This window comes from Acomys minous (genome assembly GCF_964271855.1).
Source record: "Acomys minous genome assembly, chromosome: 4".
Lineage (NCBI taxonomy): Eukaryota > Metazoa > Chordata > Mammalia > Rodentia > Muridae > Acomys > Acomys minous.
This window is the reverse complement of record NC_140486.1, coordinates 43,745,412-43,867,307: the sequence shown is the minus strand read 5'-3', so window position 1 is coordinate 43,867,307 and position 121,896 is coordinate 43,745,412. Positions and strand designations below refer to the sequence as shown.

The 121,896-nt window shown below is 41.4% G+C and overlaps 3 protein-coding genes across 4 annotated transcripts in view; all 3 read left to right on the top strand.

Moving 5' to 3' along the window:
- The first annotated feature begins 2,709 nt into the window (after positions 1-2,709).
- On the top strand, positions 2,710-70,347 carry RBM27 (RNA binding motif protein 27). 2 transcript variants are annotated; one of them, XM_084778192.1, is made up of 21 exons: positions 2,710-2,957; positions 16,509-16,627; positions 21,539-21,663; positions 26,036-26,127; positions 26,767-26,960; positions 27,526-27,786; positions 28,933-29,226; positions 33,000-33,134; positions 40,552-40,716; positions 44,980-45,129; positions 47,246-47,390; positions 48,037-48,190; positions 49,214-49,510; positions 51,809-51,949; positions 54,355-54,474; positions 56,023-56,097; positions 56,247-56,411; positions 58,581-58,685; positions 58,788-58,976; positions 65,795-65,905; positions 67,182-70,347. In XM_084778192.1, exons 1-21 carry the CDS (start codon positions 2,899-2,901, stop codon positions 67,263-67,265), a joined length of 3,180 nt encoding a protein of 1,059 aa, XP_084634318.1. In that variant the 5' UTR covers positions 2,710-2,898; the 3' UTR covers positions 67,266-70,347. The 2 variants fall into 2 exon arrangements, with proteins under 2 accessions (XP_084634318.1, XP_084634319.1); XM_084778193.1 differs by lacking the exon at positions 40,552-40,716.
- Positions 59,315-60,280, top strand: LOC311595475 (calcyclin-binding protein). Its single transcript, XM_084778214.1, has one exon. The coding sequence runs from the start codon at positions 59,399-59,401 to the stop codon at positions 60,086-60,088; it is 690 nt and encodes a 229-aa protein (XP_084634340.1). The 5' UTR covers positions 59,315-59,398; the 3' UTR covers positions 60,089-60,280.
- A 50,880-nt stretch (positions 70,348-121,227) lies between the features above and the next one.
- POU4F3 (POU class 4 homeobox 3) overlaps positions 121,228-121,896 on the top strand; it is a 3,081-nt gene continuing 2,412 nt past the window's right edge. The window contains exon 1 of the mRNA XM_084778213.1: positions 121,228-121,817. Within this exon, the coding sequence (XP_084634339.1) occupies positions 121,698-121,817 (120 nt within the window). The 5' untranslated portion in view covers positions 121,228-121,697. The remainder of the gene's footprint in view (positions 121,818-121,896) is intronic.

Here is a 121,896-nt window from a genome sequence, read left to right as displayed (position 1 = left end):
TTTATTTATTTATTTATTTTTGGAGACAAGATTTCAGGTAGCTCGTGCTGGCCACCAATTCTCTGTGGAGCTGATACTGGCCTTGAACTCTCAATTCTTCCTCCTCTACCTATCAAGTGAGACTGTAAGAGTGAATGGCTTGATCAGGATTTCCTTTTTAAAACTTGTATGATTTTTTTTTTAGGTTAACACTGAAGTACAAGAAAAACATGGATAAACATAAAAATGGAGAGGAAAAGGAAGCCAGTGGGGTGTGGGGGAGGGCTAAGCTCGCCATCTGAAGTCCCAGGAGCTATTCTGTTCCACCCATCGAAGTGTGATTCTGGATAAACCAATTCATCTCTCTGGGCCTTCCTGCTCATTTGTAAATACACCTTCTATTTTCTTTTCCCCTATATATAAAGGGTATGCAAGCAGAGGCCAGCAAGCCAACCTCTGCTGGCACCTGTCTTCCTGCACCTATGAGATTACAGTGCCATTTACATTTGTAAGTGGCTGGAAAGAAGGAAACGAATAATATTTTAGGAAATGGAATCAGCCTAGATGTCCATTAACAAGCGAATGGGTAATGAAAATGTGCTACCTACTCACAGTGGGATTTAAGTCAGCTGGAAAGACAAATAAAATGACGAAATTTGCAGGAAAATGGATGGGTCTGTATGGTATTATATTAAGTGTGATAACCAAGACCCTGAAAGATAGATAAATATTGCTTGTTCTTTCTCATATTAGAATCCTAGCTTTTAATATATACATGGGTCTGTCTGGGTGCGAGTGAGGTCTTGGACACGGGAAAGGGGGTCCATGAGAGAGGGAAAAGAGGCTGTATAAGAAAAAGGTGAGGGTAACGCAACACTTGTGAAAGCCATGAGGGTTAACTGAGGGTAGAAGGGTAAAAGGAGAGGCTGGGGATTGGGCGAGAAGAGCCAGGAATGTGGGATAACAAAACCAGATTATGTCTGAAAATGACTTGACACCTAATAACACTAGGGACGGTGATGTTTGTTTTTTGTTTTTGAGGCAGAGGCAGGAGAACAGAGTCCCAGGCCAGTTCCATGTTGGGCTATGTAGCAAGACCCTGTCTCAAAAGTCAAGAAGAATACTGTTTCGTGATGCAAAAACTTTACGCGGGACTGACATTTTTGTTTCGTCACTTGTTTACATGTCATCTATGGCCAGGTTCATGCCCAGTCATTTCATGTTGAATAGTTGCCACAATGACCTCCAAGTTCACACACCCAGAAATGTCTGTCATCACCTGGCCCCTTTATAGAGAGCAAGCTGGACAGTACCTGCCCTATGCACAGTGTATTTAGTATGCCTGCTTATTTTGTGTTCATCTGCCTCTTCTCTGAGAGATGTATGCTCCAAACTATTATAAACTGTTCAGTTATTTAGATTCCCCCTCCATTGGACTCCTAGTGCCTAAGTACATAAGGAGGCCTCTGCATTTGTTACTGAATAATCCTTCCCTCTACCCCCCCCCCCCCCCAGACAGGGTAACACTGTGTAGCCCCAGGCTGTTCCGGAACTCACCTCGAGCTCACAGAGATCCCCTGGCCTCAGCCTCACGAGTACCAGGTGTGAGCCACCACCTCTGGTCTGAATAAGCATTTGTTTTAATACCAGTACCAAGCCACACATTTCAGAACGCCAACGGGAATTTCTCATCTAATCAAACCTCAGAGCCGGGCGTAGCGGCGCACGCCTTTAATCCCAGCATTCGGGAGGCAGAGGCAGATGGATCACTGTGGGTTCGAGGCTAGCCTGGTCTACATCTCGAGTCTAGGACAGCCAAGGCTACACAGAGAAACCCTGCCTCAAAAAAACAAAACAAAACAAAACAAAACAAAAACAAACAAAAAAAAAACCCACAAAAACCAAAAACCAAAAACCCAAACCAAAAAATCAGTTGCCTATTTTTGGCAAATTCTATTTTTTCTTTGCCTCCCGAAAAAAATGCTGAAATTTACTTATTTATTAATCTTTTCTTTTTCTTTCTTTCGTTTTTTTTAAAATACTGAAATTTAGAGATGTAATTAAGAGATTTAATCCCAGCACTCGGGAGGCAGAGGCAGGCGGGTATCTGAGCCCGAGGGTCACGAGTTCCAAGATAGGCAGGGCTATACAGGGAAATCCTGTCTCAAGGAAAACAAAACAAGCAAACAAACAAAAACCGAGACAGAGAAACATTCTGTGTAATTGAACCTTAGTAGCAAAAAACAGAAGCGTGACTGCCGATCATCAAAACGAGTGTGTAAAGAAGGGGGGGAAAGGCAAGATCTTCGCAATGTGTCCAACGTGAACGCATTGCACGTTGTGTTGCAGATTTACTACAGCTGAGTCATTTCGGGACACCGGAGTGAGTTTCCAGGAAAAAAACGAGCGGAAGGAACCAGGAAGAGGGGCTCTCTGGGTTCCCCTAGGCGCTCCCTGTAGTAGACGCCGGTATTCCAGGCGTGGGTGGCGGCGTGGTCAAAAGAGGCACTGTGGACCCTTTAAGAGGCACGGTACCTTCTCCAAGATACCATCTTGCACCGGGAGTTCACTGAACTCTCCACCTACCTTGCTAGGTCCCTCCGCCCTCACTGGGTACGGCCTGGCGGGCGGGGCGGGCGATCTTTACAATTGGACTGCCGCGCGCGGCCCTCTCTCGCCTATTGGTCAGCGCGCCCGTCACTCCACCTTATCTCCCGCCCACCTGAGCCTCCAGGCTAGGTTGTGTGGGGCTCTTGGGTTAGTTCCTGTTAGGCCCCGGCCCAGGGAGTAGGTGAAGTCTCTAAGATGCCTGGTGGGTCAGGGCACCGGGAGCTGTGAGGGAACGTGAGGCGGCTGTGAGCGGAGACCCGCGGCGGGCCTTAGTTGAGAAGCGGCGGCCGAGCCCGCCTTCCCTGCACCATGCTCATAGAGGATGTGGATGCCCTCAAGTCCTGGCTGGCCAAGTTACTGGAGCCGATGTGAGTGCGCCGGGCCGCGCCGGGCCGGCGGCATGGGCGTTGGGGACCCGCGGGGGCGTGGGGGAGGGGAGGGGAGGGGAGGCGGGAGTCCCGGTCGCCGGTCTCGTACTAGTCTACGGTGGTGTGAGGTGAGGGCGAAGGGGCCGGGCACGGGCGGCGGGGCTTCCCCGAGTACACACACCGGGAGCCGGCCCGGGCTGCAGGCCGGCGGGAGACTGAAGGACGGCGACCCGGGAGCTGAGGCGGGTGGCGCGACTGTCGAGGGATTTTTTTTTTTTTTTTTTAATGTGAAGGCTGAGGTCCTGGGGACGGCGCGGCGGGCGGGCGGGCGGGAGGACTTTGCAAACAGCGCCCGGCAGCCAGCCCGGTGTCGAGGGCCTTCTCTGAGTGCTGGAGCAGAGAGGGAGAGTTGGGGGTCCTGAAGCTTCGTAGTAATTACGGGAGAGTTCCAAGGGAGGAGAGGAGGCTTTGAAGGAGTGCTGAAATGGCTCTGCGGGCATGGAAGGGTAATCATAAATTAAGGGGTTTAAGGTGGACTTGAGGAGTGGATGGTATACTTGGTGATTTTCAGGTACTATATAGGACGTTGGGGGAAAGGGAGATTTTATGTTTAACTGAGCGTTGAAAGATCAACTAGTGTATATAGTATGGTTATTGAGGTTGGATCTGGTATACTTGCAGCATTTACCCTCTCACTATATATCTATATCTATACCTATATCTATATTTTCTTTCTATCTGTCTGTCTGTCTATCTATCTATCTATCTATCTATCTATAGGAGGGTTCAAGGAGGAGAAAGGCAGGCTTTGATTCATGAAATCAGATTACTCCAGTTTTAAGGAAAAAAAAATTAGTATTTCCCAGGGGGCGGAGGTGAGAAATAGTCGCAGAGGTGTGGAGGTGTGATAAAGTTGAGGCTGGGGTGGGGGGTGGGGACGACACATTGTCATACTTGCTTCCCTGTTTAACTATTAGTTCCTCACACCCAAGACATTGAGTTAATTAGCTTTTTGTTTTTGTTTTGCTATTTAGGTTTGTTTTTTTTGGGGGGGGAGGGTTGATGGGAAGGTACCTCAGGAGGAGGGTCATCGAGCTGTAGTCCAACATGTTGCTCTTGTGGAGACAGGATGGGAAAGGAGGCTGGGTGGGGGAATTTGGATGTCTGAAGTGCTATTTGCATTCTGGGGGTGAGTGAGTGGAGCAGAGGTACAAATGAGTGAACAACTGCAGCGAGGCCTTCGGAGGGTTTGGTGACTGGTAGTCCAGTTAGAATGAAAGGGACTTTTGAACATACTTGGAAGTTTGGTAGAAGAATATTGTCATCTTCTTGTTTTGTTTTGTTTTTGTTTTTCTACGGAGGGAAGTTTTTAGGGCACAAAGATGGAAATGAATTGTGCAGTTTGGAAATCAGATAGAGCTAGAAAAATTCACCATACGTGTGAAGAACTGAAAAAAGGAAAAAAGTCTCATGTTTTAAAATATTAGTTGTAGCCTGGTGTGGTGGGGCACGCCTTTAATCCCAGCACTCGGAGGCAGAGGCAGGCGGATCCCTGTGAGTTCGAGGCCAGCCTGGTCTACAAAACGAGTCCAGGACAGCCAAGGTTACACAGAGAGACCCTGTCTTGAAAAACCAAAAAAAAAAATAGTTGTGTTTTTCGAATTAACAGTTCGAAGGGAGTCTGCTTTGAACATCACTGTCCTGTTGTCTTTTTGCGTTGGACACTGAGCCCAGGGCTTTATGAGCTATATCCCCAGCCCGCCGCCTTTGTCTTCTCAACCCCCTGATAGGCTCTCATTCTGTTGGTTACTAGAAAGTCTTTTGAAAGTATTAAATGTATATTTTATGTTTTGGTTAGGCAGCAACAACTTTTAGCATTATAACTCCTTTTATTTAGTCCCCGCCTTTAGAAGTACAATAAAATATTTTACTAGATATAAAAGTACTAGCTAGTACTTTAAAAAAAAAAAAACCCTTACGGTAAAATTTAGTGTAGGAATGCTATCTCTCTTACTAGTGCTTGTTTCATTAGGGTGATTTTTTTTTTCTGGACTGAAATTTTTAATTAGTCTGTAATCTTGAATGAAAAATGCATTAAAAAATGAATACTTGAGAGCTTGAGAGATGGCTTAGTGATTGAGAGTATTTGTTCCTCTTCCAAAGGACTTGAGTTTGGTTCTCTGGATCCAGGGGATCCAACATCTCTGGCAACTGAAGACACCTGCACTCACATGTACATACCCCACATAGACATACGCAGCTACACATGATTAAAAATATAATAATAAATCTTCAAAAAAATGAATACTTGAAAGCTAGGCATGGTATTGCACACTTGAAACCTAGTGGAGGCTTGGAACTCTAGAGACTAAGTCAGGAGTATTGCCATGATTTCCAGGCCAGCCTGGGCTACATAGTGAATTCCAGTCTAACTAGGACTATGTATGAAGACCTTGTCTCAAAAGAAGAAAACCATCCGACCAAATAAAAGATTACTTAACTTGGTGTTAAAACTAGTTTTTTGAGCTGGATGGTGGTGGCGCATGCCTGTAATCCAGCACTCAGGAGTCCGAAGCAGTTGGATTTCCTGAGTTTGAAGTTAGCCTGGCCCTACCAGTGACTTTTAGGACAGCTAATACCGCACAGGGAAACCCTGTCTCAAAAAAACCCAAAAAAATAAAAAAAGAAAAAATTTAACACCACTACTTAACAATGTGTCTTCCCTAGATCTATGAAATACAGTTTTATTTTTAATTTATAGTATTGATTTTAGAGATATTATTTAAAAATAGTGCAAGTGCCGTATAGATTGTCATTCTTGGTGTGCTGTCACAGCAGATTACTTTTTGTTTAGATCCCCTAAAAACATAATAAACGATATGCTAATGAGGGCTGTGTTTGTAAATTTACTTTTCTCATATTCTAGATTCAAGACCATTTTTCATGGCAGATTGACATGTTACTACAACACAGCGTTTCAGAGCAGTTGTCAGGCAGCGGGGTAATGTAGTTCGTTGCAGCAGCTAGGTTAGAATCCAGCTATGGCTGAGCGCATGAGTTTGTTCCTCCTGTACTTTTTAAAAATGATGTTTTTATTGTACGAGTGTTTTGCCTGCGTGCGCTGTGCACTGTGTACATACCTCATGCCCATGAAGGCTAGAAGAGGTATTCCAGAAGAGGGTTTTTGGAATTGGAGTTATGGATTGTTGTGAGCCACCTAGGGTCCTGTAGAAGAGCAGCTAGTGCTCTTAACTGCTGAGCCGCATCTCTAGCCCTAGAAGGAATAACCCTTTACCTCCCTTAGCGTGCTAGGGAAAGACCACTATGGCCATTTTTGATGGCGTACACTAAAAGAAGAAGAAACCAGGTCAAAAGGTAAAGACACACTAGAATAACAGATCTTATGTGGGTCCTCATTTTCTTTACCTATAAAGAATTGTAGACATTGTTGTCAGAGAGACCATGCAAGGATTATGCATAAATTGGGATGTTGTGGCATCATTATATCAGAAATCACTACTCATTTAAAAAGTTCATTATTGCAGAGAGAGAGAGAGAGAGAGAGAGAGAGAGAGAGAGAGAGTGTGTGTGTGTGTGTGTGTGTGTGTGTGTGTGTGTAAGTCAGAGGACAACTTGTAGCAGTCTGTTCTCTCCCACCATGTGTATTCCAGGGATACAACTCAGGGCATCAGGCCTTTTGGTGGGTGTCTTTATCTGCTCACCCATCTCTCTAGGGCCAAGACAGCATTCTTATTACAGTAACAGACCAACATTTCGACAAAAATAAATGGGATTTAACCTCTTTTTCTTTTACAATGCTAAGATTTGAGCTCAAGGCCTAGTGTATTCAAGGCAAATACTCTACCACCGACCTATATCCCCAGCTCTGTGATGGGAAATTTTAAATATTTCTTGTTTGGCTTTATATTTTCTTTCTTTTCTTCTTTTTTAGTTTAGTTTTTTTTTTTTTTTTTTTTTTTTTTTTTTGAGACAGTTTCTTTGTGTAGGTGAGTGTCTTGGGATTCACTCTGTAGACCAGGCTGGCCTGGAATTTGCCGAGATCCTCCTGCCATGCCTCCTAAATGCTGGGATTAAAAGCATTCAGCATCTTTTATCTTTTTTTAAAACAAGTCTATGTAGGCCTGGATTTCTTTTCTTTCTTTCCTTTTTGGTTTTTCTCTCTGTGTAACCTTGGCCTTGGCTATCTTGGACTTGCTTTTGTAGACCAGGCTGGCCTCAAACTCACAGAGATCCACTTGCCTCTGCCTCCTGAGTGCTAGGATTAAAGGTGTGCACCACCACACCTGCTAGGCCTGGATATCACTGTTGCCTAGCGTATCCTTGAACTCACTCACAATCTTGCCTTATTTTAAGTATTTTGATTACAGGTTGTGTGCCATTGGTCTGTGTTTTTAAAAGACTGGTGTGATTTATAAGCTTCTTGGACAGTTGCTTCTTTCTGCCTGTGTCATAATAGGAGATTGTGCAAATTGGGGCAGTTAGTTTTTACTTATGTATCTGTCTGATTCGTTTTGATTTTGGAGAAATTATCTGTTCTCTTAAATATTAGCTTTTTGGTACCCACCTTACAAATATAGTGTGGTCATAGTGCAGACTGTCAGAAGTGTTTTGTGTTCTTCAGGCACTCTGTACTGTAAATTTTATGGTTTTTTGAAATACACTAAGCTTTGTAGATATTTTGCTTGTTAATGTTGGGTGCTACTACCATCTAACAAGTGTTTGTCTTGTGTATAACACAGTGAGTGGCTTACTGCCATCCTATGAGAACAGGAGCGCTAGTGAAAATCCTGGACTTGTGGTTTCTGAATTCTAGCAGCTTGTTGCCATTCTAAAAGAACAGGAGGTGCAAGTGAAAGTCATGGACTTTGTGTGTAGTTTCAGTGTGTTCTGACCACTTCAGAGTCTTTCAAACTAAAATCAGAAATATGTTGATATCTTGGAGTATGATGGAAAGGTCAACAAAAGCTTCACGAGTAGGATAATTTCTTTTTGGGGGAGTAGGGTAAGGGGGTTGAGATAGTATTCCTCTGTAGCCTTGTCTGTCCTGGAGCTTGCCCTGTAGACCAGGCTGGCCTTAAATCACTCTGATTCTTCTGCTTCTGCCTTCTAAGTGCTGGGATTAAAGACGTGTGTCACCTGGCAGAGTAGAATTATTTCATTGGTTCATATTTATTGGCTTAGTAGCAAGTATGATTTACATCCCGGAGTAGGCACAATTTTTGACATTAAACTCTGGCTAGTTATCACTACAGTTGCTCAAATAGAAGCAAACATCAGCTAGTGGTCATTAGTTCTGATCTCCTGGTAAATAAACTACTAGGGTGTAATGAGTACTTGGAACTACATTTTTAGGATGGAGAAGAATTCATAATTTTCTAAAGTATACTAGTGGCTTCACAAATTATTGTGCCTATAAAGTGACATGAGACTTGTTTAAGACAGCATTCATTGGCTAATAGGGCAGGCTTATTTTGTCATAAGACTTGTTGACACATTTTGGGTGTACTAAGTTAAGAGCATGCTTGTTCTTTGGTCCTTGGTCTACTTCCTAAGTATGTCTGACTTTAGTCCTCCTGGCCCAATAGATACAGGCTAGAAGCCAGAAGTATTTTCATAGTCATCTTCTAGTCATGTGACTAGTGATCCAAGTCATCAAGCAAGAGCCTTGGTACTAAGCCTGGTGGTGGTAGTTCACGCTTTAGTCCTAGCACTTGGGAGGCAGAGGCTAGTCTGGTCAGCAGAGCAAGTTCCGGGAGAGCCAGGGTACACAGAAACCTTGTCTCCAAATAAAATAAAATAAATAAGGAGGCTTGGTACTTCATTAACAATAAATGTTTAAATGAATGAACATCCATATATATATCTTGATTGATTGACAATTAGAAAAATAAGTTTGAAGCTGGGTGTGGTGGTACATGTTTTTAATCCCAGCACTTGGGAGGCAGAGGTAGGGGGATCCCTGTGAGTTTGAGGCCAGCCTGGTCTACAAATCAAGTACCTGGATAGCCAGGACAAGACAGAGAAACCATGTCTCAAAAAAACCAAACAAAACCAGTAACAATTAAAAAAAAAAAAAAAGTTTGGGCTAGTGGTCCAACTTAGTAATGCAGAGGGCCTTGGGTTTGAGTCCCAGCATAAAAAAAGGTGCTTTTTGTTTTGCTAATGTAACTTTGTGCATATATTTAATGGGTGAGTACTGTTCTAGGATCCACTGTTCAGGTATCAGTGGCATTAGGACCTGACAGATGGATATGTATATTATCCATATTATCAAAAGCAAAACAAAAACCAAATCTATCTGGATGTATCTCTTCCATATATATTTTCATGAAAACCCCCTAATTAAAAGTAAGATGAAGCCAGGCGTGGTGGCGCATGCCATTTATTCCAACATCTGAGAGGTGGAGGCAGGGGGATCTCTGTGAATTCTAGGCCAGCCCGGTCTATATCGTGAGTTTCAGCTCAACCAGAGCTACCTAGTGAGACCCATCTCAGGGTAAGATATGCACTACTTTAATCCTATTACTTTGGAGTTTGAGGCCAGCTACTTCCACATTCTGGCAATGACTACATAGTGAAACCCTACCTGAAAAAAGGATGGGAGTAAGGGGAAAGTGCTGTGGTCTTGATATTGATGTCACCCAAAATGCATGTGTTAAAACTTAATTTCCAATGTGAGGTTATTAAGAGGTGATGCCTTTATTATTGCACTATAGAAAATAAAATTATTGGTGTTTATTTTCAGTTTCTCCTCTATGTATGAACTTGGTAGCTGAACGTACCCACTGAAATTTTCTAGCTAATTTCTATTTCACATTACATCAGAAAAGCATTTTCATATTTGTGGGTTATTTTTATGGCCATCATATGCATGTCTAATATTTCAAATACTTCCAACAGTCATCATCATCATCATTTGGTTAGAAGTAATGTCGCTGGGCGTGGTGGCACACGCCTTTAATCCCAGCACTCAGGAGGCAGAGGCAGGCGGATCACTGTGAGTTCAAGGCTAGCCTGGTCTACAAAGTCAGTCCAGGACAGCCAAGGCTACACAGAGAAACCCTGTTTTGAAAACACAAAAACAACAACAACAAAAAGAAGTAATGTTGTCTTTTTATAATAAATAGATTTTTAAAGTACTTTCAGTGTTTACTTTTATTTCCTCTGTGTAGTTTTTAGTAAATATGAACATTGGTATTAATATACAGTAAGATACTGTGTATTATGAAATCTTCCCTCTGTATTCATTAGCACACTTATTAGTGGCCTTATCTCTGAAACAAATCACAGTAAGAAGTTAAAATCAAGAGGTCTAAGTAAGTCCTGTCTTCTTCCTGAACCAGATGACTGTAATGGCTTTTTAGTAGTGTGTCTTGGCTTAGGACCTTAGCTTTTTCATCTGGGGATTAGTATATGTCTGAAATATGAAGCTAATGTGTTAGCTCTCAGATAGTAGCATCTGGAAATGGAGAATTCATCAAAAGAGAAAAAATTCATTATTTGAGGGCTCTGTAGACATTTGTAGGTCAATGTTTCTGTTAGTTTTTTCTAATACAAATTATGACTTTATTTCTCTTTTTTATGTATTTTTTCTTTTATGGTACTGGGGATTGAACCTAGGTTATCACATATACTAGGCAAGCATCCAACCACTGAACTATCTCCTCAGCCTTTTAGTTATATTTTGAGATAGAGTTTTGCTAAGTTGCCTAGGCTATTAGTTCGCCCTGTAGCTCAGGAATGCCTTAAGATTATATCTCTCCCACTCAGCCTTTCTAGTAGCTGGGAAGTCAGGTCTGTACCAACAGGTCTGCCTTGTAACTGGTTTTGTTTTTTTAAAGTGATTTAAAGATCATTAAAACATCTTACATTGTATAGAATGTGAATTTTAATGAGTCTTCTTATTGGTAATACACTGTTTTGAAATTTTCTTGATTGTTATTTCAATTAACAGTAACTACTGGTTGAAGCATGTAACAGTTTGTCTTTCAGATATATGTTAGAAAAGTATATGTAATGTGAAATACATTTACATGCATGGAATTACAACTTAGTTTTACTTCAAAGGTGGACTCTCTAATTTTTAAAACATTTAAAAATTAATTTTATTTGTTTTATGTGTGCATGCATTCATTTTATGTGTGCATTGTTTGTATGGCCATGCCTGTGCCATTGTGCATGTGGCGGTCAGAGCACAACTTCTGGGAACCACAGTTCTCCTACCCTGTGGTTTCTGGGGCTTGAACTCAGCTCAGCAAGCTCGGTAGCAAGGGTCTTTACCCACAGAGCCATCCCACCAACCCTTTTCTTGTGTGGAATCTTAGTTTCCTTGCAGATTTGCAATTTTAGTGTTAGACTTTTGTTGTTGTATTTAGTCAAGGTCACTCTGGCTGGCCGGGAACTCCTGATGTAGACCAGGCTGGCCTCTTTACTCAGAGATCCAGCTGCCTCGGCCTCTCGTCCTCTCCTATGTATGCCTCTCCACCTTTCCCAATCCTCTGCTTCTCTCCCTCTTCTCCCCCTCTCCTGTGTCCCTCCATCTCCTCTGCCTCCCCACCTCTCCTCAGCCTCTTCCTCTGACTCTCCACATCTTTTCTTCCTCTCTACCTTTCTGCCCCTGGAATACTGTTTTTTTGTATGTGTGTGTCTGTGTGTGTGTTTTGTTTTTCTAGACAGGATTTGCCTTGTAGTCCTGGCTGTCCTGGACTTGCTCTTTAGACCAGGCTGGCCTGGAACTCACAGAGATCCACCTACCTCTGCCTCCTGGGGTGCTGGGATTAAAAGCATGTGCTACCACCGCCTGGTTTTGTATTGTTTTTGAAACAATGTTTCTTATAGCTGAAGTTGAAGTTAAACTCTGATCTTGAACTCCTGATTCTGCCTCCACTTTCAGGGCACTAGAAGGTGTGCCATCATTCCCAATCAATATACATCTTATGCATATTATTAGCTTTTTATAATGTTTTTAACACTCATTTTTCAGGAAATATACATGTTTAGTGTAGCTATGGATGCAAAAATTTAAAATTTCTTTCTAAATGTGCAATATCAGTAGTCAAGGAAAATCGATAACGTTGGTTCCATATAAGTAGCTAATAAAGGCTTTGTGTACATACTGTTCTTGCAACTACTTTTGGGTATGAGAATGAAAAAGTCATTTTGGGAGGACAAAGGTGGTTTTGTATATCAAGCGTCTTAGGTTGTTTCTGTAATACAGTTCTGGAAATCCTATTTGGGTTATTACTAGCTTAAGTATCAGTACCATAGCTACTGCAATATAACTGTAAGTTTTTGAAGATTATAGTAGGAGTCGTGTGTTGAAAGGATGAGTAAGACTTCAGAAAGGTCTGATAGTTTCAACATAAAACTCCCAAATGTCTGTTTCGTTGTTCACTTAGTGTGACTTAGTATTTCAGACCGATGGTTTCCTTGATAGCCCACTTTCTCAGCATGTATTAGGAGATGATAGATTGAAATGCTCTTATTCCTTTGGATGTAACATGTAGTAGAGTTCTACCAGTTAGTGCTATCCATTTATTTACATTAAACAAATGCTTAAACCTTTCTGAGAGTCTTTTTCTACTCTTATCCTAATTTTAAAATGCGATCACATCAACATGTATTTCATAAGCTTGGAAGGGGGAGAGGGATTGTGCATGCCTATAAGCCCACCACTAAAGAGAAGCTGGAGGACAGCTCCAAGTTCGAGGCCAGCCTGGGCTACATTGTGAGATTCAGACCAGCATGAGCTACATGTTGGTAACTTGTTTCAATCACCCTAAAATGTGTTTCATGGGAAGCACCCCAGTTCTGCATTGTGTGTCCTTTAGTGTGAATACTAAATTATGTAAAAGGCACCTGGGTTTATTAAACCTAGTAACTAGATATTTTGTTTTTCTGACTAGAAACATCATATTCTTTTTTGTTTTGTTCTCTGTTTTTTTGAGACAGGGTCACCCTATACAGCCCTGGCTGTCCTAGAACTCACTGTATCTACCAGGTTGGCTTTGAACTCAAAGATATCCATCTGCCTCTAGATTAAAGGTGTGAGCCACTACACCTGACTTTATATTCTTTCTCAGAATTATATTTGTCAGGTCATGAAAAGCTGAAGGTTTTGATAACACCAGAAAAAAAAAACATTGCCATTTTCTGTCTTATTTATTTAAATATTTTATGTGCACGAATGCTTTGCCTGTTCATATATATGTACACCTTGTATACCTAGTATCTGCAAAGACCAGAAACAGGAATTGAAGACCCTGGAACTAGAGTTGCAGATGGCTATTAGTCTTCATGTGTGCTGGGAATCAAATTCTGGTTCTCTATAAAAGAAATAAATGTTCTTAACCACTGAACCATTTCTCTGGTCCCTTATTTTTATGTTTTTTTAAAAAAATCTGTTAGAGAATATCCTTATCTGTGGCTTGTAAGGTAGCTTAGCAGGTAAAGGTACTTGTCGCCAAGCCTCATGACCTGAGTTAAGTCCCCAGAGTCCATGTGTTGGAGGGAGAGAACCAGTTCCCACAAGCTGCCCTCTGATCCCCATGCACACATGTAAATGTTTAAACAAGAAGAGTATCCTTGTCCAAGATCCAGGTTTTCTAAGGAGCTGAAGAAATACGAATGTTTCCTTCATATGAAAGTAGGTAGAGAACACCAAGTGCCCTGTTTTATCAGGTGAAGCTCAGTGGACTACACGTCTCTTTTATTTATTTGGTTTTTTGAGGTAGGGTTTCTCTGTATAGCCCTGGTTGTCCTGGACTAGCTTGGTAGGTTAGCCTTGAACTTACAGTGATCCGCCTGCCTCTGCCTCCCAAGTGCTGGGATTAAAGGTGTGCACTACCACACCCGGCTTTACACATCTCTTTTAAAGCAGATATAGCCTAGCATGGCCTGTGTGAGATTTCTTTGAAGGTTAAACTACATATATCCATGTTTAGGGTTTTGTTATTGTTGTGTTTTAAACTGGCTTATTTTTGTTTTATGTGCATTGATGTTTTGCTCACATGTGTGAGGGTGTCAGGTCCCCTGGAACTGGAGTTACACACAATTGTAAGCTGTCATGTGTGGGCTGGTAATTTTGAACCTGTACCATCTAGAAGAGCAGCCAGTGTTCTTAACCACTGAGCCATCTCTCTGCCATTTTGATATCTTTTTTCATTTTCAAATTATTGCTACAGCCAAATTGATTAATAGCTCCTCACATGTTGCTTGTGTGGAGAATCCTTAAGAGATCTTTGTTTAGCAAATTCAGGTGTGTGTGTCTGTGTATAAAATTCTTTATTTTAAATATAAAATTGGACTTGTGCTAATTGATCTATTCATACTTCTCCAAAAGGCAATATATTTTTAAAGATTTATTTTGTAAACAATTGTATATATTGTGTATGTCTGTGCATAGGCTTGTGCACTTACTTGCAGTGCTCACAGAGGCCAGAAGAAAGTCTTGGATCCCCTGGTGCTGGAGTTACAGATGATTGTGAACTGCCTGATGTGGGTACTGGGAGGTTCTAGGAGCAGAACTTTAATTCTTTATAAGAACAGTAAGGGCTCTGCCTGAGCCATCTCTCCAGCCCATAATAATAGTTCCTAATTTTAAAAAATAGAGTTTCTTCTAAAATCTATATTTTTATAATATGCATATTCATTCTTAGCATACTGTGACCATTGCTTCTGATTTTGTAATTAGCTCTGTGTTTTATAAAATTGAGGGAAAATACATTTTTGTTTTTTAGAATTAGGTGCATAGTCTGTCTCTGTCTTTCTCTAGAACTAGGTGCATGATATCTCTCTGTGTGCATATGTGTATGTGGAAGTCAGAGATCAATATCAGGAGTTCTTCCTCGGTCCTTCTACCTCATCTCTCACTGAACCTTGCTCACTCGCTATATTGGTTGACCATCAGGCTCTGGGGATCTAACTGACTCTGCTTCACCAATGATCCAAAGTCAGGTCCTCGTGCTAGTGCTGCGAGCATGTTACCACGTAAGCTCTTGTCCCAGTCCCTTAGGTGTGTAGCTGTGTGGGACCACCCTTCCTTAAGATGGGGTTGGCAGTGGACAGTGGAGACAAGCTTTGCTCTTTACGAATGAGTAGGCTTTTGTTTAGTTGCTCATTTGTTTTAAGATGGGGTTTCCTTGGTCCAATATGTCCTTGAACTCAGTGTGTTCTTCCTGCCCTGGTCTCCTGAATCCTGGAAATTAATAGGTACGAATTGCCACTTCTGAAGTAGAGGTGCTAGGTTTTTTTTTTGTTTGTTTGTTTGGTTTGTTTTTGTTTTTTGTTAGAACATGTGATTGATGGTCATAAGTTAAAAGGAGGCTTAAAAATTACAGACTAACCGGGCGTGGTGGCACACGCCTTTAATCCTAGCACTCGGGAGGCAGAGGCAGGCGGATCGCTGTGAGTTCGAGGCCAGCCTGGTCTACAAAGTGAGTCCAGAACAGTCAAGGCTACACAGAGAAACCTTGACTCGAAAAACCAAAAAAAAAAAAAACAGATTAAGGTTATATTGAATGGCATTTTATAAGGATTTGATCACTTTGCTTGCATGATAATTTAATATACTGTCGTCCTGATTGTTCATTTTACGCTGATAAGAACCAGGCATGGTAGCACACCTCCAATTCCAGTAGGCAGAGGCAGGGGAGCATCACAGATTGAGGCCACACATAAAATTCTGACCAGTAAGACCCTGTCTCAGAAATAAAACAAACAAAAAACCCAAATAACTCTTTGAAGGCACATGGCATATGTGTTACTTAAATATGCATGTATTATGAAATCTAGTATATTTTAAAAACATATACATATGTACACACATATTTATAACATGTAAACTTTTAGTTTGATATGACATAGATCAAACATTACTTCTGATTTGTCAGAAGTCAGCAAGCCAGATTCATGTGATCTCTGGCATTGGAGGTGATTTTTGAGTATCAAAGCAAATGATGGTTCTTTCTGCCGCCTTTCAAGCACTTGTATACTCGTTTCTAGCGTTCTTTTGCTTACAGCTGTGATGCAGACTAGCCAGTAATGACTAAGGAGCAGGGCGAGAAGGTTAGTAGGTTGAGTAGCTGATTTTGAATTTGGATGCTGGTCACTGTGGCTGTAGGGAAAGCTACTCTGAGAAGAGGAGTAATCTGTTCCCTTTGCTGCTTTTCCTCAGTGGTCACATGAAGCACATAGTTCCTGTTATTGGTGGCAGCAATTGAGGGATGACCTTTTCCTTGTTGCTGCTGAGAAAGCAAATAAATGTAGTGATTCAGTGTTTTTGCTATTACTATAACCTTGCAAATAGGAGGAAAACTTAATTATTAAAAAAAAAACAAGCAGAAAAGGAAATTCTCACTTGGGGTATAGATTTATCTATCTATATATAATACTATTTGCTACAATAGCTGTCTGTGTTTACAGCCAATTTAGATCTTTGACCTTTGATTTTCCTAAAGTATAGGTAATTTCTTTAACATCACTGTTTACAAATAATGTTTCATGATTTTAATTTTCTCTTTGTCTAACTAGATGTGACGCTGACCCTTCAGCCCTAGCCAACTATGTTGTAGCACTGGTCAAGAAGGACAAACCTGAGAAGGAGTTGAAAGCCTTTTGTGCTGACCAACTTGATGTCTTTTTACAAAAAGGTAATTGTTATGGGCCTTCAGCCAAGTATTTTACATAAATATTTTTAATTTAAACTTCCTGAAAAGAGCCAGGGATGGTGGCACATGCCTAGAATCCCAAAACTTGGCGGGGTTGGGGGGGGGGGCTGAGGCAGAAGAATTTGGAATTGAAGCTAACCTGGGCCTATATAGGGAATTCCAAGTCACCTATGCTACCGGGCAAAACTCTGCCTTAAAACAGCAGCAACATAACCAGATTCATGAAGGTGTAGCTTAAGGGGGGAAACCCACTTCCAGAGTTTGTGTGTAATAGTCCTTCCTTTCGTAGTAGCATGCTAATTTTTGTGTCGTTCCAGTTTTACTATATGTGCTTCTGAAATGAGACAGACACAGACTTTACAGTAAATTAGGCAGGGTCCTTTGAATACTTCAGTGTGCCCATTCACGAATACTTACATATTTGTTTTGTGTTTAGGAAGGACAGGTTTTTCCTGTCCTTCTTTTTGTTTTCCCAATATTGAGACAGTGGTTCTAATTCTTGTTAGGTTCTTTGCAGCTTTTGACAGCACTTAGTTGATGGTTAAGAGATAACTGTTTAAGGCTACTAAAGCTGCCTTCTAGTGCTTCTGTGTGTGTGAACACGCACTCGAGTGTCTGTCTGCATGCCCCTGTTTGAATGTATATATACGTATTTATATTCATACATGTGCAGGTGTTCGTGTGTTCTTGTGGATAACATAGATCGGCTTGTCTCATTTCTTGGGATCCTTCTATCTTGTCTTTTGAGTTTGTCTCATTGGTTTGAAACTTGCAAATTAGGCTAGGTTGGCTGGCCAACAAGCCCTCCAGAGAGCTTCCTTCTCAGTGTGGGGACTACAAACAAGTGCCATCATGCATGAGTTCTAGGTTCAAATTCGGTGCTTCACTGAGTGATCTCCTTGGCCCTGACGTTGCATATTCTTGCTGTTAAAACAGTAAACTCAATGTTCTTTTTTTTCTCTTGGCCGGGGCATCTTGAGATCCAAGAAAAGGTGGGCATGATTCTCCTCTCTTTGCACCTTTAACTTCTCATCTTCAGTTGGCCGTGTGTGCTAGCCTGTAACTCAGCAATTGGGAGTTAGAGGCAGGAAGATCAGAAGGTCAGCACTGCCCTTTGCTACACAGCCTGCGCTGCATGGGACTGTCTTAAAATAAATAGATTTCCTGCCTTTTTACCAAAGTCCTCCTATGATACAGAACTTGCAGGAAGTTTCCTTAGCTGTTTTCTTGATACTTTCTGCCCCACTCTACCCTCACCCCGCCCAGTCTTTCTCTAAACCTCACTGCTCACTTCTCTGAAAGTCACTGAGTATATCTTCACTTAGAGCCCTTGGACATGTTTTATGTTTGCATGTAAGATTCTTTCTTGTGTCTTTTTGGTCTCTTCATGCACAGTTTTCCTTAGTACTTAGTTACCCTTTCTTCCTCCTAGCTCTACCTGACTTCTCCTCGTCTTGCCTCTACCTCTGAAGTGTGGGAATTGCAGGCATGGACCACTAATCCTGGTTTACGGTTGATTAAATACAAGGTTTTCTGTATACTAGACAAACCTTTTTAATTTTTTAAAACTTATTTTTATTTTATGTGTATGAGTGTTTTGCCTACATGTATGTATGTCAGTTTTCTATTTGCATGTCTGGTGCCTGGGGAGGCCACTAAAGGGTGCCAAGTCCCATGGAACTCAGTTATGGATGGTTATGAGCTGCCATGGGGTTCTGGAACTGAAGCTGGGTCCTCTGTAAGACTAACAATCAAGCTCCCTTAACTGCTTGGCCATCTCGCTAGCCTCTGGGTTGTGGTATTTATTCATTCATTCATTCGTCATTTCATCTATCTATCCTCCCACCTTCTCCCCACCTCCTTTCCTCAGGGGGATGGGCATCACTCTAGTACAGGTTGTTGGAACTCACACAGTAGTCTAAGCTAGTGACCCTCCAGCCCAGCCTCCTGAATGCAGTAGTACAAGGGTGAACCACCATGCTCCATTTCAGCTAACAGTTTTACCATTCTGCAAAAAAAAAAAAAAAAAAAAAAAAAAAAAAAGTTTGCTCAAGGAGTGTGGATGAAAATGCTTTTCTGTGGGGACAGTAGTTGGCATTTTAGAAATGTGTGACAATTGTAGCATGAGCGGAGCCCATATAATGTCAGTCTTTGAAATAAACACCCCCCCCCATCTTATTTTGGAAATTGAACCATCTGTCACTGAGCAGTACTGCTTTAGATGGTCCTTAGGGCAAGACCAATAAAAGTTATTTAAATTTAATTCAAATAAAAATAGAAATATTTTGATATTTATGTTTTCAGCAAAATTACCTGTTTCTCTCACTCTCTTTGTCAGAGGAAGTTTCAAATACAGTCAAAACATGGACTTGAGTAAAACACAAATGCTAATTTCAACCCATTCAAACATATCTAACTCAGTCTTTGAGCGGTTTTTCATTCTGTCCAATGCAAGATTATACCATGAGATTACTTCTTCTACATATGCTCTTTCAGTCATCATTTCAGTTTCTTTAAACAGATAAACACAAAATATTACTTTATCTTTCAGACCTGATATTCTTAGTAGGTCAAGAGAAGTTTTGTAAACTCTAATAGCTTATTTTGTTTGCTTGTTTTAAGAAAAGCCTGATTATTCTTTTTCCCTTTTTAAAAATTTAATTAATTTATTCAGATTACAACTCAGTTGTTATCCCATCACTTGTATCCTCCCGTTCCTCCCTCCCTCCCGCTTTCACCCTATTCCCCTCCCCTAGGTCTGTGACCGAGGGGGACCTCCTCCCCCACTATATAGTCATAGGCTATCACGTCTCATCTTGGTAGCCTGCTTATTCTTTCTTTGAGTGCCACCAGGCATCCCCACCAAGGAGAGGTGGTCAAATATGGGGCACCAGAGTTCATGTCAGAGTCAGTCCCCGCTCTCCACATAACTGTGGAGAATGTCCTGTCCATTGGCTAGATCAGAGTAGGGGTTCAATGTTTACTACTTGTATTGTCCTTGATTAGTGCAATAGTTTGAGGAGATCCCCCTGGGCCCTGATCCACCCATCACAATGTTCTTCTTGTAGGTTTCTAGGACCCTCTGGATCTTTCTATTTCCCCATCTCCTATATTTCTCTTACCTAGAGTCCCAGTAGGATGTCCTCACATCTATCCCAGTCTCCTGGTAAGTAAAAACTTTCATGGGACATGCTTTTTGGGCTAGTGCCCAATTATAAGTGAGTGTCTACCATGTGAGTCTTTCTGCTTCTGGGTTAACTCACTCAGTATGATCATTTCTGGTTCCATCCATTTGTCCACAAATTTCAAGATTTCCTTATTTTTAATGGCTGAGTAGTATTCTGTAGTGTAAATGTACCACAGCTTCTTTATCCATTCTTCAATTAAGGGACATTTAGGTTGTTTCCAGGTTCTGGCTATTGTGATGAATAAGGCTGCTATGAACATGGTTGAGCATATGTCCTTGTTTGTGTGGTGGAGCATCTTTTGGGTGTATTCCAAGGAGTGGAGTAGCTGGGTCTTGAGGAAGCCCTATTCCCATTTTTCTGAGAAAGCACCAAATAGATTTCCAAAGTGGTTGTACAAGTTTGCATTCCTACCAGCAATGAAGAGTGTTCCCCTTTCTCCACATCCTTGCCAGCATGCAGTGTCTCTTGAGTTTTTGATCTTAGCCATTCTGATGGGTGTAAGATGGAATCTCAGAGTCGTTTTGATTTGCATTTCTCTGATGACTAAAGACGTTGAGCATTTCTTTAAGTGTTTCTCAGCCATTCGATATTCCTCTGTTGAGAATCCTGTTGAGAATCCTCTGTTGAGTTCTGAGCCCCATTTCTTAATTGGGTTATTTGGATTGGTGATGTTTAATTTCTTGAGTTCTTTACGTATTTTGGATATTAGACCTTTGTCAGATGTAGGGTTGGTGAAGATCTTTTCCCAGTCTGTAGGCTGTCTGTCACTTTGTTCTGTTGACAGTGTCTTCTGCCTTACAGAAGCCTCTTAGCCTCATGAGGCCCCATTTATTAATTGTTGACCTTAAGGCCGAGGCTGTTGGTGTTCTGTTCAGGAAGTTGTCTCCTGTGCCAATGTGTTCCGGGCTCTTCCCCACTTTTTCTTCTAACCGATTTAGTGTCTCCAGTTTTATGTTGAGGTCTTTAATCTACTTGGACTTGAGTTTTGTGCATGGTGATAAATATGGGTCTAATTGCATTTTCCTACATGTAGACATCCAGTTAGACCAGCACCATTTGTTGAAGATGCTATCCTTTTTCCATTGAATAGATTTGGCTTCTTTGTCAAAAATCAAGTGACCTTATGTGTATGGACTCATTTCTGGGTCTTCAATTTGATTCCGTTGATCAACCATCCTATTGCTGTACCAGTACCATGCTGTTTTAATTACTGTTGCTCTCTAATAGCTTATTTTCTTAGTCTCCCTTTGTGTTTTTTCTGTTTGCTTTGAGACAGGGCTTCTGTGTACAGCCTTGGCTGTCCTGGACTCACTTTGTAGACCAGACTGGGCTCTAATTCACCGATACCCTACCTTTCTGTCTCCCTGAATGCTGGGATTACAGGCGTACACCATTGTGTCGGCTTTTAGTTTCTTTCATTGCGGGCTGTTAGTCTCTTTCTTATAGGAACTTTGTTTCTAATCTTTTACAATTAACTTAAGCAACAAAATCTTATATTTATATCATTTGTACACATACAATTATGTCTGAAGGAATTAAAAAGAAGTAAAAGCCTTTCAGGTGAATTTCTCTTCCATTAAGGTAAGTCTTGCTTTTAAAGCCTGACAGCAGTGTTAAAGATTTCCGGTATTTCTAAAGTGTTGACAACAATGTTTAAACCTTCCGTTTTTGTTTATATTAACATTTAAATATTTTTTCTCTTTAGAAACTTCGGGTTTTGTGGACAAACTATTTGAAAGTCTTTATACTAAAAACTACCTTCCACCATTGGAACCAGTTAAACCTGAGCCCAAACCACTAGTCCAAGAAAAAGAAGAAATTAAAGAAGAGGTAATACACTTTTTAGAGTCTGTCACCAGGATTCTTAATTGAAAGTTGAAATTATTGGTATTATTGTTGTTTGTTTGTTTGTTTGTTTGTTTGAGACAGGGTCTTACTATGTAGTCCTAACTGGCCTTGAATTTGCTATGTAGATAGTATGGCCATTGCTTCCCATGCTGGGGATAAAGGTGTATGCCACTGTGCCCACCCTGAAATCTTTTTCTTCCACCCAGAGGTACATTTTCTTAGCTACACTAGAAGCTCACAAGCTCTAGTGATCCTGTGTTCTTGCTTTTCAGAGCTGGGTTATAGGTGTGAGCAGGACTTACGTGTGTGCCAACATCTGAATTCAGGTCCTTGTAATTAAACAGCAAGCACTATTAACTGTGGAACCATTTCTTTAGCCCTCAGAAATCCAGCAATTTCTGAAAAGTGAAAAGTTGGTTACATACAAAAGGTTGGGTGAAACTAAAGTATTAATAAAAGTTTAATATAAATCATTAGGTAACATACCATCACATATATGGAAAAATGATTTACTGTTTCTAACCACACTATCAACACTGGAAAAATTAACAGAAATATTATGTTATAAAGTATAAAAACATGATTAGAGATGCCAAGCTAAGGGGCTGGAAAGATGGCTCAATAGTTAAGGGGCCAAGAGCACATACTGCTCTTGCAGAGTACTTAAGTTTAGTTCCTGCCTCCTACATCTAGAGGCTTATAACCACATGCAAGGGATGCAATACCTTTGACCTCTGCACGCCTGTACTCATGTGCACATGCTTACCCCCACAACATAACCAAAAAAATTAATTCTACAAAAAGATACTAACCTAATTGCTTTCTTGAACCAATATAGAAATATTACAGCCTTTATAGTTCCTTTTGTGTATAAATCAGGCAATCTTTGTTAAGAATGTGGAAAAGAGATTTTGTATGTACAAATATATGTAGTTTTTAGTCCAGAACCAGGAATAGAAATACTTCCCAACTTAAAAAAAAAAGTTTTTGTGGAGCTGGAGAAATGGCTCAGATTAAGAGCACTGTCTGCTCTTCCAGAGGTCCTGAGTTCAATTCCCAGCAACCACGTGGTGGCTCACAACCATCTGTAATAAGATCTGGTGCCCTCCTCTGGTGTGCAGGTGTACATACAGACACAACATCATATACATAAGAAGTAAATCTTTAAAAAGAAAGTTTTTGTTTCGTCATCTGTAGAGTTGGTTTAGTTATTAAGGGCACTTGTTCTTGCAGAAGACCTGGTTTTGAGTCCCAACGTACACATGAAAGTTTACAGCCATTTGTAACTCTGGTTCCAGGGTGCACAGATACATTGACATACTTGAAAGCAAAACATTTATACACACACTGTCCAGGACAACCAAGGCTACATAGTGAAACCCTGTCTCTAAAAACCAAATAAATAAATAAGTAAATAAAAAAATAATATTCTTTTTTGTTTGAGACAGAGAGCCCTTGAACTCCTGATCCTTCTGCCTTCACCTCTTAAGGGTTCAGACTCAAAGTTTTAAGGCTGGCTCAAAAAGTCTTTAAAAAGTAGACTAGTGAGGTGGTGTGTGTGTGTGTGTGTGTGTGTGTGTGTGTGTGTGTGTGTGTGTGTTTCTCTGTAGCCTTGGCTGTACTGGACTCATTTTGTAGACCATGCTGATCTGAAATTCACAGAGATCCACCTGCCTCTGTTTCCCTAAGTACTGGGATTACAGGCATGTGTCACCATGCCCAGCCTTGGTATATCTTTTTAAGTAGCAGGAATGGAAACCTTCCTGCATCCTGTAGAAATTTTTCTTTGATGCTTTATACAGTGTATAATATGTGATCTTTGGTATAGGTTAAGTCTTTTATGATTATAATTTTTTATGGCAAGTAGTATTTCTTTTTTTAAAGGTTTATTTATTATGTGTACAGTGTTCTGCTTGCATGTATGCCTGCAGATCAGAAGAGAATACTAGATCGTATTATAGATGGTTGTGAGCTACCATGTGGTTGCTGGGAATTGAACTCAGGTCCTCTTGAACAGCAGCCAGTGCTGTTAACCTCTGAGCCATCTCTCCAGCCCAAGTAGCCTTTTAAATTTTAATTGATTTAATTTAATTTTGTGTGCATTGGTGGGAAGGTATCAGATCCTCTGGAACCGGAGTTACAGACAATTGAGAGCTGCCATGTGGGTGCTAAGAATTAAACGTGGGTACTCTGGAAGAGCAGCCAGGCCGTTTAACCACTAAGCCATCTCTCTAGCTCTGGCAATTAGCCTTTTTCTATAGTCACTACAGGTATTCCCTGATTTGTAAGAGTCTGTTTAGATGACAGTTGATTTGAATATTAAGAAATGTAGTACTGGGAGCTGGAGAGATGATAACTCAGTGGAGAGAGCACTTGCTGTCCTTCCTGAGCTTCCTGGCGCCCACATCAGGGCATGCAAACACCTGCAACTCCAGCGCCAGGGGATCTTCTAGCCTCCCCAGGTGTCATGCACGTATGTGGGACACATTCATGTATACAGGAACTCGCACACAGATATTTTTTAAAAATTGTATTATCTTGTTTTAAAAGAACAGTTAAAAAAATCTTTACAAGGTTCCATTTATAGTATCTTTGTAACACATCCTAATTTTGGAACCTTTATAATATGAGCTTAGCTCTAGAGCTCTTCTGACTGACAGTTGTCTGGCATGTCTTCTTCCTAATTTTCATGCTTGAGTTAATTGTGATTATCGGTAAAACAATAGTTCACACGGCCACACATAAATAATGGTTTAATTTTTGGTCTGCACAGTTGCTCTTTTAGAGTGAGTGGCTCTGAAGCAAATCTTAGGATTAGCCATCATGACTTCTTGATCCTCAGCTGCACTGTACTGTTAGTTGTTTTTATAATTAGATTATTGGCCACAGGGGAAACAGGCAAGAGAATTTGGACCATTGACTCAGCTTATCCTGGTGTTGAAAAACAACAGAAGATGTATGCTATAATTTACGATGCACACGGCATTTATTCCTTTTTACCAAAACTTTCCTGAGATTTTATTTTGTGAAGAAACACTATTTGTTTTGTGGGGGTTTTATTATCTAGATGCAGCTTGTTGCTCCTCAGTAGAGTAATGCATCAATTGAATTTCTTGCACATTGCTGGAAGAAAACGATTTTTAAATCCAGTTGGATGAGTGTGTAGTCTCTGCTGATGCCATATGGCTGCCATATTGTAGCTGCTATTATTATGCACTCTGCATTTTGTTAAATTGTTACCTTCTGGTTCATTTACTCATTTCCTGATTTTGATAATATGTGAGGCTCTTCTCCATTATTTGAAAATATGTTTAGTTCTTACCAGTTTGATTCATTTGTATGTGGTAGGCTCTAAGCTCAGTTTTTTGTTGTTGTTTTTGTTTTTGTTTTTTTAATTTTAAGGGTCTTGTGGTATCCAAGGTTCCCTTGAATTCATTATCTTTCTTTCTGTCTAGTCTCCTAAATGTTTGCTAAGATTGCGTTTTTGCTTGTTAACATACCTGGTTCAAACTAGCTTGCTTGCTTGCTTATTTATTTATTTATTCTTTAAGCTAGGATCTTGCAGTATAGACCAGGTTGGCTTCAAACTCACAGAGCTCTGTCTGGCTCTGCCTTTCAAGTGCTGAGTTAAAGGCTTGTACCACCACACTCAGCCCAAACTCTTATCTATTAATATTTGTTTATTTGTCATTATTATTATTATTGTTATTATATATATAACAATAATAATTATTATTATTATTATTACATTTTAGACAGAGTCTTGCTATGTAGCTCTGGGGGCCTGAAACTCACTGTGTTCATAGGCTAGATTTAACTTTGTGGCAATCCTCCTGCCTCAGCCCTGTTAGATGTGGAGGTGGCAGGTATGAGCCACCATACGTGACTTTTTTTTTTTTTAAAGACAGGGTCTTACTGTAGGTGAGGCTGGTTTCAAACATAACAATTCTTTTTTTTCAGTCATGTGAACATACCACCACAGCCAGTAGCATATCTTTTTTTGAATTAATGTGAGCCTGTTTTTTACTTTTCCTGTTCTCTGACTTTTTTTGGGAATGGCTTAAATGAGTGTAAGTGTGCATATAACTATCTGTAAATAAACTTGAGTTTATCTTTCTTTTTGAGTATCTGTTGATTTTCTTTGTTTGTTTTAAGACAGGGTGTCAGGGACTGTATGGATGCCCCGCCTCTACTTCTTAGGTGTTAGGATTACAAGTGTGTGGGACCACACTTAGCTCAGAGTGAAGTATTCAGTCTGTTTATTTATGTCCTCTCTTACACCAGAAAGATTTATCACATGTCTAAGTTTTGTAACTTAGAGAGGAACTGGTCTTATTTTTAACAAATCTTGCAGGTATTTCAAGAGCCAGCAGAAGAAGAGCGAGATACTAGGAAGAAGAAATATCCCAGTCCCCAGAAGAGTCGTTCAGAATCTAGTGAACGAAGGTTTGTACTGGTATCTAATAGTAAGACACTGAGAGCTGTTTTTCAGTATGCAAAGTTAGTTAGCATTATTGGACTGTGTCCCCATGCCCTCTCTAAAGCACTGCGGTGAGAACTTTCCTTCTTTCGATTATGTCTTGCTGTTGTCTTAGCTTCTGTGTCTTTTATAAACAGCCATTATTTGCTTTTCCCAAGAGTGCAGAGGTGGGAGCAGTGTCCTCAGAGAATTGTAATGAAATGTTCCATTTGTTTAGGGGGTGCAGTATTAAAATTATCCACGTTAGCATTTGCCAAAAGAGTACAGTTTGGTGTATGTTCACCTGTGATCACAAAACGGTCTTTATTTAAGAAGACTTCTCGTGAGCCATTTCCCTCTTTCTCCTTCTAATTCCTATCTTCTTCCCCACTCTCCCTCATACTTTGGGCTCTCCTTTCCTTTCTTATTTCTCCCTACCCTGTGTACTTGAAGTGGGAAAACCCTTCCCTCTTAATAATGGTTAGAAGAATTAGTGGTAGTCTCGAGACATTCTAAAATAGACGTTATGACTTCTGGGGACGTAAAGAGAGCACTTCACCTTCTGGACCTGTGCACAGCTCTCATTTCCAGAGTCCACACATGGCTTTTACATCTGTGTATTATAGGACGCGCGAGAAGAAACGAGAAGACGGCAAATGGAGGGACTACGAGCGGTACTACGAGCGGGGCGAGCTGTACCGGGAGAAGTACGACTGGAGAAGGGGCCGCAGCAAGAGCCGCAGCAAGAGCCGTGGCTTGAGCCGCAGCCGCAGCCGCAGCAGGGGCCGGAGCAAAGACCGTGATCCAAACAGGAGTGTCGGTGAGTAGGCCACACCCCAGGGAAGCGCGTCTGATAGAGGTGGGAGAGATTGTGTCAAAAGGCTAATCTTGTACACTTTTGAATCAAGGCAGTTTTTAAAAAGTTATTCCTAAGTTATTATAGCATATATTTATATTTAAATAATTCTTATATTTGATACAAATGTCTTTTGATCAGTAACAATGACACTTAAGTAAAAAGGTTGCCTTTTGCTTCTTATTTTATTTTTCCTGAAAGTGATTGGCTTGCTATAAGGTTGTCCAATGTTTAAAAAATTAAAAAGACAGAAAAATCCTAAAATGCCAGTGAAGAAGCTGACCCTTCTTCTGACAATGTACTTGACATTGATACTGTAAAACATCGTTTTTCACCAGTCAGTTGAGATATGCACAGTGGTGATATTCCTGTTTTTAGACTGTACTACCAGTGAGTGCATTTAAGTTGTGGATTGCTCAGGAAGTATACACTAATGTTCTCAGCTATGCTGTTCTGAGACAAGAAGTGCGGCTTAAGCACGTAAACATGTGACTTCTTCATCTCTTGCTTCTTTTTTATTCTAAAACAGAGCACAGGGAAAGATCAAAGTTTAAGAGTGAAAGAAACGACCTGGAGAGCTCCTATGTGCCTGTGTCTGCTCCGCCTGCAAACTCTTCTGAACAGTATTCCTCTGGGGCGCAGTCTATTCCCAGCACTGTCACTGTGATTGCACCTGCACACCATTCTGAAAACACAACCGAGAGCTGGTCCAATTACTATAATAATCATAGCTCTTCCAATTCTTTTGGTCGAAACCCACCACCAAAGAGGCGCTGCAGAGATTATGATGGTAAAGATTGCTACTCTTTTGTATGCGCTATTCCCAGCTAGGAAAGCAAGTGTTGCAGATGCTGCATGGGTGCATCCCAGTAGCTTGCCTTGCCTTTTATGTGAATACTAGTGTTTTCTTCATATGCCAGGTCATGTTTTTTCACTTACAGTTTCCTAAAAATGACTCCATATGATGCATAAAGAACTTCCTCAATTGTTTTTTAGGCTTTTAATATTTTATATGTATGTAAATATGTTTAAGCTAGTTATCATAAATATGCACTTAAGTCCTTTCAGCATGTTCAATTATAAGCAGTGCTACAATAAATAGCCTTGTATACCTTGCCTACTGGAAATTTAATGCTAAAATATTGTTTAAATTGATAGATACTGTACATATTTATAGTATACAGTAGCATTTCAGGACATGTATATCATGTGTAGTAATCAGATCAGTGTAATTAGCCTGTTTATAATCTCAGACTCTTTTAGTATTGGGAATGTTCATGATCTTCTCTATCAGCTATTGTCAACAACAGTTATTATATTGTGAAATATTATAAATAATCCTATATTCTTGATAGCAAGAATGATTGCTCTAAAATAATAATATGAAATAGATCATTGAAATGAAATTATAGTTCAAGGCTTTTATTACTTCCTTTCAAAGCTTTGGATATTTGGTAAAATACTTAGTTTTTAATTATTTAAAAAAATAACTTTCTTTTTAAAAATGAGAGTCTCATTGTGTAGCCCAGGTTTGCCTCAAATGTGGATGTAACTCAGGCAGCCTCAAACTTGCAATCCTCCTGCCTCAGCCTCTAGAGTGCTAGGAGTACAGGAGTCACCACCACACCTGATTTGTATTATGAAAATTTAGCAATTTGGTTAATCTAATAATCAGTAGCTACTTAATATCCCATTTCACTTACTGCTTTAAAATTCTAGTACGTCCTAGTCTCATAGAGAGTAGGGAGTATGCTTGCCTTTACCTCAGGGTTATGTGGTTATTAACAGGAGAGCACTAAGGAGATTTGGATTTCTTAGAAAAAAGCTACAATGTAAAGTAGGATGTTGAGTTTTCTGGAATTTGTTTTATTCTTTGAACTCATAGTATATCATAATAAGGTTTTTGTTTTTGTTTTTTTAATTTTAATTCTTACAGAAAGAGGATTTTGTGTACTTGGTGACCTTTGTCAGTTTGATCATGGAAATGATCCTCTAGTTGTTGATGAAGTTGCTCTGCCAAGTATGATTCCTTTCCCACCCCCTCCTCCTGGGCTTCCTCCTCCACCACCTCCCGGAATGTTAATGCCTCCAATGCCAGGCCCAGGCCCAGGCCCTGGTCCCGGCCCTGGCCCTGGTCCCGGCCCTGGCCCAGGCCCTGGCCATAGTATGAGACTTCCTGTTCCTCAAGGACATGGTCAGCCTCCACCTTCTGTTGTGCTTCCCATACCAAGTAAGTATGTGTTGGTTGAACCTTGTTTTGTTGATGAGTTGTATTTAGAAGAACCTCATCCCTTATGCTAACTGTTTAAATGTTTGAAAAGCAGTAATGGAATTTAAAATATACTCCCATAATTAAGATGTGCTTACTGTTTCCCATTCTTTATAGTACCTGCAGTGTCCCTTTGTTTGTAGTAGCCTGATTTGTGTTGACCTGGAGACAAGACCTTGTTAGCTGTTAGTATTTTAAGATGTTAGAGAAGAAACATGCTGGAATTTTTATGGATTTTCTTAGTATATAAAGAAAATCTCTTCAAGAATATTGAAACAACATTTGAAATCTTTCATTATAGAATCTTTTAGATACACATAAGGATGAATAACTTGGGCAGTAATTTGTTCAATTGGCCTCAGTGATTATCTATTAAGCCAACGTTGATATAACTCCTCATAGTTTTTTGGGTTGATTTGTTTTTGTGGGAGTAAATTCTAAATGCCATGCCATTTTTAACATTGTGGATTTCTTTACTGAAAAAGATTTTGTATTTGTGTGTGTTTTAATTTCATTATTGTATCTACCTAAAGTAAGAGTAACTAATGTTTAAAAATGGCCATGTAAGGGCCTCGGAAGATGGCTCAGTCAGTAAGAGTGCTTGCTGTGTAGGCATGAGGATCTGAGTTCAAATCCCCAGTGTTGACATCAAAAGCTAGACATGGCTGTGTACCTACAACCCATCACTGAGTGGGTAGTGTAGAGAGACAGGAGGATTGCTGGGGTTGTTGCCTGGCAGCCTAGATGTAGGTTCAGTGAGTCTAGAGGGCTAAGGTGATGAGTAATAGATCAGGACAATTGGCATCCTTCTCTGGATTCTGTGCACATGCACGGCTGTATATACCTTCATACCTCACGCACACATTTAAGAGGTCTATTTAAAAAGTATTAATGGTTCCTAGATGGGTGTGGTGACACACTTCTGTTATCCAGCACTCTGGAGGCTGAACAGATGGTCGAGGTAAGGTTATGAGTATAGCAAGGCAAGGATAAGACTAAATTTTAAAAATTCAGTTGAAAAACTTACAGAATTAATTATTTACATGTATGCAAAGGTATAAGAAAATAACTACTTAAAGACAGTTAGCATCACATTATTTTAAAAAAGCAAATTATTTAAAAATGTTGCCATTTAACTTAAGCAGTATATCTCTGTTCTGGTACTAGTGATAGAACTTAGGGCTTCATTCACACCTGGGCTAGCACTCCTCACTCAGGTTTACTCTCAGCCCCTTTTGATTTACTGTGTGTCAGGGGCTCACTATTCTGCCCAGGCTGGCTTTGAACTAGCTTTGTAGTCCAAGCAGGCTTTGAACTTAAGATCCTCTTGCTGTATGTAACCTCCTGTGTAGCTGGGATTACAGGCCTGCATCATCTGTTTCTCTCTTTTTCTTCTCCCAGTTTGGAGAATTGAACCCAGGGCTTCATGCATTCTGGGCAAACTATCAACCTCTGATCTATATCTCCAGCACTATTTTTCTTAAAGCAATTTATTTTGGGGCTGCTGTATAGCTCAGTAGTACTACAGTGTTTGACTATGTGTGAGGACCTGCTTTTTGTCCTCAGCACCAAACTAAAACCAAAGCAGTTAATAAGTAAAAATAATTTAGCACAATCCTATCTTTGTGTCCACTACATACACTATGTACCCTGTAGTGAAGTGTACAGCACATTAAAGTTGGTAGCAAAAGGGCTGGCAGGATGGCTCAGCAGGGCTCACTATGTAAGCTGGAGATCTGAGTTCAGTCCTTAGAACACACATAAACTTAGGAGAGAGCTGACTCCATAGGCTTGTCTTCTGACCACCACAGGTACACTGTGGCTAACTGCCCTTCACTTAACAACAACAACAACAATAATAATGATAATCATAAAATGAACCATGAGATAGATGGCTCAGCAGTCAAGGAGCTTGCCACCCAGTCTGATCACCTGAGTGTAGTCCTTGAGAGGCACATGGCAAAGGGAGAGAACCAATTCCCTCAGCTTGTCCTCTGACCTCCACATGCTATATATTCTGTAGCATGTGAATTTACACATGTGCACACACATACAAACATACACAAAGTAAAAAATTTCAAAGTGATTAATAACAGTTATTATATAGGTGTTAGTGAAAGCATGTTTTTCTTTTTTCAGCTTTGTTTTTCCTCGTTGGGGATGGGTGTTAGGGATTGCACCTTCCAGGGCTCTGTGTGTGCTTTATGTCCTAGTTTTCTTTCTGTTGCTATGATAAAACAGTGACTGAACCTGGGGTTTTTGGAGAAAAAGGGGCTTGTTTCAGTTTAGAGCTTACAGTCAGCCAATCACTGAGGGAAGACAAGGCAGGAACAGAAGAACAGACAAAGAAGGAATGTTTCTCGCTGACTTGTTCAGCTGTATTTCTTATGTAGCCCAGGACTACCTACCCACAATGGGCTGAGCCCTCCAGCTCAGTTAACAATCAAGAAAATTGCTCCCTTCACATCAGTCTGATGGAGGTAATTCCTCAATTGAGGAATTCCCAGGTGATTAGTTATGTAAAGTTGTGAAAACATAACTAGTACATTAGGCAAGCACTTTACCATCGAGCAACACCTCCAGCCTTTAACTTAGTAACCGTTGGTAGAAGGGGGTTAAGAAACAGCTTAACAGTAAAGAGCAATTGTTGCTCTTGCGGAGGGCTTGAGTTCACTTACCAGCACCCAGATGGTGGCCCACAATCATTCATAGCTAGTTCTAGGGGATCTGATGTCCTCTCCTACCTCCTACAAGTAGTGGGCACAGTTTTACATCATGTGTATGTATACACGCAGGCAAAAATACTCATACATGTAAGTTGATTATATAAATCTTAAAAAAAAAAGTAATATGAAAATATAACTGAAGCTTAAGAGGTTTTTATTCTTAACACATTACATCTACAGGCTATATTGAAGTGATTTTATTCTCTTGTTAAGTTTTTTTATTTACCTATTTTAAACTTAGTTTTCTTACTGGGGTACTAACAGTTGAACTCGGGGTCTTGCAAATGTCAGGTAAACACTACCACTACATCCTTAACACCTCTAGTCCCCTACTTATTTATTTAGAGACAGAGGATCTTGAACTTCTGGTCCTCCTACCTTCATATGGCTGCAATTGCAGACGTGCCATCTTGCTGGGGATCCAAATCAAAGTTTTATGCATGTTGGCAAGCACTCCATCAACTGAATCTCCAGCATTCCACCTCTTTCTTTCTCCCTTTCTTTCTCCTCCTCCTCCTTCTCTTCTTCTCCTCTTTCTCCTTCTCTCTCTCTCTCTCTCTCTCTCTCTCTCTCTCTCTCTCTCTCTCTCTCTCTCTCACTGTGTGTGTGTAAAACCCTGCATGGCCTGGCCTGGAACTCGTATGTAGACCAGGCCTTGAACTCACAGAAATCTGCCCCCTTTTGCCACTTGAGTGCTGGGGCTAAAAGGCACAAGCCACCATGGCCTGGCTCCACTATCTTTGATACTTTCCATGGTATTCACAATTGCAGATTCATCAGTATGTGTATTGCTCACTTATGCATATTCCATTTACTGTTGTTCCTCTGTTCTCGTGTCTGCCTGCAGAGGCACCCAGTCCTGCTTTCCTTCATCTGTGATGAGCTTGGCTTATTGGAGAATTAGCAATGTCATCAGGATTGTTAAAGCTGAATACATTAGTATTAGTATCACATTTTTTTTTAATTAGGAATCATTAATCTCTACTTGCCACTTTTTTTTCCCTGTAGGACCTCCCATTTCACAGTCAAGCTTAATAAACAGCCGTGACCAGCCTGGGACAAGTGCAGTGCCCAATCTTGCGCCAGTGGGAGCAAGACTACCTCCTCCTTTACCCCAGAACCTCCTTTATACAGTATCAGAAAGTAAGTAAATTTTTAGTTTTTGTTTTTTGTATGAGTGTTCTATCTGTATGTACACCTGCATGCCAGAAGAGGGCATCAGGTCACATTATAGATGGTTGTGAGCCACCATGTGGTTGCCGGTAATTGAACTCAGGACTTCTGGAAAAGCAGACAGTACTCTTAACCACCATCTCCAAACAGATCAGTTTACCATACACGGTGCAGATGGGCTAGGCAGTAAGTGGAGTGCTAACTGCAATTATGGCATTGGGCCTTGTGGACAGGGGACAGCATGTCTCCCTATATTCTGATGAAGATTCTCTGTGTGTACCTTCTAGGGATGTATCCTGTAAAGGATAGCCGTCCAGTTGGGTGGTGTACAATCTAGGACTTGAGTTTGGGCTATTGTGACTGTAAATTCCAGTCCAGTAATGCAATTCTGGTCCAAGGTGTGGGTCTTGCATTTCAACTACAGCTCTGTAGTGTCATTTCTGCGTAGTCTGGCCTCAGCATGATGTCTGAGGCAGCCTGGGCATTTGTAGAGACAGACTGACCCAAATTAATGGTTTTCATGGATGTCAAGATGATGGGTAAAGTCATTTGCCACTAAACCTCTGAAGCTGTTTGATCCCACATGGTAGAAGGCGAGAAAAGACTCTTTACAAGTTGTCCTCTGATCTTCGCACATGCACGGTGGCACTGTGTGTGAAATGCTTATTCTTGTGGAATGCATAACCAGACAAGTATATTCATACTTACAAAGCAGCCATGTCATAAAGCTGTATTGTACTTTTGTGTGCTGGGGTGGGAAGAAGCCAGGAGCCCTCTATTACTTTAGACTGGCAGCGTAGAGTCACTTCGTAGTGACTGTTGGAATCACAACATTGAGCTTCTGCTAAAGGAATCCTGAACACATTTGGCCTGTTTTCAAACAAGTATATAAGAATCAGGTAAAGTATGTCTAATAGTTATTTAACTGTGTGTTGAAGTGAAGATGGAGACATATCAATTGTAGTAAGTTTTAGCACATTTGTATGATTCGTATTTACCTTCAAAGTGTTTCTCTTGACTTATACCTTTTTAAAAATCAAATGCCTAGATGATTTTGTTTGCTGGTTAGTTTTATTTTTCTCTGTATAGCCTTGACTGTCCTGGAACTCACTTTGTAGACCAGGATGGCCTCAGATTCAGAGATCCACCTGCCTCTGCCTCCCAAGTGCTGGGATTAAAGGCGTGTGTCACCACCACCCAACTTGATATGTTTTTTTAAAGTTGTTTTTCCAGAAATATTTTTAATGATTATTTAAGCGAGGCATGATGGCATACTCCTGTAAATCCTAGCATTGGGCCAGTCTAAGTTATATAGCAAGTAGTATGAGTCTGCTTTGGGCAGCTAGAGCCATTTTCTCAAAAAATCAGACACACTCAAAAGAATGGTTGTTTCTCAGTGTCATGTAATGAGCTCTTTTTCTACAGAAATGATGGCATGTTCATTTTTTACGTATCTGCATTTAAAAATTTGCTTTGCCTCTGAAATAGTTCTCATCTTTCATGTCACAAAGAGGCAACCAAGTAAAGTAGTTGGAGCTGTTGAGATCCTGGTGCTTTTCTACTCTCTCGGCTCAGCCAAGTGACTTCTATGTACCCTAGTTTCCTTTTCTGAAGTGCTTCATTATACTGCTTCATTATGGTTCTGCTGCAGAGAAAATGGATTTATATTTATAAGGCATCTAACATGTCTTTGGCATCTGATGACCTGAAAGTGCTAGTTATATTCCATGTAGTTAGTATTTTCTTGTCAGATTTCAACCTCTGAAAATGAAGCCTGGGGGGGGGGGACGGCGGCGAGGTGTTACAGACAGGTTTTCTCTGTGTAGCTCTGGTGAATTACATGTAAATACAGTCTGCTTCCACTACAGGCATCCTACTGTTCTTTGAGGGAGGAGGCTCCTTGATCTCCCGTTTTAACCTGTCAGTATGGGTTGGCCTTCTCCTTCCTTTTTAGTTCTGGCTGTCCTGGAATTTGTTCTGTAGACCAGGATGGCCTCGAACTCAGAGATCTGCCTGCCTCTGCCTCTGCCTCGGGAGTGCAGGGATTAGTGATGTGTGCCACCACCACCTGCCTAATAAAGCCTGTTCTTAAATCTCTGCTTTCTACCCTTCTTGACTTTGCCAATGGGTACAAGAGCCAACTACTCACGTGACGTCATCATATGGCTAACACATTGCCTTCTCCTGCCACCTGGTGTGCTTGAATATGGGCCCATAGCGTACAAGGCAAGCTCCAAGCTCCAACCTTGCTTAAACCTAGTTCATCAAAACCCTTTTTCCTCTGAAGTTTCTCCTTTACTATATTTCCACCAGACCTTCTCCTTTTATTCACATTTGACTCACTGCACATTTGGATTGTTTAACACCATTATGTCTGTTTAAGCACCTCCCCCATAATGTTAAGTGAATATTCTGCAGGCTTTTGTCATGAGAACTCTTCAGTAGTTACTGTTTCCTTCTGAATCATCAGCAACTCCTCTCTTAGGCTTTTGACTCTTGCTATGTATGTCTTCTTTCCTGCTCTTTTTTTTCTTTGTTTCTCAACATGCACAGTGTCTCTGCTCCTGCTATGACTCAATTTGCCTTTTCTTCTTTACTGCTACATACATGCTTTCTCTTCTGCTTCATGGGTCAAGTCTAAGTACTTGAGATTCATTTGCCTACTGTCTAAGATTCCTACAAGCATTTGTTACATAATGATGCATACATAAGTATAGGTCTGTTTGATTTTTCCTTTTATGAATATAAATCATACATCTGACATTTTCTCTTGTCTCATGGTCTTCTGATTACTCTAGTATCTTTTCACAGTGCGGGCTTGTTTTATTGCTATTATTACTCTTTTCACTTACGAGAAATACAAGTATAGATAAAAACAAAGATAATATAATGAACTCAGGTATATGTAGTAGTGTTATCTAGTTTTAGTAGTGACCACCGTGCGGTTAACTCTGTCATCATTTCTATACAAATCTGGCTCTTAACAGTTTAACATGTCTTTTGTACTTACACATATTTTTATATTTATATTTAGTGTTGAATCATAGTAAAAATTCTGGTTTTTTTTATGGCAGTTATCCATTTGTTTTTTAAACCAAATTGAATATTGTAACACAGTCTATAAAACTCTGCTTGGCGTTTATTTATCATCATCACCTAGTTTTGAGACAGGGTTTTTCTACATATCCCTAGCTGGAACTCACTATAGTAGACTACACTGTCCTTGAACTCACAGAGACCCACCTGCCTCTGCCTCCTGAGTGCTGGGATTAAAGGTGTGTGTCACCACACACAGCTGATGCTAATTTTTAAAAGTTTATCAGTTGCCAGCAATCTCAGTGGCCTACCTTAATATTCATTAATTCAGAAATTATTTTTCAGTGCTTACCATGTGCCAGGCATTGTGGTGGATGCTAGGGAGCTAAGATATATAAGGTAACAGATCTCAGGTGGCCTTTCATGTCTTTAAAAGAAAGAGTGTAATGTTTTAGAACAGAAACTCCACGCATTTGCTTTCCAGAGGTTAGTAACAGACCTAAGAATATTAGGAGACAAATAAGAGTTTTCAGCTTCTTACTTTGTCAGAATAAAAGACTACATAGGAAAATAGTATCATTTTAGTTTTAAAAGTACATTTTAAGCTGGGTGTGGTGGCGCACGCCTTTAATCCCAGTTCTCGGGAGGCAGAGACAACTGTATCTCTCTGAGTTCAAGGCCAGCCTGGCCTACAAAGGAGTCCAAGACAGCCAGGGCTCTGTGTAACAGAGAAGCCATTCTCAACACCAAACCAAAAAAAAAAAAAAAAAAAAAAACCAAAAAACAAAAACAAAAACAAAAAACATTTTAAGCCAGGTGGTGGCACATGCCTTTAATCTCAGCAGTCAGGAGGCAGAGGCAGGCTGAGTTTGAGGCTATCCTGGTCTACAGACTGAGTTCCAAGACAGCTAAAGCTACACAGAAAAACCTCATCCTGAAAAGCAAAAACCAAAATAAACAAAAGATAAAACTTTAGAATAAAAGCAGTGTTTTTAAATAATTACCATTTTTGTTCCCATTTTTCTTTCAAGACCAGTAAAAAGTGATTATTTCTCATTGGCATTTGTGTTTTACTACTTTATAGTCTTAGATTCTGTGTCAGTATTTATGAAGAGAATTATTTGTTGACAAATAGAACATTAATATCAGAACAATCTGAATTATGTCATATAAGCAGCTTTGCGAATTTTCTTCTCTATTTAAAAGCCTACAATTTGATTCTAAAATATATAGGGAGGAGCAGAGAAGATGGCTCAGTAAAGTACTTCTTGTGTACTCAGGAGGATCTATCTGGTTTGGATCCCCAGCACCAATACAAGTTAGGTATAGTAGTGAGTAGCTGTGGCTCTAGTGCTGCAAGGAGGAGACAGATGGGTTCCTGGAGCATGAAAGACCCTGTCTCTGAGATAAGAGGTGAGATGGGGATGTAGCTCAGTTGGTAGAATGCTTGTCCACCATGCATGAAGTTCAGTGCTCAGTACTACGTAAAACCAGAGGTGGTGGCATATGCCTGTAATCTCTGCACTCATGAAATGAAGACAGGAGAAGCAGGAATGCAAGGCCTTCCTCATTTATAGTATATTTGAGGCAGCCAAACATAGATGAGACCCCGTCTCAATTTTTAAAAGTCAGGCAGAGTAGGAAAGTAATGCAGTATAGGAGAACATTAATGTCAACTTCTTGTGTTCCATGCATATTACCACATGAACATGTTAATATACAACAAGCACAGTTTATAGGAAAAAATTAAAACCCTAGGGATAGTATCTGATAGCCATCTAAGCATTTAAAACACAATTGCAGGGGTCTGGTAGGATGGCTCAGGTAAGGTGCTTGCCTCTAAGCTGGTGACCTAAATACAATTCTCAAGACCCATAAGGTGGAGAGAGAAAGCTAGTGTAAGTTGTCCTCTGACCTCCACACATTTGCATGTGCACACACACAAGTAAATCAATTAATAAATTCTGTGATTGAGTCATCACTACAGTGGATGCATGGGGAGGTGGTTCTGTAATCTTGAGGACCAGCTGGTGAATAGCATGAGACCTTGTACTAAGCTAGGGGAAAAAGCAAACACATCCAAGGTTGTACTCTGCCCCGCCCCCCACATATACACACAGACAGTGGCATACATACGAACACTCAACAGGAACACATGTACACTCACAGGAATACTTAAACATAAAACATGCACATAAAATCATTGGAGAGTATAATAGTGTTCTCAACATAGATTTTTTTAAAAATTATGTATTTATTATATATATAGTGCTCTGTCTATGTGCACATCTGCAGACCAGAAGATGGCATCAAATCACATTATAGGTGATTGTGAGCCGCCATGTGGTTGCTGGCAATTGAACCCAGGACCCCTGAAAGAGCAGTCAATGTTTGACCTCTGAGCCATCTCTCCAGCCCTCAACATAGATTTTTTAAAAAGTATCTTTTCATTTAGTTGACTTTAATGTAGTTTTTAAAAATACTGTCTTTGAGACAGTAAGTTGAACCCTTAAAACTGTTCAAGTTTTCTTTTGTAAGTTAATTGGTGGTTTCCAAACAGCATCATTTGGCTTGTTCAAATAAAGAGCTTTATGTATATTTTTTAGTGTGTTGGGAAATTAGATAGGCTGGAGAGACAGCTCAGTGGTTAAGGGCACTGATACTCTTTGAGCATTCACACAGCTGCTCACAACTGTCCGTGGTATGTGATCCAGGGTCTGTGATCCCCTCTTCTGGCCCTTATAGGCGTCAGGCATGCATCTGACCAACTCACAGCCACCTTTCGTAATGTTTGAATAACATCTTGTCTGTGGTTTTAGAAATTGACATTGTGCAAGCTTGCCCTTTAGTTTATAGTCTTGTTACTGATTACATATACTAGGCAGATTTGTGCTACATCATATAGTTGAAGCCATCATATAGATTGGAATTATGTTTCTTTTGAGGTTGTGTTTCTTGCCCCTCCCCCCCATCCCAGAGAATTCTCTGCATGATATTAGAACTATTTTAAATGATCAAGGACAGTTTAAGTTTCTCTTGCAGTATAGTGATTGTCTTTTAAAACACATTTTGAAAGGATTGGTGTTAAATATGTAGTTATGTCATCTGCTTACAGTGAGGTTCGTCATCTCCTTTTCTCCATGCATGTGGACAGAGAAGTAGGAGATTGTATTCTATTTTTTCTTTCTATTATTAAATCAGTTGATTACTTTGTGGCCTGTCTTATTAGTGTGTGTCAAAAACCTAAAGGGATTTTGCAACTTGTAAGACATAGTCACATTAAAAATTTTTCTAACTTTGCTTTATTATGTCTTATGTTGTAGTAAATATATAGCCTTGTAGTATAAAAAAACTAAATCTTACAAATATATATGTTTCATATGTTGTTAGGGAATGCTACTAAATAGAAACCAAAGGAAGGTTTTACTCTATAATACTTTGCCTTTTCCCAATCTTGTTCCCAATACAATACAATTTGTATCTGTATATGTATTTGTATGTGGACATGTGTGTGTTTGTATGTTTGTGTCCATAAATGTACTTTATTTTGAAACATAGCTCCTAATATCCAGAATCATTTCCTATATCCAGCACTGGCCTGTTTGCATTTTCCTTCATTTATTTTCTTTTTTCCTTGTTATCATCCTCTCTATGGTGGTAACAAGTATCCACTCGTTTATAAATTGTCTCCTAGTGAACATTTACTATTCTTTGTGAGGCTTTGAATATGGTAGTTTGTTTTGTGTTTCTAACTATTCACCCCTGCTTTTAGATACAGGAGTATATTTTGTACAGAGTTGACATTTCTTAGAGAGATATGTGCATGACATCATTGGTATCTGTACAGCTCACTGAATACCAGATTCTATGTGAACAGTAGCTCAGGGTGTCTTTCTCTAACTTGAATTGTTCATTGCTCAGCTTTAAATAAAATTAGCATTTACTCCATTTAAGGTTTACAACAATAGAAAGCCAAGTGTTGAATTCCTGCAGTCTCAGAACTTGACCCATGGAAACACAATAGGATCAGAATTTCAATGTTAGCCTCAGCTATATGTGACTTTGAGACAAGCAGGACTATACAAAACTCTCAAGAAAGAGAGACAGACACAGAGAGGATTCTAAAGGGCAGATTATGTAATGCTAATTTCTTTGTACCTTGATACATCCTAACCAGTTGCATGTCTATGCTTTCTTGACTTAGAATCTCAATAATGTCTTTCTCTACTACTGTTCCTGTTGTTGTAATTTCTCTGTTCTTGGCTCACAGTCTCAGGAAGTACACCATTGCCTCAGAGAAGCAAGCTTGTGACTCTCAATTCCAGCTGCCCTCCTATTCTTTCCTCTGTAGGACAGCCCATGTATTCTCGTGAACATGGTGCTGCTGCATCCGAGCGACTTCAGTTGGGGACACCGCCTCCTCTGTTGGCAGCTCGTTTGGTGCCACCTCGAAACCTCATGGGATCCTCCATTGGGTATCATACCTCAGTCTCCAGTCCCACCCCTCTGGTCCCAGGTAAGCTTTGCTTCAGATGGCCATCCACTTCACTGATCTTTTACACTTAAACTGGTCATTCTGATCTGTCAAAAGTTCCCATTAGTGCTCTTAGGTAGAGTTATTTTCTGTTCTCTTGTTTCTTTGATTTGTCCCTAGCGGTTGTTGATGATTAGGCCCTCTGCATGTGTGTCCGCCATCTCTGTTGTCCTGTATATTTATGTTCAGTGCCTTGGTAATAGTCATATCTTCCTTGAGGTAGTTTCTAAACATGTAGATAGAAAGATAGTATCTATCTACTTGAGTATTTTCTAGTTAATTATTTGTATATTACAAGAGAAACTAGGTTAATTTTCTTTGAAATAAAGCTAAACGTCTGGTTTCTTGCTAGTGGTGGATAATTATAATTTCTTCCTTCTACTCCCTTTTGTATGGACAGATGGCTCATAGTGAATATAGTATTGTAAAACTACTTCGCCCTATTGATATATGTGTTTTGAAGATCTGTGTTTGCTTTATTGGTGTCTTGATAGTCTCTCTTTTTAAAAGATGCTCTCTTCACTTTGCCTTTAGATTTCAGTTTATAACTAACTAAAGGGCTTTTTAAAAACAAGAAAGGGCCACTACATTCATTGTCCAAATTAACCCTGAACTTGGAATCTTAGTGCTAGGTTTTCAGGTGTTTTTTACCATGCCTGACACGACTGTAGAACCATTATGTTTATTGGAGTTCTGTGTTCCCAGGGGTCATAAAACAAGGTCATTTGATTGTATGAATTTCAAACCTTTCTGTAGTCTCAACTGTGTGAGTTTTTGTTACTACTAGGGAGTGATTGAAAGCTGTGGACTGTACATTGTTGGTTTGCTTAAAAGTTGAAGTAGTGTTTACTTTGTTCATTTTTAGAGTTGGCTTATGTTTTAGTGTTACTATTGCTGTGATGAAACACCATGACCAAAGAAACTTGGGGAAGCAAGGGTTTATTCTAGCTTAAGTTTCTGAATCATTGTTCATCATCAAAGGAGAGGAATTCAGAGCAGGGATCTGGAGGCTGGAGCTGATGCAGAGGCCGTGAAGGGATGCTACTTACTGGCTTGCGTATCATGGTTTGCTCAGCCTGCTTTTTTGTAGAACATAGGACCACCAGCCCAGGGATTTATCACTCACAAGGCCCCCCTCCCATCAATCACTAATTAAGAAAATGCCTTACAGCTAGCTGTATCTTATGGAAACATTTTTCTCAGTTGATGTTTCCGCTTTTCAGATAACTCTAGCTTGTGTCAAGTTGATATAAAACTAGCTAGGACAGCATAACTGTGGCATCTGTTATTTTATATATCTTCTTCAGACCGGGTTGCTCAGACATTTATATGCACTTAAATTTTATAAACAGATAGGATTTGATTTTAAGCTATATGCCATTAAAGCATGTTTTTCTCAGTAACAATTCAGCCTAGTTGGCATAAACAAAAAATTAAGGGTATGGGTCATTCAGTTCACCCCCAATTTGTGAGGAACTACGTTGAATCCCTAGCACCTTCATAGAAAGCTGTGCATAGGGACACAGACACACGCCTATCATTCTGGCACTAGAGGCCGAGTTGAGAGAACTCCTGGGTTCACTGGCCAGCCACTATAGGTGAACACTCAATGGGAGACTCTATCTCAGGAAATAAAGTGGTGAGGGATTAAGGAAACACTGACCATTGATCTGTTTTCCAGACATGGAAGACAGAAAGTTACAAGGAGCTGAAGTAATTCAATATAATCCAAAGAATACTCTGACGCCTTAACTGTTTAGATAACTGTTGAGATAGAGTTTAGTATTATTAAATTACCACCAGGAAGTTCCGAGGCTGAATATAAGACTTGATAATGAATGTAAGTCCTATAATAGGAATATCATTATTTTAGTAATATATTAGCCATTCTCCTCTGAAGAAGGAGCACAGACCACTCTGGTAACTAATTTTTCAAAATCATTTATTATTTTATTATAGGGAATCAGTTTTTAATCTATTGATGTTTGTCTATACTACACCATGAGCTATTTTCAAATGTTTAAGGAAAGAAAATGGGGGAAATGTGTACAAGAGGGAACATTGACCAGCAGTTCCAGTTCTGATGCCAGATGTCTCAGTCAGTTGTCCCTCAGTGGCACTTAACTGCTTTAAACTTGGACTTGGTGTTTTGCGCAGGGAGAGAATATGCTCAAGGAACCTGAAGTTGGGGGAAATCCAATATTCAGGGCAAGGTTTAATCTAAGAGGGTTGAGACTGATACCCTGCGAGTCTATTTAGCTTATTTAGACAGGAGCTGCAGAGTCAAATGCTTTTAGAATTAAGGAAGTTCCTAAGGGGGATTGTTTGTTTTATAATTTTATTTTATTTGAGACAGATGTTGCTCTGGCTGGCCTAGCTAGAACTTACCATGAAGATCAGGTTGGCCTCAAACTAACAAAGAACCACCTGTCTGCTGATATTAAAGGCCTGCACCCCTGCACCTGGCTTATTTTATTTGTTTTAATTGTGTGTGTGTGTCTGTGTGTCTGTGCGTGAGTATATGCATGTGGCGAGTACAGGAGCCCACCCCGTCCAGAGGAGGGTGTTGGATCTTTTAGAGCTGGGGTTACAGGTGGTTGTGACCAATCAACATGAGTGTTGAGAATGCAACTTGGATCTTCTACAAGAGCAGTATGTTTTCTTAGCCACGGAGCTCTCTCCAGCAAGTGGTTCATTTATGAGCTATTATACTCTGGATCACAAAAATGCCAGCTTTTAGTAAAGATATGTTTGAACCTGATCTTGTAATTTTAGCTTTATGTGAATCATTAAACCCATTTTCCATCAAGAACAAAAGAGAAGGGCTGGAGAGATGGCTCAGAAGTTAAGAGTACTGGCTGCTCTTCCAAAGGTCCTGAGTTCAATTCCCAGCAACCACATGGTGGCTCACCATCATCTATAATGAGATCTGGTGCCCTCTTCTCTTGTGCAGGCATATATGTAGGCAAAACACTGTACCATAATAAATAAATAAGTCTTAGAAGAAACACAAGAACTTCTGAATCATAACTATGGCCACCGCCATCAGGCCAGGCATGGTGACCCACACCTGTAATCCCAGCACTCAAGAGGCAGAGGCAGGTGGATCTATGAGTTCAAGTCCAGGACAGCTAAGTCTATACAGAGAAACCCCGTCTTAAAAAACAAAAGAAAGAAAGAAAAGAACTCACTATCTTCAGTCTTTCTTACAATTACTATGATTTGATTTAGAGCAGAGAGGATATATGCCATTTGAGTCTCTCATTTCTTTCAGAATTGCTTTTAGGCTATGCGTAGTGGTGGTAGTAGGGGTAGAGGCAGCTGGATCTCTGTGCGTTTGTGAGGCCAGCCTGGTCTAAAAAGCAAGTCCAGGACAGCCAGGGCTCGGTTCCTCAAAGAAACCCTGTCTCAAAAAACCAAAAAAACCCCAACTAAACAGAATTGCTTTTAACATTAATAAAATAGTTACATAGGGTTAGAATTTTAAAAGTGATTTTTTTTGTTTGTTTGTTTTAGAAAAAAAAGTATAAGAAATATGATAAAAGTATATCAACGAGGAGCAGGGCGTGGTGGTGCACGCCTTTAATTCCAGCACACGGGAGGCAGAGGCAGGCGGATCACTGTGAGTTCGAGGCCAGCCTGGTCTACAAAGCGAGTCCAGGACAGCCAAGTCTACACAGAGAAACCCTGTCTTGAAAAACCAAAAAAAGAAAAAAATGTATCAATGAATAATAGAGTGGTATTAAAATAATTATGTTTATACAATTTAACTTAGCTACCTCTTATTTGAAATATGCTTTGGATAGGGCACCAACTACTCTTTCTTAGGCTTAATAATCAATTTATTTGCTGGTTACAGAAATACTAGAAATTTATGAGAAACAAAACTCAACAATATTTGAATGAACTTTCTCATGTATGCAAAAATTGGTGATAAGAATATGTATTGTTATTGAGGATTGGATTAAGTGATTAATATACAGGGTAAACATGACTGAGTGGATTGAGAAGTAAATATCAGTGTTTAAATTTGAGTGTCTGTATGTTTGTGACAATAGTACTTATTTTCTTTTACCTAAAAAGGAGTGTCTGACATAACTCAAAGAGAAGTATATATGACTTGATGTAATTATATTTTTTTGAAGAACACATTAACTTGAACAGCTCTTTATTTATAGTAATTAGGCAATAGTTTGAGCACTCTCTGATTTTCTGAGTTTGGTTTTGTTTTGTTTTTTCTTCCAGATACATATGAACCAGATGGTTATAATCCTGAAGCTCCTAGTATCACTAGTTCTGGCAGATCACAGTACAGACAGTTCTTTTCAAGAGCACAGACACAGCGTCCTAACCTGATTGGCCTCACATCTGGAGATATGGATGCAAATCCAAGAGGTGAGAATGCCCTATTCTGATGATAAACATTATGATGTAGTGTAATATAGTTAAGACCTTTGTTTTTCTGTCTCTTGAAGTAATCAGACTGCTTATACTCTTGTAGGATATTATGTAATCATCTCAAAAGTCTTTTAATAACTTCACTTCTAAATTTTATTTTAATGGTACAGTTAGAATATATTTCTTTTTATGCATAGAAAATAGTAATATTTTCGTTGCTTTTTTTTTTTTTTTTTTTTTTTTTTTTGGTAGGCCTTCAAACCATTTTAGCTGTGTGCTGTGTAAACAGCTGGGTACAAAGTGAAGTGACTGGTCCCTTTCCCTCAAAGAACTAATCAAAGGTGTATTCTTTATTTTAAGAGCTATAGCTTCAAACCCATAATGGTTCAAGCCAAAATACTAAAGTAAATTGTCATTTTATCAATTTACTCCTTAAGATTACAGCTATATACCTGGGTCCCATGGCAATATGTTATCTGTGTGGAGGCAGGAGGATTATCTACATAGCAGGTACAAACCCAGCCTGGGCCACATGAGACCCTGTTTAAAAACAAAACAAACAAACAAACAAAATTTACATATATCAGGACCTCTTTCAAAGTTTTTAAGACATAAACCGCCAAAATAAATAAATAAATAAAGCCATGACAGTTGTGGCTTTAATCACCATTAAACATGCTTTTAATCCCAATACTCAGGAGGCAAAGACAGGTAGGTCTCTGTGAGTTTGAGGCCAGCCTAGTTCACATAGTTACAGGCCAACCAGGGCTACGTAGTCAGATCCTATCTCCAAGCTGCTTTCCCCCCACAAAAAAAAAATCAAGGCAAGATTAAATACCAGCATATACCTTTAATATGAGTTCATTTCCCTCCTTGCTAATATATTAGAGTAAGATACGGACCTATATAAGCATAGAGCTGGGCATGGTGTCTCACTATAACCTCAGCCAGTGCTCAGGAGACTAAGGCAGAGATTGCTCACGTTCCAGGCCCGCCTAGCCTACAGAGACTGGATCTCAAAAAAAGGAAAACAAAACAAAACAAAAAAACCCAACAGCGCCCCTCCCCCATCTCAGAAGCATGAGCAGTGGGGCTGGCTCCTGTCACACTTAACTGATCCTCCAAGGCCTGTTCCTTTGGCACTTCCTGCACAGCTGAACAGTGTCCTGAAGAACTTCACCATCCTCCAGGTGGTAACAAACAGGCACACTCAGGAACTGCTGCTGTGCACTGCCTATGTCTTTGAAGTCTCCACCAGTGAATGTGGAGCCTAGCACCACATCTACCACCTAGTCAGGAACTGATGGCACCCATTGTAGTGTTTTTGTTTTTGTTTTTTCTTTCTTTCTTTAGAACACCTCCTTCCCAGGAGGGACTCCTTGGCTCTCCATGGGGTCTCTTTGGGGGCCGTGATTTAAAAAGAAAAAAAGTGTGGGGGGGAACAATGTAGTAGTATTGCATATAAGAAAATGATTAGCATGGGAGGCAGAAGCAGGTAGATCTCTGAGTAAGGCCAGCCTGCTTTATATAGAGTGAGTTCCAGGACAAAGAAACAGTATCTTGAAAAACAAAACAAAAACAAAAACAAAAAATCTTTACCTGGTGAACATTTTGTTGGACCATGACTGGAGGCAGATAATAATTCTAGTTGTACTGTTTGATCCCTTGTTGAAGACAGTAATTGTTCTATATTTCTATTGTAAAAGTAAGTAAATTTATGGTGCATATATAAAGTAAATACCTTACTCTTCTGACAACTTTCTCAAATAACTTTCTTGCGTTCATTGATGATCTGTGCTTGAGATAATTGTCATATTGGATTGCCTTTGAGGTTTTAAGCTTGCATTTTAATTTTTTGAATGTAAAGAATAGAGGCATTTGTGTTTTTTCTTGCTGATAATGCATTTCTAAGAACGAAGAAGTAAGCTAGACACAGTTATGCATGCTTTTAATTCTAGCCCTTGCAGGAAATCAGTTGTGTTCTGTCTTTCACAAAAGTAGAAAATGGTAGTAGGTGAATTCTGTACACAGGACTTTTTAAGCTTTAGATTAAATATTCCAATCATTTGATGTTTCCTTAAAATTGAATAATGGGAATTTTTGTTTTCAACAGCTGCTAATATTGTCATCCAGACTGAACCACCAGTTCCTGTTTCTATTAATAGCAACATCACCAGAGTAGTCCTGGAACCAGAGAGCCGAAAGAGAGCCATTAGTGGTTTGGAAGGGCCACTTACGAAGAAACCTTGGCTGGGAAAGTAAGATGGTTTTGTTTATTAGAAATATGTAATCAATGCTTGTAATGTTTCATTTGTGTTAAAAAGTTGTTAAAAATATAATTAACCTTGCTAGGTGTGGCACATGCATTTAATCGCAGGACTCTGTGAGTTTGAGGACAGCCTGTTCTACCAATCTAGGACAGCCAGAATTGTTAAAGGGAAACTCTGTTTAGAAAAACAAACAAAATCATCAAATAGTGATTTTCAAAGTATGTTCCTCAGAGTTAGGGTTCCAAGAGAGATCTTTAGAATATCCTAGAAATTAAAAAGCTAACATGGTATTTCATGATACGATATTTGTATGCTGTACCTATTCCTCACCCAATATTAAACATCATTGAGATATCAGAAGTGACTAGAAAGAAAACATTGGCATCTTTGCAGAAATTGAGAAGCACAGCTTAGAAATGTTGCACTTTGTTTTCTTTAGAGGTAGACTGGAACGGGGTGGCTCATGCTTTAGTGTTGGTTGGACTGCTTTTCTTCTCTATTGTATTGCAGTAGGGTTATGTTAAAGTTCTGTAGTGTTTGGAGAGTCCTTAAACTTTACCTTCCTTACTGATAGCATCTCTTGGATAGCCATAAGATGAAAGAATTAACCAAGATTCATCAATGCTTGTTTCAGACAGGGGAACAACAATCAAAGCAAACCAGGCTTCTTGAGGAAGAATCAGTATACAAACACCAAATTAGAAGTGAAAAAAATCCCCCAGGAACTCAACAACATTACCAAACTCAATGAACACTTCAGCAAATTTGGAACCATAGTTAATATCCAGGTAATTTAGTTTTATCAGTGACAGAATGCATGTGTGCATTCCTAGCAGTCCATCTTGATTAGAGGCAGTGGTAATTCTGACTTTGCATCGGTGTATCTTTGTTTCCATGTATCATGGAATTATTTAGTTGAATTTGCTCTTGAGAATTCATTTGATTCTTTTCTGTAATCCCTTCCTAAAGACACTGGGCTAGTTCTGTTATTTTTGTTGTTGTAGTGGTAGTAGTTATTCATATGTCTTTGTCTGTACAAATGACTTTTTCCTGTCTGTATTAATGCTATTATCTAAGAAGTTCAGATTTTTGGCATCTTGTTTAAGATCAAATCAGTTGTAGTGCTAACATAATCTTTTGATGTCTACTTGTTAGAAATTTGAATTTATGAATTTGAGGTTATAAGTGAGGATTTAATTGAGTGTACTTACATGTTTGTTTAAAGTTTCTAAAATTCATGTCCTTTTCTCTTAAAAGTTTTCTGTCATTGTTATTCTTTATGGCATTTGAGAAAGAACTTGGGTGGCTTAGGTAAAACAGTTTTCTCAGGCACCCATATTGAACACCATAGGCTGAATAAATAAACAGTAGAAATTTGTTCTATTGTTGGAAAGACAGTTTGCCAATTAAGAGCATGAACTGACCTTAGTTTGGTTCCCAGCATCCACATTGCTCACAACTACCTGTAACTCCAGCTCCAAGGGGATCCAATGCTACTTATACTAAGCTATTTCAGAGGGATGACGTCTTAGCTTGTAGACACCTGTGTTTTCACTGTCTTCATATGGCAGAGAGGGTGAGAGATGGGGGTAGGAGAGGTAGAGACCCTTTTCTCTTCTCCTAAGACCACCTTAACTTTAAAAGGCCACAAATTTAGTACCCTGTGAAACCTGAATTTTTCCCTAATCCTATTCTCCACTAAGAGCTAGAATTTCACCATATGAATTTGGAGGCACATAATTTAGTTTACAGTACTAGACCACCCATGTTTAACTGCTAAGTTTAATTTGTTCCTATTATTTTCTTTAAAGGTTGCTTTTAAGGGTGATCCAGAAGCAGCACTCATCCAGTACCTTACCAATGAGGAGGCCAGGAAAGCCATTTCTAGCACAGAAGCAGTTTTGAACAATCGGTTCATTCGAGTCCTATGGCATAGAGAGAACAATGAACAACCAGCACTCCAGTCCCCAGCACAGCTTCTCCTGCAACAGCAACACAGCTTGAGTCACCTTTCACAGCAGCACCATAGCCTACCACAGCATCTTCATCAACAGCAGGTGATGGTAACCCAGTCTTCTCCCTCATCAGTCCATGGAGGTATCCAAAAGGTAATCATGTTCCCTGACTAAAACTCCAGTCTCATTTCTCAGCTAGTATTTTCCAATCCACAGTCTTGGCACCTTCCACAGTAGAGTTTTTCGTGGTAAGACATAGAAACCAGCATGGCATCATCTGCTCTCCTAATACCTGATTATTATGGAAGTATAGGTTCTTAGACCTCACCAACTTTATCTTAATTAACTAAACAATTAGTTGGTGTGGGCATAGGCCCAACCTTGACATTGTGTGTCTTTTTTGTTGTTTTTTTGAGACAGGGTTTCTCTGTGTAGCCTTGGCCGTCCTGGACTCACTTTGTAGACCAGGCTGGCCTCAAACTCACCAAGATCCACCTGCCTCTCTCTCCCTAGTGCTAGGATTAAAGGTGTGAGCCACCACACCTGATGACATTGTGTGTCTTTGTGATCCTCTCCACTTTAGTTGCTGAGGCAGGGACTCAGTGAATCCCAAGCTTGCCAGTTTTGTTAGTGTGGCTGGCCATCCATCCCTAAGGATCCTCTGTTTTTTTTCCTCCTTAGTACTGGGATTATAGATGTCTTCCTTACCTGTGTGGCTTTTATGTGACTGTGGGGTTCTAAACTCTGGTTCTTAAACTTAGCTTTTCCCAGGCCCTCATCTTCTGAATCAATTCTTGTGAAAAAGGACCAGGAATCTGCTTCAAAATGCTTTGCAATGCTCTGCAGCTGTGAGAACTGTTGTATAACAGGATGGTTTATCAAGGTCTATCCTGATTAGCTTCATCTGTAGGACAGAGTCAGTCTCTAGATAATGAGCCTCTTAAATCTGAGTGTTTGAGAAGTGTCTGCAGCTCGACGTGGTGGCACACGCCTTTAATCCCAGCACTCAGGAGACAGAGGCAGGTGGATCACTGTGAGTTCAAGCCCAGCCTGGTCTACAAAGTGAGTCCAGGACAGCCAAGGCTACATAGAGACCCTATTTTGAAAAACAAACAAACAAACAAACAAACAAGTATCTGTAGCAAGGCACATGCACTAAATTCTGAAACTTGAACTACTTTGTTTTATATTAGAGTTAGTCACCTTCATTTTTCACCCATTTGTCCTACCATTTTCCATGAAGACAATTTTACTCCTTTAAAAACTGAAATGGAACCTTCAAGGAATTAAGATTCTGTTTTGTATTTTTGAGAGGAGCTCCTAGTTTATAGCTTAGGTTGGTCTTGATATGATCCGTCCTCCCTTGCCGCAGAAGCTGCATTAGTATGTCTAGCCATGATTGAGGATTATAATCCTTGTATTTATTTTGTCCTTGGTGGTTAGAACAATAAATAGTGCCTGATATATATATTCTTAGATATTTGAATGAAGAAGTAAATGAAGGAAAGAGCTAACTACTATACATTAGAGCTGTTCAGATGTTGGCAGTAATTTCCATCTATATTGTACAATCTTTAAGGTAAATGTGTTCTAATGAAAAAATAAAAGCAAGCAGTGCTCTGAGGCAGAAGTCTTTTGAGTTTGAGGTCAGCCTGTGCTACATAGCAAGTTCTTATCTCAAAACACTGAAAAATATGTGCATGTATGCATTCTCAGTTCTATTAAGCATTGCTGCTCATTAGCATCTAAACCATACATTTTTATTTGTGTTCTGTTTCATATTTGGACCCAAATGTGAATGCTTGTCCTAGATGTTGGTGAAAGAATATAGCCAGAGATTGCCTTTTCATTTCACTGCTATTTATACTAAAACAACAACAACAACAACAACAACAACAACAACAACAACAACAAAACCCCAAACTGTCTTCAGTGGGGCGGTGGTGGCACACCGTTAATCCCAGCACACGGGAGGCAGAGGCAGGCGGATCGCTTTCATTTCGAGGCCAGCCTAGTCTAGAAGTAAGTCCAGGACAGCCAAGGCTACACAGAGAAACCCTGCCTCGGAAAACAAAAAAACAAACAAACAAACAAAACTATTTTTGAAACATTGTATACTGGAGAGAAGATTTTAAAAAGTTATTAGCAGTAGTGTGTGTGTATTACTGTGAAACATATTTTTAGAGCTAAGGATTGAACCAAGGATTTGTATATACTTAGTAGCACATGCTATACTACTGAGCTCCTCTCATCTCTTATGACATGTTAGACTTCCAAAACAATATGGATAATACAATCATCTGTATATTCATAATGCCTAGAAAAAAAAATACAGTTTTACAGGTAATAAAGCACGTCCTCATTTCAACTTTAACCTCTATCTTAAATTTATATCACTTTTGGTTGTGTCTATAAACTTAGATTATAAAGATGTTTATTTTATATTTGCAGATGATGGGCAAACCACAGACCTCTGGTGCCTACGTTCTTAACAAAGTTCCTGTTAAACACCGTCTTGGACATGCAAGTACTAACCAGAGTGACACCTCTCACTTGGTGAACCAATCTGGTGGTTCTGGGGAGGATTGCCCGGTATGCATCCTGTGACTTCCATGTATATTTAAAGTCACTCACTCAGTGGCACAAAAACTCATTACCATTAAGATTTGTAGTCTCTTGGGAGGCAGAGGCAGGAAGATCTCTGTGAGTTCGAGGCCTGCCTGGTCTACAAAGAGAGTTCCAAGACAGCCAGGGATATTACACAGAGAAACCCTGTCTTCGGGCAGGGATGGGATGATTTATAGTCTCTTTTTCAACAGGATAAACATGACATTTGACCTAAGTGTACTTCCCTAATTTCCATAGCTCAGTCAGGAGTTTGTTACTTAATTTCCTTTTATTAGAGCTACCTAAGAATTAGTGAATTTTTGCTTGTAGTGGTATAGTAAGGGGTAGATGTCCTTAGTTAGGCCATTTCTTTTTTACTCCCTCATTTTCTGAGGCATGGTCTGAGAGAAGGCTCACCCAGGCTGGCTTCTGCTCAGGATCCTGCTGCTTCAGCCTCCCCAGTGCTCTTATTAAAGACTGGTACCATCACATCCAGCTCTTGCTTTTCCTCTTAGGTGTGATTAAGAATCCTGGTGAAGGCTAGGGGATGCTTCCTAGCACCACACCTGCAGCTAACAATTGCCTATCACTTAAGCTTCCAGGAATCTGATACCCTTTTCTGGCCTCTGTGAGCACCGCATGCTCATGCACAGACATACATGTAGTCACATCAAATTAAAAATAGTCTTAAAAAACAGTGAATGTAAAAAAAACAAAAAAAAACAAAAAAAAGCAGTGAATGTAATTCTGTCATAAAACCAAGTATTGGAATGTCTTTGTTTTGCTTTCAGGAATATATCCATGCAATATGTGTAGTGATTATTACAAAGAGGTAGAGGAAGTCTGAAAAAGAAAATTGATAAGGTGGCAGTCCAAAAGTACTATAAGGTGTCTATGACTAACACAGTTTAATGGTGGTACATGATTTACCAGACCAGTGAAAGAGAACAGAAAATCTAAAATAGACTTCATTGCAAAAGGAATTTATTGACTAAATCATATCAGATCAAAAATGATAATTTTTTTTTTTTTTAGCTGGGTGGTGGTGGCGGCAGCGTACGCCTTTAATCCCAGCACTCGGGAGGCAGAGGCAGGTGTAAGTTCGCTGTAAGTTCGAGGCCAGCCTGGTCTACAAAGTTAGTCCAGGACAGCCAAGGCTACACAGAGAAACCTTGTCTCGAAAAACCAAAAAAAAAAAAAAAAAAAAAGATAATTTTTTTGATATTAGTATAAGTGGATAGCCATACAGAAAAGGTGTTTTTAAAAAATTACATCATAATGGGGGCTGGAGAGATGGCTCAGAGGTCAAGAGCACTTGCTGCTCTTCCAGAGGTCTTGAGTTCAATGCCCAGCAACCACATGGTGGCTCAGAACCATCTATAATGTGATCTGATGCCCTCTTCTGGCCTACAGGCATACATGCAGGCAGAGCGCTATATACATAATAAATAAAAATAAAATAAAATATTACATCATAAACCAGAATAAATGAGCTTGAGACTTAAATGCTGATGGAAATGCTAAATAATTCAGCTCCCATGAAATGAGATTTGGAATGTTTGGCAATATAACAAAATTATATGCACATATATAAAGTTTTTCTAAGATTCTGCGCCAGAAATACACTGTCCAAAATGTGAAGTGTTTATGTGTAATCTACTAATTGTAAACTCTTTGTACTTATGAAAGTCTCCAAATTCCTACCACTGGGGGACTGATTTCCTAAATGTAGTACATCTATACAGTAAAATGTACTTACCTTCAAAAAGGAATGAAGAATACTTTTTATATGTGTCATGAAGTGGTATTTAGGTTATAATAAACTGAACAAAATGAGCAAAACTTACCCAGCATGTGCCAGGTCCTAGGGTTCCATCCCCAGCATCAACCCACCCTTTCTAAGAACAGGAAGGAAATTGTCAGCTATGCTTTCTTGTATGAAAGGGGGAAAAAAGATTAGATGGGTGCAGTGGCACACACCTTTAGTCTTAGCGCTGAGGAGGCAGAAGCAAGTGGATCCCTCTGAGTTCAAAGACAGCCTGGTCTACAGAGTGAGTTCCAGGACAGCAAGGGCTACAGAGAGAAAACCCTATCTGAACCACTGCCCCCCAAACAAAAACAAAAAACAACCCTTTCTGTCTCTAGTAGAAGCAGTTATTCTAAAAAATTTTTTTTACCTGTTTGGGTTTTTGTTTTGTTTTTTTGAGACAGAATTTTTCTGTATAGCCTTGGCTGTCCTGGAATCAATTTGTAGACCAGGCTGGCCTCAAACTCATGCCTTCCCCTGCTTCCCTGAGCACTGAGATTATAGGTATGTGCCACCACACCTTCCTTGATTTTAAACATTTTTAAGATTTAATTTAATCATACTTGTTTGTTTGTTTTTAAAGGTATTTTCTACTCCAAGCCATCCTAAAACAATTTATAGCTCCTCAAACTTAAAGGCACCTTTGAAGCTTTGTTCAGGGTCTAAATCTCATGATGTACAAGAAGTTCTTAAGAAGAAACAGGTAACAGTTTCCATTATTCTTCCTGTTAGTTCTGTTAAGTTAGCATATGCTAACCTGTAAATTCATGTTGCTGTAGGGCTATACAACAAGCTGTGCGCTCTCCTCCATTTAGGACACTTAAAACTGCAAACATGCTCCACAGTTGCTACATTAAACTCATTGATAGGTTGGTTTTGGTTGAGTGTTAAGCAAGGACCTTAAGCACATAATCATTGAACTATACCCATTAATTAGTTTCTATATGCTTCTTTTGGGGTGGGGTGGGGTGGGGTTCTAGGTGGGGTTTCTCTGTGTAGCCCAGGCTGTCCTGGGATTCTCTTTGCAGACCAGGCTGAGTTCTGGGACTAAATGCATGGGCTATCACAGCCAGGTAATCTTTTTTTATTCTTTCCAATCAAGGAAGAAAACCAGACAGCTTTCTTTTCTTGGGGCTGGTGGGACGATGCTAGGGATTGAACCCCAGGGCGGGCCTGGCACTTGCTGGACAAGTTTCAGCCACTGAGCCACATCCCAAGATCAAAGTATTTTCTTTTCCAATTCCTTTTTTAAAGATAACATTTCACATAAGTATAACACATTTGTGGACCATTGTAAGACTCAGCTTTGAGTAACATTGCATTTTAGATATAAGCTGTTTACATAGGGAATTTCAGTAAAAACACATGTTCATATATACTGTCTCCATAAAGAGATTTAATTCCCAGGAGGGTAGAAACAAAATTTTCCAATCAAAAATCTTTGATCGTTCCTAATTTATAGCTGTATCTCATATTTTAAGACTTTCTGGTTCAGGAATAAGGCTTTGGCCTCTTACACTGGAAAGTGAAAACAGTTGGCCTTTTTTTTTTCCTTAAAGATTTGTTTAATTATTATTTATACATATTCTGCCTGCATGTGAGTCAGCAGGCCAGAAGAGGGCACTGAATCTCATTGTAGATGGTTATGAGAGCCACCATGTGGTTGCTGGGAATTGAACTCAGGGTCTTTGGAAGAACAGACAGTGATCTTAATCTCTGAGCCATCTCTCCAGCCCCTAGTTTGCTTTTCTTTAAAGATACAAAGTATAGCTATAAATTACACAGCTATACTGTAATCATTGGGAAAATATATTCAAAGGTGTCATTTCTGATTTTCAAATTTTGAGGTTTTTGTTTGTTTGTTTTTTAGACAGATTCTCCTTGTGTAGCCCAGGCTGACCTCAAATCCATGATCTTTCTGCTTCAGTGTTTTTTGAGACAGGGTTTCTCTATGTAGCCTTGACTATCCTGGACTCACTTTGTAGACTGGGCTGGCCTCGAACTCAGAGCTTCTGCCTCCCAAGTGCTGGGATTAAAGGCATGCACCGCCACCACCCAGCTGCTTCAGTCTTTTGAGTCCTGAGCTTATACACATGTTCTAGCCATATTCCATACCCCAGCTGCCACTTTCATCTGTTTTTGAGTCCATTAGTTTGGGGGTCCATTTTAGAGGGAAGAATTGAGTTGGGAATGTATCATTAGCAGGCTTTTTAAAAAATCCATTACTGGCTTCTTTGTTTCTATTATCCAGGAAGCAATGAAGTTACAGCAAGACATGAGGAAAAAGAGGCAAGAAATGTTGGAAAAGCAGATAGAATGCCAGAAGGTACTCAAGGAATTCTTTGCATGTTGTAATGTCATATAGAATTGGTTTATAATAGTAAAGCTTAAATTTACTAAATATAGACTTAGGGTTATTTATTTATTTATTTATTTATTTATTTATTTATTTTGACTTTTCTGATTATTTTGTAGATGCTGATCTCTAAACTAGAAAAAAACAAAAACATGAAGCCAGAAGAAAGAGCAAATATAATGAAGACCTTGAAAGAACTGGGTGAGAAGATCTCACAATTGAAAGATGAATTAAAAACATCTTCTGCAGTCTCCACGCCATCCAAAGTAAAGACAAAAACAGAGGTATCCAATTGCATTTCTCCCCTTGCAGCCTTACAGAGCACCTGCAATGTGCTTGGTCCTTTGAGAGGACAGTGCAGCCAATAGGCAGCCCCCGGCACCAGTGGTAAAGCTGTTGATAGACGAATGGGGAGATCAGCAAGCAGTTAGAGAACAGTGTGCTTCATTGATGTGATATACGCTTTAAGAAAAGTTTTAGTCCCGTATGGATCGATGTGGTGCTGGGGTAGAGGCCAGGACCGTGCGCATTGTAAACAGTGGCTATACCAGTGAGTGTACACAGCCCCAACCATCTGTCAGTTTTGCCTTTTATGTTTTTAAGGGCCTAAAACTTTATTTAGTTTTTAAGGAAGATGTGGTTGTTTTTTGGTCTGGGGGAGGTATCTTTGTTTATATGTGTGCTTTGTTTAAAACAGTCTCACTCTAAAGTCTAGCTGAGTATGATCACTACAGACACGGTACTGTAATGTGGGATAAATATGTGACATGCTAATTAAAAGAACAATCAGAACTTCTGGATCCAGTTATCCCAAATTTTATGTTTCTACATTTTCTTACCCTAGGAGAGCACTTGTTTTTTTACAAAGTTTCATTGTACCATATCTCTGTATTGGGGTTTTTTAGGTTACTTGCAGCCTTTGAAGGAATGGGAGTAAGCTTATTACATACACACTTATATACAAATAATATACAGTATGTTTGAAGTTATACTTTTGTTAACTTAAGAATAAATTGTTGGGCTGCTGAGATGGCTTGGTTGGTATGCTGCAAAGCCTGAGGCTTGGTACACAAGACCCACATGGTGGAGGGAGAGGACTGACTCCCGCAGGTTGTACTCTGACCTCCACATATGCACAGCGTCACATACACACACTAACTAAATATGTGGGTTTGTTTGTTTGAAAGGCAAAATCTTTCACCAGCATTTCTCTTGAAAGCTGAATGTAGAGAAACACTAGAGGTTTTAGTACTGGGAAGCAAGGTAAGGAGAAGTGCTCAGCTAGTTCCATCTGTGCAGTGACACATATTTTTGTAAGGGGGAAAAGAGGGCTTGGGCTAGAAAGATGGCTCAGTGGTTAAGAGCACTTGCTGCTTTTGAGAAAGACTCAAGTTTTGATCTCAGCAACATGGCTCAGAACCATCTGTAATTCCAGTTACAAGGGATCCTATACCCTCTCCTGACCTCATTGAGCATCAAGCACATACAAAAACACACAAATAAAATAAAACTAAATCTTTAAAAATACAATTCGGATATATTACTGATATTTTCTCTAGTTCTAGAAAGTGTATGTGGAGTCTGTCCTTCCTTCCTTCTTTCCTTTCTTTGTTAATTTCTTAATTTCTGAAAGGAGGTCTTTGGATGTTACTCAGGTTGGCCACAAAGCTTATAGGCTTTAGTGATCCTTTCATCTCTATAGGCATGTATCACCATACCCAGCCATATATGTGCCTTTTGCAAATTAAAGGGGGCTAGAGAAATGACTTAATAGTTATAAATGAATACCTTTTTAGAGCACCCACCCAAGTTCTGTTCCCAGCACATCAGGTAGCTTCTAACTACCTCTTCCAGGGGAATCCAACACCATATTTTGGCCTCTTTGAGCACTGTGAACACCCCCACACAGATAGGCACACATATGCACAAGGGATAAGAAAGAGCATGTGAGGGGGAAAAGTCTTCATACCTACTTAAAGACTGATAGCTTGTCTCATACAAAAAAAGAGTAGCAGTAAGAATGCCAGTCTGAAAGTAGTTTTTACTGTACTTTGTACTATTTTGTATTTTATTTAATTAATTAATTTGTTTTTAAGACAGTTTAACTTTGCAGCTTGGGATGGCTCTAATTTGAGACAGGCCTGCTTTAACCTCTAATTCCTAGGATTATAAGTGTGAGCTACATACCGGTCCTTTGTAAAGCCTACATAGTTTCTGTTTCATTAGTTGTGTTTCATTGATGATCTTGTACTATGTGAAAAGTATCTTGGTTAACTTTTACCTTTCTCATGGAGTCATATGTGCTGACTGTGTTTACAGTGTGCACATGAAGGTTAATTTCCTTGGAGCATTTTTCACAGGAAAGGCAAGTCATTGTGCAACTATATAATGCTCTGAATAAGATCTTAGTAGTCACCTGACTTCTTCCTTTTTCCTTTCCTTTTCTTTCCCAGGCCCAGAAGGAGTTGCTGGACACGGAACTGGACCTCCACAAGAGACTGTCTTCAGGAGAAGACACAACAGAATTACGCAAAAAGCTTAGTCAGTTACAAGTTGAGGTGAGATTTAACTTGCACAACATCTCAAAAAGATTTTCTCTTTATTTACTTATGAAAGCTTAATTTAACAATGCATTGCCTTCTACTTCTGTTGTTATTTAGGCTGCAAGATTAGGTATTTTACCTGTGGGGCGAGGAAAGACCATGTCCTCTCAAGGCCGAGGAAGAGGCCGAGGCCGAGGAAGAGGGAGGGGTGCACTGAATCACATGGTAGTGGACCACCGCCCCAAAGCACTCACAGTTGGAGGGTTCACTGAGGAGGAAAAGGATGAGTTGCTTCAGCATTTCTCAGTAAGTTTTTAATGTAACTCATACTAACTCTAAAAACAATGCACTCAGCACTTTGTTTGCTACAATCTATAAATATCAAATGATTTCTAGGTTAGAAATGTTAGTTGTCAAAACACAGACCATACTAAGTTCCTACTAATATACTTTTGAGGGTCAGGAAGTAGGTCTTGCTCTAACATTTCATAACCTACGTAAACACATTTGTAGTGGCGCAGTGTTACAAAGCCATATTTGATCTTAGGATTATTTCAGAGTTTACTAGGTATTTCTAGGCAAAAAAATTAAAGCAATCTGGAATGGAGGCAAAAGTCACATTATTAAGACAGTAAGCGGCTGCGACGTTCGCGGGTGGCCTGTTCGGCTCTTCCTGTGTTCTCCTGTGCACCGCTGCAGCTCCCTCCTCAGGCCTGACCCGCCACACCATGGCTTCCACTCTGGAGGAGTTGCAGAAAGACCTAGAAGAGGTCAAAGTGCTGCTGGAAAAATCCACTAGGAAAAGAGTACGTGATACTCTCACAAGTGAAAAATCCAAGATTGAGACAGAAATGAAGAACAAGATGCAACAGAAGTCACAGAAGAAACCAGAACTTGACAATGAAAAGCCAGCTGCTATGGTTGCTCCTCTTACAACAGGATATACTGTGAAAATCAGTAATTATGGATGGGATCAGTCAGATAAGTTTGTGAAAATCTACATTACCTTAACTGGAGTTCATCAAGTTCCCACTGAGAATGTACAGGTGCACTTCACAGAGAGGTCATTTGATCTTTTGGTAAAAAATCTCAACGGCAAGAATTACTCCATGATTGTGAACAATCTTTTGAAACCCATCTCTGTGGAAAGCAGTTCAAAAAAAGTCAAGGCTGATACAGTTATTATCTTATGTAAAAAGAAAGCAGAAAACACACGATGGGACTACTTAACTCAGGTGGAAAAGGAATGCAAAGAGAAAGAAAAGCCTTCCTACGACACTGAAGCAGATCCTAGTGAGGGATTAATGAATGTTCTTAAAAAAATCTATGAAGATGGAGATGATGACATGAAGCGAACCATTAATAAAGCATGGGTAGAATCCAGAGAGAAGCAAGCCAGAGAAGACACAGAATTTTGAGACTTTTAAGTCCTTAGGGGAACTGTGATGTTGAACACACATGTTTCCATTAAGGGAATGTTGTTGAACTGCACGTAAAATTTGACAGATAACTATTTACACAGCCTTCTAAGTATAGACCACAAATTCTTCATTTCTTACTGGAGGATTTGATTTAAATAAATAATGCTTATTAAACTTTTTCCTTCATTAGCACCCTGGTCATTTTGTTTAAGAAAGGGTTATATGACATTCTTTCTGAAATGTAAAAAAGAAATCTTACATAATGAAAATGTTACATCACATATTTTTGTTCTGGCTGGGAGATAGAAAACAAGTATTTCCCTATATACAACTGACATTAGCTCACAGTAATGTAAAAATAAAACCAAAGTTTTTGCATAAACTTCAAATTTGTACACAAACTTGCAAGTTACTATAGAGCTGTTGTCCATTATTACCAGCTTGAGTAGTGTGTGTGCCATATATTACCATGTACTACTAATGGACTTAAGTATATTTATGAATATAAATTTAGACAAAATACAAATGACAAAAATAGACATCTTGTGTTGGTAAGGACTGCATTGGATCAGATGGCTTTTAAAAAATAACCATGATGTGAAAACTTGAAGATCCATCTATTCCTTTGTTCAATAAAGTTGGAGTTTTACTTAAAAAAAAAAAAAAAAAAAAAAAAAGACAGTAAGCTTGTTTGTTCTGTATACAGTGTCGACACAGATGTAAATAGAGATTGGCTACAGACAAATAAACATGCACAGTATGTTCTCTTTCCAGCCATTCACTAATTCATTTGGTAGAGTTTCATAAGTGGGTTCACTCAATGTAAAATGACTACAAGTATGAAAAACATGTGAAATTGTATTCAGTAAAGTCTTTTAAAACTTAATCCCAGCACTTGGGAGGCAGAAGGAGGAGGATCTCTGTGAGTTTGAGACCAGCCTGGTCTACAGAGTGTGAGTCCAGGACAAAGAGAAACCCTATCTCGAAAACCAAAAAAACTCAAAAACTTTAGACAGGGTCTCAACTACTTCAGGTTGGCCTCAAACTCCCTTGTAAACAAGGGCAGCCCTGTATTTCTGGTCCTCCTGCTTCCATTTCCTGAATGCTTGGATGACAGGCGTTTGTGAGTTAGCTGATCCTGGGGATTAAGTAAGGGATTTGTGCATCCTAGGCAAGCACTGTACAGGTTGAGCCTCCCTAGACTCCAGTGAAAGTCTTTTCTTCTGATTCAAAACCAAATCTTAAAGCTACCTAGTGTGATTACACTGCTGACAAATACCAGAGCCCTCATAGCCAGGTTTCCCCAGTCCTAGGCAACAATTTACAAATCACTATTTATTTATTTATTTGGGGGTAGGGGTGCATGTACCATGATATGCATGTGGGGATTAGAGAACAGCGTTGGCGAGTTGGTTCTCTTCTATCTTATGGGTCCCAGGGATCAAATGCAAGCACCTTTATCAACTGAGCCATTTCACTGTCACCACCACCCCCTACCTCACCCCCAACCTCTTACTTAAGGGAAATATTTCAACACTTATTTTATATTAAAGGTGGTGAGGCAAATCATGACGCGCAAGCTTCACTCACATTAAAGTTATATGAATGGGGCGGGGGAGACACTCAGTGGGTTTAAAACAAGAAGAACTGAGTTTAGATCCCAATAGCCATTTGGAAGCTAGGCCAGTAGCATAGCCCAGTGCTGGAGTGATAGAGACAGTGCTGAGGCTTGCTGGCCAGTTGCTGACCTCAGGGTTCAATGGGAGCACCTGTCTCAAAAAAGTAAGAAAGACACCAGTGTCAGCCTCAGTCCTCCACAAGCAAAATACAGATCTGAACTCATACAGATACACAAAGACTATACATGAAATGTGTAATACACAGTCCAGGTTATCTACAACATAGGAACATACGTCTTAATAGTATGTGTCAAATATTGGCAGGCTTTGGGCCTAGAGAGATAGCTCAGCAATTAAGAGCATTTCCTGTTTTTTTGGGGGGGGCTGTGGTGAGATGGGGGTTGAGACAGTCTCTGTGTGTAGCACTGGTTCTCCTAGAACTTCACTATGTACAACAGTCCAGCCTTAAACTGACAGAGGTCCACCTGCCTCTGCTTCCCGAGCCCAGAGAGTAAAGGCGTGTTCTTCTTTTTTGTTTTTGAGATAGGGTTTCTTTGTATAAGAATATGTATGAATACATACATATTCCTAAAAAGTCTTTGTTAAAAGTTAATAGGCTTGTTCTGTAAAGAGCCAAGTTGTAGAATGTAGGATTTTGTGGCCTATAGATGGTCTCTGTCATGTTTTCTTCTTTCTTTCCCCCGTCTGTACTTTCCTTTCCTCTCCTACTCCCCTCCCCTCTCCTTCCTTTCCCTCCCTTTTGTTAATTTGCTTTTCTTGTTTATTTTCCCACTTTCTTGTCTTGTAGCCTTTGCAGTTTGTTGAGATAGTCCCATGTGGTCCATGCTAACCTCTCAAGGCCACTGATAGATCTCCTGATCATCCTGCCTCCTAGTCCTAGGCTTATGGTTATAGACCACCACACTGGCTTTGTTTGATTTTTGAGACTAGTTTCACTTTGTAGCTCAGGCTAGCCTACTTACAACTCAATGTATAGCTTAGGCTTGTTTCAAACTCATGAAATCCCTGACTTAGCCTCCTAAACACTGAAATCTCTCTCTTTTTTTTTTTTTCCTTTTAAAACCATTTTAATAAAGCACAAACTATTTTCAGTTCACAGGCCATCAGAAGCAGGGTGCTGAGTGAGGCACAGTGGTGTGTCCTATTGTCCTGGTACTTAGGAGCTGAGAAAAAAGGATCACTTGAGTCTAGAATGTGAGGTCTAGAAAACAGAGTCCTATCTCCTAAGAAACAAAATCAGGATTCTGTGTATGTGTGTTTTGAGAACTGTAGTTGGCAAAGCTTTGGCATGTGTTATTTTATCTTTAGAAGCTATATACTAAGTTTAAACCATTTATCCATAAGTATGAAATATTGTGGTATGTGAGTAAAACTTTATACATATTAGGATCAAAACCAATGAGTTTAGAAGAAAAAGCTTTTTAAAAAGAGAATATACTTTTTCTTTCTTTCTTTTTTTCTTCTTTTTTCCCAAGACAGGGTTTCTCTATTTAGCCTTGGCTGTTCTAGACCAGGCTGGCCTGGAACTCACGGCGATCCTCTTGCCTCTGCCTCCCAGAGAATATACTTTCATGCCACAGTAATCTGCAGATAGTAGAGATCTATTTTTGTTGGTGCTACCCTTTAAAAACTTTATTTATGTGCATGCTTGTATGTATGTTTGTATATATAAATGTACATGCATGCAGGTGCCCAGCATGACCAGGACCTGGAGCTATAGCTACAAGTGGTTATGAGGGGCTGGGAACTGATCGTGGGTCCTGTGGAAGAGCAGCAAATGTTCTTTCTTTGTCACTGTCCAATTTACTTTTTGAGGCAGAGTCTCTTATTGAAATGGAACTTGCTGCTACCCTTTGACTGATAGGCCAGCATTCCCAGGGATCTGCCTGACCCTGTGGTTCCCCCTCCCCCTTTCCTCCCTAGCACTGGGTTCCAAATGCTCTCTGCACCACCCAGCTTTTATGTAGCTCCTAGGATGTGAATCAAGTCATCATGCTTGGTGACACAGCAAATACTTTTAACCACTGAGCCATCTTCTCAGCCTCCTATTTCCCTTCCTCTTACCTTCTCCTTTCTTAAAAAATGTGTGTTTATTTATTTTGTGTATGTGATGTATGTGGGCACATATGTTGCTATGCATGTGTGGAGGTCAGAGGAAGGCATGCAGTTTGGTTCTCCTTTGACCATGCAGGACTGAACTCAGACTCAGATCTCATACCTGCTGAATCATCTCACACGCCCTGTTTTCTTTCCATTTAAGAAGCTTTAGGGAGATTTTAGGATTACTTGAACACTCAAACACATAGTATGTTTCTCTCCTACTTTCCTACTTTGTTAGCTGGTAGCCATTTTTTCCTCTTGCTACTAGAATATCTGCAGAAACCACAAACACCACAGCTTCTAACAGGAAAACTCAAAGGCAAAAGAGAGGGTGTGTTTCTTAGGCTATGGTCTTCCCAACAAACTTCCTTACCTCCCCAACCCTCACTCGTGCCCAGGCATGTGTTTTCATGTCTTAGCCATAAGTATCTCCCACACATTTCCCAATCAACCCTTTCTAAGAGAAACAGTTACTGTGAGTACCTTAAACTACTCCTGGATTGCCTGCTGAGCTGAAAATGAGGTTCTGTTAAAAAAGAGAAAAGTTCTAGTTGTTGGTTATGGTGTCTTTCATGATGTTCACTGAAAAAAACTTAAAAGTCTGAAAATACAGAAGGAAGTAAACAACACCCACCTCAGATACACTGTAGAATCTTGCATGTGGTGGTAGTGATGGAGGTGCTGCTTAAACCATGACACCAGTGTACATGGATGTTAGCAGACACCCTGTGGGAGTTGGTTCTTTATAGTGTGCGTTTAAAGATCAAACACCACCTGTGGAATAAGTGCTTTAACTCTCTGAGCCATCTTGTTGGCCCACTTTAGACTTTTGTTATGAATTTAACTTTGTTTTCATAAAAGTTTATGATGTTTGAGCTGGAGAGATCGCTCAGCAGTTAAGAGCACTGACTGCTCTTCCAGAGGACCCGGGTTCGATTCCCAGCACCCACATGATAGCTCACAACTGTCTGTAGCTCCAAGATCTGACATAGACACACATGCAGGAAAAACACCTATTCACATAAAATGAAAATAAATAATTTTGAAAAAAGTTTATGATGTTCATCATTTAAGGTCCAGAAATATAGTTTAGTGTGGTACAATGCTTGTCTAGAATGCACAAGACTCTAGGTTGGTTCCTTTCTCTAAATAAAGAAATAAGCAAATAAAATGTCTTCTCATTAATATTTGCTGAGGAATATTTAGAAAGTAGTACTGAGGAAAAGACTGAGGAGTTAGAGGTAACTCTGTGGTAGACCCTGCATAGTGTATTCAAGACCTTTGGTTCTATTCATGGTGCTGCTGGCGAGAAGAAGAAAAGAAAGAAACAGTTTTACCATGGTTGGGACTGTGACTTTTTCTTTTCTTTTAAAGACTAGGTCTCATTCTGTGGTCCAGACCCGCCTAGAACTCACAATGTAGCCAGGGTGACCTTGAAATAATCTGTCTCAGCCTTCTGGGTGCTGGGATTGTAGATATGAGACACCAAACTCAGCTCCAATTAACATTTATTAATGTACTGATGAGCTAGGGAGTTGTGAGGATTTGAGAAAATGAGTGAACATGGTGGCACACATCTGTAATCCTAGTACTTGGGCAGCTGAGGCATGAGGGTTGAGAGTTCAGAGTCAAGCTAGGCTCTGTCAAGGCCCCAGTCTGGGTAAAAGGTTATGGGGAGGAAGTAGGAAGAGCTTGATAAGATATGACTGAGAGATGCAATGATTGAGATGATTCATCTCAGAAGTTACATGTTTTAAGGTTTGATATGTCAGTCATTGAATGAAGAAGGCATTTGTTATCCTCATCTTGCTGTACACAGTAGTGTGATCTGTAAAACATACGGACCAAACAGATAAGCCTTTACTGACAGGCCCACTTATCAGTGTTCTCCCAGATCATTGCACTCTTTACTAGTGCACTGTTACCAGTTTATACTTATGTTTTCTTCTAACATACACTTTAGGCTACAAACCAAGCGTCAAAATTCAAAGACCGTCGGCTACAGATATCATGGCACAAGCCCAAGGTACCGTCTATATCTACTGAGACTGAGGAGGAAGATGTCAAAGAAGAGGTAAATTCAACCATTAAAATAAGATATGAATTACAGTACTTCATATCTGTTTCTTTATATCAAGTACTGAACATTTAAAAATAGGTGCTCACTTTTCTTTCATTCAGTTAGTAAAAGCCTGTCTAGAAGTAATAATCAGCCTCTGAAAATACGAGAGAGAATTTGGCTTTTTGTTTTTGTATTCTAATCAGTTTATTAAGAGAATATTTAGCTCATGATGTAATTATTTCTGACTCTATAATCTTACTTTTAAAAGAATCAAGTTTTTCTAGTTGATGAGTATACTTACTCTTCATTATATAGATGAGTTTATATAACAAAAGCAGAAATGTTCCCAAGATAGGAAGAAAATAAGTCTTGGTGCAATGATGGTATTTGTGGATATATCTTCTTTGTGTCAAATTTTAGATTTTTATATAAAATGTGGGACATTGGTGTCATGGGAGAAGTTACCATATCCACTCCTCACAAAGCAATGATAGATAGTCCAGGGGAAATGTGCTGATTTTCCTTACTTTTGTTAATGGAATGAAGTCAATTTTAATTACTTTTTATAACTGATAGTGCACATACATATATGTACATGTTCACACACAGGCACACATGCTGACTAATTCCTTCTAAACATCCACTTGATACTTTGTTTTGTTCCTTTGCTTCTGGAGATAGGGTTTCACCCTGTGGCTCAGGCTGCCGTCAGATGCACAAAACTCGTGCAACTCGTGCCTCAGCCTCCCAAGTGCCTGTACTGAGATGGCTGACTTCCATGAAGCAGTTTATTTTCTTGGTGCTATAGGAATGGAAACCTATTAATATTTTCAATATAAAGAGAGGATAAATAGTAATATCCATTTGTAAGAAGATGTGTTCTGGGATATGAGGAGGAGAAACGGGTTAAAAGGTACAAAATCACGATCAGGCAGGAAACATAGGCTCTAGTCCTGCTGGACAGGTAGCCACACCATAGTGATAGCTTGTGGTCTTGTGTTGTGTAAGAATGTTGAATGTTCCCAATAAAAAGAAGCAGACATCTTTGTTGGATCTGAATTGATTGATCAACACAATGTTTAAGTTGGCAGGGTACCATACTGTTCTCCATATTGAAAGATTGCAGTTGTTGGTTGGTGGTAATTTTGTTTCTTTGTTTTACCCTGAAAATAAACTGCTTGTATATTTTTGTAAATTTGACCAGGCCTTTTATGCTAATGTGTTTATCATGTGGCTGTTTCACTGTGCATTTGTGCACAGCTAACTGGATGTATCTTCTTCTCTTTAGGAAACAGAAACCTCAGATTTGTTTTTGCATGATGATGATGATGAAGATGAAGATGAATATGAGTCTCGTTCATGGCGAAGATGAAATTTGATGCGAGTTGTGTAATTTTTAGAAATATTGTTTAGAAGAACAACTTTTTAGAATTATTTAAAGAAGTCAATGAGCCAAAAATATTTTTTTTAATTTTTCTCTTCAACACAGTAGGTTTAAGGACAGCAAGTTGCTATTCAAACATGTCTCATAATTGTCTGTGATATCAGATCACCAAAGGCCATGACTTGATGCAGTTGTGAAGATCTGCAGCACTGACTGGATTCTCTAGAACCTTACCTTCCACACCATCTGTGTCTGCTCTTGGTGCTGGATTACAATGTAAAGACAGGGTGTTCCGAAATTTTATTTTGGATTATAAATCTGCTGATAAAATTTCATTAAATGTCAAAATTGCCTGGAATCTCTTAACTCTTAGCTATTATGGATGGGTCGCCAGACAGTAGGAGATATTTGTAATTTAAATGCCTTTCAAGGATGGTCTTGGAAGAAAAACTAATTATTATTATTATTTTTTATTTTTTATTTTTTACCATGGAAGAGCCCACTTTATAGTCAGTCTTTTTCAGAGTTTATGTGCAGCAGAACTTAGCAAAAGCACCATCTCTGTTCACAGATCTGCAGAGCACGGTAGCTGGTTCTGCTCTCATCCTCTCCTCACACACACTTTAGGGCTCCTGCCACTCGTCTTTCTTTGTTTTGCTATGTGGTGAGCATTGCTTCAGTTGATCTTTTTAAAATAACCTTCATCTTGCCTTTGCCTGCTCACGCATTCCCCGATACCTTTCTCATCCCTTTTGATAAATAAGCCTGACTTTTTGAATAAGTGATTCAGTTGGGCAAGCAACAATCATTTATCAATAACCTATATAAATAAGTGATGTTTTGATGAAAATAAAGGCAGACTTTTAGGGGACAGAGTTACTGCCTTCCCTCTCATATATTTTAGAGCTTCAGAATAGTCATAGTCACACAAAAGGGTTAAAGGTATCTGAAGTTCTTCTCCTCAACTGTAACCAGGATGGTGAGGTACTGAGGTGGGGATTAGGAGTCTGGATATGCTAGTAATAAATGAGATTCTAACTTGACATTGATCAGATGACCTTATATTTTCATAATTTTATAGATTTTGCTGTCCATGAACACACACACTCTTTAGTAGGCAGTTTCCTTTACCGTGTGCATTTTTACTGTACACTGTACAGAGTATCTGTTAAGTAAAATATATGTGTAAATTTATGTCCTTGTGTTCTGAATGTTAGTTGGAAAAGCAGAGGAGCAACACTACACTGTACTGAGCCCTGGGGAAATGAATTGATTACTGTACATAGGATGTCACTTTTTCAAGGAGATATATACATCTGTGTCTTTATAATACGTGTGGTGTGAAAGTTTGAAACTTCCTGTTGGCTTCAGAAGGTTCTTGGTGATCACTAAATGTGTCAGGGTTTTGTTCCCTGAGGTAAAGGCTGTTTCTTAAAATAGAAACAGTTCACTTAGAAACCCAAAACCATCAGGACTCTAGATTTACATAGTGACAAGGAGTTAGATCCCACCTTCTGATCATCTTTTTCCTCTTCTTATTGTCCTGGAATGACGTGTCAAACACCAGGATCCTTTTTAAGTTTATGTAGTTTTCCCTTTGTAGTGGGACTTCCTCTCTAGGTTACTGTCACGTGTCTAAGGACACCCGAGGCTAAAACAGGCCCGTAAAGAAGGAACACATTAGAACCGGGAACCTACAGTAAGCATCTTGCTCCTCACTTCTCCATCATCTCTAATGAAATTTTCTTGATGTCTGTGGCTCAGTCAGTATATATTTGGAAAGATTCATTGTGGTGAATATTTTGAGTCCTGACCATTTAAACGTGATAGAGGGAACAAAGGATTTATATATTTTTTGTACAAAGTTTTTTCTTAAACTGTATAATTTTGTAAATAATTTGTTTGGGTTTTTTTTTTCTTTTGTGTACTAAAACTACCAGCGTATAGATTTCAATAAGAATTGTTGTATTTTTGTATTTGGAAACTGAAAATTACAGTAAATTAGTGAAGCCGTAAGAAAAGTCTCAGTAGACTGACAGTTCAACAGAATGAGATTCCTTTTCATATGATTTTTTTTTAAAAAATTGACATCTTTATACACTCACTATTGCGAGAGTTGAGGATTTGTTTGGGTTTTTAGTTGTTGGGGACAGAGGATGAAAGAGAAAGGTGCTAATGTGAAGAATAGATCACTTTTCATTAAGTCTTTGGGGTCCTTAGTATAAACCTTGGGTTTTCTGTATTCCTTAAAAATAACTAAAATTCTTTTCCAATGTGTTTAACTCAAAAGTGAATTAAAAATAGGGATTAATTACACATTATAAAGCTTAAGGTTAGCATAAAATAGCTGAATATGTGTATGTATGTGTATATATATATATCCCCTTTATTCCCATTCACCAATTCCCAGCTGTTAAAATTTATCTTAAAAGTGAATTCCACACTATGACTTGTTTTCTTGGCATCTTTAAGAGATAACATTTAGCAGCTGAGGCAAATTCTGCTGTCCTAGTGTGTAGGCTCTCCTTGAAGCAGGTCAGCGGTGAAAGCACCCAGTGTGACTAGTCAGCCAGATTTACTAAATTTCTGCCCATGCCTAAAAAGGTAACCCCAAAGAATGTGGAATTTTTCTCAGTTTCTTCTTGGAGCATTGAGAAAATGTCATCACCAGCTGAGACATTGGAAAGCAGTCCTTCTACACTGAAAAAGATCCGTGGTGATGGATCATTACTTCAAAAGAAAAAAAAAATCATGTGAAAAGGAATAGTGTTTCCTCTTGATGTATAGTATGCCTGTATTATAGTTTTTACAAGATTGTGAACTTGTGTAATAGTATATAGGAGATATTGTTGGATTTCTAACTGTTTATACATTTAAATTCATATATGTAATGTTTGTTTTATCGATTACAATCTGAATTTCTAAGAAGCATGTTGACTTTTGCAATAAAGATGCAATATGGAATGGTTCACAATTGGGAAAAAAAGAAAAAAAAAGATGAAAATATTACAAATTTAAAAGAATCTGGAAAATTTATGAACCATTCCAAAAATTATAACAATCACTAAAAGAGCTGTAATTCTGCCTTGTTCTGGAAAGAAAGAAGTGTGAGTGTGAGCTTGCTTGTGAGCCTGAGTGAGTAATAGAAACGTGTGAATGCTATATGTATGCAAGCAACTGTTGCTCGGTATGAAATTGGTTTCAGACCCACTGGTTCTAAATGTTGGCTAGAATTACTCCTTCAGGGGGTAGTCTGGACAACAGAGGAACATGGCAGCATACGCCTGTAATCCCTACAACTGGGTGCTGAAGCGGTAATTTACAAGTTGAGTCGCAGCAGAGATACAAAGAGATCCAAGCTCAGGGGAAAAAAGGAGGGAAGGAGATTGGGAGAAAAGTATCAAAGTGCAGCTAGTAAATAAGGTGTTTTTTGTTTTGTTTTGACTGATTCTTTTCATTTTGTGTGTATGGGTGTTCTATGTATGTGTGCACCACCTACGTTTATTGCCTACAGAAGTCAGAAGAGGGCACCAAAGCCCCTGAAACAGCTAGAGGTTGTTAGCTGTCTTATGGGTGCTAAGGGTCCTCTGGAAGAGTACCAGTGCTCTTAACCACTAAGCCATCTCTCCAGCCCCCTCATTTACCTTTCATAACCATGATTTTGAAAAGGTCATTATTAAGTTTGTATTTCAGGTACAAAGCACAAGCAATTTATGCCTTTGGTTTGGTTTTAGTTTTTAGAGACAGGGTTTCTCTGTGTAGTCCTGGCTGTCCTGGACTTGCTTTGTAGACCAAGCTGGCCTTAAACTCAACAGAGATCTGCCTGCCTCTGCCTCCCGAGTGCTGGGATTACAGGCATACACCATCACACCCAGCTGACAGTGACATTCATTTTAGTGCTAAAGATACTCAGTTTGCTTACCAATAATATGAAGGATATTTAGAATAGGAGAAAGAAAAAGGGCCCTTATGTTTTTTACTTCATCAAGAAAATACTGAAAAATGGTCAATTTTCATCCTTTTCAAAAAGTTAGAGGGCTATCTATATAATGTGACTGGCAACGGAGATGGATGTAGGCATTTGTTTTGACTAAATCACGGGTGATCCCGCGTATATTGATTATTTCCTGAACCTGTGGCCAGCCAGGCATTGTGTCCAAGAGTAACACAGTATTTGCTAAAATGGGGTTCTGGTTAGCAGAAATTCTTGGTTTTATTGAGGTTTTGGTTTTGTTTTTTCCTGAATCTCATGTAAATTGTATATACTAAGGCCAAAGATAAATTTTAGGCTATGAGCCCCAAATATGACCTAGTCAGAATTTAGTTATAGTAGCCATGGGCGTGGGGTGTGTGTCCCGGAGTTGGCGTAGAGTGGGGCGCACTTGGACTACATTAATTGCAGAACAGACCCTGTACTTTTTGTATTTTCTAACTTTAAGAGCTAACCTTCATTAGCTCAGACTAACACTGCTGTTATTTGTGTCATAAATCACTTTCACCCCTGCTAAATTGAAGTTATGGCCAAGAGATGGTGTTTCAGAGGAGCATCTGCTATGTGGCTGTTGGCTGTTAGGCAGTCAGCCTTGATTGACCTAACTAGACCATTCTAGCATTTTGAGACAGGTCACTTGATAAGACCAGAATAGCGTCTGATGGTTATTTTTAAGACCTTTGTCATAGAAGTGCTTCGGCAGTCTAAGATAAGTGTATAAAACGTTGCTTAAGATCAGTTTTAACTTTGCCAAAAATTGAATAAAGCAAGTTGTGACTTCTTCATTCTCCCCCACACCTCTGCTGGGAGATATCAGTGCATTTCAGTTTTCATTAAAGTAGCAAGGGCTGATAAGGACTTTGCCACGTTAGTTTGGTTTCTTGAGGAAGAATGAGGCTGCCCACATGCTGGATGAGTTTGTAGACAGCGTGCTATCCATCCATCAACCTGTGTTTCTGGATAGAGTTAAGTACCAGCCCCCGAACCTACCCTCCCACTAGAGGGTCACTTGCCATGGGATTCGGTTATTAACAGTTAGAGCCTGCAGGGGGCTCCAAAGGGCAGAATTTAGGCTGGAAACAGCGACCTTCACAGCAACCCATCGGCATATTCTCCAGCTTAAGCTGTTCTTAGTAAACATCAAAAGCTCACAAGATAGTACTTACTGTGCAGTGCACACTTGCTCTTACATTAGACAAAAAACCATGTCTGGACTCTTTGGCTCTCCAACTGTAGTTTGAAAACCTAGCTCTTTAGCTTACAAGATGAACTGCGTCTCTAAATACTTTCTCACTGCGATACCATCAATACTATATTAAATACTAAATGACATTTATTTTGCTTGGAAAAAATTCTGGGGTCCAAAGCTGACCTTTAGCCTAAAAGATGGAGGGAGTTGCATAAACTTCCTGCTGCTGAAGGGTATTTTATACTCTTAGATTTTAAAAGCAGGCCCTTCCGTACGCCAAAGCAGATCTGCCCTCTTGTTAGAGAGTAGGTGCCTTGTAAGGAACTACTGGGGATTCCTGTCCTTGTGTTTGCACCCTTCTCTTGAGGAGTGGTACAATGCCACTGTTCTTGGCACTGCTCCTTAGGTAGTTGAAGCCACTGCAAAGACTATTTACATATAACATGTCTGTGTGTGTACATGTACATATGAGCTGTTTGACACAGCTATGTTTAATTCTGAGATAATAAATTATTTTGCTTTCAATTTAATTTTGCACTTAATTTAGAATTTATCTTAGCCATTAATGAGTTTTTATATTTGTGATAAAATTATATATATTCTGATATTGTGCAATGTGACTTTACTTCAAACAAATGCTTTTAAGTCTATAAGATTATAATAGATAAACCAGTATATTAAAAACAATTACTTTTTCTCATTTTTAACATCTTAAATATTTTCTCTATCTTTTTCACTTAAATTCTTTTTGCCTATTAAAACTTAATTTTCTGTTTAGTTATCAGGTAGTGACTGTTTAGGACACTCTCACACAGACGTACATGCAGGCAAAACACCAATGCACATAAAAATAAAATTAAATAAAAACAAATAAACTTTTTAGATGACAGGTTTTGAAATCAGACTGACTCAGGACAGAGCTCTTGTCTGCTGTGTTTTCCCGGCCTGTGGAGGTTTTACTAAAGCTCGAGAGGAGATTTACCTATATGATAAAATACAAGACACAAAGAAGAATACCAAGTCTTAAACACTGATCAAGCTCTCAAACTTTATTAGTCAGGCAGCAGCTTTTATAAGTCAGAAGGCAGGGAAGCATATTGCTATAGCAACCCAGCTGCAGGCTTTTCTCAAAACACAGGGAGAGGAGATTTACCTATATGATTAAATACAAGACACAAAGAAGAATACCAAGTCTTAAACACTGATCAAGCTCTCAAACTTTATTAGTCAGGCAGCAGCTTTTATAAGTCAGAAGGCAGGGAAGCATATTGCTATAGCAACCCAGCTGCAGGCTTTTCTCAAAACACAGGGAATTCCAGGCAGGGCCATAATGTTCTGTCACACAGGGTATCTGGCTCCATCTTTGTCTAGTCTAACTGTTAAACCATAACAGGGTTGCTCCATCTCTATCTGTTTTTAGTCTAACTGCCGACCCACAACAGGGTCAGCTAGTTTCTGGTGAAAGGCAAGCTCTGGGAAAAACAGAGACTTAAAGGTACAGGCTCTGACAAGATGGCTGAACATTGGCCATATGGCTTATTGTCCCCAACACTGTGTCACAACTATTGAGGGAGATGCGGTACACTTAAATCCTTGTTTAGCTTTGAAAACACTTTGGAAAAGGAACAAGAGGCTTCCCCGAAGCCACACAGGCTGTAGTGCTGGGACCAGGATTTGAATCCAGGTCTCTCTACAGAGCTCATGGCCTTCACCTTTGCACTCTGCTGCATCCAGCCCACTGGGAAGATGCAAGTCTGTGGGATGTCACTGATCTTTATTATTAGTGTCTTGTCAAAACACTGTCATCCTGACTCCTGTCTCATGCCTCAGACTTCCCCAGGGAGCACCACTACACTTTCAGATAGCATATTTGAAACCCAAGAAAGCAGTCTTTATTCATGCTAATTCATGGAGAAACACTTTAAAGTAATCACTTTCTGTGCCCTCTGCAATGTACAGTCAGCCATTTGATACATTTTGCAATAATTTGGCTATATCATAACTTGCTTATTTTATTTCCAATCTTATCTTAATATTTTTCCTGTGGCAAACTGAGTTATGATAATCTCACATTATTTCTACATTGCTTCTTTGTGTTTTTCAATATTTCTGGTGCCTTCTTTTAACCTTGGCATTTGGAAAATTGTGTTGTACATAAATAAGTTGACATGCTTTAATGTTGTTTTCATATGGAATACTGAATTTTCTGGACAGAAAGTGCTGAGAATAGCAGTGTTCATTTATGGTTATATTTATACCTTTTTTTTTTTTTTTTTTTTTAAAGAACAGTCTTACTGAATGAACCCAGTAGTCACACCATGGTTCTTTTATAATTATTTGGCTTTTACATAGTTGGCTTCTTTCTTTTAGTAATACTGCTTTAAATCCTTCTACTTTTTCCCATTCTTTCTATTAAACAATACTTATTGAGTTGTAATTTTTATGGTATTATTGTCAACTGAAAGAAAAAAGATGAAATCAGCCTTGAGGGAGGAGGACTTGTAGTTTTTGACAGCACTTGCAAAAACTAGGCATGATCTAATAGGTCCAGTGAAAGTATTTTTCTTCAGAAGAATGTGTGTGTGTGTGTGTGTTGTATGTTGTGTGTGTGGGCATATGTATTTGTGATTGTATATGTATGTATGTGTATGTGCATATAGCTGCCAATAGTTGATGGCAAGCATTGTGTTGTTCATCTCATTTTTGATAGCAGGTGTCTTCCTATATTGCATCCCATCTCATTTTTCAAGACAGGGTCTTTCATTGAAACTGGAGCTCACGAGTTTGGCAAGACAAGCTACTAGCAAGCGCCAGGGATCCTCCTTCCTTTGCCTCCCTTGTGCTGGGATTATAGGTTGTGCCTTTAAGGAGTGTGCCAGGGATCCACACTCAGGTCCTCACACTCAAACACATGACAGTTGAGCCACCTCCCAGCCCCTATTCTTTTTTTTTTCAAATTATTTTTTTTACATATACATTTACATTATTACATATATATACAATAAACTACATACAGCAAGAAGAACCACAAAACAATGAGGAATTATAAAAAATGTTGCATTCATAATGTTTTGGGTATTTGAATTTGGCAATCTTAAAGAAAACATCTTTCCTATCTAGGTGAGTCTCAAATTCTGAATGTAAATCAATATCTATCATATCTCATCTCTATCACCTTAAAACATCTATCTAGAACTAACAACATCTTAACTCCTAAACAACTAAGCTTAATGCAAAACTAAACTATCTGGTCTTTAACCCCATCAGAAACTAAGAAGGAATGAAAATTAATTACCTGAGTAAACTGGAAGTGCAGGTTAGCCGCTTCCAAAATAAAAAATCACAATTTGCTGCCTGAACAGTCACCCAAAACTATACCTGAATAGTCACCCAAAACTATAACGTTGGAGCATCATCTTCAGCCTTCTGGCCATATATCTGACAGACATTTGTGAGGCAGGAACTATTGAGGACTTGCTTACCGTGTCTTGGCAGAGTTTGGCTATTGACTCTGACTGCATCCAAGCTTGCCTGTATTTAGGCAGAATTCTGTCTGTGGCCAGAACAAGGACATTTTGCCCAGTGGCTGGTTTGCCACATTTGAAGACAACTACATATGGCAGATCTTTGATGCTCATCATCTTCTCTGAGGTAGGCTGGATGTTGCCAGGAGTTAACTTGTCTTTTTGTCAAAGAATCTTTAAAATAATAAAAACATCTTTAAATGCTATATTCTGTAGGTCTCTGAGGTTTTTTGAATACCTTATCTATTTTGCCTTATCTATAAAATCATATCTATCTGTTAAACCTAGGATGTATATTCTTTTGGTAAAACTAGACTAGTAATTGATGTGACCATGATTTGATCAGCTAACAATTAGCTTGTATTAATTAATTATCCTAAACATCCTGCAATAGCAGTAAACCTTGTATTATAATTGAGTTGTATGGGTACAATACCTCATATTAGAGTAGAAATATATATATAATGTGTGTGAATAATAATCTTAAATTTGAATTCTATACCAATGTATCAAAATTAAACTTATTTTGCATCAATATACAAAATTCTGTATCAATGAATTAAAAATAACCTTATTTGTGAGTAACAAGGCCTAAGGTTGAGTAGATTCAATAATTTTTTTCATCCCTATATATTTCTATATTCCCCCTTCTTTCTTTTCAAACTCTATCTCCAAACCTAAGAAAGATAAAGAAAAAGAGAGGCATACCTGAGACCAATCTCGTTTTCTTAAGTTTACTTAAGTCCTAATATACTATACATTTCTGTAATTTAGCCATTCATGTGAAAATTATTTGGAGTCACTTAGAATGGTGTTTGGACTCTTACAGCACCATGTGTGTCAAAGAAGTTTAATTCATTCTGCTTTACACTTTGAAGTAAATACTACTGATAAATCAGACAAAACTGAAGGAAATGTCTAAACATTGAAGTAAGTTACTAAAATTTACTTAATACTTACATAAGGAATTTTTTGTTTGTTTTTGTTTTTTGTTTTTCGAGACAGGGTTTCTCTGTGTAGCCTTGGCTGTCCTAGACTCACTTTGTTGACCAGGCTGGCCTTGCACTCACAGCAGCCTCCTGCCTCTGCCTCCCAAGTGCTGGGATTAAAGGCGTGTGCCACCATACCCAGCCCTATAAGGACATTTTTATGAAAAAAAAATTGTGTTGTTTTTGGAGGGCTTTGGGGGGAGTGGTAAACTCAGAAGTGGCTGCATTTAGAGAAAGGATCTATCTGGGATATTCAGATGCACATGGAAAACTGAGCAGGATAGAAACCATTGCCTAGATGTTTGGTCATGTGTTTAATAACCAAGAGGAGTGTCTTCACCTTTGCAATGTTATTGTCACTAGCATCAGATTTGTATCTTATGAACTAGACATGGCAGGAATGGTTATGGTAAGTTTTGATGGTTTTTCTCTTCACCACACACTCAAAACAATTGGGAGGCTTGGCCGTTGAGAGCACTGGCTACTCTTCTAGAGGACCTGAGTTCATTTCCTAGGCACACATTGGTGGTGCACAGATACACATGCAGGCAAAATGCACATAAAAATAAATGAACAAAATTTATTAAACAAGTTGATGTTTTGGCTATTTCACAACTCTAATAAAATGATTCTGTTCAGTTCAGCAAGGTGCGGTGGCACATGACTGTAATCTCAGAACTCAGGAAGGCAGAGGCAGATGGATCTCTACAAAACGAGTCCAGGATAGTCAAGGCTACATAGAGAAATCCTGTCTCCAAAAAACAAAACAAAACAAACAAACAAACAAACAAAAAAACCACACTCACAAAAATTATTCATGATTCTTTGAAAAGTAATCAAGCTAATAAAAGTTTGGATGGTTCAAATATAGCTCAGTTGAGCAAATGCTGACCTTTTTAGCACAGGAACCTGAGTTTGACCCCAAAATCCCATGTAAAAGAGAGCGGGGAGTGGTGGTGTGAGCATGTAATCTCAGCTCTGGGTACACAGAAAGGTGGATCCCTGGGTCTCACTGACCAGCTAGCTTAGCCTAATCCAGGAGGCCCAGGTCCCACACCTAATGTTGTCCTCTGATGCCCACACATATTCACACATACATGCACATGCACCCAAACATGCAATGCACACACACACACACACACACACACACACACACACAACTTATGTTACTAAAATGATTGTGCTTTTATTTTTGTTGGGTTTAAGCAAGTGATTTATTGAACATTCCATAATATAGACATGCTTTAAACGCTCCAGTTTCCCTCTGTCTTGTCCCTACTAACACACAGCTGCAGTGTCTAAAGTCAGATGTTTGCTTCCATGATACTGTTTCTATCTCTGTATGTCCTTAAGACATCTGTATTCAACTCTGTCTTTTAAAAAATTATTATTGTTATTATTACCTACTCATTTCCTGTAGCAAAGGATTTCCTTTAGGAAGGAAAGGGGGTTGTGACAGCATGATTCGCTCAGGGTGCAGTGCTTCATTCATGGGAAATCCTCCTCCAGTTTCCATCCTGTCATTCCTTCTGTTGGCATGATTAGCTTAGTGACAATCAGGACTAGATCTGGAGTAGAAGAAAAGGCCCCATCCCAACAGTAGTGAGCAGTTAGCCTGTGGCCTCCACCGAACACTGCATGCAGCCCAAAGGGCTCACATCTGCAGAGCCGTGCCTGTCACGGATACAGTGTGTTTGCAGGCTACAAACCTCACGACTGTGCAATCATCCAGACTTTCACGTTGTTACAGTATTTTCTGCTGTGGGGGTCATGGACTGTGTGAGAGTCTGGATCTCTCTTCACGTAGGAAAAGATAACTTGGCATCACCACGCTCTGCATTGTAGTAACGTGAAAAAGCACTGCGCGGTTTATGAAGCTCTTACCACCACTGTGCAGCGTGGGGAACAAGTGGTGCCTTCACATGTTTTAGGACTATATTAAATCTCATGACAAGCACAGAGGTTAGACACACTCTTGCTGTTCCCCAGAACATGTTGATTTTAAATAACTTCAGCTGCTCATATTTTTATGTGAATCACCTCCTTCCAAGCAGTCAGAAGTTGGCAAGGCTGAGAAACAAGGAAGAATTCTAGAATTGCTGTTTATTTTTCTCCCTTTCTTCCACTATCGGGTTTAATATTTTAAGATTCTGCAGATATTTTAGTGATGGATGTAATTTTAGATGTTGCTTTTTAGAGGTGATAACATTAAAAAAAAACCCAGCAGAACTGTATGATGATCAATGATGTGAAAAGTGCTCTGGAAAGTGTGATTTTGAACATGTTGCATAGGCAAACTAGAGTCCTGCCACTGTGTGGCCCAGGCCCACAGATGGCCTCGCCAAACTAGAGTCCTGCCGCTGCATGGCCCAGGCCCATAGATGGCATCACCATCTTTGGTAGTCATCAAAACATTTTACTTGGGCGTGGTAGCACACACCTTTAATCCCAGCACTTGGGAGGCAGAGGCAGGCAGATCTCTATGAGCTTGAGACCAGCCTGGTCTACAAAGCAAGTCCAGTACAGCCAAGCCTACACAGAGAAACCCTGTCTCGAAAAACAAAACATCTCTTTACCATTGTCACTGTGTGTGTGTGTATGTGCATGTATGTCTGTGTCTGTGTTATGGCTTATAAAAAGCGAAAGCCTATGTTTTTACAGGTGGTGTGGGTACTAAGCATTTCCTGGGAATAGAAATGCAACCTTCATGGGTGGGAGGAACTGAACATAGTGTTGCCCTACATATAGCTGAGCAACTCTGAACCTAGTTCGTCTGTGCACAGAAAATGGTATGGTTGCATGGCTTCCCTGGCTAAGGGGTCTAATAAAAACACTGCGGTGACATAAGGCTCTGCTGCCCCCACTGGCTGCTGCTGGCCGCTACAGCTAATGCTTTCCTCAGCTCTTGGGTGATCTCTCCAGATTTTGGACACCTGAGCTCATGGGCTACCTGGTTTTAGGTGACACACTCTCTTTTCTTCTCAGCATCCCTATTTTAGTTTCACAGCCTAGCAGCTGCTTCAGGGTCCATTGGTGCCCAAGGGTTTGTATACACAGGGTACACAGAAAGCAGAGGGCAGCTGGGTAGTGAAGGAATCTATTGTGCTTGCTCTGTTTGGTTTATCACCTCTAAGATTGCCTTTGGGTCCTCAGCTGGAGCTGATCGCTGGGAGAGGGTGGGCTCCTGCGGGGAGCGGTCCTTGATGGAAAGAAGACAGTAGGTGCTGCCTACAGCAGAGCATGCTGGAAGACTGTAGGACTAGACAGCAAGCTTGTGCCTGCCCCACTCAGGGTTGCTGACATAATCTCGTGAGCGGCACACTATCTTCACCAGCTCCCGAGACTAAACTCCCCTCCCGCCTTTTTTTCCCCCTCTGGTGAGCAGAGGAAAATTTCAACACCTCTGTTAAACAGCCCGTGGACGGCACTCACTCACTCACTCACTCACTACAGAATCCTGAGCCGGCACACAGGTTATGCACGATGACACGGACTTCCGGTCAGGCCCCGCAAGGAAGCATCAGAAAGTGGAAGCAGAGAGTAAGTTCTCTGGAAGGGAATACCCTCAGATCTACCCACGTGTATGGCAGCGGGTCGTTCATTAATGACCTTCTTTAGATAAAATATGCTGTGACACAGGATGCAGAGACTCACTGCCTTTGAGCAAAAAGCTCCTAGAGCTAGCTGCTCACCAAAGGGGCCTAGGGAGCATCTGAAATCACTAGCTGCCATTCTGGCCCTGAGGACTCTCAGCCAGTTGTCCTAGATCAGCTACCACCACCACCCTCCCCCGTCCTGCCTTTATCCCTTTCTCCCTCTTCTTCCTCCTTTGCTCTTTCTCGTCTCTCTCCCTCCTCTCTCTAGGCATCTATATGTACATACATGCTGGATGGAACTCCCCCAAGTGTCCATAGCGTGGCAGGTGCTTCCTAGGATCTCATCGGGTATGGATGACGTGTCATTCAGCAGGCAGGATATACAGACGGTATTCCCATCGAGGGGCAAGCACACATTTATTGTGACATGGTGTATATAAGTTCTGAGTCCCTACAGCCATGGCACCCTGAACACAACTGATCTAAGCAGATAAGCAGGCTTGGGCCTGATTAGTGCTTTGATGCAGGGACCTTACGATCTGAGTGCCAGTGAGGGTCAAGTTCCTAGTCCCCAAACAGGATTGGGAGCAAAAACCTGGGAAAAGGAAAAGGTTAGAACTCACAGGTCCTCAGTCAGGTCTCCATGCTGCTAATAGCCACCCTACAAATCTTCCTGGAACATGAAAGGATATTGCGCTCCATCCAGGACTGTGACAAGCATCATGACTGGGAGCAGGAGCTAGGAGGAAAGGTGGGCATCTGTCACTGTCATCCCATCATGAAAGCTACACAGTTGGGAGCCTGTGTCAAATACCAGTACTCCCCTGACCAACTGACCACAGAAATACTGTCTTCACAGCATGCTGACTCCTTGTACTGCTCTGGTCCCAGAACTCGGACTAGGAGTAATGACGTAATAAGGAAATGACTGACACACTGACACCCACCCATTCAGAAGAGCTGCCCTCAAGTGGTCTGGGCTTTTTAATGGAGAAGCTGCACCTCTCTGGAAGCCCAGTGTGTGTATTATATCCAGTAGAAAAAGCAGGCAGGTTGTCACAGACAGATGAACAAGCAGGCAGGTTGTCATGTACAGGTGAATAAGCAGGCAGGTTGTCACGTACAGATGAACAAGCAGACAGGTTGTCACGTACAGATGAACAAGGAGGCAGGTTGTCATGTACAGATGAACAAGCAGACAGGTTGTCATGTACAGATGGACAAGGAGGCAGGTTGTCACGTACAGATGAACAAGCAGGCAGGTTGTCACGGACAGATGAACAAGCAGACAGGCTGTCATGTACAGATGAACAAGGAGGCAGGTTGTCATGTACAGATGAACAAGGAGGCAGGTTGTCATGTACAGATGAACAAGGAGGCAGGTTATCATGTACAGATGGACAAGGAGGCAGGTTGTCATGTACAGATGGACAAGGAGGCAGGTTGTCACGTACAGATGGACAAGGAGGAAGGATTGTTACATACAGCTAGACAGGACTCAGGTGGGGCTGGCCTTGGTAGAAGCAGTCTTGGAGGGAGCAGTTTTCAGGCTGTCCACACAGGGAAAGCTACAGTGGGCATTTCCTGCACACACTGTCAACATTCACACTGGGCCTCCAGAAAGGCATTGCTAATCCTGTGATCTTTACCTGGGGAAGGCTTTGCCCAGGCATTGGTGGTGTCCTTAGTATGGCCAACAACACACATTCACTGGGGACTTCACTCACTCCCTACAAGTCGAGAGAGAGAGAGAGAGAGAGAGAGAGAGAGAGAGAGAGAGAGAGAGGAGAAATCTGGCCCATAAGGCCCACAAGAACTCGTTTTGTAATTCTTTGAAGTGGCTACTCCTATAAGCATATGCTGCCAATGAAATTTAGGAGTAGTGACATCACATAGTGAGCAGCAGAGTGGGGACAAACCCAGGGAGCTGAGTTCTGAGAAGTGGCAGCCTCTGTTCCTGCATGTACATGTCACAGAGCTACACAGGCTGACTCATGCCATCTTCCAAACTCAAAACTTAAAAAAAAAAAAAAAAAGAAAGAAAGAAAAAGAAAAAGAAAAAAAAGAAAGGGGGGGGCAAACTTGTGAGGGCAAAAGTGAAGATTTGGATCATTTTGGAGCTGAGATTAAAGGCATGCACCACCACGCCCGGCTCATTTTGGATTTGTATGAAATGATTTTGAAATCCACAATATTACCATATATTTAACACCTGCAAAGCAGGCTGCTTTCAGATGCTTGTCAAAATTGGACTCTTTCTAAATGTTGTCAAAAAGAGGAATTGAATTCTTTTCATCTCTTACTGTTAGTTTTAGCTTCCATAAATTCTGCTCCTAATTTTATTGGTTTATACATGTACATGTTATTGAGGCATGTTATTCATTTATTTATTTCATTAACTCTGTGTGTGTGTGTGTGTGTGCGCGCGTGCGTGCGTGCGTGTGTGTGTGTGTGTGTGCGTGTGCGTGTGTGTGTGTGTGTGTGTGTGCGCGTGTGTGTGTGTGCGCGCGCGTGTGCGTGTGTGTGCGTGTGTGTGTGTGTGTGTGTGTGTGTGTGTGTGTGTGTGTGTGTGTTTGGGTACACGTGTGGAGATCAGAGGATGACACCAGGGAGTCAGTTTTCCTCTACCTTGTGGCTCTGAGGGATGAAACCCAGGTCATCAGGCTCAGTGGTCACCACCTTGTAGCTCCTGTGCCATCTCGTCAGCCTGTGAGACAGGGTTTTGCGACATAGCTCAGGTTGGCCTTGAACCTGAAATCTTCCTCCCTCAGCCTCCTAAGTGTTGATGTTACAGGAGTATCTTACCAATACTGCCTTAATATAACATTTTATATCTCCGAATATGAGAAATATCTGACTGTGCCTTTTGGCTTATGCAAATACTGCCCTGGCTGTAACGGTGCACTCGCTGGTGTTTCCTGTCATGGCTATATATACACACACGTACACACAAATTTTTCCTGTTTGTGCCTCCTTTATCCTCATCCCATTCTTTATGAAGACACATCTGCTTAGCTTTGGTGATTAGTGGAAACATTAGCAGACCTACTGTTTTAGAGTGTAAATAATTAATGGCTGCTCCTGATTAATTTCTTCTGAAGCTGACTCTTGTTAGACTGGAGTTAGATATATTTCTTGAATTAAGAGGAGATATAAAGAAGAAGACTCTGCTTATTTTGAAAATAGGCCATTTACTTTTAAGGAAAAATTGTGGCATCTACTCCATAGTGGCAAGAAGAGTAAACTTGTGTCAATGAGTGGCAACGCATGACTTTGGTTTTCTAAGGTCCTTTATCACAAGGCATTTCTTTCACAATCTACTTCTCATATTTTCTAAAATTGTAATTTATTTTTTTCTTTTAATTTCTTTCTTTATTTTCTTTTTCTTTTTCTTTATTTTTTGAGTCAGTCTTTCTTTGTATAGCCTGGGCTATCTTGGCACCCACTCTGTAGACCAGGCTGGCCTCAAACTCCTAGATCCTCCTACCTCTGCCTTCTGAATGCTGAGATTAATGGTGTGCGCCACCACCGCCCAGCCCCTGGCTATTTTTTATTTTACTTTTGAGACAGGGTCTATGTAGCCCAGGTGATCTTCCTGTCCCAGTTCTCCAAGTGCTAGGGTTACAGCCACCACACTCAGCTTGCATGTCTTCCTGTTAATCCAGCAGATCCTAAACCCAAAGGTCCCTCCCAGCCATGGTCCTCTTTGCTTACTAAGTCACCCCCTTCTCGGTGCCTGCCAAGGCCTCCTCTGAGATGATCCTCACACGGCAGGGCCCTTGTCATGTTTAGTTTTTAGTCCTTCCTTTTGTCAATATATGTCTCATCTAAATAAGCTATTCCAGTTAATGAGTAGGCAATAAAAATCCAGGTTCTAGGGCAAATAGCCCAGTGAAATATTTGCTTCCTCAAGGCATTAGCCTGATGAAAAGACTTCCTCCTGGGATAAGAAGTGAATATCAGTGTTTTTTGCTTCTGATACCCTCAGCAGACAAATTTCACCCCTCCCACCTCACCCTTGTTTTTGTTGTTGTTGTTGTTTTGTTTTGTTTGTTGTGTTTCAAGGATTTTGGGAAACTTCAGCATTACTCTAAGCTGGGCTATCATTTACCCACTAACAGTAAATGGTGGTAAATTTAAAAACAAACCCTCAGTGCCAGGAGGTTTATTCTGCAGTAGGTGGTCCTTTGATGTAGCCTAGTGATGGGGGTGGGGGGACCTGGCTCTGCTGAGAGAGGGGCGGGGCATGCTAGCATGCTGGCTTTTGGCTTTCTCGTCCTAGCTAACAATGCCAAGTATTAGTGAGAAATACTAGTGTCAACCAGATAGGCCAGGCCAGCAAAATAGCAGATCATTTTCCAGATTCTAGAATGGGCTGGAAATGTACCTCAGTATCGGAGCTCTTGTTCAACATTGCAAGGCCATGCCTTCAATCCCTATAGGCTGGCACAAAACCAAGCAGACCCCACTGTCATAAGTAGTATTGATTGTCATGGGCCAAACAGTTGTTTAAAACATGTTACCCATGGTGTTAGTGTTAAGTAATGGTTTTAAAGAATGCTCTTAAGGAAAATAAGCCATTTAGTTTTACAATAGTCATTAAGGTACATATTATTATATCCATTTTACAGACAATCTATTCTGATGAAAAGCAGAGAGATTAAGTAACTCAGGGTACTGAGGCTACTAATGCAGATAATAATAGTACTTGAAAATTACACAAATAGATTTATAATTTTATTACACTTTCTTTATTTAGTTATATGTATACATGCATACACACAAATGCTCATGCCATTGTGTGTATCACAGCAGATGTGTGGAAGTAATTTTAGAGTCAGTTTTTACCTTCTGCCACCTGAGTCCCAGAAATCAACCTCAAGTCCTCAGGCCTGAAAGCAAGCAATGTTATCCACTGAGCCATCTCACTACACAAGTGGACTTTAAAGGAGAAAATGACTTTATAAAACTGATTTCCATGAAACTCTCATTTTAATTATATATGTATATATGTATGTATACATGTATACACACATGTATATTATGTATATATGTATATATGCATATAGTTTTGTTTATGTCCTCAATTCTGTAGCCCAGGCTAGCTCTGAACTATCTATGTAGCCAAGGATCACCTTGAACTCCTAATCATTTGATCTCCAACTCCCAAGTGCCTGGCTTTTAAGGGAAAAAAATTTTTTTTCCTTCTTTCACCTATGATCATGTATCAATAGCATCTTTGAATATTTGTGGCTAGAAGAAAACCCCCACTTTTGTATTTGAGATAAGATGTGTTTGTATGCTTAAAATACAATATATTGCTGTTTATAGAACCATGCTACTATAATGAGCATTCTTGTCTATTTCACGATGTGCTGCTCATGTTCCTTTGACATCGCTGCCTAAGTTCAAAACAGCAGCGACTCACGGAGAAACTATTTTTAAAAAGTGTAACACCACAGCTTTCTGTTAAGTTTGTTTTCACTATAACTTAGAATTGATTGATGTATGAAGAAAACTAGGCAACAACTTACACTTCTTAAGCAGCTGCAGCCTACCCAGTGGGCTGTGGCTGAGCGCCTGCATGCCGGGAGCTAGGTGAAGTATGCAGCAGCATGGAGTTCACCAGAACACTCACAACTCAACCTCAATATTGGCCTCTTTAATAAATGGAGCCATAAAGCTGTATTGAAGTGAATATACATTATTAGTATCGCTCACCGTGTTTATGATCAGCTCCACATCAAAGTGACATTTGAAAAAAAGCAGAGCTAGTGCCGATTAATACCCAATTGCTCATCAAATTTTAATTTGTGTTTGCTTTTCCCTGATAGATACATCTTTTATAACTGAGAGGCTCCATCTTTTTATAACGTACCCTATCATTCAAGGCCACTTGTTTTAATCACCCTGCAAAACAGCATGAAATTGTCTAATAATTCACCCAGGTTTTGTCACAGGGCCTGAAGTTACAGCAGCAATCCTTGGAATGCTTGGAATTATTAAAACGGCATGCCGGAGTCACGGCTAGGAAGCAGTCACCTCTGATTGATGCCTAGAATGACTCTTCAGATGCATAAAGTTTTTGTTGGTGTTTTCACCCCAGGCTTGGATTTTGACAGCCCCGGAAGAGGATTAATAGGTTATGGGTTCATAGATGTGTGGCTGTTGGGTGGGGTCAGGGGGTGAAGAAGGTGGCACCTGTGAAGCTGGTTCTGCAAAAAGCGCTTCTCAGTTGTTGCTGATTCAATTTGGACACACAATAGAATGGGAAAAACATCTTTTATGTGGCATTTATTAGGTCTTCTGCAGATACTGAATTGTGGGCCACCCAGGAATCTTCATTTTGTTTGGCTGTTACATTCTACAAGGTATCAGAGGAATTTCTAGGGACTAGGTAAGGTTCCAGGACCCTAGGATGCGCACATGCACGTATGTGAACACACACACACACACACACACACACACACACACACACACACACACACAAGATTATACAAGGCTTCTTACAAGTTCAGGCCACTCCTAAAATATTGTAAAATAAAACATCAAAAAGCAACTAGGAAATTGTTGTATTTTAATCCTTACGTTGACTCACACCAATCAATTTCTTCTTGGGATTTATAGACAAAAAGAGGCCTGGGGAGGTGAAATGGCTCAGTGGTTCAGACAGCAGCAGCTTCCCGAGCAGAGAAGCTAGTGAACACTTCATTCAGTGGAGTGAAGGTAGACATGGGATGTGTTTGGTCATGTGAATTATTTCAGTCAGAAAAAATCATCTTGTTTTTTGTTTTTGTTTTTGTTTTTTGAGACAGGGTTTCTCTGTGTAATAGCCCTGGGCTGTCCTGGAACTCTCTGTAGACCAGACTGGCCTCCAACTCACAGAGATCCACCTGCCTCTGCCTCCCGAGTGCTGGGATTAAAGGTGTGTGCCACCAGGTCTGGCGAGACAAAAATCCTCTTAAACTGTTTTCTTCACTCAGACTGTACTGGAAGGCTGTGAGTGTTCCTACTGTTGGTTGATGCAATTTGGCCACACAACAGAATGAGAAAAACATACCTGTTATGTGGCATTTATCAGGTCTTCTGCAGACACTGAGTTGTGAGGCAAACACCCACAGCAAGCAGGAGGCCTCATCCTTGCTCCCAAGGATGAAGCACCTGAAGGTGTCAAGGACACACATGCTGGTGACACACCGGCTAGTCCTGGCTCTGCGTCTTCTAGTCATGGGCTACCGGATGGATGCAACATCCAATTTTGAGCCTGCTCGCTAACTATAAATGCAGGATAATAGTGGTACTCTCCTCCTGTATGACTGTTATTGGGATTAAATGAGCCCTCTCAAGCTCTGGGCACAGTGCCTGGCATAGGATAAGTCTCAGTGAATACAACTAGCTATGATTATAAAACTATTGCCTGCTACACTTTAGAGCCAGGAGGCCAGGAAGGTGCAAACCCAGGCGGCTTCACTCCACTGTCTCCCAGGTCAATGAGTGTGGTTGTAAGAAGCCTCATAGTATCTAGGGAAATACAAAAGACAGCAACTGCTTTATTCTTTTTTAACTATAGAATATTTTAGACTTCATATAGAGTCCAGAAAAGAATATGACAGGTCACCAGAATACTCGCCATTCAACTTAAGAAATGCGACGCCACACACAACGAAGCTCTCCATATAGCTGTTATAATGGACCAAGTGGAGTCCCGTGTGGCTGAATCTCAGAAACGGAGCATTCATCAAAAGAGGCAAGTGGCAACAACATGGGAATAATATAAGGCCATTTGTATCACATTCGTAAATTTTCAAGAGGGTGGCCCACAGGAACGTTTGAGGGATGTCGGCAGGGGAACATAAGCCATGCTTTGAAGGGCTAGAGCCCCTTTAATTCTCAGTGTCCTGGCTCTGTTCACTCACAGCAGAGCCAAGGCCAAGAGTGTTTTCTTTACACAGATGTCAGCCCCCACAGAGGCATAACTCCAAGCAAGCAGTGTGTTAAATACACTGAAAGCAAAACTCTTCCTTTGAATATATTCATCTCCTATTAAAGTCCAGGGGTGCTCTCTCTGCAGGCCTCAGTCTCTCTTTGACCCGCTGATGCCTCCTACACACCATGCCGTGACATATTCAGCCTGAATCCTGCAGGCTGGATGTAACATAAAAAGCAACCACCCGGCAGCATACATGTATATGAGAGGAAATCAATAACAAGTGTGGTTCCCCCTCTATTGAAGGTGGCCCTGGGAGGGAAGATCACAGGACGGTGCTGAGGGGATCGGGAACAAGAGGGTTGGAGAGCGGAGAAGGAGGGTGAGCAGAGCGTGCGCCAGCAGGGAGTGAAGGGCAGCGTTAGGGACCATTAACTCTGTGAGCCAGGGTTTAATGAGAAATGGCCCTCATCACTTAAGGAAACAATTACCAGTGCTTACATGGCAGAGTAGGAATTCTGTTTTGTTCTTGACCCTTTTTCCTAAAAGTTCACTGTAATAAAGAATTTTTCCTGAGTGTACATGAATTTTTATTATTAAAGATTGATATAAGATTATGTTCTGGAGCAAAAGAGATGGCTTAGTGGGTAGGAACCCTTGTTGCTCTTCCAGAGGACCGAAGTTTGGTCCTCAAAGGCCCATGACTTGTAACTCCAGCTGGAGGAGACCCATCACCCTTCTCTGAATTAATGCAGGTACCTGCGCACATGTGGCACACACACAGAGACACAAAACCACACGAATAAAAGCAAGAGTAAATCTTAAAAAATGAGATTGTGCTTTATGATAAGATTAAAAACTGGGGCTGTGCATGGTAATCTCAGCACAGGGGGAGGGGGAGATGGAGGTGGGGTAGGGGGAGGTGGGGGGAAAGGCAGGAAATGCAGGAGGCAGGAATATCTTTGGGCTCCAGGCCAGTCAGGGCTACATAGTGAAACTCTGTTTAAACACACACACACACACACACACACACACACACACACACACACACACACATCAAAAAGCAAAACAAAAACAAACAAAAGAAACACCCAAAACAGAAGATTAAAAACTGCTATCAGGCAGAGAGAGAATGGATTTGTTAATACATTTTCCCCCTGCAGATACCATGGAGGAAAGGGGTATCATATCTCAGTGGTGGCTTCGTGAGTGATATCTCAGTGAGTGCTTTGTGTCAGTGACTTAATATTTGTAGAGGAATTTTAATTCAGACCACGGCTGCTCTGGCAAGAGATCACATCCAAAAACCTTCTAGTTCTGTGGGATCCAGCTGTAATACAAACGCGCCTTTAATCCAGGAGACAGAGGCAAGCAGATCTGAGTTCAAGGTCAGCCTGGTATAGAGCAAGTTTCAGGTATTTAAAAAAGAAAAAAGAAGCCGGGCGGTGGTGGCGCACGCCTTTAATCCCAGCATTCTAATCCCAAACAATGAAGGTCAAGTTAGTTTGTAGAAGGAAGCATCCATGTTTGAAAGCGATGTCCAATTTAGTGGCAGATAAAGAAAGTGACTAATCAGAGAAGATGTGACAGAATGGGATATGCCCAACTCTCACAAGAAGAGAGGGGAAAGGGACGCTACTTCAGGGGCAATGCAGAGAGAGACGAGGTAGTTTTACTGGGAGAGTTTTGCAGAGAGAGAGAGGTTGAAGGCAGAATGAGCCAGAGAATGTGAAGGATCCAGAAGATTAGAGCAAATTGCTGGAGTTAGTTTGAGGCTAAGCAGAGCAATTCAGAAGCCTAGAGAAAAGCCAGGTGAAGTAAGTCAGCTGGGAGAGGAGTTTGAGCCAGAACAGCTGAGTTGAACCAGCCAGCCCAGAGCTCAGTAAGAACAAGAAAGGGTGAGCTTATTAAGTAGTGATTCTCAGAGTCCGAAAACATTCTGGGCCTAGGTTAGATTGTATGGAGGCTAGAAGCTTCCAGCATTCGGCCTAGGTTAGCAGGCAGAGGCAGTAAGTCTTGGAGACAACAACTGAAACAGGTGAATAAAAGTTCCTTTCACCAATATAAGGCAGGGCTGTGGGAGATGTGAGAGAGCACAGGTACACACTTAGCCAAGATTAAACTCAGGGAGCCTGCCAGCTGAATCTACTTGAGATCTATCCTCTGTAATTTGTCCACCACATGGCATACTGGGAATAAATGCTATATTTACTATCCAGGGTATCCCCAGGCTTAAATGTCACACCATACTCCACTGCTAGCAAGGTCTTGGGAATTACTGCTCTACCTCTTGTGTTCACAAAGATCATACTTTAAGTGATAATAACGTCTAATAGTGGAGGCTTAGCCTGAAACTGAGGTGTCGCCTCTAACGTTCCCTCTTCTAAGCTAACCTTGCTGCAGCATACATCTGTTTGATCTTTCTTTTGTAGCTGTCTCCCACTTTTTCAGAGCCAGAGGCCCATCTGTCTGTGGCCTCAATTGACTGATCCATAGGGAACATCTGGCCTTGAACAACACAGTTCTGGGTGGACAGGATCATCTGGACAGGAAGTAAGACAAAACTATAAGTCCTCAAACTCTACTTCCTTCCATAAGCTTCCCAAATAGAACCTGCAACGATGTTTCTCAACCTGTGGGCCTCAACCCCTTTAGGAGGGAGCTATCTGTTCAATGACCTTTCGCGAGGGTCACTTAAGACCATCAGAAAACACAGGCATTTACATTATGATTTGTAGCAGTAGCATGAAAATAATTTTATGGTTGGGGGTGGTGGTGTCACCACAACATGAAGTCTCAGCATTAGGAAGGTTGAGAACTACAAGAAAGGAACAAGTGTTCAAATACATGAGCCTATGAGGGACATTTCTCATTGAACCCACTATATCCATCAACATCATAAATACTCAATAAGGGCTGGTTCTTCAAAGCACAGTTTAGGTGCGTGTCAATAGAGCAGGAAACAGATGATGATCAGAGTAAACATAAATGTTCATTCTGTTCTGTTAGGGCTGCATTCTATTTCTCAAGAGTAACACAAGAAAGTTCTTTCCAAGAGCCAAACCAGGGATAATGGCAACACTTGTAATCCCAGCTCTCGGGAGATGCAATCAGGAGAACTGAAAGTCTGAGGCCAACACAAGTGAAATCCTGTCAAAAAAAAAAAATCTGTCATGTATAGGTGTGTCATTGTCATGCCTATTGATTACAGCAGGCTTGCCCTTAGCATGTATAAGCATGTGTGTTGTGGCCTGAGTCCTCTGGTTTCCATAAGACCCCGTGGTGCTAGGTGTTAAGTTGCTGGCTACTTTAGAAAATAAGGAAACAAGCAGCTGGTGGTAGTGGCACACGGCTTTAATCTCAGAACTTGGGAGGCAGAGGCAAGAGGATCTTCAAGGCCAGCCTGATCTACAAAGCAAGTCCAGCTCAACCAGGGCTACAAACAGAAACCCTGCCTTGAAGAAAAACAAAAACAAAATGAAAAACCGAAAAGAAAGGGAAAAAATTAAAAGAAAGAAAGAGAAGGAGGAGTAGGAGAAGGAAAAAGAGGAGGAGGAGGAGGAAGAGAAGAAGAAGAAGAAGAAGAAGAAGAAGAAGAAGAAGAAGAAGAAGAAGAAGAAACCAATGAGATTTGTACCATCCTTAGAAAAAGAGAATCTGACCTTTACACAGTTACAGACAGAGTTTCTAACTCTGAAAAGTCAATAACCAGTCCCAGTCAAGTCCCCAAATATGTCTCCTGCTTGTCAGGAAATGCCAGCTCCCTTTGATTTACCAACTTCTTTCCAGTGAAAACAAATATTTCATATTACTCAATTTTGGATGCTGTCCATATAGATATAATAGCTTCCCGGTTGACTATTTAGATTCACAAAGATCATTGTCTTCTGAAATATTCATCACTTACTTTAAAATAATTTTTAGCACTCAAGTAATTTATGTTTATTGTAGAAAAATCAGAAAACAGAGATCAACTAGAAGGAGAAAGAGGAACAGAGTGAGGGCTGAAGAGTTTGCTCCATGGTTAAGGGCATTTGTGGTTAATTTGAAAGACCTAAGTTCGATTCCTACCACCCACATGGAGGCTCACTACCTCATCGGGACCAAGTACTCATGTGGAACACAGAAGCACATACGGGCAAAGCACTCATATACATAAAATAATATAGATAAATCTTTAAAAAACTTTAAAAACCAGTTTAAAAAAAGAGAATGAAAGAAAAAGAAAAAAAGCTGGGTGTGGTGGCTCATGCCTGTAATCCCAGCACTCAGGGTGGCAAAGGCAGGCAGAGCTCTGTGAGTTCGAGGCCAGCCTGGTCTACAAATAGAGTCCAGGACAGCCAAGGCTACACAGAGAGACCCTGTCTTGGAATAAAGGAAAACCATCTTTTAAAAGAAAAGAAAAAATTCCATAGACAACTACTTCATCATTTCTTGTGCATCTCTTACTTCTTTTTTATGTGCAAAACATTACACATGCGTGCTTACAATTTCAAAAGGCGTCTCTTCCATATTGTTTTTGCACTTCCAATAAACATCAGGATTTTCTTTTGTTTTCGACGAAGTCTCACTGTGCCTTAGGACTCCAAGTTGGCCTTGAACCTATGGTGATTCCTCTGCCTCAGCTTCCCAAAAGCTAGAATTTCAGGTGTGAGCCACCACATCCGATTGGGCATCAGATCTTAGTATTGGGTTTTTTGTTTTTGTTTGTTTTTGCTTTTTGTTGTTCTTTTGCGTACTTGTTCATTCTGGAGACAAAGCAAAAACCATGTCCTGTTTTTCTCATTTCTCCTTTGGAGACTTCATTTGGAGACCTAACCAAAGCACTGACACAATAATGGGTTTTCAAAAATCTGAACTGCTCGGGGCAACAGACATTCCTTTACGTATACTTAGGTTTGCTAAAGGTCTCCTCCCCCCCCCCCAAATACTTGGCAGGAGTGGGGGTGGGGCGGTAATTCTTGATGAAGCCGAGCTAGCACTGTTGTCTGCATTTTACTGCTAAGGAGGCAGACAGTACCGAGGTCATCAGCGAAGCCGGTGGTGGAGCCCAAAAGAGACATGGAAGTTCTAATGGCCTAGTCCTCGGATGAAACCACAAAGCCGCAAGGCTTCCCTTTCCGCCACTTCAGGGCTGGGCTTAGGAGGGGAAAGCGCGGCCTCCCGCTGCGGCCTGAATGGCGATTTGCCATTCACAGTCCTGGTTGCTCAGTCATGCGAGCTGACTCCCCAGCTCTCAGTTGTGGGTGAAGCTTCTTATCATGCGCAGGGCCCATTGATCGGTTTCAGCAGTGACTCCTGAGTTATATGGCCCCTAAATGTTTGCTGCAAGAGAGATCTATACCGTGGATGCAGCGATAAGTACTTACTGGAACTCTTGCTTGATGTATGAGTCCTGCTGTTTCGTCTCAATGAAACAGCCCGCCGATTTGGAGACTGCCTTCTTCCAACCTCTTTCCCTTGTCTCTATTATGCCAGAAAAGTAGTGAAATCAAATGCCTTTATTTATTTTTATTTTTTTTATTTTTTTAGAGACAGGGTTTCTCTGTGTTAGCCTTGGCTGTCCTGGACTCCCTTTGTAGACCAGGCTAGTCTCGAACTCAGAGATCCTCCTGCCTCTCCCTCCTGAGTGCTGGGATTAAAGGTGTGTGCCACCACTGCCTGGCTTTTTAAATTCCTTTCTTATATCATACTCTGGAAAATATATACTCTTGAGAGTGCAGGATCTCTGTCCCCCGCGTCCCCCCCCCCCCCATCCTCTACCCCAGCCCCTTTCTGAGATACAATCTTACTATGAAGTCTGGAACTCCTTGTGTAGCCTAGGCTGGCCTCCAATTTTCATGAGTTCTCTTGCTCTGCCTCCCAAATGCTGTGATTACAGATGGGGTCCACTTCCATATGGGGTGCATCAGTAACTTTCTGATAATGATTTTTCAATTCATAAGAAAGAGCAAGCAAGCTTTTCAAATGTTGATACCCATTGGCTGAGAAATCATGATGGACTAATTTATGAAAGTCAAATGATGCTGAAGAGTTCAGGGACTGAATGACAAGCACTTCCTCTTCAGTATTTTTTACTATGGTGAAGGCATTCAGAGTGGAAAGAGAGGCGGCTACTTGGGTGAGGCATACTGAACTATACAATGGCATTGCATGTGTCCGTTGAAACTAACTTTGCTAGAGCCTGGGACCCCAAGAAAATATATTTATGATGTAATATTAAGCTTTTTTTTTTTTTTTTTTTTTTTTGGAGATAGAGTGTAATAGGCCTGGGTGTCCTGGACTTTGTAGACCAGCTTGGCCTCAAACTCACAAAGATCTGCTTTCCTCTGCCTCCTGGGTGCTCGGACTAAAGGAGTGTGCCACCGCACTTGGCTATAATGTTAAGTTTTTCAAAGCTACCCAGCACTTTGATTTTGATGCGTGCTTTGTGAAACCTATGTACACACAGAAACTCAGTCTTCTCTGGTGCCTTAATCTCTGTTGTTCTCACCCTCTATTCATACGATGACCTTCTCCACCATCACTGGTCCATCTGGTCGTAAAAGTTCTCTCTCCCCAGGTGGCCTTCCTTATACACCCTTCAGAGACACAGCCCAGCATTCCTTCCTCAGGAAAGCTTCTTGACCCTTAAATAGGGTTTAGATCCTTTCTCTGTTCTGAGACACCAATCTGAGACAGACATTTTATATATGGTGTTATCAAAAGTCCCAAGCACAGCAAGGCATGAGCATGTCACAAACTGTCACACTGGTAAACGGTTGGCTTTGTTTTCAAGTTTTATGGACACTCCGTTGGTTAACAAATTAACAGAAATTAGATAACAAGAGGAAGTTATTGATAAGTATTTGTATATGATACATTTTGTGATTGTCTTGAAGTGCTTTCATCTTTGGAGAGATGCACTGTGTAATTATTATGGAAGAAAGCTAATGGATATTTGGCTTAAAATAACACAAAAGGGATGGAAAGATGGCTCAGCAGTGAAGAGCACTTGCTGCTATTGCACAGGATCCAGGCTGGGGTTCCTAGCTAAGAACTGTCTACAACTCCAGCTCCAAAGGATCTGTTGCCTTCTTGTGGCCTCCTCTGGCACTGCATGCACATGGTACACAGCCATTATGTTGAGGCAATACACCTATGCACATAAAATAACAAGCAAGCAAGCAAACAAAATGACACGAGAGACACATCTTGAGTCTTAGTGGCCAGAACTGCTGTTCTGTTCTGCATGAAACAGGGATACATGGTTCTGGGTATATGAGGTTCATTGTACTCTGTAGACTTCTGCATGTGTTTGGAATTCTTTTTTTTTTTACCTCAAAAGCACAAAGTGGGGATGTAGCCAAGTTGGACTTCCTTCTCCCTCTCCTCTGCCAGCCCAGGCAAACTGCATACTCAGGAAGGATGAAGTCTCCATAAGTTAGAAGTCCAAGTGCAAGTGCCATCCCCAGGCTCCTGTGCCCTACAGAAATCTCCCAAGCAAGGTCAGAAAGAGTCAGGGTGGGTGCTGTAATGCACCTGGCGGTTGTCTCAGGCCCCCTTGGCCCAGTGCCTTACCACCTTTGAGTATCCAGAGGATGATTCCTGCCCTGGGGCAGTTTGGTATGCTGAGAAGCCGAGTTCAGTTTTCTGTATTCTTGTGATGGATGTCACTCATCTGACACTTGGTCTAGAGTAACATACCCTAGGCCTTTTTTCTTTTCTTTTTTTTAATCCCTCCACAGGTGCCTGTACGTACATAGTGCCACACACAGAAATAAAATAAAATAAACCTAAACAAAGAGAAATAATTTTACAACGGATTATGTGAGGCTACCAAAAGAGTAAGGAAGAGCCGGATGGGCTGGGGTGGCTTGCCCACGCTGGGTCCTGTCATCGTCATTACGGTGGTGGCAGCTACCGCTAACACCTTGCAGACGTCCATCCATTTTTTCCCTCTGAAAACAAACTTACGATCTGCCACTAAGTATTGTACTACAATTGTAGCCAAACCAGCCTCTGTAACTTCCTCACCAGCTTGAGCCGAACTGGACATTGGACACCTGTGCTCGGCCCAGCTCTTCTGTCCATCACTTTGCCGGCAAGGTGGACAATTTAAGACAGGAAGTTGTAAAACCAGGTGTACAGAGGAACACTTCCACTCAGCAAGTAGAAGCAGGGGCGTGGGAAGGTCAGGGTCGTTCTCGGCTACCCAGCAAACTCAAAACCAGTCTAGGCTACAAGAGGCCCAGCCCCTCCTCCTAAAAAGGTCAGGTTACAACGTGATATTTTGAAACCGTGGATGTAATGAGGCTGGGAAGCCGACAGCTACTCTTCCCGTCCCAGTGTTCTATGGCAGCGCAGCTCCTTTTGGGGGCCTAGACAAGCCCCAGCTTTTGCTCTATTTATAGACTTTAGCTGGTTCTTAAGAAGCATATGATGGGAACTTCTTTAAATTAATGTTATTTACCTGCTAGGATATAAATGCTAAGAGGATGTGGTCTGCATTATGGACGAGGGCTCTGTAAAATGTGATGTTAGAAAATGGAAATTTTACGAGTTCTGGGAAGAGAAATAGGTGATGAGATTAAAATGGGGAAAATTCTTATTTTTGCTGCTTTGTTAGAACTTGGTAATTAATATATATATTTACCACGAGTAACAGAACTATAGTATTCCAAGGTAAGGTGTGCTCACTCTGGTGCCATTAAGGTCTACTTAACAAACTGGTCCTTCATGTTGGAACTGAGGAATTAGAGTCATAAAATTCCAAGCCACAGAGGAACTGGAAGCTGTCAAATCCTTTTGAAAAGAGGTGTGAACCAATCTTTCTTGGGTAGATCGCTCACCTCACTTGGGCACTTTACGGAGCATGGAGCAGAGCTCACGGAGACCTCAACAGGCCTGGCTGTGAGTCATCTTCACCAGCACAGCAGCTGTGGCCTCTGAAGACTTGGTTCAATGCATCTCTAAGAAGGCAATAGTATGCAGGGTAGTGGTGCTGGACACCTGTGATCCCAGAGGCAGGTGGATTACTGTGAGTTCGGGGCCAGCCTGGTCTACAAAGCAAGTCCAGGACAGCCAGCCAGGACTAAGCAGAGAAACCCTGTCTTGGAAAAACAAAAAACAAAAAACAAGCAACAACAACAACAACAAAAAAGGCAATAATAGTTCCTACCCACAGGTCTATTGGAGGAAATATGGGAGAATCAGTGAAGTCAGTCTGTGGTTTCTTCATCACAGACAAGCAAGCCATAGAAGAGTCATGATATAAAGAACAAAAGATGCCAAGGAAGAGATAAGACCCACCCACTCCAAGACCACATTTGATCATCAAATAGCCATCTTATCTTTGGCTTGTTTGTTTTGTTTCATGGTTTTTATTTTAGACAGAGTTTTTCTATGTAGCTCTGACTGGCCTGGTACTCACTATGTAGCCCAGGCTGGTCGTGAAATCTCAGCAATCCTTAAGTCTCAGCTGCCCGAGTGCTGTGATTTCAGGCCTGCTCCATCATGCCCAGCCTCCTTCTATTCTGAACTGGATTCCCAGGAGAATTCTGTTCCTCTCATTTCTGAGGAACTTACCACAGCATCTATTCTGAATATCTACTGAATATCTTTTCTTTCTTTCTTTTCTTTTCTTTTTTCTTTTGTTTTTGTTTTTGTTTTGAAGGCTGCCTGAATACATTATGTAGAGCAGGTTGGCCTTGAACTCACAGAGATCCACCTGCCTCTGCCTCTATGAGTGCTGGCATTACAATGACAGGTGTGTGGCGCTGAGCTTGGCTTGGTGGCATTTTCTTTCTTTCTTTCTTTCTTTCTTTCTTTCTTTCTTTCTTTCTCTCTTTCTTTCTTTCCTTCCTTCCTTCCTTCTTTCTTCCTTTCTCTCTCTCTCTCTCTCTCTCTCTCTCTCTATATATATATATATATTTTTTTTTTTTTTTTTTTTTTTTCAAGACAGGGTTTCTGTGGAGGCTCGGCTGTCCTAGATTTGCTTTGTAGACCAGGCTGGCCTTCAACTCAGGATCCACCTGCCTTTGTCTCTTGAGTGCTGGAACTCCAGGTGTGCACTTTTTCTTTAAAGCCTCCATTAGGCCAGCAAGATGACTCAGCAGACACTTGCTACCAATTCTTAATCCCTGGCGCCCACACTGTAGACAAGAGAACCAAGTCCCACAAGTGGTCCTCTGACTTCCGTGCCCACTTTCTCCACCACATACAAAATGAAGAAAAGCAAATAAAAGGATTTTTAAGGCCTATCTTAGGCAAGTGCTCTCATCAATATGGACAAAATAGAAAAAAGAAGTCTCAATTAAGAAAGATAAACTGACTGATCCCACATCTTCCTCAGTTTATCCGAACCAATATTAGCCTACAATGTAATGGTAAGATTCTTTAAAAAGAAAGGAAGACAGAGCCAGGCAGTGGTGGCGCACGCCTTTAATCCCAGCACTTGGGAGGCAGAGGTAAGTGGATCGCTATGAGTTTGAGGCCAGCCTGGTCTACAAAGTGAGTCCAGGACAGCCAAGACTACACAGAGAAACTCTGTCTCGAAAAACAAAACAAAGCAAAACAAAAACAAAAGAAAATAAGACAGACAGACAGACAGAAAGAATCCAAACAGAAAGCTATGGAACAGCGTCCTGAAATTTTGTGACAAAGATGCTGAAGTGCAGCTCTTCACAGTTGATGGTTTCGGGCAGGGGTGGGGGTGGGGAAGACTCAGTTTTCTTTAAGGGACTGGCCACTGGGATTTGGCCATGCTCCAATGAGTGTATGGGTAACACAAATTGGACTTGGTGTTGTTTCTTATGAGAGGCGGGGATGGGGTGCAACAGTGGGAGGGTGGAACTGGAAGAAATGGGAAGTGAGTGTGATCGAGAGGCAGTGTATAATATTCCCAAGTAATTAACAAAAATATGTAGGGGATTTTTTTTTTCTTCTAGGCAGTTTGAGTTACGGCTTGCAGGTACTGTCTCCTACTGTTACCTCACTGAACACTGGCAAGGTTGGGAGGAAAGCTGTGCAGAACATGTGTCATGGCTCTTCTGTAGTGAAGGGGCCAAGAGAGAGAAGGTGGCTAACTTGCCTGAGAGCATAGTTACTTTTAAAAAAATATTTCCTAAGCATCTATTTAGAAGGGTAGGATGTGGGCTGTAGAGATGGCTTAGCGGTCAAGAGCACTGACTGCTATTCCAAAGGTTCTGAGTTCAATTTCCAACAACCACATAGTGGCTCACAACCATCTATAATGTGATCTGATGCCCTCTTCTGGCATGTAGGTGTACATGCAGGCAGAGCACTGTATACATAATAAATAAATAAATAAATAAATAAATAAATAAATCTTAAAAAAAAAACTGGTAGAGTGGACTCATACCACACCCCACGTGGAGGTCAGAGGACAGCTCTCGGGGATCAGTTTTTCCCTTCTACCATGTGAATTCCAGGTCATCAGGTCATCAGGCTCAGTGGTGATCTCCCCAACCCTTGTAGTTACTCTTCGGAGAACCAAAGTCGTCTGTCTGTGTATATTTCTAGACTATCAGCCTTTTCACCACCCCAGAGAAAGCAAATGCATGAAGCCACTCACTGATTCTCAAACTATAATACATATCACTGATCAATTACATTTTTGTTTCCTTTTTGGTGCTACTTAAATGCATGCTCAGGGTCATGCCCTTTTACAATGCCCCAGCCGGTCTGTACCAACTGGGTACAGGTTGCACAGGAGTTACAGTAACTTACTGCCCATCTGAGACAAGTCTTCCAGGTGATCTTGCCAGCTAGTTAGCTTGACACATCAAAACTAGAGGAAGAAGCTTTTCCTTAGAAATATTATGCCAGGTGCTGTTTCTAGTTCGCTGCATGGTCAACATTAATTGTGAGCTTCTCTAGGGAAAAATCCTGGTCATTTTCATATTCTACAGTCTAGAATGGAACCTGACACAGAAAGATACTGAACCATGTTTTGATTGATGGATGGGCGGGTAGGTGGATGGACAGATGGATGGATGGAGTTCGCGATTGAATAGGCCCATAGAAAAAGCCTCCATCCAGTTCAGCTGATGGCTTGACGCCTTTCTGTCTCCCAGGATTGGGCTGTCAATCTAGAAAGCGCTGTCTGCCTTCCAAATGCCATTTATCTCCATTTATCAGAGAATATTATTAGGCATCATGATGCTGAGGTAGCAAATTAGTTAGGGCTTTTAGTTCTTGGTCTGTGATAAGGATTTAGGGAAATGTGTTCTGCTGGGGAGGGAGGTACATGGTCTCGCTATTGCTCTGCGCTGACGACACCTGATCGCACTCTGCTGAGTGATCAATACCTGGCTGCCAGTCCACTTACTCCTCACTGGCTATTTTAAGGACCTCCACAGAGACCTACCATGGACTCGAGAGAAAACGTTCTAAAGCATTGGAGCCCGTTGCTTCTCCTCTGAAACAGGGCTGTAACTTTCGCTTTGCTTGGGGGCTTGGGCACACAGTAAACCCAGAGTTCCTCCAGAAGGGTGTGTTTTCAAACCATTTATGAGGTGGCCAAGGGTCAGCCACCTCCCCGAGCCTCACTGTCTATTAGAGTGCTGACACTGAATTTGAGGTTCCAGCCACTTCTTCCTTGCCTGAATTGCTCTTTATGTGTGTTGCTTCTCTTCTAAGGAAACATAAAAAAAACCATACAGGACTAAGGGATGTTTTCGATCCATAGTCCTTTATGCCGCTGGGGTTTATTTACCCGGCATGAGATGGACTTATACAGTTCCATTTCCTGTACTCCTTGAGAAGAGGTTACCATGCCTTTTGTAGTAATAATCACAAATAAACATAGTCACTATAGATTTTGTTGTTGTTGTTTGAGATTGCGGGGGGGGGGGTGTCTCTCTACATAGCCTGAGTCTCCTGGAATGCACTATGTAGACTAAGACTGTCTTTGGACTTATGGAGATCTACCTGCCTCTGCCACCTGCGTGCTGAGATAAAAGGTGTGAGCCACCATGCCCAGAGCTACATACTTTTATAATACTTTCAATATATAAAAATACCAAGCCTGAATCCATTTATCTATCCCCAAGTTATAAATGAGAAAGGGGCCTGGAATAGTGGAGCATGCCTTTAGTCCCAGCACTCAGGAGGCAGAGGCAGGCAGATCTCTGTGAGTTTGAGGACAGCGTGGTCTACATAGTGAGTTCCAGGACATCCTCGGCTACTCAAAGAAACCCTGTCTTGGAAAATAAAAAACAAAACCAAAAGAAATAAAACAGGACCTACTCTAGTGATAGGTTTTTTTGTTGTTGTTTGTTTGTTTTTTTGTTTTTTGTTTGTTTTTCAAGACAGAGTTTCTCTGCGTAGCCTTGGTTGTCCTGGACTCGCTTTGTAGACCAGGCTGGCCTCGAATTCACAGAGATCCACCTGCCTCTGCCTCCCGTGTGCTGGGATTAAAGGTGTGTGCCACCACACCTGGCAGTTTTTTTTTTCTTCAACCTCCCCCACCAAGGGAGCTAAACCACTAGCCATGGTGCCCGTCATCCCTCTGCTAGTCCTTATGTTGTACACGGGCAATCGCACTCTGTAGGCTCTTAAATGTTCTATAAATGGCATCAAGCCAAATACATCTTTTTTCATAATGGACTCTAAACTCATCAGCATATATGTGAGGTTTTTCTCTGCTGGCCTTTGTGGGTTAAGGAAACTTTCCGCTCCAGGGAATGGGTTTAAAAGCATGAACTATGGCCTATAACAGTAGATCTGCTTACGTCTCCCTGCTGCGGCCTCTCACCACGTCACGTCCTGCTCTCCTGTGATGCTTGACCACAATGCCTTTGATTACTTCTGTTTAATGGTCAAATACTACATACTTATGTATTTAGGTTATGTCTGTCTTCTCCGTTAAAAAGAAAATAGGCTCCCTGAGGGCAGACACTGTATTTCTTGCTAGCACTGTGCATATCTGGCAAGTGGATTATATTTCCTTGCCTACAGTATAGGATTCAGATCCCTTAGAATTAAATGCAAGGTATTTGTGATGCGATTCTGGTCCTAGTTCCTGTTCTTGCTGCCCGCTGCTCTTTGATTCCGCCATCTTTGCACTCCCTTCGTCTCACATGTGTGTGCTCTGACCCCTCTGTGTGACACAGCACCATCATGTTTGCCTCTCAAGCTCCACTTCCTTCCTGAAGGACCATCTGACATGGCAACCCCTCCCAAAAGACACCTCTGTCTGTGGCCATGTCAGGTAGGATATGAAGCCTGGCCTCCGAGTTCCCTGCGCAGCACCAAGGAGCTCTGTATTTTATTAATTGCTTTATTGAAGGAGATGTAGTGTGCTCCTACTACAAACCAAGCCTTGCTCTTTATCCCAGGTTTACAGAGATAAGCAAGATATGAGCATGCCATTTGCAAAAAGGACAAGAAGATCTAGGAAGGAAATAGATGGAATGATGTGACCGTCACTGGTCAGTGTTCTTCAGGGAAGAAATTGAGGAAGATCTGTGTAAGGGGCTATTTGAGATGGGTAACTCTAAGAATACAAACAAGTCAGTCCCATAAAGGGATGGAGGCAGTTACAGAGATATGTAGGGATGATAAGACAAAAAGTAGATTATTGACTCTACTTCTCAACTTAAGGCCTTAATTGTTACTCACAAATAAGGTTAATTTTAATTCATTAATATAAAATTTTGTATATTGATACAAAATAAGTTTAATTTTGATACATGAAAACAAAATTCAAATGTAATCTTATCTTCATACTTACACACTGTTAGCATGTGCCATGCATAGGCAGGGTCTCATTGGAACTTCATTTTTGTTTGTTTGTTTGTTTGTTTGTTTTGTTTTTTTGAGGCAAGGTTTCTCTGTGTAGCCTTCTTCCATGTCCTGGACTCAAATCTCTGTGAGATTGGCCTGCTTCTGCCTCCCTGAGCACAGGGAATACAGGCTGCACAAGCAGCCTCCTTGAAACTTTGTTTTTCTTTTCTTTTCTTTTTTTCTTTTTGAGACAGGGTTTCTCCACTTTAGCCTTGGCCATCCCGGACTCTGTAGACCAGGCTGACCTTGAACTCACAGCAATCCGTCAGCCTCGGCCTCCCAATTGCTGGGATTACAGACGTGGGCCACCATGCTCCTTGACACTTTGTAACACTCTGTTATCTCCATTTTACAAACGAGAGCTGGGAGACACCTGGAGGCCAGATAGCTCGGAAGGGTGGAGCTAGGCCTGAAACCTAGGCCTCTCTCTTTGGAAAGCCATGGCCACCTGAGGCCACCAGATGACAAAGGTGCACATGGCTTGCACCTGTGTTTCGAGGGGGTCCTGCGCTCGGTTAATGTTCTGATTTCACTATCTGGAGATTCTCAATACATTCTGACAAGATGATTCACATTTTCCAAGCCACTTACTTTTACCTCCTCTGCACTCACTGGTACCAAGTCTGTGGTGAGCATTCTGCGTTTTTGGTAAAATTTTGTTAAATGGTATACACTAAAGCTCAAAATACAAGCTCCCTTTCTTAAGACGTCATACAAAAATCAAAATATGCACATAGCTCTTTTTCCCCTGATGATAAAAGGAACACAGATAGAAGAGTTGGAGGACCGTGCCTGTAATCCAAGCACTTGGAAGGATTCGGCAAGTGATCTGAGTTCAAGTCAGCCTGATGCCGTAGTTCTAGGCCAGAGGGCTACAGAGTGAGATCCTTTCTCAATACGGTACAATACCATACAAAACAAAACAGAAAAACATTGAAGATGGTACTCAAGAGGACTATACACAGCTTTATATACAACAGAGCAAGCTTTTTTGAGGAGAAAATTAGGCCGGGACATAATGTACTGTGTTCTCTAAATAAACTCCTGGATCCTCTTTACAAATTTCCTTTAATCTGTAGATAGACGCCCAGTCCAAAAAAAAAAAAATCCATGAATTTGTATTTCCCAGGGAAATCTTAATATTTATGCTTGTTTTTTTGTTCAACTACATGCTGCATAAGCATCCTTTACATTTATTTAAAATATTAATATCTTGTGAAAAATATAACTTTTGATAGACACCTACCTGTTTAAAAAAAAAAAGGTGACTTGGTTGGGACTAGAGATGTATAGGGCAGTGGTAGAGTACTTTCCTTGCTCTCCAGTACAAGCGAGCATAAAAACCCAAGCTGCAGAAGTGACTTAACTTATATCTTGTACTTACCTCCTGCTCTCCACAAATCCAACCCACCCACACCAACTTCCTTTTTTTTTTTTTTTTTTTTTTTGCCAAGGCTGAAATTAGCCCCAGTGCTGTTCACCACTTGATCCCCCATGCGGGTGATCCCCAGGCCCTCCGTTTGCTGTGAAAAGACTCACATTGTGGAGGCTGCAGTGTTGCGGCTGGTCAGGTAACTTCTGTTACTTAGCAACTTCCTCCAGCTTTGTTAAGTTGGGCTGTTCAATCTCCTTAATGAATAAGAGCATCAAGCCAGGTAATTGATGCCTGGACGTTTAGCTCATGAATAATTGACTGTCTGGGTAATCCTAGATACATTTCCTCCATCAGATTGTACAATGGAACAGTCATGTCATAGCCAGTGTCGAGTTTTTAATTTTTTTTTTCTTTTTATCTTAATCAGTTTTATGATGTCAGAAATCTGCTTTCTTGACCCAGCGGCTCAGATGTACGAAGAGAGTGGGATGCTCCCGAGCCCAGACACGTTTCCTCTTGCCTCCATAACAGCTCAGCATTTCCCCTTTGGTTTGGGTTTAGAAAAGTTGCAGCCCTTCTGTGTTATCTTTTCCCACATACGTCGGGAAGGCAATGTGGTCTGAAGGGGAGGAGGGGATGGGGGTTGGGTTTCCTGGGCAATGCCAATCACTCACTCTGCAGTTCCAGGGCAATCCTAGTTTATCTGACTCGCTTGGCCCTTATTTGGTTTTTAAGTCAGCTTTAATCTGTATTTGTGCATGATCTATGTGGTAGGCGGTGGTGGGTGGGCGGGGCACATCACCTGCTACGGCATATATGCAGAAATCAGAGGGCAATTTTGTAGAGTCGGCTCTCTCTCTCTCCACATGTTGAGTCAGGATCTTGCTGGTTGTTTCAGATGCGGTGCAAAGTGTCCTAGGCTACCTGGCCTTGGAGCTTTTGGTATCCCTGCCCACCCCATCTCATTGTAGAAGCTTGATCACAGGTGTGTGTCACCCACCACAGCTCACTCTTGTTCTTTTTCTCTTTCTTTTTTGGTTATTAGAGACAGGGTTTCTCTGTGTAGCCTTAGCTGTCCTAGACTCACTTTGTAGATCAGGCTGGTCTCGAACTCACAAAGATCTGCCTGCCTCTGCCTCTCAGAGTGTTGGGATTACAGGTGTGTGCCACCACGCCTGGCGACTGCTGTTTCTTTTTATTTATTTGTTTGTTTTGTTTCATTTTTTGAGACAGGGTTTCTCTGTGTAGCCCTGGCTGTCCTGGAACTTGCTATGTAGACCAGGTTGGCTTCAAACTCAGAGATCCACCTGCCTTTGCCTCCCACGCGCTGGAATTAAAGGCAAGGGCCACCATGCCTAGACATCCCTGTACTTTGTTGTTGTCTTAAAACTGTGATCCTCCTGCCAATGCCTTTTAAGTCCTGGGATTACAGGAGTGTCCCTCTCTGCCTGCCTTAGGGTTTATACAGAAGGATCAGGAAGAGTTTCATAGCCCCTGAGCAGAAAACCAGGAATCACGGTATGAGTTGATTTTGAGGCACACATTGGATGTCCACCTTTGACTCCTCTTGTGAACATGAGAATCTGCCAGCCATGGGGAGCTATGCACAATGAACTGTGGATGGGACTAAACTTTTCAAAGCACATGCTTCACTGGAAGTACGGACATGAGAATTGGATGTTGTCAAAGTCCAAGCAGGGGTCTGAGGATGTAGCTCATTTGGGACAGTGCTTGCCTAAGATGCCTGAACCATTGGTTTAATGGTCAGCATTGCATACACAGTGGTAAATGCTGGTGATTTCAGCACGTAGGCAGAGGCAGGGGAATCCAGACTTCAATATCACCCTCAGCTAGAAAGTTTGAAGCCAGCCTTGTCTACTTGAGAACCTGTCTCAAAATAGTGTAGCCCAAGCTAATCCACTCACTCAGTACATATTTATTGAGCTCTGGTGTTAGGAGCAGAAGGCATGTGGAACTCAGAAGTTAGCTCCTGGTCTCACTGAGTTTACATTTTATTAGGATGATAGAAGATAGCCTAATATGCAAGTGAAATATAGCTATAGGGAATACTGAATGGTAATAATGTGAGGAAATTAACCAAGAAGGGGGCTTTCGAAGATATCTGTGGGAAAAGGTGGATGCACTGTGGTTAAAGGGAGATGACAACTTAGATCAAGGGAACAGCCAGAGATACTTTCCCCCATCATCGGCCCGTTGTTTGCATTTTATGCCCCTTTGTAAGATTTCATTAATATTCTTATCTCCATAATGTTTAGAATAAAACATATATTGCTTGCCCTGGTATTGCAGGACAGTTGATCATGTGGTGAACCTTAGGATTGTGTTGTTTACCCGAAAAAGCTGTTTCTAGTTGTGGTGTGCCTCAGCCCTAGTACACACCATTAATCCAAGAGCTTTCTGCTTGAATATTGTAACTATGACTGATTAAATAAAGTCAACCATAGGTCAAGAGGAGGAGCAAACAACCAGTTGGCAGGGAATGAACATAGGAAAAAAACAGAGAGTAAGAGGAAGTCAGGAAGATGGATAGACAGATGAACAGGAAGTAGAAGGGAGGGGCATTCAGTTTGAGTTTGTTTGTTTTTGAGGCAGCTTGCAGCAAGGAGCACTCGTTTTTGGAACAGTGGCTGAAGAGGAAAGTCAGCTGGGTGCTTTCTCTGCCTCTCTGAGACAGCATCTGGCTCCCAACTCTTTATTGGTAAAATGAACCGATTGTTATTTTGTTAAAAAAAAAAAAAAAAACACCCTGAAACCGGACGTGGTGGCAAATGCCTTTAATCCCAGCATTCAGGAGGCAGAGTTCCAAGCTTGCCTGGTCTACAAAGAAACCCTGTCTTGAAAAACCAAAAAATCCAAAAAACCAAAAACCGAACACCACCACCCTGGCTTGCAAGTCATATTTAATCTCTCTGTCACTCTACAGGACTTTTCTGAAACCCCCATGTCCCCTCAGCTGTGGCTGTAGTAGCCTTCTTCCTTGTCCTTGAGGGTGCAAACCTGTCTGGGGCTCAGCCCTCACTAGTCTCTCCGCCTAGAGATTATCATATGCTAATACTTTCTTCCCATAAAGGTCTGGCAACTGGGAGGTGGCTTCTCAGACTCACTAAAACTCTTTGGCCACCCTCCCCCACAGGTTCCCCCTCCACCCCCACCCCAACCCACTGTTGTCATCAAAGTCCCTCTGATTAAGACCACTTACCACTTACAAATGATGCAGTCATTTCCTTCTGCAATGAAACTGGCCGGTTATGTATAATGGGCTCTTTAGAGAAAAGAAGGTTATAAATTAATGTGAAATGTAACAGAGTAACCCTATCTGGGAACATACAGGCCTCTAGAATGTGGCATTGCTTTCCAGGTCCTTCTATTTGCCACCAGATCTGAGTTTGAATTTTGAACCATTCCGTTGTGATGACCGACAAACATGATGTCTATTTCAAAATAGTAGCGGGTTTTGAATATTCTCAATATAAAAAAATGATAGCCAAGTATGCCACTAAGCATGAGCTAATCAGGGCACGTCGTAACTACGTGTTGAAAAACACTGCTCCTCATTAGATGCGTATATATCTAGTGTGGGTCAGTTAAAAGTAGTTTTAAAAGACTCTTGGGAATGCAGAGGTTTCAATGCTGCTCAGAAAGTCCAAGAGCTGGAGAAACAGAAAAACTGCTATTCTCCCAGAAGGAAAAGTTGCCAAGGTGCTGGGCAATTTCTCCTCCAGAAAGGCCTGCCAATGCTTGGTGGTCCAGGAAGAGAGAAGATTGTGTTAGCTGGAGTGAACTCTCTGGGCCTTATATCCTGGCAGGCCAGCTGGCGGAGCCCAGCGGTGGAAGAGGAAGAAGGTATCTCTTTCTTTGTCTCCTTCCCGAGGCCAGCGTGAGAACACATCTACCCCCCACTATCAAGGAATAACCAGGAAGAAATCACCGTTGGCATTTCAAACTTGCTGCATCTTTTTCTTTTCAAACTCAGGAGTTCCATCAATTATTGAGGCATGAGTGCTGCTCTCAGGCAGCGACACCTCCGTAAGTCTGTGTGGCTGTCTGAAGGGAAACCACCTGCCCCCACCCCCCACCCTCCCACCTACCCCCATCCCTACCCTGTCACCTGTTCATCCTGGCTTTCTCTCCTAGCTCCTAAGGTGTGGCAGGTAAGAACAATGCCAAAAAAACATCAATATTTCACAGCCGTAATTAAAGTAAGCAGAGAGAGCTGAGCTCTGGGCCTCTTGTAACTGGCTCACTTTTCCAAAACAAACACCAGGCACCTTGGATGGGGTTGGGGGCGGGGGCGAGTTTAGGGTGAGAGGTGGGCATAGGGCAGGCAAATGGACCTCTGGTGAAAGTTAGGGTAGGGATTGGGGGGAGCACCTAGGATTTTCTTTAACAGGGCCCCAGGGAGTTGGAAAGCCCCCCCCCCAATCTTCTGGTACACTTCCAGGACCAGCTTCTTGGACCCTCTTTTTGGAGACTCGGTCAGTGGATTAGACTTTAGGCAGCAAGGGTTTTGCAGAGGAGGCTGCATCCACACCTCAAACAACTAACCACAAAGGAACCGAGGGGCTTAACAAAGGCTTCCCTTTGTTGGGGCTGGGTGTGAAGAGCGCATGGTGAGCTGCAGCCTGCATCTCTAGCTCCTGTCACACCTTCTTGCATACAGTCCCCAAGTACCAAGGCACCAGGCAGCCTGGTGGGCGGGAGAAGTGGGAGCCCCGCGTTTATACATCTATTAATTACCTCCAGCATGGAAGAACTGCCTATAAATACAGTGGCACTTTAGATAAAACTTTCATGTAGCTATTTAGATCCTTTAAAATATAAATGATTTCCTCTAAATTTTTTATCATAAATCAGGGCATGGAGCTAGGCGACGAGACGCCGACTTCCCCCCTGATGGGAGAAAAGCCTTTTCTTGTTTTCTCTTTCTCTCCCTTTTCTACGTTTCTTTTATTCTTTTTCTTTCTTTCTTTCTTGGTTTAATTTAGGAAGAATGCTTAATAGGTCTTTTTACTGAGTCCAGGACTTAAGAGGAAGGGAACGAATTCCACCCTTCCCCAAGCTGACATGGTGGGAGTGTGTGGTGAGGAGAGCTGAGGTGTAGGGCCAAGATCACCCTAACCTGAGTTCAAATCCCTCCTTCAACCACTTATTTCTGTGTGACCTCGAGGAACACGTTTAGCTTGTCTGATCCCAGCTTGTGCCTCCACAAAGGCACTATCAGTGCCTACTTCAGAGTCAAGTTAAACTGACATAAAGCTGAGCTCTGCCCATGTAGACAAGTGCCTTCATCTCTCTGAGCACGTAAGGGAAGGAGCAGGTGATGCTGTTTGTTGCTAGGGAGCATCCTAAAAGCTGAGTTGATAGCAGCAGGGCTCTAAGCTTTGTAACTGCTGGTGGTGGGCACAGAGGTAGTGTCAGTACGCATTTGGGACTGTAGCAAACAAAGAGCTCCCGGGCAGAGGAACTGAAGAAACTCCAGATCTCAGATCCCATTTATGCGATAGGCTGGGCCTCTACCATCTTTCTGAACCTTAACCTACTGGGCAGCCTGTCTCTCTAGGCTCCTAGCAGTGATTATGGACAAGCCCTGACCCCACATGTCCAGGGTAATGTAGCCAGCTAGTCATTTGCTCACACTGAAGCCCACACTTTCTGGGCCCTGGCATCTACCCCTGACTGCCTCTGCAAGTCTAAATGCCTGGATACGGGAAATGGCTTAAGTCTTTGGCCATAGAAAAGAAGACCAAGTATGTCACCAGGAGAAGAACGTTAAGAAATTGTACTCTCTCTCTTTATGTTTTTTGTTTGTTTTTCAAGACAGGGTTCCTCTGTGTAGCCTTGGCTGACCTGGAACTCACTTGGTAGACCAGGCTGGCCTCAAATTCAGCAATCTGCATTGGCTCTGCCTCCTGAGTCCTGGGATTAAAGGCCTGTGTCACCACTTGCCTGCTGGAAATTGAACTCTTTTAAAAAGGCCTGTGAGCTGGGTGAGGTGACACACACCTGTAATCCCAGCAGTCAGGGAGGCAGAGGCAGGTGGATCGCTGTGAGTTCGAGGCTAGCCTAGTCTACAAAGTAAGTCCAGGACAGCCAGCGCTACACGGAGAAGCCCTGTCTCAAACAAACAAACAAACTCAAAAAAACCAACCCCCCCAAAAAAAACCCCCCCAAAACCTGTGAACTTGAGGAGAGGAAGATGAACCTAGACCCTGTGGGCCAGGGCTGGCTGGCCATGCTGCTCACAGCTGTCCTCAAAGCTTGGAGATGGTAGAATTAAAACAAAACAAAACAAAACAAAGCTAGTTACTGGGTGCAGGTACAGACTAGAAGTCTGTCAGGCAATATGTACCAGATCCCAACTCCTGACTCCGATTCTCCAAGAAGCAGTAAATAGACTGAGCCAGGAAACGTGGGGACAGTTCCTCTAGAACTGTCCACCCCAGGGCTGCGCACACATCTATATGGTTGCCTGGAAGCAAACCCCAGATCCTAACACTGACCTGCCCAGGCTTCCCACCCTTCCCAAAACCTCCCCTTCCAGGACCTAGCTTCCAGCCAGCCTCACCTCTCTGTCAGGTTCACTTAGTCTCAGGCCACAAAGTCCTCTTTGCTTATCAGCCCTCACGCCTGGTGCTTACTTCTCATAGCATTCATCTCTCAGGCCATACTCAGCTCACAGGCCACCTCTTTCTTTTCTGCCTATGTGTTCTCTACACCATCACTTCAGTTTATTTCTCTGCAGCACCCACTGATCTTTTCAAAAATCTTACATTCTGCACTAGCCAGTGGTGGTCTACACAGTGCCAAGCCTCAGGAGGCCCAGACAGGTGGATCCCCGAGTTCCAGGTCAGCCTGGTCCATACAGAGAAACCCTGTTTCAAAACACACACACACACACACACACACACACACACACACACACACACACACGCACACACTACTGTCTTTGGGAGCCTCTGTTCTACAGGGCTTGGAGGTTTATGCAGGCGAAGGGCCGTCTTGTCTGCAGATAAGGTCTTCCCTACATTTGTGGTGACACTAAAGTGAGTACTTAAGAGCGGGTTTTCTGTTAACTGAGAAGTGCTCCTAAAGACTCCTTGGCTCAGTCCACTCACACTCCTTTCTCCCTCTGGTTTTTTGTTTGTTTGTTTGTTTTTGTTTTGAGACATCAATCTATGTGGCCCCAGCTAGCAAACTCTTGACTCTCTTCCTGGCTTGCGGGGGTGGGGGTGGGGGTGGGTGGAGGGGGGAGGGAATCATGGGGGGATTGCAAGCTTTTTGGGATAACAGGCCTTATCACCTCTCTATGGTGTAAGGCTGGAAATGAAGGCCTCCCACCGGGTCAGGTAAACTCTATCACTGAGCGCCTATTGGCTTTGCAAATCGAGAAACTGAGACTGATCCAAAGCACGCCAGGAGCCTGCTCACAGCACGGGAGTGGTGGTGGCTGAAAGAGCCTCGCGGCGGGGCGCGTGTCTCGCTCGCAGTTGGGATGCTTGGCCTCTGGCTCCCTCGGTCCCTCTGGGCATCTCAGATCCTCCGTGCCAGGCGGACAATGGGAGGCAGCGGCCGACAGGCGAGTCCCGCAGCAGCTGCGTAGGCGGCTGGTACACGTGAGAAGTTTGTGAAAGAAGCTGAGAGAAAGAAAAAGGAAAGCAAGGCAGGCGGCTGCAGACACCTGGCTCGGGTGGCCTTGCCAGCTGCCAGCCTGCGATGGCATCTTGAGTTCGGGCTGGTCCTATCGAAGCCATCTTGCCTGGCATCCTCCCTGCCCCCTCCTCTCCAGCGTGCTGAGGTGAAGCTGGCCAGGGATTACCTGTGCCTCCAACCAATTGCCGCGTGCCAGAAGAGGAAGGCAGTTTATTTCAGAGCCTAGCAACCAAACATTTTGAAGGGGGACCTTGTTGTCGTCTTCACATTGGGCATCCCTCTGGACAGAGTCCTGGAGAGGACTTACTCATGAATCTGTTCATTCAACACAAATTACATAAACTTCTTATAGGCTGTTTGGTCTGGAGACATGGGGCACAGAGAAGACTCAGTCTTTGAAAACTCTGTTTTTCAAGGAGCAGACACTCAATGTCACATTCCTTTTAAGAGATAAGAGAGCAGGGATGGAGTGCTCAGTGCTTCCAGAGGACCTAGTTAGACTCCCAGTTCTTCCAGCTCCAGGAGACCTGATGCCATCTTCTGGCCAGAGACCACACCAGAAACAAATATGGTACACATAGATATATGCAAGCAAAACAACCATACACATACATTTTTTTAAATGTGTATGTGTTGTGCATCATGTGAAAACCAAGAGCCTACAGAGGCCAGAAGAGGCTGTTGGGTCCCGTGGATCTCTTAGAGACAGTTGTGAGCTGCCACGTAGGTGCTGGAAGTTGTGCCAGGGCTCTATGGAAAGGGCAGCAAGTGCTCTTAATAGATGAGCCGTCTCTGTAGCTCCTCGTATACATTTCTTAAAAGAGGAGTCATTCATTGTACAGGTTGTGGGGGAGGTTGAGGCAGGAAGGTCTCAAGGCCAAGGCCAGGCTTAGTTACATAGAGAGAACTTGTCTCAAAATAAGAGTGGAGGGGATGGAGAGATGGCTCAGAGGTTAAGAGCACTGCTTGCTCTTCCAAAGGTCCTGAGTTCAAATCCCAGCAACCATGTGGTGGCTCACAACCATCTATGATGAGATCTGGTGCCCTCTTCTGGAGTGCAGATATACATGTAGGCAAAACACTGTATAATAAATAAATAAATAAATCTTTAAAAAAAAAAAAAGAGTGGAGAGTCAGGTGCGGTGACACACGCCTGTAGTCTCAGCACTTGGAGGTAGAGGCAGGCTGATCTCTGTGAGTTCAAGGCCAGCATGGTCTACAAAGTGAGTCCAGGAAAGCCAAAGCTACACAGAGAAACCCTGTCTCAGAAAAACAAAAATCAAAACAAACAAACAAACAAACAACCCTCCCTCCCCAAAAATTCCAAAAAACAAAATATGACTGGAGGGGCTGGAGAGATGTTAAGAATACTATTCTTTTTTTTTTTAAAGTATTTATTTATTGTATATGAGTGTTTTATCTGCAGAAGAGGGCATCAGATCACATTATAGATGGTTGTGAGCCACCATGTGGTTCCTGGGAACTGAACTCAGGACCTCTGGAACAGCAGGCAGTGCTCTTAACCACTGAGCCATCTCTCCAGCCCAAGAATACTGTTCTTACAGAAGACCTAGGTTTAGTTCTCAGCATCCATATGGAAGCTCACAACCATCTTTAACTCCAATTTCAAAGGATCCAAGACCCTTTTCTGATCCCTGAGGGCAGACACTCACATGATAAACATACATACACAGGCAAAACACATACAAGTAAGATAATCTGAAAAAGTCAATAAAGGAGTGGAGGGGGAATAACTCAGTGGTAGAGCCCTTGCTGTGAGTGCTCAGGCCCTAGCCTAGGTTCAGTTCAGCATATGTGGGTGAGTGTATAGAGTTGCTAACATTGTGTCAGACAAGGAGCAGAGAGAATGGGGGGGGGGCCTGGTGCTACCCTGGCCTTCTCCTGTCTTTCACTTTATTCCCTGTGTGTACCAGCCCTTGGGAGGGTGATACTTGTATTCAAGGTGGATCTTCTCTCCTCAGTCAACCCTTTCAAGAAATACCCAAAGGTCATCTTATTCTTGTTCTTCTTCTTGTTCTTGTTCTTCTTGTTGCTATTGCTGTTGTTGTAGTTGCTGCTGCTGCTGCTCCTACCGTTGCTCTTCTTCTTCTCCTTCTTCTCCTTCTCCTTCTTCTCCTTCTTCTTCTTCTTCTTCTTCTTCTTCTTCTTCTTCTTCTTCTTCTTCTTCTTCTTCTTCTGGCAGGGTTTCTCTGTGTAGCCTGGAACCCCTTCTGTAGAACAGGCTGACCTCGAACTCACAAAGATCTGCCCTCCTCTCCCGCCTGAGTGGCATACACAGCCACGGGATCTCAGACCACAATTGTTTTCTTGTCTACTTACTACCGAAGTACATCACTTTAAACCACAACATTCCATCCTGTCTCCAAAATGTTCATGTATATCATATTCCACAATTTAAAGCATTCTATCCAACTTCAAGGGTTTCCATAGTCTTAAAAGTTCCCACATTGTCCAAAAGTCCAAGATTAACAAAATCTCTAGATCTCAAAGTAAATCCTTACCTGTGAGCTCTGGTAAAAATCCAGAAACAATTTACATCCAACATACAATGACACCAAATGAACATCACTTGGCATAGAACAGAGTGGTGGGACCAAATCAAAAATAAAATCCAGGAGAGCTAACATCAAACCCTGCAGTTCCATTTCTAGCACTGAAAGTACATCCTATTCTAATGTGGACTGGTGTAACAGATAATTGTTAGGTGCCCATGTGGGTTCTGTCTTCTCTGGATACACACACACACACACACACACACACACACACACACACACACACACACAGCACACACACATGTTTTTAAAGCAGACGATATTTATATTTGTATATAAGAGTTTTTGGCATGTTCTGCAGGTATAGAGGACATTGTTTCAAGATTTTAGGGTTTAAGGCAGGTAAAGTGGCATAGGGGTGAGGGGGTGTGAGAGCAGAGGCAGGTCCATTTCTGTGAATTCGATGTCATCTTGATCTACATAGTGGGTTCCAGGACAGCCAAGGATGTATAAGTGAGACCTTGTCTCAAAAAAATGAAAAAGCAAGCAAACAAACAAAACAAGATCTTAGAGTTTTGCAAAGACATGAGGTTGCCGTGTAAGTCAGGGCCCAGAGCACCAACTTCTCTAGAGAGATACAAGACAGTGGCAAGAGACATCTTTCTGTGGGCTAGTGGCTTTTGGCATTAGCACGAGGAAGAAACAACTCCAGTTTCTTAAAACAGAGCACCTAAACTCAGACTAGGAGAGTTTAAACTCACTGTCCTTCTGACAAAGGTTAATCCTCCTCAGCTGTGTTTAGAATTGTCTGGGGGACTGGTGAAATACACTTGTGAGCATGGAGATTAGCTGATGGCAGAAGCAATTCATCCCCATGGCTCGTGGACCCTGATGCAATGCATAGGCTAAAGAGAGGGGCTAGCGGTCTCATTTCTCCACCTCCTGACCCGCCACAGCATGAAGCGCATACCCTGACTCTCCCATGCTGACTGAATCCTCTGACACAAAAGAAATCTTCACGTTCTTAGTTTGTTTCTATTTGGTATTTGATCAGTGTCAAGAAAAGTATCTAGTGCACAACCTTAGCACCCAAAGATTACATTCTTGCTGTGGTTAAACCTAACCATGTAGCTCTTGACCCCATGTGTTTCCAGGAGGGGTTTGGAAGAGCTTGGATAGGCAGAATAGAGAAGGGCTAGAATTAGCGGGAATTCTGTCAAAGTTCAGTAGACTAGATGTATAGGAAAAAAATATTGGTCCCCATAGGTTTTTGATGGAAATGAAGTCTCTATTGGGAGCTTGACTAAAGGCCATTTGAATTCCATTCTGGCAAAGAGTTTTGTCTATGTCCATAAACTTTGTGGGGTGTTGAGTTTAAAAGTGACAGACTCATTGGTGGAAGAAATTTCAAGATAGCATAGCATTCAGGCTGTGGCATGGTTGCTGTTTTTATTCAGGTTTATAGTGAGACTTAAGACAGCAGAAGAATTTGAAAACTAGATAGTCTGGCCAGAAAAAGGATTGAGTTTAACGCTGGAAAAGAAGGTAGCTGTTTTTTAAAAGTGATTAGCACCTTGAAAAAAAAAAAAAGAAAGAAAGAAAGAAAAAAAAAAGCCAAGGCTGATGAGATGACTTAGCTGGCAGAGGTGCCTGCTACCAACTCTGAGGCCCTGAGTTGGTTCCCCAGACCTAACACATAGGAGAGAAGTGAGTTCCAAAAGTTGTCCTCTGACTACCACATGTATGCTGTGGCACATACTTGTTCTGCCTCACCGAGAAGATAAGTAAATTCATTCATTAAAAAAAATATTGTTCTAGCTGGGTAGGGTGGCTCACGCCTGGAATCCCAGCACTCAGAGAGGCATAGGCAGGCAGATCTCTGTGAGTTCAAGGCCAACCTGGTCTATAAAAAGAGTCCAGGACAGCTAAGGCTATACAGACAAACCGTGTCTTAAAAACATATATATGTGGTATATTATATATACTATGTATGGTATATTGGGTACATCAAAGTGCTTATAGAAAGAAAAATCTGACTCCTTTGGTGCCATTTGCATAAATGCTCATGAGGCCCTTGCTGAACCCTGAGACAGATTGTTTTGGACCTCATGCATGGAAGGGGTGGTTTGTTTATTTATTTGTTTGTTTGCTGTTTTAGACAGGGTCCCTATTATGTAACATTAGCTGACCTTGAACTCAGTATGTAAAGTTCCTTCCATCTGCCTCTCTACGTGTGTTTTAATTACAATGTGATGTCATGGTATCAGCATAGATTCTGTAGTTTACCACAGGCCAACCTCCCTTGCATGTACCAGCTACAGATACTGGGTGATTGGGTTTATTAGATTTTCATCTAATTGAATTTAAGTTTGTAAGTCCTGGAAACTGTTCTAAGGCTCATCTTGTACTTGTACCCTTTTAAAAAATTTATCATTTTATGAGAATGGGTATTTTATATGTGTATATGCTTGTGTGCCACATGTGTGAAGTGCCTCTGGAGGCCAGAAAATGGCATCAGATTCCATGGGACTGAAATTAACAAATAATTGTGGTGCTGGGAATTGAACTTGGGTCTTCTGGAAGAGCAATCCTAGTATTTGCATTCTTTATAGTCTGTTGTCTCCATGTCTTCAGGTGTGTCTGCCCTCTTCCCCTTTTCCCAGTCTGTTATCTAAAGACCATGATAAGGCCTATAACGTGACAGAAACTTTTGACAAAGGAAACCACAAAAAAAGCCTTTTAAAAGCCAAGTAAGTACAGGTATGACCACAGTTAATTAATTTTAAATTTTCAGCATCTTTCTATAGTTGGGTTTCTTTGCATGTTGTTTCACTCTGTCTCTACAAATATGATTATATTTAGACAAATCTATTATCAGTTTTTTAAAGAATCATCTTCAGCGGTAAGATAATTATTCAGGTTTTATTAGTTTTTTTTATGTTGTTTGTTTGTTTGTTTGTTTTTGTTTGAGCTGGCTTCTTAAGTATCCCAAGGTGGAAGTTCCAATGTCATCAAAGTGAGTCTTGAACTCCTAATTCTCCTCCACTCACACCCTAAGTGCTGAGGTTACATGTGTGGATAACCGCAGCCATCTTACAAATTTTCTTTCTTTCTTTCTTTCTTTCTTTCTTTCTTTCTTTCTTTCCTTCTTTTTCCAAGACAGGGTTTCTCTGTGTAGCCGTGAGTGTCTGGGACTTGATTTGTGGACCAGGATGGCCTCAAACTCACAGAGATTCTCCTGCCTCTGCCTCCTCGAATGCTGGGATTACAGGTGTGCGCCACCATGCCCGGCTCATCTTACGGATTTTCAATGGTTTAATGGACTTTTCTGATGCTATAGACTAGAGAAAATGTATTTCTGCCAGATAAAGAAGAAAAAAATTGTTTCCTTGCAATTTAGATTTCTTGTCTTTCAGGCTAATTGAAGGTTGAGTCCCAACCACGTTGACTATAGCACTGTGTAAAAGATTAATTTAAAAAAATGTCACACACACAGATATTCAAACTGGCACAATCTACATACAAGTGTGCACACAGAGGCTGATTTTACTGCTAGGTGTCAGCTTACCATTGCCAGTAGATGTTATGGGAAGAAAGGACAGCAGGTGTTCTCTAGGGGCATGAGGGGTATTGTATTGGTATTGGTATTGTCCTGGTCAGTATTGTTTTAATGACTTATTTGCTATTATTTTATGGGCATTGATGTTTTGCCTACATATGTCTGTGTGACAGTATTTGATTGTGCAGTTACAGGTAGGTACTGGCTGCCATGTGGATGCTGGGAATTGAACCCAGACCCTCTGGAAGAGCAGCCAGTGCTCTTAACCACTGAGCCATCTCTCTAGACCCCAGCCCCATCCGTATTTCTCATGAGTGACAGAGCAGAGAAAGAGGATGGGTGTGGATGAGCCTTTCCCTAAGTATTCCTCTTCACAGACAACCAGGGGATCGCGGCATGAGAGGATGGTCTTAGAGCTCCACGGGGCCAGACAAAATATAGATCCAGTACCTTCCTCTTTAGTCCCCCTTCTTTTTGGACTTCACACTGGACAGGAAACAAGACTGGGGAGTCTTAAGTGCTCGTGAGAGATAAAATAATACATGCTTGACTTCTAGGGACGGGAGGGGTCCTGGCTGGAAACTGATGGTTTGCTCAAAATGCGTTATAAATAAACCAGCATGCTAGCCTTTTGTTAAATCTGGAAGTACTTAGCAATCATACAGTCTGCTCTCTTATTTGGATAAACTGAGGCCTAGCCAAGTTCACATCAACCCGATGTCAGAAATCAGCCCTCTGAAGCCCACTGTCTTGATGTATGTTCCACATTTCAAAAATCTCAGTTGCTGTTGGATACAGCAATTTACACTTTTAGTCCTAGTACCTGGGAGGCAGAAGCAGGCAAGCTCGGTGAGACTAAGCCCAGGTGGTCTGTAAAGCAAGTCCAGGACAACCAGAGCTACATCGAGATGTGTGTGTGTGTGTGTGTGTGTGTGTGTGTGTGTGTGTGTGTGTGTGTGCATGTGTGTGTGTGTGCATGTGTGTGTGTGTAGGAGGGGGAGGTCAGCCAGCTTGCCCTGAGGTGTGCCTGATCTATGTACCCTCTGCTAGTTGCTAGTCTGGTGACTCCTTGGAGGCTGGATGTAGTACCACTCACAACTGTCACAGCCCCTGATGTTGTGGCACAAAGCCAGTAGTGAAGGAGAGGAACAGTTCATATCTGCAGAGAGACCACTACATTCCTGGAGAAACTGCAGGCCCCTATTTAGGTTAAAGATGAGGTTCTAATATTTGTTTCAACGTGCCAGGAGGCACTGTTCCAAGTGTTAAGGGCCAAGTCATTCTCACAGAAGTGGGGGAAACTATTGCATTCTGTGAACACACTGCAGAACCTTCAAGATAACTGTCCCCTGGCCTCTCTGATGGCAGAAACAGTCTGATGGCAGCATGCACTGGGTTGTGAGAAAGTGTCCTCGGCACTCAGTACTTTCTTTACTTCTTTAAAACATCAACATCAGCATCCACAGAACCCAAAAAAGCTACGTGAGTGAGCGCCATTCCAGTTGGCCTCCCTCACCAAGATTAATTTGGTTTTTGTCAGCCACCACAAGGCACAACCCAGACTCCTGCCTTAGGATGAGTAGGGAAGGGGCTGGTTGGTGATCCTGAGGAGCCGGGGAAGCCAGGTACAGGCAGAGTGTCCTCTTAGGCCAAATTCATCCCTAGTGCCTAGAGTTTCCACACTCCACCCCCCACCATGTTAATATTCTGGGAAATCCAGCACACACTTGAGCGTGGAGACTGTGCTGCAGGACACAGCTGGGCACGAGGAGTTTCTCTTCTAACCCGAAGGCAGCCCTCCAGCGGCCACAGTCCCAGGATTCCCCATCCATTATTCATGATGTTTATTAGCTCCAGGGAAGGGAGTGGAGAGAAGCAGCTGGGTTTGGGGGAGAAGAGGGAAAGAGACAGTTGGGGACACAGGGGATGGGGCAGAACCAAATTTAAGACGGTTAAGTTGGAGAACTTCCTGAAGGAAGAAGAGACTGAGAGGCCAAAGTCAGACATTCCAAACCAGTGAGTGAAATACTCTTGTTACAGCTTGGAGATCTTTGGCTAACTTACTTGGCTCTTGGTTTTGTTTTTGTTTTTGTTTTCCTTCTTCTTCTTCTTTTTTTCACTTGTCTAATGGGGATAGCAGTAGCTACTCCATAGTGTCCACAGAACTTCTCAACGTTAGTTAGAAAACTAACTCAACGTTTTCTCAATATTGAGTAATCAATACTTTCTTTACTAATTTAGCTGATAATAACGTTCTTATTATTGCCTGAATTGCCTTGCACAAACTGGGCCCTCAAATTGATAGCTGTTGTTACAGGTGTTGGGGCTGGTAAGTGATGGCTCTGCAGAAGAGGGACTGCCCAGGTTAGGTGACCTGTCCTTAACTGTTAATAAGCTAGCTTCCCTGGGCTAGGTGTCAGGGGAGAAGGAGGAGTGGACCAAGTTGTCTTTCTCAAATGAAAGCAGAAAAAGCAAGAGTTCGGAAGAAGCCTCAGGCGCGTGGATCAGGAAGGAAGTTATGTTACTTCCCTTGCCTCAACCTAAACCCACGGTGGAAGAGATTATCACCCGAGGCTCATTGTGGTAGCCTCTGGTCCTTGTCCAGGCTGGTCTCTGAGCTTGGAGGTGCTGCTTCGCTATGCGCCAGGGTGTGGGACTTTGAGCTTCAGACTTAGAGCATCTTGGAAATGGCGAGTTTGGCGAGTGGTGGTGGTGGTGGTGGTGGCAGCGGCGGCGGCGGCAGCTTGGTGTGTGTGTGTGTGTGTGTGTGTGTGTGTGTGTGTGTGTGTGTGTGTGTGTGTGTGTGTGTGTGTGTGTGTGTGTGTGTGTAGCCTGAGTCTGCCTTTCCATTCAGGCAGTTCGAGCTGGGACAGGACAGAGGTTTAGGACTTCCATGCAAAGAAGTCCAGGAGGAAGAAGAAAGAATCCGTAAAGTCTAGCAGGCTGGAGCCAGGCGGGGCGGGGCGGACAGGAAGAGGCCCGGCCTGGGCCAGTATAAATGCTGTGGAGGGGGCGGCTGCATTAGGCTCAAAGAGGCGCGCCAAGACCTGCGGCCCGCCTTGCCTCTTGAGCCGCCCCTGCGAGTCCTGAGCGCGTGTGCACGCCTGCGCGTGCTCGGGCCCTTCCTGGCAGGCTGCTTGTAAGATGAGTGAAGAAGCAGGTGGGGGAGAGGGGAGGCAGCAAGCGAGAGGGCGAGGGGAGCGCTGGCGCTGAGAGGCGCTCACTTGGAGCGCGGAGAGCTAGCAAGACGAGCCTGATTCCATGTCCCCCGCTGCCTCCCTGCCAGACTCCCGAAGATGATGGCCATGAACGCCAAGCAGCCTTTCGGCATGCACCCGGTACTGCAAGAACCCAAATTCTCCAGCCTGCACTCCGGCTCTGAGGCCATGCGCCGAGTTTGTCTCCCAGCCCCGCAGGTACGTAGCGGAGCATAATTACCGCTCTAAGGCACATTTTTGACAGGCACTAGCTTCATGTTTTTTTCATGTCGACCAG

Excerpts from the sequence above, each read along its gene's own strand:
- RBM27 (XM_084778192.1), top strand. The coding sequence starts at position 2,899 with ATGCTCATAGAGGATGTGGATGCCCTCAAGTCCTGGCTGGCCAAGTTA. Across the intron at positions 16,628-21,538 it reads TGATGTCTTTTTACAAAAAG|AAACTTCGGGTTTTGTGGAC; the intron begins GTAATTGTTATG and ends TTTTCTCTTTAG. Across the intron at positions 51,950-54,354 it reads GTTCTGGGGAGGATTGCCCG|GTATTTTCTACTCCAAGCCA; the intron begins GTATGCATCCTG and ends TTGTTTTTAAAG.
- LOC311595475 (XM_084778214.1), top strand. The coding sequence starts at position 59,399 with ATGGCTTCCACTCTGGAGGAGTTGCAGAAAGACCTAGAAGAGGTCAAA.